This window comes from Tympanuchus pallidicinctus, unplaced genomic scaffold (genome assembly GCF_026119805.1).
Source record: "Tympanuchus pallidicinctus isolate F22 unplaced genomic scaffold, pur_lepc_1.0 scaffold12, whole genome shotgun sequence".
In the NCBI taxonomy this organism is placed as follows: domain Eukaryota; kingdom Metazoa; phylum Chordata; class Aves; order Galliformes; family Phasianidae; genus Tympanuchus; species Tympanuchus pallidicinctus.
Genome location: NW_026294637.1, coordinates 728,625 through 870,924, shown reverse-complemented (window position 1 = coordinate 870,924; position 142,300 = coordinate 728,625). Strand labels below are relative to the sequence as shown.

Sequence of the window (142,300 nt, the reverse complement as noted above, 5' to 3'; positions counted from 1 at the left end):
CCCAGTGACCCCGCAGTGCTCTGCAGCTGTTTGCAGGCAGGCCAGGCCTGCAGGCTCTGTCACAGTGAGTTGCCCCGCAGGCAGGGTGAGCTGGCTGCACTCTCAGCTCCAGCAATTTGCCAAGGCTGGCACCCAGCTCAGCAGCTCCAAGCCATGGGAAATCCCAGCAGGGAGGTTGGGGAAAAGAGCCCAGTGCTGGGCAATGGAGCAGTGCTGCAGACCACCATCACCAAGGACCAGTGCCCAGAGCCACGCCATGAAGCCGAGAGCTGTGCCAATCCAAGTCTCCCATCTCCTGCTGGCAACAGCCTTTGGCATGAGCTGTGCCCTCCCCGTCCCTCCATGGAGCTGCAGGAGCAAGGAGGAGAACAAGGCAGGGGTTAACCCAGAAGGGAACCCCAGCTATGTCACGGCTGGGAGAGCCAAATCACGTTTAAACGTCATTAGCTCTGCAACAGAGATGAACCCAGTCCCCAGATCACAGAGCCTGGGGTCAGCCCCACTCCCAGAGTAGGACAAAGGTGAGGCAGGACCCAGCTCTGTGTGGGTCTGTTTTCCCTGGGCCCCAGCAGGAACACAACAATGGAACCCAGAGTTCCCCCATCACTGCTCCAGCCCCGCTCACTGTTTCTTGCTCTGACTCAGGGCAGTCTGAGAGGCGCCTGCTGGAAAGCCCCAGGGCTTTCACTGCCATGTGCATGTGAATGGGGGGAAATGTCTGCAAAAGGGGGGGAGATCCCGCACCCTGCACCGTTTTTGGGGTTCTGAACCACACTGGGATGCTGTTGAGGCAGCCAGCCCTGAGCTGTACCCATGCTCCCCACAGAACCGGAGCAGAAATCCTCTGTGCTTTGGCACCAGAAGAAACCCTGAACCACAGCCTGGCTGAGTCAGTGGGGATTTACAGGTGTGCAAATAGCCTGGTGGCTCCTTGTCCCATGGCCTGGGATGGGCACAGAGGAGAATGCGGGGACTTCATGCTGCAAACATCACCCCTGCACCCTCAGCTCACTGTGAGGACATGCATGCAGAGGGGGACCCTCACTCTATGGGACACTAAGACTCTATGGGGCTGTGATGCTCCACCAGGCGTTGCTTTCCCGTGTCATTGGAAAGCCCTCAGCTGCCACCCCACTATCTGCAGGGGTCGGGTCACATCGCTGCAGCAGCACCCCAGAGCTCAGCACCAAAGGGATCTGGGGCTCAGGGTGCCCACTGTGAGTCCACCCATCAGAGGCACCACCCCTGTCCCCGTGGCAGTGCCACCCATTGCCCAGCACCCCCCTGAAGCTGGATGGGAGGTTTCTGTTAATCAGCTACCAACTATTAAGCTGTTGGCCAAAGCGCTCTCCTGCTCCTTTAGCAAGGAATTAGGCCTCTATAAAATCAAACAGCATGAATCTTAAAGATTTACACGGTGCTTTTTAAGCAGTTTTCAGTATATTTCAATAGTTAATAAAACTAAATGCTGCTTTGTGTAAAAGGTAATAGATTACAATCGGGTGTGTTTTACTAGCACTCAGTGTGTTCGTCTAACACCTCATACGTTAGAGCTGGAATCTATGAAAAGCACTTTGTGGAGATTAAAAGCAGATTTATCACAGATGTGCCTCAACATTATGCTTGGCCTGAACCATTAGACTCCTGCAGTTTAAAGGTTAGGCTTTAATGACTTCAAGGAAGTCGGGTACCTTTTAAAGGTTTAAATAAGCAGCTCAGATACCGATGCCGTTTACCAAACAAGGAGGACTGGTTAGGAGCCGCTCCGAGGATGCCTGAGTTACCACTTCAATGTCTGCTCCTTAAACCACTTTGAAGCAGACACGGTAGTTTAACCCTCATGCAAATTAACAAAACGCTATTTGCGAGATGAAAGTGCTTCCTTGAAAACCTCGGCGGCAGAGCAGCCCCCTCCATCTGCGCTCCTTGGGCTGCGCCGTGCCCGTGCGCCCAGCGCCGTGTGCCCCGTGCACAGCTCAGTGCTGGGCAGCTCCTGCAGGCACGGCAGCTGCTGGCTCCTTGCTGCTGGGGGCGGTGGTGGCAGCTCCCTGTGCAGCCCTGGTGACGTCCCGTAGGGATGCTCTCCTGTCCCCACGCCCAGCTCCAGCCCCAGGTGCCGCACCTCGGGGTCTCCAGGGCCGTGCTCGATTCCTGGTGACCTGTGGGTATCGCAGCAGTGCTCATCTCCTGGGAAATCAGATACTGCTGATGCGTTCTGCAGAGCTGTGATGGTGGTGGAACACACCGCAGTGCAGCTCGGCCTGGAAGCAGTGCAACCTGGTGGCACCAGTGCCTTGTGCACGGCTGGAGCAGCCCCCAGCCCCCAGCCTCAATGTTTGGCGTTTCCCATGCCCTGAGACAGAGCTGCCACCACTCTGTGACGTCACTCACAGCAGCAGGTCAGTGACTTTTCATCCTTGCTCCCACGCAGTGACTCAGCTCGCCCTTCACTTTGCTCCCAGATGCCATGTGGGTGCCCCTACGCTGTCCCCTCGTCTCCACTTCTGCTTTCCCCTGCCTGTATTCTGTGCACTGAAACCTTCCCCAGAGAGCAACGCAGCCACTGCACGTTGCAAAGCAAAGCCTCACTGAAATGCAGCGATCCTCAGTACCACCTGCAGCTCCATGGCATGGCCACGCAGAACCCCTTGCACAGATCTTGCTGTGTCCAGCAGCACTGAGATGCCCCCCCTGTGAACATACCACGGTGCACAGCTGGTCCTCTCTGCTCACTGCTAGCAGTGGGGAGATGGCTGCAGAGACTTATCTTGGCCAGCCCTAAAACAACCCAGTTATTGATCTTAATAAATACTTTATGCCCTAACAAGGTGTAGATTGTCATTCTTCCTGTCTGGAGGGCGATGACTCTAATTAAACACTTATAGATGCGCTTAAAGTTTAACTCCAGTGACGCTAAGCTGGCACTCAAGGCCACGGGAGCACGGTGTGTTAATGAGGTGCTTGCACGTACACCATGGGGGCAGGATTGGTGCCACACGCCCAGCCTGCTCTGCCTTGGGCTGGGACACAGACTGTGTGCCAGAGCTGAGCGCTGGGCACCTGTACGCCTTTAGTGGCTCTGTGTTCTTTTTTCTTTTTTTTTTGCAGTTTTCTGCTGGGAATTGGTTTGTACCGTTTGAATTAGCACTGCTATCACCATGTATGGATGTTTGAATAAATCACCACAGTGCCATCCACTGCGTGGCAGAGCCATGTGGGCCAAGGAGAAAGCACGTTGTGGGGTTTAGGGAGCAGGTGACTTTGCTCTGTTCTCATCCCCCCCACTCTGCATCAACTGCACAACCCCGTGCCATCCTCTTGGTGCTCCTGCATCCCTGGGGAGTGCTGGGTTACCATGATGATGATGCTGATGATGATGGTAGACTCAGAGTCATCTGAGTCGGAAGGGACATTTAAAAACCATCCAGTCCAAGTCATCACTGGGAACATCAGCATCACCAGGTTGCTCAAAGCTCCATGCGGCCTAGATGTACTCTCATTTCAAAATGCAGCACGTGGGGGAATGGGGGGCACAGAGGAAGCCAGTGATGAGCTCGAGCATTGGTGAAGAGCACCACAACCATGCCATCCTCCCTTCCCAAAGCAGGAGAAGTGTGTTGCTGTCTTTGGATTTTGACTTCCACGTCCTTTCTTGCACGGCTACAGAGCAAACCCCGAGCTCTGCACATCATTTAACACCGAGACACCCAACAGGTTGTGCAAACCCAAATGGGAGCGGCCGCGTTGAGCGGCGAGCAGATTTGGGCCATCGTAAGGCTTTCATGGAGAAACCTCAAACAGCCCCAGAAGCGAAGCCTCTCCTTCAAGCAGCTGTCGACACACTGCATTTGAACAATGGTGGTCATTTGTCTGCTATGTTTGCCCTTTTCATCTTCCTCATTTTCAAAGTGGTGTTGCAAAGCTGCAGGGTGAGGGCTCGCCGTTGTGGCCGTAGCTCGCAGCCCGGCCCATGGTCAGCTCAGGGTGCTCCTGGCTGATGCAAATGGAAACTGCCCGGCCCGTGGTTGCAGCCTGCACTGAGCTCTCTGCTCTTTGATGGGGATCTTTGAAGTCACCCTGAGATGCTGCAATTAGCAAGAAATAACACGCAACGTAACAAGCTTCTCATTTGAAACTCTTCCCAACCAGAATTAACCAGCTGCTGAAGGTTTTCCATTTTGCAATGAGTGCCTGGATTGCAATTATGAAACATTAACCTTCTCTAATGCCACAGCTTCAGACAGTGAAAGAAACCATGAGACTTCTCCAGAAACTGTAAGCAGCACCCTCTAAAGAGCAGCTCTTCCAAATATCAGTGGGTTATTTGATGGCAGCATGCACACATGCCACCAAAGCAAAGCCTCCAGCTGTAGGATGCTTCTTATCATGCTGCACACCATGAGAAAGGCTCATGCCTTATGGGGAGACGGTCAGCAGCAAGCAGAAATAGGGCTTGCAGTATAACTGGGCATCCCCTGCCTGTGAGGAGCTGGGAAACAGAACCAAGAGTGCAATTACAGTTTTGGTTGGTCATCTCTGAGGGTTCATCTCAGTGGTGCAGGTATGGAGGTGTTGGTGGTGTTTGGGATGCTGGTGTAGGGGTGATGCTGGTGTTGGGGTGATGCTGCTGTGAACACACTGAGTTGGCCACGTTGTTAGCTGACGTTGCCCATGGGGTTGAGGTGTGAACCATACCCAGCGCTAAGGGCAGGGGGTTGTCCACTCTTGGGATGGAGTCTATGGGAGCAGGGGCTGCCCCTATAGCCCCTCTGCACCCCAGCCCAGGAGCTGCACACCCTGATCTCCCCATGAGCTTCTGCTCTGGGGAAGCAGCACTGTGCCAGAGCGGCGATGTCGCGTTGACTTTGGGTCCAAACGTCCCTCAGGGGGTTCTGGCAACGGCGGTGCCACAGCGCTGGGAAACGGCGCTTTCACTCAGCAGCGTGGGTGTGAATTTGCATTGGTCCATCATTAGGCGGTAGCTCTTATTTAAGGCAATAAAGGTGCTTAATTTCATAGGGAAAACTTAATGGAGCACTTAGTTCCCATGCACTGCTTCTCTGACATTTTATAGTCTTCGAAAGCATGGCTTACTAAGGGGCAGGAGCTGCATCCCCGCGTCCTCCTGACCCCCTCAGGAAACAAACCAAAGGCTTTTGGAAAAAAGAGCAGGTGTTGTGGAAAAGTCAGAAGATGCAAATTCTTCCTTCTCATTAATTACTGCATTTATTCCATGATTCCACCTGTTCGCATGACGTCCTTCCCTCCCCGAGACTTCTCACAGCAGATTAAAGTGCCCTTTTATCATCATTCTGAAAGGCGTTTCATAAGGGAACATTAGTTCTCCTACATTATTCTTGCATGTTATAAAAAGTGTCTTTTTAAAATATTAGACAGCAATCGAGATTAATTTAAACCACATCAAACATGCATGGCTGGCTGGCTGGAGCGCTCATCCCTCCGCCACCCGCTGCTCCAGGCACTGCGGCTCCGGCTGCAGCCAGCACTGAGCTTTGGCACCGTCCTGTCCCTGCTCCCACCGTGGGCACAGCTCTGCTGGGAAAGTGACCCTAGGACAAGTGGGATCTGAGCCTCAGAGGGACACCAGTCAAGCGCTGAGGGTAGGGAAGCTGGTAGGTGCTGGGGTCCAAGTGGTGCCATAGTTGGGTGCTGGTTGGTGCCAGGGTCCCGGCAGTGCAGCAGCTGGATGAAGGATTGGTCCTTCGTGTTGTCCTCGCCCCAGGAAGGACGGACTCATCGATGGCCTCAGGACTTACAGCCCGTCTCCACTGCAGGAGATGCTCGGACCTTGCTGGCGCGTTGGGTCAGCGCATGGGAACCACCTGCATGGTAATGGAAAACCCCAAGCAACTCCGTTTCTTTCCAGCCACAAAAACTTGTCATCCTCACTCATTTTCAGCCCAAACCATTTCCACGGGAACACAAAGTTTACAATGCCTTTAAATATAAATTGGGCCTCCTTTATCACCCCAGCATGCAGATCTACGGGCACTGGGAGTGGTGGTACTTTATCCACGCATCAGAGAGCGGCCATCTCCGTCGCTGCCCCAGGCCTGGGCTCGGCTGCCTCACTCAGCATTCCAGACACATCCTCCTGGTGGAGGACCTATCAGCCAGATACCTGAAAACACATTTTCAACTCCAGCGAGCAATTGACTTTCAAAGCTTGTGATGCTTGTCAGTGTGTCTCCTAGGGCAACAAACAAACTCCGGAGAGCAGAGCGAGCCCTGCCTCCTGCAGAAGGAAAAGAGCACGGAGGTAGAAGAAGATTCTGGTTGCATTTTAAAGCTATTTATGGGCTGTGCAGTATTTAGAGGAAGGAAAAAAAAAGCAAGAAGTTGAGTCTGTTTTGCTGAGTGACAGCTTGTTCATAGAGTCATACAGTCATAGAATGGCCTGGGTTGCAAAGGATCACAGTGCTCATCCAGTTCCAACCCCCTGCTATGTGCAGGGTCACCTATCACCAGACCAGGCTGCCCAGAGCCACATCCAGCCTGGCCTTGAATGCCACAACCTCCCTGGGCACCCTCTGTTGGACCAGCACCTTGCTGCCCACGGTGCCTGCGGGTCGCGGGGAGGTGTGGGGACCAATGTTTGGGTGGGGGTAGGGGGGGGTGGGGATAGGTAGGGGGGGACATGGGGACCAACAGCTGCATTTGCTCCTGTAGCCAAAATCTTCACTAAAGCAGCACCTCAATCCTTAGGGTTGGGCATGCCCACGTCCTGCAGACCCAAGACATTTGAGTTCCCAGCTTGGCTAATGGCCCAGCGCCAGGGTGCTGGTCCTGTACCTAAGGAAAGGATGGAGAGGGCAGGGGAACTGCTGCTGCTCCAAGCTGCCAATGTTCCCAAACCCTCACAGGACCCCTCCTCAACCTCTCCTTCTCCACGACGCATTACAAACATCTTATTCCCAACATCAGCCACAGGACGAGCGCCGCTGTTTGGCTCGATCGTTAAGACATCAAACAGACACCTCGAGGAGCTGCGCTCAGCACCCGCCTCCCCGATTAGGAGCTCCCTCCCCGTGCCCAGCCGTGCAGGGAGGAGCAGCTCCCACGCTCCCCACGCCGTGGCTGTGATCTCCCATGTCTAATGACGCCCATTTATATGTCAGCGTTGGGAGAAGATTCATCTCCAGGTGACACGCATTCTCAGCCAAGTTCCTGTGATTATGGAAATCTTTATTACCAGGCTAGCCAGGCATGAATCAGATGGAAACTCCACGGTGCTGGGGGATGAGCTGAGTATCTGATAGATTTGGCAGGATGAATGCGTTATGTTGAGCCCTTGGTCGACACGGGATGGGGATGCAGAGGGGTCCCTGCCGGTCCCAGCCCCGGGGCAGTGGGTTTCCCGCTGGGGCTGAGACCCCTCTGCATCCCCACCGTGAGTCACTGGGGTCAATGGATGCTGTTGAAATTCTGCATTGAAGCGCTGAACTCAGAAGGTTATTAAAAAAAAATAATAATAATAACAAAAACACACACGCACACGGAGGGAAAATGAACAATTGGAAGGAAAAAAAGGCAAGGTTTGCCTTTGCGATGCTGCCGGGAAGTGCTGACAAAGCTGCTCCTGACAAAGCCCCAGCGGGAGGGGGGAACTGTCTCTTTGCTCTGCCTGTCTCCCGCTGAACAAGGATCACTTTTAATGGGCTGAATACATACAACATACAGCTGACAACAAAGATGTTAGACTAACCTAACAAGAGAGCGAAACAGAAACAGCACACAGTGAGTAATTAGAATCTAATTAATTTGCATTTCACAAGAGACTCGGAGATGTCAGAGGGAAAAAAAAAAGAAAAAAAGTAAATTCCCAGAGATTAAAGGGCTCATGGAGGGTGAGAGGAGGCACAGGGAGCGGGAGAGCCCGAAACGCAGCGACCCGCAGAGCTGGCCAGGATGTGCAGAATTAAATGGGAGCAGGTGTGAAAATGACGGGGCTGGGAGCAAAAGTGTCAGTGGGTCAGCAAAACGGAGATGAAAATATCCAAACAGCAGCTTGTGCTGCCCGACCCCCCCCCCCCCCCCCCTCCCCCCGGCTCTGCACTATTCTCCCCTCCTGCTGCTCTATGGCTCTGCATGAGAACAAGAAGGGGAAAAGAGGATTTGGTGTGGGGAGCGCCCAGAGCTGGGAGCCAACCCCATGCTGAGCCCCAGCATCACCAGTGGCTCTCAGCGCTAGGGCAGCTCCTTCCCAAAATTAGTGCTTGCAATCTTTATGTTCAACACCCTATTTCTTCACAATGGCTGTTCCCGTGAGGCAAGCGATCCCGGATCTACATAACATCAAGGGGAGATTTACGGCTTGTTTCCATAATGATGACACCAAGCAGGAGATTATGCTGTCAGAGATGCCGGTGCAGCCACACAAGACCTAGGGAAGAAAAAGAACTGTCATCCCACGGTGCAACGTGGTCATCATCACTGCAATGGGCATCCCTAAGCCCCGGTCCTCCCAGTGCTGATGGGTGGGATGGGTGGTGGGGAAGCACCCTTACCTGCATTCAACACCAGCAACTCCGTCTTCCCTTCCTTTCCCATTCAGCCTTGTGTTTGCAGTAAGAAACCGATGCCACAAACACGCCAAGGGGGTATTTATTTTTCTTGAAAGCAAAATAACAGAACGGAACATCAGAAGGGAGGCATTTATCTCAGCCGGCTCCTTTCTTTTGTTGAGAATCAAAGTGGTGATTATTTGAGCAGGTTGCTTCCTGACAGCCCACCACAGTGGCAGAAAGTGTGCTGCAAGCATCGCACCAGCGAGTGGAAGGCTGGGATTTGGGGCAGCGGTGCTCTGGACACACTGCTCCCATTGCCCACGCCCCAGTAATGCCCCTCATTTCTGGGCACAGCACTGTGGCACAGCTTGGGATGCTGATGTCCGCCCCCTGCCATGACCCCAAGCAAAGCATCTCCCAAAATACAGCTCCCTATGTGCAGTTCCATCCTTTGTATCCTCCTCAGGAAAAAGCCTTCCAAGTGAAGCCAATGCCTTTCGGAAGACAAACAAACACACTGCTCCATCTGAAGTCACCAGGCAGCCAGTCACCACCGGGGCGGCGGGATCCAGCCCATAATTTGCAGTGTGAGCACTCGAGCAGCATTGCTGCAATACGATGAGGTCATGAGTCACCCGACCACTGAAACCATGCAGCCAGCCCTGCACGGTGCATGGCCGGGAGCCTGGGGATGTTCTTTCTTCCCTGCACTGCCTGGAGAGCAGGGGTTGAGGTGGAGGGAGCAGATGCGTCCTCTGCCCCGACGATAATGGGGAGATGCAGCTCCAGCATTAAAATCCCAGGAGCAATTGGATCCCAGCAAAGCGTGGTGAGAACACTGCCTGCAAGTGGCTTCCTAAAAACCTCATAAAGCTGCAAATGCACAGCCTGAGAGGGGAAGAGGTGAGGGATGTGCTGTGCGATGTGCATGCCCCTGCAAAGCCCCAACCCCAGATTTTCCTCCAAAGATACTCTGGAGAAGACAGCAGAGGAATCCCACTGCTGCCAGCCCAATCAGGGCCCCATCCTTCAGGGATGGTTGCAAACAAAACAAAAGAGATGGAAGATGAATGCTGCATTACCTTGGCAGCCACGAGTTAGGCTGTGATACATCTCTACCTCTGGGATACGTGACAGATATTATTCATTGTTCCCTTCTCACTTGTCACCGCGCAATCAGGGCTGGGAACCAAGGGAAGTTCACAACTTTCCACTGCGACTCGCCTGCAGATCTGTCAGTTGACTGAAGACCCAAATTACACAGTTGCAGAGCCCAATGAACTGCTAAAACCTGCACGCCTCGCTGCCGAGATTAGAGATCCGCCGTGGTAATTATGTTAATGTTGATGTGTAGACGGATAACTGGCAGCAAGGAGTTGCTCTGAAACGTCTATTTATAGCGCCGGGGAAAAAAAAATAAACCTCGCCATCTCCAGGCAAACATATGGGCGACCAAAGCAGACAAATTAAGTGGGAGAAGAGAGAGAAAGAAGGAACAGGAACCGGAGCCAGGCGGTGCCACAGAGCCGCTGCCCGCGGTCAGATGCACACTGAGAGGATGGCGGCACTTCGGTGGCACCCCATGCATTTGTGGTCCAAGGGTGAGACGGTGGCACTTCAGTGGCGTTCTGAGCATTTGTGCCACCACTCCAGGCCTGCTGTTCACCAGGAGCCGTGGATGTGCCTCCGTGCCTCCCCCTCCCCACGGCTGTGTTACGCGCTTCCCAGAACGCGATGCTCCCGTGCAGCACTGACGATGCTGTGCTCTCCGGCTCTCAGCAGGACGTGGGATTTAAATTTTGAGCTGTGTGCTAAATTACATGGGCCGTCAGTCAACTCCTTGCGATGTTTTGAGTAGACAGATTTATACAAACACTCAACACTCAGCAGACCCAGCACGGTATCTTTCACACCAGTGAGGAGGAAATAAATCAAGCCTTCCCTCCCCCCTCCCTCACCATGCCAAAATTTCTTCCTGATGCCTTTCAAACAGGATCACAAAAGCATGTACTTACTGTGGAAACAACTGAAACTCCCTGAGAACCCAGGGAACACGCAGCCTGTCCAATCCAGGCATGGGGAACGAGCCTGTTGCCTCCAAACCCCCATAGGAAACACTGGGATAACCCCAGCAGTGGGGGCAGAGCTCAGTGTGCCGAGTGCTTTGGGAGCAGAAGGGCCACAGCAGAGGCTCTTATTCCTGAAGATAATGCTTCCCACTCCTCACCCCCTTATTTATTTTTTAAAGCTGATGGTCTTTTAAGCTCCTGGTCGCAGGCTGGCCCAGCACGCTCTTCCAGGCACAGTGCTACAGCATGCCATTAGAAAAACAAAGTGCTTTCTCCACTTGATAGCTGGCCTTTTATTTTTGGAACTGATACATGCAATCACAGTAGCATGGCCCCAGCAATTAGGAAGAAAAGTACTTTTCTTTTCCAAGCCCAATTACCCATCCTGTAATTGACATAATTATTATCTTTCTGTTTCCTAATAATATTTATTGAACACTATGAATTCCTATTCTCAGCAAAGCTGCTCCCAGAGCACAGCAATTTCCAAGTCCTGGCAGGGTCAGAGCTGGAGGAGGATCAGTGCAGGTTGTTTCCAGCACGGGGGGGGGCTGCACCCAGACTGCAAACCTCACCCTCCTGCTACCAGCTGGGTAAACATACAACAAGATACTTTGTGAATTTCATAGCCCTCTATGTAATGAACAGAGGTCCAGTGACCTAAAGGTCTCAAGGCAAGTTGGGGAGTAGAGAGAATAGTTAATATGCCTGTTTTCATTACAGACAGGACTAATAGAGCACACCCAGACCCCTGCCCACATCTCCTGCTCCTTTACAAGTTACAGGAAACACCTACCAGAAAAATCAAGCCCTGAAGAGGCTCAACCACAAGCACACCAGGGACAAACCAAAGCCCACAGGGGCTCGTGCCCTCAGCTGGAGCTTTGCCCTCAGCACCACCCACCTCTACAACCACCAGCCACATCCAGCAGCCGAGGCACTCCTCCAGCCCTCTGACTCCAAAACACATCACCCCAACCACAGCTTCTCCTGCTTGATCCAGATTATTTATGGCACTGATCTCCTAATTGTCCCAGTGATCTGATAGGTGGAGACAGGGAAAGGGTGGGTCGGACCAGCTCTTGGCAGAGCACAGCTGTGCTGGCCACCAGGTGCTGCCTTTTCAGCATCCCCCCAGCTGGAACCCATAAGCATTGGGTGCTCCCTCCTTCAGTGTGTGGGGATGCTTTGGGAGAGCAAGGGGACTCTGAACAGCCTTGAATTCACTGTTGGGTTAAATGGCAACTTCTCATAGAGATGGCTAAGATCTACCTGGAACATGAAGCAACCTCTTCCATTATCCCCTCAACAGACTGCTGGCAGGAAGAATTGAACAAGCCAACTTTGGTCGGGATGGAAAAGAGCCTAAGGGGGAAGTGGTGGGATCACCGTCCCTGGGGGTGTTCCAGAACTGTGGAGATGGTTGGTGGGGGGAGGTTGGGGGTCTGAGAGGACTTTTCTGACCTTAATGATTCTATGATGAACATGGGAAAAATAAAGCCTTCATTTTCTCCTCAGCTTCCTTTTAGTCCTACTGTTCTGCTCGTACCAACACCAACCTTGGGCCATCCAAGTGGCTCTGGCTGCTCTCCCTGGTAGAAAAGCCACATCCACGTGAGGAGCAGCCTCACGTTTCCTGCTGCAGCTTCCCTTGAAGTCACGGGGAATTGTGGCCAGGAAAAGCACAGAGCATCCAAGGTGGGGATGAAGGTGTCTGGGGGGCTCAGCGCTGGGGTCGGCATAGGATGGCACCGTGTTGTGGCCCCAGCGCTGCGCTGCGGTGCTGCCCCACGCAGACAAAGCCCTCACTGTATCGCAGTCTGATTCCTTTCATCGAGGGGATAAAATTAGAAAATCAACCTAATTCCCAGGAGCCTTGTTAAATCAATACGACATCCATCAGGCAGGCGAGGCACAATGCAAGGCTGAGATAAAATTAGAATGAGACCCCCGGGTGGGTTGGTATCAGCTCTGCATTTCAGAATTGGCAGGAGCTTTTGCATAATTTATCAATTACAAACAATTTAATTCATCCAGAAGAACGGCTCGCAGGGTAGCTTTGGGTGAGCTAAATGTCACTGAGGCTGAGCGGCTTCGGGAACCACCTGCAATGGGGCACAAGGCACAGAACCAAGCTGGGATGGGGCTGCATGGGCCTTAGGATGCCAGTGCCAGCATGGAGCTGCCTGTGCTGCTGGCAATGAGACAAATGGGACACAAAGTGAGAAAGGCTGAGGATGGGATTTGATGCTTCCCACCCCCAGCCCGGAGCCAAGAGCTGTGAATGCTATCGTTCCGTCCCAGCAAGGGAAGCACCAAAGGTTAAGGGCAGGTTATTTGAGAGAACAAAAGTGATAAAAATCAAAAGCATTTCTTCTGCTGACTCCGAGCCCTCAGAAGGTTATGAAGCGCTTCCTTCCTGCAGCCCTCCTTTGTTCCACTGCCTACTGCCCGGCTGTGCTGCCCAGCGCGGCTCTCATAGCAAACAATGGCAGTTTGTTTGGGAGAGGGGAGGTGGGAGATCAGGGAGGGGTGACAGCCCCCTCTGGAAGTGACTCCTTCCCTCTATGCTTCCACCCCCCCTCTCCCCCCCCCACCATCCTGCTCTCTTGTTTCATCGCAGGCTCACGCGGTTATTAAAGCCAAGAAGTTAAGTGGTGCGTAATTATGGCATTGTAGTTGCTAATTATAATCCCACAATGAAATCAGTGCTTTGCAACGAAGGCCGCAAAGAGCCGGTGGTTAGCAGCAGGCCTGTTCCTCACTCCTCCAAACTGCTACTGGCAGCAAGGAGGACTTGCAAGGAGGATTCAGATGGGGCGAGGCACACAGCAGCACCCTCCTCCCATCAGTGCATCCCAGTGGGGCTCCATGGGGCACTCCGTGGGGGTGGGACTACCTTACAATGCATAGCCCAGCACTCCTGGTGCCGCCGTTCCACCATTCCCAGCATGGCAGGCCGTGTTCCCTCTCCCCACACAGCTGCCTGGATCCATCCCTACCCGTTACCATCGTTCTCTGTAGCAGCCTAATAACACTCCACGCTTTATATCCTAGGTGCTTGATTTATTAGGTAATTTGTTTCTTCTCCGTAGTGCTGGCCCGCTTGTCATCCGTGTAATGGGATGATGGAAGGGCACGCTGCAGACACCAGGCATTAAAAGCTAGGCAAATATGACCCATCTAAACTTGACATCCAAAAATCGATTCACAGCAATTTTTGTGCTTCTGGCTTGCCTGAGGGGGGGGGGGGGAGGAGGCAAAAATTACAGTGATTCACACAGGGCTGCCCTCCATAAGGAGATGGGAGGGAGGAGGGTGCTGGGATGCTGCAGGTGGGCACTGTGGGCAGCGGCTCAGCCCGACCCTGATGTCCCCGTATCTCATTTCTATCCAGCCCCCAGGGTCCTTGGGAGAGCCCTCCTATAGGCACAGCCCAGGGGTGGTGGCTCTCCTGGTGCCACTGACCTCCCCGCATCGTGCTAGGAGGAGCTCAGTGCCCTCATCCCACAGCTGGGATTCAATGTTCAGCTTTAGGATGGGGATGCAGGAGAGATCTACAGCTCCTTCATCAGGATGTTTTCCCTTGCTCAGAGCAGAGCTGTGTAACCTCAGCCACCTCCAAAGTGTCTGCCGTGGGCTGCTTAGGAGTAAATGGGGTGCTCATTAAAGCCCAGGCAAGGAACCACAGTGTGTTCTAATTCACACTGTCATTTATATTTATTAATGTAATTAACCTGCTCAGGTAGCTGTGCTGGCAAGCAGTGTGAATCAGTGGACCAGGGAGAGAACCCAGGGCCAGGCGTGGGCAGTGTGCCTGGGCTGGCTCCATCGAGGCTGTGAGCACCACTTGCCCCACACCAAAGCACTGGGGCAGCAGAAGACCCTGCTGGGGCTCACATGTCCTTAGGGAAGAACAGGGCTGCACGGGTGGCCCAAAGGAGGATGTTGCCTATGGCTGTAATGCAAATCCCATTGCAATACTGCAAGTCCTGCTGCAATACTGTAAATCCTAAGGAGCTGAAGAACATGCACAGCCCCTGAGTTGTGTGGTGCATGGGATCCACCAGCACCTCCTGGTTCCCAGCCATGTCCCTGCTCCTGGGCGTGGGTCTCAGTGCTGTGCTCAGCCCAGAAGTGAGAGAGGTGGTGGCACAGAGCTGTGCTGCGGCGCTGCTCGTGGGCTGCCTGGGGCAGGAGAGCAGGGATTGCAGCAGTCTCAGCCAGGGCAGCTGGAGATGCAAAGGCAGATGGGGAACTTCAGGCACTGCAGGGCCATGAGCTGCACCCAGCATCTCCCACACTGATAACCATCAGCTGTTGAGGGTGTGGACGACATTAGCAACTCAAAGGGATTAGGAGAGATGTGCACTGGATAAGGGCATGTGCTCACCCGGAGCTGGCCTCGGCGCTGGCAGGTGGGTTGGTTTTTGGGGTCGGTTTGCTGATATGGATTATCCTGCAGCACTCGGTGAGGCACCAGGAGTGGCCATGAACTGGTGTTCTCATCTCCCACGGCCAAGGCATCACCACAGTGTTGCCACAGTATCACCCCAACACTCACAGCATTGCTGCAGCATCGCCGAACCACCTGCAGCTTCACCACAGCATTGCCACAGCATCACCATGACACTGCCACTGCATCACTGCAGCACCCACAGCATCACCGTAGCGCAGGAGCTGCCCCATCCATCCCCAACCTCTGCCAGAGACCCCAGGTTTGGAGCTCCAAGAACAAGGGCAAGAGCAGCCTGGCATGCATGGAGAAAAATAAAACACAATTAAGGAAGCCAACCAGAACACCAAGTTAATGAGCAGGCTGGAAGCCATCATCCAGAACCTGTTTTGGCACGGGGTGCCGCCCCGCCGTGCCAGCCTGGAGCTCGGGGGGGGGGGGGGAGGCAGCTGCTGCCCCTGGGCACTGCGAGTCTGGAGCAGCACTGGTTTGGTGAGGGGCTGGAAAGTGCAGGAGTCAGCAAACGGAGCGGTCACCTCTGATTTCAGCGCTTTCTACTTTTTCTTTCTTGCATTTTTTTTTTTCTTCTTTTTTTTTTTCCCTCCGTGTTATTATCTTCGTTAGGCTCTGCTTTGGCTGCAGGGCCCCTCCGAGAGAATGGAGTGCGGCGTGGGTGTTACCGGCTGCTGGCGCTCCCCGGCTCCGTGAAGCAACGCCAATTACTAATTTCATGGAGATAAGCCCTTCTGAAGGAGGGGGGGGAAAAGAATTCTCCCAGCTTTGAAATCCAAAAGGCGCCTTCATTTCTGCATTCCGTGAAAGCTCACAGGGCTGCGGCGACGGCTCCCATCCATCCGCACACTGGAGGGACAGAGCAGCACCCAGGGGGCATCACCTGGAGGTACAGGGGAACACGGTGCAGCTGTGCCCCCACCCACGTGTAACCCCACAGCCGGCCCCTTCCCCCCGCTGCTCCCACAGCCCCGCAGCACCCAGGCCATGAGCACGGAGCAGAATGGCGGCGCGCAGAATGAAGCTGGGTGTAGTTTGCATTTTTATTGCTCTAGCCTCAGATTCCAGCCTACAGAAAAGGTTTCAAAAAGGATTAGATGCCATAAAACCTTTAATAATCCTCCCACATCTTACGTTTAATTATTGTTTTTACACATGCGGAGCCAACACGCCTGTAGCAAGCAATCACGTCTCGCATGCCACTCCTCCTGCATTTCTTCTCCCCTGCGTGGCTCCGGGTTTCCACAGCTCCACCACCCAGCAGGACCCATCCTGGGGACTCGCAGTTCCTCCATCCCATAACCACAGCCCTGTAGATGTGCATCGCATCCCGCAGGCAGCAGCAGCTCGGGGCAGTTTTGCAGATGTGGATATGGGGGCAGAGCAGGGGGGCTTGGGGGGCGCTCGCAGAGGAGATGCTGAAATCACTCTTGGGTGGGGATTAAAAAAAATCCCCTTGTCTCCAGTTCTAACCCGCTTGCTTGGAAGGAACACGTTGTCGCTCATGTGCTGCCATCAGAATGGTTACTGGAAGGGAAAATCAGATCTTTTCATCGTTCGTTCATCTCAACAGCTTTTCTGAAGCCAACCAGGGCTGGGGAGGATTCAGCTGTAGGAAGAGTTTAAGAGTAGAGCGCATCCTGGTCACATTTTGGTACCATTTCAGAGGTTCCATTATCCCACAAAGCACTTAAAAGCAGCCCCACAGCCTCGCCAACTCCAGGCTCCCACTGACACCAATGCCAGGGCCATAATGACGTGAGGACCTAGGGACGTGGGATGCCCCAATGGTGTGTCCCCAGCTCTGCACCATGTGCCAGGCAAGGGGAGAACAGCTCTGGTTGGGGTGGGGAGCTCTAGGGCTGTGCTGGGCCTAAACAGGCTCTTTGTGAATGACTTCATTATTATTATGATTACTTATTACCTAAGTGCTGCTTCCCCATTGCCCGTGGCGTGGCCTTGCTAGGGGTGATTTTCACCCCGTTATTTCTGGGCTGGGGGAACCAAGGCCAGATTGGCTCTCCTGTTCCCACATTCAATCCCAGGCACATTTGGAGGCAAAACCTCATTTTTGGAGGCATGTTTCCCCACTGTGACTCCAGGGACCCCCATCTCCCTGTGCCGAGCACGCTCAGGGCTGGGTGCTGGCAGCCAGCACTGCTGCTACCCCACGGAGCAGCATTTGTGCGTGGGCTCATCCCAGCCCCGCTGTGACTCATTTCTGATGAAGATGATTATCTTTTTGTTCAGCAGAAAGCCAGCAGTGGGACGGGCTGGCACCCACAGGGCTGCTCTCCCCTGCATCGAGGCAAAGATGTGCAGCATCAGCGGTGGTGGCCGTGGCCTCGCTGGGAGGAAGCGCTCCCCGAGCACCGCGCACAAGGAGTTAAGGGGCTCAGCCTGGCTGAAGGAAGCCTCCCTCAGCAGGGAAGGAAAGGACAGAACAATTCCTCATTTATTTTGGTCTCAGGCAGTGTCCCATTAAAATCTTGCTGCCCGAGCTGTGCGCACATGGCAAAAACCAGAGCACCCGGCTCCCAGTGAGACAAAGGCAGCCTGTGCTCCGGAGATGTTTTATTCATGTGCAGCCTTGGAGCACAAACAAGCCCCACCATTCCAGCTTGCCTTTGTGAGATGGGAATGGCAGTGAGGGAACGGAGCTGCACCCAGAATTGCAGCTTCTTCCCCAGTCTGGACGGCTCGTTCTGCTCACTCCCCCACACCATGCAGGAGCTGCGTGCTTTGCTTGCCATCCTTGCATTTCATGAGGGCACGGGGACAGTGCTTGGCTTCCAGCAGGGAGGAAAGGCCCCTGCAAACAAAGAAATAATGGAGGAGTCGGCCTTCGCCTTCCCCTGATTGGCTCTAATTGAATATTAATACCATCTTGATCTTATTTTAATGCTCCATTTAATCTGAATGTTTGTCTTATTTTTGTTCCCGGCAGAGGATTATGCACACACATGACATTGGGCCACTGCTACCGCGTGTGGAGCATGAGAGCCATTTCCAAATGGAAATAATTCCAAAGGGAAAAAAACTCCAAATGGAAACACCTCCCAGTGGAAACACCTCCCAGGGGAAACGCTTCCAAGTGCAGCTATCGGGACCATTGGGAGTGAAGTTCATGCATGGAGCAGCTCTTCGTTTCGGGGCGTGGAGAGCAGCACCCCGTGTCCAGACACGTGCCTGAGAGGCAGAGATTGCACATCTCCAGGATGTGAATCCACCTCTGCTGTGACGGAGGTGTAGGTGGGGCAACGCCTCCCAGTGCTGCTCTGGGTGGTCTGGGGGGGGGGTTGGGAGCCAGGAAGGTCCCATCCCAATGGGGTGGGTTCCTCTCTGAGTTATACTGAGAGCACCGTTAGTTAAAGCACTCTTCGTGATGGCCATCCCGCTCACCAAGATGCAGCTGGGTGGGTGGTTCTGCCCCTGGCAGCAGGGATGCAGGGACAGCACAGGGCAGGTGTCCCTCCATAATTCATAGCGTTCTCTGCATGGAAAAAAAAACCCTGGGAAGCAGCAAGGCAAAGTGGCAAGAGTTGAAGTGCCACTGGTCTCTGTTCCCATCCCCAGCCCAGGGCCTTAGGGTAGCAGCAACAGATGCTCCCATCCCCGTGCCACTTAGCTTTCCTGCCCAATCCCTCCTTTTTCAGAACTCACAACACGTTTGGTAACACTGAGGTAATGGGCCAGGGTTTAATCCCTCCCAAAATCACAATAACCCCACAGATGGATGCACCAGTCCAGGAACGCATTAGTATGGGAGAGCACAGCAAGTGGTGCTGCTGCCAGAAATACCAGAGGAATTAGCAAATTGGGTTGCAGCTCTCGAGTGAAACCATTTATTTGGGATGGACTGTTCCTTCTTGTAATCCTCTGTCATCAGCACTCGCTGCGAAAATTTAACTGTGTCAGACTAAGCCGGCGTGGTAAGCCTCAGCGCTAGCTCTGCGGGTACAGAGACTCATTGGTTGCCCAACGCTATTTGCAAGTCAAGTGCATTTCTTTCTTTGTGCTGTAATTGCTGAAGACTGCAAATGCCTTACTAAGCAGATCGAGGCGGCGGGGCCGGCTGGTGCCAGGGGGCTGAGCCTCGGCTGTGACTCTCACTAACCCCATCCATTAGCTTCCATCCTCCTGCAGGATGTGGGGCCGGGGGCACACAGCCTGCTGCTCGTTGGAAAGACATTGACATGGGCAGTGCTTGGAGTGTAGAAGGCTTATGGTGACACATAAAGCAGAGGTGAACATTCCTAATGGCTTTTCCAATGCTTTACGAAGGTAACTTTGAAAATAAAAGAGATAACTTTAAAAAAGTGCTGCAGCTGAGCCCGCACTCCTGCCCCCACTGAACTCCCTGCCCCCTACTGGGGAAAACACTGGTGGAGAAGAAAGCTTAGGAGGAAGACGTAGCAGTCGCCAGGTGTGCGAAGCTTTGGGCTCCAAACCTGAGAGCATCGAGAGTTCAGCTGGGGTTATGTCAGACCTGGTGACACAGAAAGCTCTTCCCTCCAGCGCTTGAGCTTGCGTGCCAACCACTGCTGTGGCTGCTGAACTGTGTTGCACCCCGGCCTCATCCCCAGGACATCGCACATCTCCTCCTCCAACCACTTCTGGATGCGCAGCTCTTTGGAAATCTGCTGCCCTCTCTTTGGGCTTTTGATGTACCCCGGGAGGAGGGTGCGTGGTAAGGTAAGCATTGCTTCACTGCTGTTTGTGCAACCCCGCTGCAGATCCCTTATTATTCACGATGATATCTTGCCACTTGATACGCATAATAGCTCAGAGGTACCGTTGACTACATTTTTCCAGTGCTTTGATGTGCTAGCGATAACTTGTTTCTGTTTCGCAGCCATTAAGCTAGGTGGAAATCATTACACTACATTAAGTGTGGGGTTTGTTCTTTAATCAGCGTTGTTCTGGTTCCAGGCTCGGTGTTGCAATCTGTCATATACAGAAAATATCCTCTTAACTCAGGTAACAAGTTTGGAGGAAGCCAGCAGAGCTGAGCAGGGTTTCGCCGAGGTCAGGAGCTGAGGGCACAGTGCTCCCAGTGCCTCGAGCATCCCTGGCTGTGGTTGCTCCTTTTTCAGGAGCAGGCGCCAGTGCCTCCAGGACAGACCCTGTGGATCCATCACACACAACATCTGTTTGACATTTTAATGTCATGTTTGTGAAAGCAGCTAAATGGGAAACTTTGAAGGTAAGGGTTGAATTTTTTAGGGTGCAAGGAGAGGTTGACCCAAGCACGTAGGTTCTGGGAAAGAGGGGAGGAGCACCCAGAAGGGAGAAGCCCTGCAGTTGGTGCCGCAGGGCACCAGTGCTGCTCTGTGCAGAGCCCCTGGAAAGCCTGCACAGTTTGCAAACCAGCACCGTATTTGCTTTGCAAAACCTCTAACCACCCCTCCCCAGAGTATAGGACAGAGACAAGTGGGAAGGGGAATATCACAGCCCATTAAGCCCTGGGTGCTGGGATGGGGAGGGGTGGGTGACCCCACCACGGATGGGGCCACACCGCTCACATTGGCCCCTGCTCTCACTCAGTGGCTTTGGCACTGGTGTCTCAGTTTCGTTTCCTGCTTTCTTGCAGCCTCGGCATGTTTAGCTTGGCCTCCTGCATTCTGTGACATGAAAGCCTTGGCTATAAATACATCGTCCCGTCTCCGAAGCCTTTGTCGTGTTTTCCTGCTTCATCCTCCCGGGGAATGTCGGGTGAGGGAGTGCAAGGTCCTGCTCCCACTGCAGCTGCTGGAATCCTTGCGCTCTGAGATGCTCCCCTTGCCTAACGTCCTTCACCTTGCTCCACTGATCATAGAAACACAGAGTTACTAAGGTAGGAAAAAATCCCCCAGCCCGAGGCCAACCCATCACACCGTGTCCTTCAGTGCCACATCTCCACATTCCATGAGCACCTCCAGAGATGGTGACCCCCCTCCCTGGGCAGCCCATGCTGGTTCATCACCGCTCTTTCTGAGAGGACATTTTTGGATGCTCCCATGCCAGACCAGGCAGCACTGAGTGCCCACGCCAGGGCAGGCACGCCTCGTGGGTAGTAAACATGTGTACGGTAGCTGCCCATAATTACAGCCCTCATTCAGCTGAGCATCGCCGCTCAGAAGGCATCTGAGCATGTGCTCAGAGGTAATTACACGCCTGAAGATCTTCCCGACTAGGACGGATTTCAGGCTGCGTTCGATATCTCCTGCCTTAGCTGTGATTCAGCAGCACTGTGCTCTGCCTCTCCATGGTTCCAACGACTCAAATCATCGTGAGGTGACCACAGGGCCTGGCACTGCGATCCAAGCATTCTGCACTTCTCTCCGCTTTGTAGCTAGGAAAACGAGTCTGCTTTTGAATCTTGTTGCTGATTCATAGCCCTTCCCTCCATGCAAGACGGCAAATTAAAGGCTGATTAGGAACCGGCTCTGCAGAGACCTCATGAAATGGCTTCTCTGACACTTAGGGGGAAAAAGAGACAGAGAGAGAAAACACTTGGTTAGAAACTGCCTCGATACAAGAAGGCGAAGCCGCACCGGGCCCTGTGTGCAGTCAGTTTTTCCATCCCATTTGCATAGCAGCTCTGGTTTCACGCAGCCGGCGTCGCCCGCTTTGCCCTGCGTGTGAACGGAGCCCACGGCCGCTGTGCGCTGTGCCCACGGCTCAGCTCCCTGCGGCGCTGCGTCCCACAGCCGTGCACTGCCACGCTGCGGGGTCAGGCACGGCCACCAGCTGCAAGGCAGGCGGTAAATGATAAGGAAGCCGGCTTGGAACAAAGTGCCCCCAGGCCACCTTCCGCTTTTACTATTATTTCTTTAACAAATCAGAGCAGGCGTTGTCAAGAGAAGAGAATCTCGAAACAAGCGGCTTGGGGTTTTGCTGCTGAAGTTCCCCAGGGAAACACTCCTGGAGCCCAAAGGCACAGCAGAGGTGGCTGGGAGGCGCAGGCAGGCAGTGCTCTGTGCCATCCCCTCGTGTTCCACACCGTGAAGTCTTCGAGGGTTTTTTTCAGCTGAGTTCCTGCTGCACAGCACACGTGGCAGTGTGCCTCGGTCTACAGCATGGGAAGGGCAAGCAGCTCATCAGAAGCACACAGCTCATTAGAGGGGCCGTTTCTCCATCACGTAACCATGAAGTACTACAGGATGCAAGGAGTGGGGTCCTGGGGCAGGAGCCAGCAGGTGGGGGGATGCAGGTCCCGAGTCCATCAGCAGCCATGGCTCCTCCATGCACTCACACCCACTCTGCCCCGCTCTGCTGTGGGGTGCAAGTCACCCTCCCAGAGTTAAGGATGCACCATTCCTGCATCCAAACCCAAAACTGAAGCAATGTGCTGGCGTGGCCACTGCTCTCAGGGAAAGCAAATTGGCTCAAAGGAGCACAACGGGCAGCGGGCAGCACCTGCAGGGCACCCAGCCCTGCCCTTCCCCTGCCACCAGCTCACTGTGCGACCTGCACTACCTGGTGCAAGCCTCAGCGCTGCGGATAGAGTTATCATCAGCATCTATTAGCGACAACAAACAATATCTGCTTCATTCATTGTTGTAGGCTGGATTATTAGCTCTGGAAAAACAGCTCCCGGAACACCCAGGGAGCCAGCCGAGATTCATCTGTGTCTAATTAGCAGTGGCTTCCTTCTTTGTTTGTTCAGTTAAAATTAACTCTCTTCCTGGAAAAAAAATAAATAACAAAAAAAAAAAAAAAAAAGAAAAAGAAAAGGAAAAAAAAGAAAAAGGAAAAAACACACACAAAAAGCTGACGCTGCCTGGGGCTCTGGGCCGGGCAGATTGGGGGCATGGCTATGGGTGACCCAGGGGCTGAGGCAAGACGGGGCTTTCCCAAACCTACCATGCAAACCCAGGGATTTTTGCATTTGCTTTCACGTCTCCTTGACCCCAAGGACTGGTTAATGTATTTTGTAAGACTGCATCTGTTCTTCGTCAGCCTCAGCGTTTGTGTTCAGTTGCCAAAGGCACTCAGATAGATGTAGAAAAGAAGCCAAAAAAGAACCCCAGATCCCAAAGCCCAAACGTTTCTTGTTAATCACAAAGAACCAAAAATAACTCAAAGCTGCGGTCGTGGAGCTGTGCAACACCTGCAGTGCCAGGACCTTCACGGAGGAAACCAAAGCTGCCCCTGAGCCAAACCAGGGAATACGTGGCACCCGAGTGCTGGGCTCGGTGTGCTCAGGGCTAACAAGCAGTGTGGTGACAGCTCTGGGGAGGCACAGAGCATCCCTGCAGAGCAGCAGGTGCTGGGCTGGTGCACACCCTCTGCTTGCTATCGCTTCATCCCAGCATGGGTAAAGCATCCTTACACCAGGGGACCGTGGAGATGCTGAGCGCTGGGGATAAATGTTGCTTAAGCACTTTATGGCACCTGCGAGAGTCGCTTTGCCTGGGGAAAAAGTCACCCAGTGAGCACTGTTGGCAGCAGGCAGAGGGAGGGAGGTGGTTCTGCAATGGGCAGGAAAAGGGCTGTGCTCTGCTCAGGGCTGGGAGCAATGTGGGTCATAGGGGGCTGCATGGGGCAGGAGAGCCCCGCTGTGAGCATGGGGGGACAGAGCTCAGCAGAGAGCTGAAATAAAGCATTTCTCCTTCTGTGCTGGTTGGGAAAGCAGAAGTTCCGGGCTGAATGGGCCGTGCTGCGCTGCTTGGCCGTGTTATTTAGCTGTGCTGGAAATGAAGGATGAAGGTGATAAAGGGTTTATTTTAGCAGGCAGCAGCCACTAGCTGCTCCGTAATGCACCGGGGAAGCTCAGCTCCGCCGCCCCGTTTCCCATTCCAGTCACGTGCCCCCAAAATTGCAAATGGAGATTTGTTACATTTCATTTGTTCCTATCCCTGGGAAGCCATTTGCGATGAGTTCATGTCTCCCAGGAGGCTGCATTCCAATCAAAGTGAAAAGAGAGGGGGGAAAAAAAGCCGCACCACGCTGAATGACAATGATATCTCACTGCCGACCATCGGGACCCAGCGGCGCTGTGTGGGTCAACGCCGGGCTGCACGTGTGCGTGGGGCCAGAGCTGTGCATGGGCTCGGGCCCATAGCACTGCTTGGCCAAATGTGCATCCGTACGCAGTGCTGCGTGATGCTGCTCACCCAGCTGCAGCTGGAGGGCAAAGCGAGCTGGGAGGCACGCCGGGAGGACGGGCTCAGCATCTGCTTCAAATTAAGCAGGTTTTCTCCTGCCCTTTCCCCGCTCTCATTAACCGAGTGCACGCACTCCCAGAAACTGAAAGCAGAGATGGTTGGGGTGAGCTCGCTCTTATTTGTTTATATTTGTTTTTAGTTTCCCCTTTGTAAAAAAAAAAAAGTATGGTTTTCACTTCAGGGCAGTTTTTGTGGGCTGTGGCGCGGTGTTATTGATTAGCGCCTGCTATTCTGGAGCAGGAGGCTGTCTGACATACTGCCTGCCTGCTGCTAAATGGAAATCTCCTAATCTTTGCAATCCCTTTAAGCGTTGGCAAATGAAAAGGCGGCACATTGTGGCAAATCTCTGCTCGTGGGGAAGAGAGGCAAGAGCTGCCTGTGGAAAGCAGGAGCTGCAGGGCTCTGCATGGCGTGGGGGTGTCTCTCTTTGCATTGGCAGGAGGTGCCCCGGGCATCCCATAGCAGAGGCAGTGCTGACCCACAGCCCCATGAAGCAGCCTGAGGGCTGTGAGCATCGCAGCACCGCAGCAGTGCCCATCCCAGCACGGCGGGGTCAGAAGTGGGTGCTCTGGGGGTGCTCCTGGCCCAGCATCCATTGCTGCTGTAATGAGCAGGAAGACAAATGTGCGTTCACAAAGCCCAATTTACGCTGCGACAGTCTCAGCAGAGCAATGTACTCAGCGCTTCCCAACAAATTAAGGATGCCACAGAACTAAAGCCTCAAAAAGCTGCAGTTAATCCCTACGTCCCAGCCCGGGGCTGTGTGAGGCCATCCCATCCCCATATGGAGCACACAGGGAGGGCATGCTCAACCCCCAAGGCCAGGTGGGACAGCAGCGTGCCACCATGCCTGGCAGAGCACAGTGCTGGGAAAGGGAGCCCGTGTTCATTAACCTGCACAGCCAGGAATAACAATTGCCTTCCATCAGGACCTCATGAATAAGTCGCACCATCTGATTTAGTTATTTATATCCTTCCTGCTGGTAAATTAATTAATGTTTCATTTGCAGGCAGCCCGTAAAGCTACTTCTGCCTGCTCTGAAAGTGGGCACGTTGCAATGTCATCTGCTTTAGGCAGCATCCTCCCCAGGAAAGCGGCTCTGCACTGGGCCCCCTCCCCACGCAGCAGGGCTGCAGGAGCTCATTGCTTTGTGCCCTCCTCTGTGCATCACTGGTGCAACACTCAGGAGAACTCAACAGCCCAGCACTTCCACCCTGCAGAGCTGTGGGACTCCCACAGCCTTTGGGTCAAAGATGGAAAGCCAGACAAATGAACAGAACCTCACGAGTGTTGCAGGATGGTTCCCTTTCTGCAATCCAAGCACTGCACACAGTTGCAGTGGTGGCTGTGTAACATGTTGCAAAATGCAAAATGCTTAATGCACACAGGCCACGTGGGAACACCAGCAGCAGCCTCTCCCATGGCACAAACCATCCCAAATGCCACAGAGATGTCCCCACTTTCCCTCTCTGCATGGGTCACCCCCCAGGCCATGTCCCTGGGCAGAAAAAGGCACTGCCTGCAGCCCGCCTCTGCTCTGATTGCTAATGGCAACCTAATATGCCCAATTATTTTTCAATGCAGACAGTTGCGGTTCATTTGCTTCCCCATCAGGCAGGGGCTCGCAGGAAGTATTCCAATACCAGCCACGTTTTAATTTCCTCAGGGAATGGCACATCTTCTTGTGAAGATGAGCTTGTATCCAGCCACGGGACCCCAGCAGGTCCCCATCGTCACTTAAGGGAAGCAGAACTGTATGCCCCCATGTTCTTTTTTGCTTTTTTTTTCCATCCATGGCCCATTATCTGGGATGCCAAGCTCGAATCAGGAGGACTGTCCACGTCCAAACCTGGAGTTGTGCTCTCTCAGGCAGTGGTGCCACTCTGGGGTTTTCCTTTGTTCTTCATTTTCGGGTTGCTTCAAAGAAAACGATGAACCATAGAATCATAGATGGGGTGGGATAGAATAGGACAGGTTGGGGTAGGATAGAATGCAGTAGAGTGGAGTCATTAAGGTTGCAGAATACCTCTCAGATCCCCAAACCCAATCGCAACCCATCCATCCCAGCTTGCCTCTCAGTGCCACATCCCCTCAGTTCTGGAACACCTCTGGAGATGATGACCCCAGAGTTTCCTCCTCTTTTCCATCCCAATCCTTTCTCTGAACCAGAAGGACACTCCCTGCCCAACCTGGGCATGATTTCCAGGCCCATGTTCCCTTTTGGATGCTGCTGCCCACGGGTACCTGTGCACTGATGTGCAGCTGCAGCTCACCCTGCCCTGAGCCGCTGTGAACTGCAGTAATAAAGCACACGCTAGAGAGATGTCACTGGCAGGATTGTTAATGCGTGAGCCTAATGAATATGAATGGTCTCTTCATAAATGTAGCTTTGTGTCATTAAATTCCTTCACACCTCACTGATCATGGAAAGGTTACTCAGAATTAAATGTAAATCACATATTTACTGGTACGAAACAGATCAGCGTGTCGTTTTTAAAAAACATATAATTTAATAATGGTGCAATCTTCCCCTAACCAGCCTCGTGTGATGGATTCGCGGTGCTCCGTCGCTTGGGGTTTTCAGGGGAAGGTGATACAGATCTCACATTATGGGCAATTTACACCGTGTTTTTTTTCCCCCCTAACAGTAGACCTCAGTTCTTAATCATGTCAGTGGCCCAGAAATGAAAGGAGTTATTTCAGCCACGTCACTCCATATAATTAAAAGATTAAGGAACGTCTTCCGTTGTGTTAGAAATTAATGGGCTGGGGGCTGGGTGAGCACCCGATCCGGGCAGTGCAAGCTGCAAGCATCATGGGGACACTGCACCCCTCTCTGGTTCTGCTCCAGAAGCAAAAGTGGGCACGCTGACACGTGGTGCTGTGCAGCTGCTGTGTTTGGGGGCGCATCTGGGGGCAGCTGCTGCACGGAGCTGCGTGCAGACGGCTCAGCCACGGCTCAGGGGAGGATGTCAGTAAGGAGCTCTGTGAGCCACCCAGCTGCCGCCAGCAAAGCCCCCTCGCAGACTGCTTTAACAGCACCAGCACACATTAGCTGGTAAGGGAGAGCTGATTAGTAATTAAATGGCTTTTAAAAATAAAACCATTAAGACTAATCCCATCAAATTTGGAGCTTCATCCAGGCAACTCTTATTAATTATTGTCCCACCTTGCAACTTCTAAGGGCCGGGCTTAGTTGGGTAAGGGCTGGCAGTTGGGTAAATCAAGGCACTCCTTTTGTGCCATTATCCCTGCTGGGACAACAGGGCAACCCAAAATGGGGCAGGTCCTGTCCCTCCCCATGCACGCCGCCACCGCTGCCATATCCTCTGCTTCTGCCCTCAGCAAAGCAGTGCTGTGAGGTGAAACGGGAGCCAGAGGGAACCTGAGCAGTGCTACGGGGTGAACCCAGAGCCAGATCCCATCTGATGCTGCTGCCATCTGCGGCCGCTCTGCAGCAGAGGGACCTGCAGGGTTCGGCCACAGCGCCTCATGATTTGCCTCAAAGTATCAATAATTTCAGGGTTAAGGAAACAAAAGCTTTTTTGCTTATTTGTGTTTTTCCCCTCATCAATACTGGGGCCAGGCAGGCCACTTCCAGACAGTCCCCGGGGCCTACTCAGCTATTAAAGATAGAAATTATATCTTCATAACCCAGGATATTGCTGCTCGCTTATTTATGACTTGCTCCATTTCAAGAATATTTATTCTAGACAGGGAGCCTGATAATTTTCATCCAATCTACTTCTTATAGCTCAGGGCAAAAGAATGGAACAGCTCAATTGAAAGAGCACTTTCCTATTATTGCCAGGTAAGGGCAGAGCAAGCTGATCTCATTTCTGCCCTGAACTCACAGCACCACTGGATTCAGCTCCTTTTTTTTTTCTGCTTTCTTTTTAATTCATCGAGGAATGGCAGCCCACACAACCACTTAAAGGAAGTACTGCATAAATCCCAGTGCAGTAATTACCCATTTGGAAACATGACGCTTTATAGGAGAAGCGGCATCGCGCCAGGATGCTCTGCACGCTACTCCTACTCCAGCTGAAATCCTCCCAGGGCTTGTAGGCAGCAGTTAGTGGCTGCAGTTGCAGGCTCATAAAACTAAGCCACTGCAGCTGGGGCACAGGAGCTGCAGCAGAAAGCTGCCGAGGTGGGAAAAAGCCATCCAGGATCACAGGCCAGAGGAGGAACCAGAGGACCTGTGGCCATAGGGAGGCACAAGGGCTCGATGCTGCTTGTTGGCCAACAACCAGCGCAGCCCCACGTGCTCTGCACCTAACCAGCATGGAGCTAGGCTGCCTGCAGTCCTGGACGTGATGGGAGAGCCGCAGTCAGCCCTGGGGGGTGCTCTATAAGGTGGGTCAGTACCCCAAACGTGGGTCAATTCTCCACAAGATGGATCAGAAAGTCACAGAATCACATAGGGGTTAGAAGGGAGATCTCTCTGGAGATCATCTAGCCCAACCTCCTGCTAAAGAGGGTTGGATTGATGCTCTATGAGGCTGATCAGTGCCTCATAGGAAGGGCTGATGCCCTGTAAGATGCACTGATGCCCAATAAGGTGGATCAATGCCCCATAAGACTGATCGATGCCCCGCAAGATGTGTTGATGCTCTTTAAGATTGATTGATCCCTATAAGATCAGGTGATATCTCGTGAGATAGGTCATAGAATCATAGAAACAGAATGGTTTGTGTTGGAAGGGACCTTAAAGCTCACCCAATTCCAGCCCCCTGTTGTGCACAAGAACACCTCCCACCACACCTGGTTGCCCCAAACCCCATCCAAACTGTGCTTTGTTACACCATGAACTCTCTGATAGCACGTAGGTAGACCTGAATGCTGCAAACCAGATAGACCAAACGGATAACAGATGCAACAAAGCATTGCAATTGAACTTTCCCACTGGCTGCTTGGTAGCAAGGAGCCTGGTCATGTCCCTGCTTGCACAGCAGCACCACGAGGCCACCAAGCACCTTTCTCCACCTGCTGCGTGCCTTAAATGTCAAAGCCAACGAAGTGTTGAAGGGCTTTATTGCTTTTTGTGAAGCCGATTAGGAATATCTTCTGCTAGGTAAAGAGTAATATTGCAATATGAAGGATCGGGGAATTTGGAGGCAGCGCTGTGTGAATTCCCCACAGAAACCTCTGTTCTCACAGCCAGAACAGTTATCAAAAAGACAATTTAAGCAGCATTGCACTCTAACTAGCTGGAGGACACAGGAGCCGGTCCTGTACAGCAATCTTTCAGCCTCTAGTAAATGAAATTGCAAAAAAAAGTATAAAAAAAAAAAAAATCAGCTTTCCTCCCCGATGGGCAGGAGGTGAGAGAGGCAGAAGGGCTGGGATTGTTAGAGCTGTGAGCTCAGCTGCATCCCTGCCAGCAGCCAGAGCTGCCCCTCAGAGCTGTGCTTCTCCCCAGCCCCAACAGCTCACCCACAACCCCACAACCCCACACCATCACAGAGGGTGGAACAAGCCCATGGCCACAGTGCTTGGGTTCTATTCCCTCTGTGCCCAGGTGGGCTCCTGCCATCCCCAGCCACCAGCAAGAGACCAAAAAGTGAATGAGGTGCATCTTACTGCGCTACAAAATCAGGTTGATGCTGGGTGCCAGATGTGATGCCCAAAGGGTTTCTCTTGTCCTGTGGGAGAGACGTCAGACTGCAGTGCAAGCCCTGAGCATCGCCTCCAGGCCTGCTTCTCACTCACCCCAAGGTGCAATACTGTCTGAAGAACAGTGCTGGAAAAGCAGCCTGAGTTAATGGCTCTGGCAACAGCATGGACCCAGGGCAGCGTCTGCCAGTCCCTACTGTTAATGGCCATTATTTAGGGACCACCCTGAGCTCACCCCGTGCTTTGGAACAGCAACATGATGGTCCAATCCAGCTCTGGTGAGGACTGCGGGAAGCAGAAATCCATTTCCACTCGCTTTGATGGGAGCTGGACTGAGCCCCAGGGCTCTGAGGCTCTGCCCATGAATTTACAGCAAACATGGCCATTAGAAAAATGATAGCTTCCCAACTGGAAATCGTTTACAGATGCATCCAGGGGAAAATTCCCTCTATTTATCCCCTGGTCAGGCAGAATTGAAAAATGTACTGCAACTGAAGCCCCCGTGACATCCCTGGGACACAGCCTGCCTGCAGGACCCACAGCATGGCTCTGGCACAGCAGCACGGTGCTGTGCGTCAACCTCACCGCATCCAAAGACAGGAGGACATGCATCCACCAGCACTAGCACAGAAATCCAGTCCCAAGAAGGAGGAATGGAGGCAAGTTGAGGTGTCTTTTCCTGGGATTTTGTGCCCCAGATCTCAGAGGTCCCTCGAATTCTCCAGGAAGATGGAGGAGAGCAGGCTGGAAGCATCCCCTAAAGGTGATGGAGCCTGCAGTGCTTGGTGTTGCTTTGAGGAAGGCTGGAGCAGCATTCTTGTGCTCCCAGCAGTGAGCACAGAGCTGTGCCTCTGCTTGCTCCCTGCTCCTTTCCCAGCACAGCCCAGCCCTTGCTGACACAACTGGGCAGTTTGAGAGAACGACCCACAGGTTCACTCACACCTCCGCTAAAGGGAAAGCTCATTACATGGTTGATCCAAGTATCCTTTATCCAGAATCTCAAATTCTTATTAGAGGCAGTAATTAAAACAATGGCAGATCAAAGCACTCCCAGGCATCTCATTTCAGATAATTCCTCCTCGCCTTGGCCCAGCCTTTGTTCTTGTTGCTCTGAGGTCATCAGCACCATTAGTCCACCAGATCACCATCCCACCGCCATCCCATCATTACCTCACCAAACCATCGTCCCATCATTATCTTGCCCAATTGCATCCCGTGCCATTTCCTGGGGTGAGGAGAGCACCAATCGCTGCCTGTAGCTGCAGGAGCACAGGGCACCACGCTGACCTCTCTGTGCACACAAAGACAGACCCTCAGTTCCCTCCTCCAGACAGGTGCATTTTTTCTTGGAGGCAGCCACAGCTGAGCCACATTTCCTCTCTTTCCAGGCACTCATGCAGAGACAAACTGCTCCATCTCCACACTGCAGCCTGGAGCAGAGCAAAACACCTCACCCTGCAAGGCCAGCTTAACAGCAGCTGTGATAAGCGACGTGTTCGTCCTTGACCAGCAATTAGCAAGTGCCTGGTGTGATGAGCATCTCCTGAACTCCTCTCCCAGCTCTCACAGCTGCTGCTTATTAATGTTTGTGTGTGCAGCTAAAGCAGAGGGCAGCACGACCCGGGGAAATCGGCAAGCTTTTATTAGTGCTGCAGATAATTACATTTAATCAGGACACTGGCTTTTCCCACACCAGATAGCTGAACCATCAATCTTCCCTTTAATAATAAAACCCTCTCCAATTCGTTTGCATTCATCGTTCCTTTTGCAACAGCCCATTGCACATGTTATTGCTCCACCTCCTAGGGCATATTGCAAGGCATGGTGTGGCTGTTCCTGTGCCCCACATCTCCTCCCCATGCCCCACATCTCCTCCCATGTCCCCTCCCATGTCCCATTTAGTCCCACCCGTCCCATCTACCCAGCATGCAGAACTTTGGGGAAGCTCTGTGCCTTTATGGGCTCCAGAGGAATTTCTCACCTGCTGTGAACTCACACCACAAGGATTGCATCTGCATCGGGAAGTGTTTGCATGGGAATGCAGAGGGCTGATTGCGTGTAGGAACTTTGAAGGAAGAGCTGATGGGATTTTTAGAAACAGAAATAAATGCTTTGTGTGTGTGTGGGGAAGGGGGGGGGGGGGGAAGCACGGGCCTCTCTGGAGATAGGAAAAATAATGTATAAATGAATAACAGCACAGCAAACATTCATCTTCAAAGCCAAAATTGGGGAGTAAAGCTGAGGGTATTATAAATCCTATTTTGCTGTTGCTTGGCTGCTGCTCAGCATGGCCAGCTCGTGCCAGGATGGACGCATCCACGCTGTGCTGCACATATCCCAGACCATGGTTGGGGTCGGGAGCCCCCGGGCATGGTGGGAGCCAAGCAAAGCCTGCAGTACATTTTTTCCCCCAAAATATTTCTCTCCTAATCTAAACCACCATCTTTCATCTCCCTTTTATTTCTTTCTTTTTTTTTTTTTTTCATTGATTCCTGAGTCCTGGCAGTGGGAAGCTTGGTTGATGGAGTGTAATTCTTGGCACATCTGTAAAAAAAAGCATCACCCCCTTTCCCTTGCAGCAAATCCCACCCTGACAGGAAGAAAAAAAAAAAAAAAAAAAAAAGGCCATTGGCCAAAACATACAGCCAAAAATTACAGCCAAACAACCTGTTTCCAGCCAGTGCCAGCCCCTGGAAAGCCAAGTAGCATCACACAACCGTGCACACACAGCGTCAGTGATGAGACAGAGCTGCAGACAGTGGGCACATGGGCTGTTGGTGAATCACACGGTGAGGGGGCTCACCCAGAGGGGCAAAGCAGAAATCTGTCCCTGGGACATGCGTTTTTTACCAACATCAGCACATAACAGCTTCAGGAGGGGCTCAGTTGAAGTCGTGGGGGGCGTCAGGTGCACGACACAAAGTGTTGGGTGAAGGGCCCAAACACTGGGTGAAGAACCCAAGTTTAGGGTGCAGAACCCAAGCTTTAAGCAGATGTGCACTTGTTCCCTCAAAAACTTCCATGCACCACCTCGCTCCACATCTGGCCACATGCTGCAGATCCCGGGGAGCTGCAGGTCTTTCCATGCAGCGCAGCAAACGTCATCGGAGGCATAAGTACTTCCAGATCCAGCACTGCAATACACAGAATCCGCCTTCCCCTTGTCGTGTCTGCAGTCAGGTTTTACATATGGGTTCCCACCACCCTTGTTTTTTCCCCCTTTCCAAAGCGGGTGATTCGCACCACGTGTTGCTGACGCTCATATCAAATTCTGCTCTATAATGAGAGTAAGCGTGGAGTGAGAGGAGTCACCCACTCGGTAGCTGCAGGACACAAACAAAGCAGAAGTCATCGTGCAATAGCTGCTCTGCAGGAGAAAAAAAAAAAAAGACAGAAATCCATGCACTGGAATTTCTTTCTTTCTTTTGATCTGTGGTGAGAAATGAAATGATAGAGCACCGCTTGGCAGGATCACCTCTGGCACGTCAGCTCCATCATTCCTCCACCCGCTGAGCCCTACAAAGCTCTGTGCCGTATCCTGCTCTCCCCTGACTGCACCCCGTGCACGGTGAGGGTCCTCCCCCCCTGCACAGCCCCTGGCCATCAGTCTGTAACCGTTTGCACAGCAGTCCCACCCCCAGCACTGCTGACGTTACGGCTCCTGCAGCGTCGCAGGCAACTTTTTTCAAACTTTCTATTTCTGTTCATTAATCATTTAGAGAAATGTGCAATTACTCGAGTCCAATTACAGAAAATGTGCAACTACTTGAGTCCCATTATAAGCCTGGATGAAATGCCAAGAACTTGATTAGAGCAAAACCACCGCCAGCCCCATATACTTTAAAAGAAAATATTGTGTGTTCTCCTAGCGGGTGAAAAGAAATCACAGTTTATTTACCCACAAACGTGTCTAACCATTGCTGACAATATGGGAAATCTTTCCTATCGGCCTTAACGTGATTTCAGCCTTCCCTCAAGGAAGAGATGTCTCTCCCTTAATTAAAACAATGCCTGAACTCACTGTAACCCCCTGATTTCACGGTGAGAATCTGCTCTGATTTTTCCAGAGGGTTTACAGCCGCCCCGTGAGCTGGCCGTGGGCCCAGCCCCGCTCCTCGCTCCCATCCATGCGCCGGACCGCGGCGATGCTGGGGCAGGAACGGCGCTTCCCATCCACGGCTCTGCCCACCGTGAGACCGCGAGCCAACGGGCCACGCTTTGTTTTTTCAACGGCAAAGATGAGAAGAGCAATAAGAAACGACGCGAGGTTCTCCGGGGGCTCCGGCGGGACCTGGCCTCGCTAATCTTTGCGACCAATTGGCTTTATTCAGTAATCCGTAATTACACGAACTGTCTCCTATGCAAATCATAAACGTCTCAATCAATCAGCGCTAACAGCCCATCAGATGGGAGCGCAGAGCACGGAGAGCGAGCTCGGATCGGTGCCACATGTGGCTCCCACACCCGTGTTATTTAGGTCAGCATCTCCTGCGCTGCGTCGCGGCGGGGAGCGAGAGGCATTACTGCTCATTAGGGATTAAGCCCAGATTTACGGCTCTTCTCAGCGCGGCCGCGCGGCCGCCAGACGCTCCCCGCCACCAGATCGGAGGTTTTGGAGGAGAACGGCGAGCTAAGGGGCTTAGGGAGGTGAATTAATGCACCGGGCCTCCGCAGCTCATCCAGAATAAAAATCCCTTATAAAAGCGTAATTTTCCTCTTGTTACTCGTGATTGCAAAATAATAAGATTGTTTAAAAATCCGATAGAATGGATGTCAATACTGGCAGGGGACGCAAGGGCGAAGCGCGCGCCAGCCTTCCGTGGCTTTTCTTAATTTTAATTAGGATAAAATTTACTAATCTTACAGGGTTTACAGAAGTAGGTTTGCCAAGAGGCCATCAATTGATCTGAATGATATTGGCTTCCTCTTCAGAGCCCTTCGCTGACTGCTATGCAAAGCCTGGGCTTTTAGCTCCATTCTCAGATCGTCTCTGCAGCTTTTTTGGCATGTCAAAAGGCCAGATGTTTTTTATTTGAGAGCAAATTGACACGTTAAATTACATTGTGCAAACAGTAAAGCCAGCCATGAGTAAACAGGCGACGAGGATTCATTGAATTTTATGGGTCGCAATAATGTTTATGTAATTTAACAAATTTATGCTTCGTGTCAGCTTTACCACAAGAGTTATTCATTCCAAAAGGAAAAGCAACTTACATCGCAGCCCCCATGTTATTCTGCCTGGGAGCCAATCAAAAGCAAAACAAGCTTTAACATGACAATTGCACAGGGGCGTGCGTGTGTGCACACCATAATGTATCTCGTGTAACTTAAACACAGTCTGCGGATATTGCTCGATTTGTGTTTTTTTAATACTAATTTGATTACTTTTCTATCATCCAGCCAGAATGCAAACAATGGGAAAGGCTTCTGCCGAGCCAAGCGCCGCTCCAGTGCCGTAATACAGATATACTCTCCGTGCGGTGCTTTCAGAAGGTCATGTTGATTTTTACCATAATGCATTTTCCAGGTCCCTGGGAACCCACAGCAGATTTAGCAGGAATCCTCAATGAATCAGGCTGTCTGCACTCCCAGTGAAGCGTATACCTAGCCCGAATTTCGCTGGCAATGAACCATGCCTTAATATTACAAACTCCTCCGGCTATTTAAATGCAAAATCACAGCAGACTTCGGGGCGAGCAGCCGGGCAGGCCGTGCGCTGGCAGCATCACTGCATAGCTCTCATTAATGCATTTAACACCCCGTGTCTCCGAGGCCAGGCGGAAGGTCAGCACGGAGCTCCCGGGAGGCTGGCGCAGCAGGGGTTAACGCAGGGAAGTGCTCCTTTTGGAGCAACGAGGCATGCTAAGCTCATCAGCCCTCTAAACTGGCATCAATAATAAATGGCTTTCCACCAACACTGAGCAATTATCAATCGCAGGCGCTGCTGTAGGGCCTGGCTACGGCTGCGCAGGCAGCAGAGTGAAGAGCAGTGCTTGCTGCTGGCAGCAAGGGAGAAGCCCTGGAGAGCAATTCAAGGCATCTTCCCACCGTCAAGGCCTTGCTACAGCCCTTCCCACATGCAGGGTCACCAGGAAAGGCTGCGGGTGCCACCGGCTGGGGTCACCAGTGCCATGACCCTGCCGTGCAGCACCAGGAGCAGGACACAAGAGTCGGTGGGTTCTGGCAATGTAAAGTGGGTTTTTACCCCAGGTGAGGGTTTTTACCCTCAGCCAAGGCAACGGAGAGCTCTGCAGCTCACCCTGCTCGCAACACTGCCATCAGCATGGAGAAACCAGCGCGAGCCAGCTCAGGGCTACAGCAGGGCCTCAGCAGCCAAGCTTTCCCAAAGGTTTTTCTCCACGCTCTGCACTGAGCCATTTGGAGGTTGCACAGCAAAGGACGGCCCCCAGCCCCCTCAGCTCACATCCCAGGGGTGATCCCTCTTTCCTCACCTCGCTCTGGCCCAAGGTCATGGCATGCCCAGTGGCACTGAGGTCACACGTTAAAACCATCATCACCACTGGCAGGAGTTATGGGGCCAGCACCCAGCAGAGCCCTGCAGCCCCCCAGCAGCCCGCAGCCCACCAGGGATGCCACAGGAAGCCCACACTGCCTTGCTTTAAGAAGCACCGACCCCCAGAGTGATGCAGCCCATTGGATTTGTGAGCACAGCGTGATGGGACCAGATGAGCTTCATGGTCTTTTCCAACCTTAACGATTCTACGCTCGTTGCAGATTTCCAGGCAGAGGCTCTATTGGTTCCCGCTCCATCTGAGCGTGGGGACAATGCGGGCACTGCCCTCGTCAGCAGGAACTGGGCTGAAACCCATTTGGTATCTCAATGGCATTTAGAGCAGCCTTGAAGGAGAACTGTGTGCAGGATGTGAAGAGGGAGCTAAGGTTTATTGCAGTCAATATAATTAATTTCAAGCTAATTTGAGCATCTGATTAAGTTTAACATTACCATAAAAACTAAACTGCTATTTAAAACCAGAGAGGGGTTTATTAAATAAGTGTTGGAATGCAACAGAAAGCAAGATGAAGGTAATAAAGTCGCTTAAAGTAATAAAATTAAGTGAATGCTCGAGATATCCGTTGATGGATCTCTCTTTTACCCTTCCCCAGTAATAGAGATCTTTCTTCCTCAGTCCTCTGAAATTCTTGTGGGTCTTTCCAAATTGCTACAGCAAGAAAGTACACGGGGGAAAAAACGGAACCTGCTTCACTGAATTATTTTACTCCGAAGCAGAGGAGAAGACCCCAGGGATTCAGGTGCTCACATAAGGGCACACGTGGCTCTGAGCACCCTCTGCTCCACCTGCCAGGAATGGTGCCCAGGGGGGCTGTGGGTCTGGGGAGGGACCTTGGGCTCACCTCCAGCTTGCTGCTGTGGGATGCAATCAAACATCAGCCCAGCGAAAGGACGGATGGAAATCCCTGCGGGATTTCTACTGCTGCGCCAGCGCCGGCCACGACAACTTGCCCTTCTCCTCCAGGTCTGTGTGTCAGCCTGAGAAAACACTTATTTACTCTGAAGGCCACGGAAGCCTTAAAATACAAAGCCTGAGATAACACTGATAAGATCACACAGACATCCGAATTAATTTATACCGCTGTCCTAAGCAGAAGTGACTCACTGATGGCCGGGGAGCGCTGTCCCTCGGGTGAAGGCGGCTGTCGGGGCGCTGGGGCACGGCCACGTGGGGCTGGTGCTCACATCTCCCATCAGCCTGCGTGCAGAGCTGCCCCACGGCAGGGAGCACGGAGGCAGTGATTGCCATGAGCCGGCCCCACCGTGCCCAACACAGACCCCAGCCCTCCTGCACCACCAGCAGGATGCTGACACACGAGGCACTGGAGCCAGCATTGGGATGCAGGGCAAAGAGTGAAACCACACACATGACGGAGCGGGGGGCAGACAGACCAACCTGCTGCGCATCACCGAACCCTCGTGCAAGACTCCCAGCAACACACAGCGAGGCTTCTGCCATCGCTGCAGCACCCAATAGGGCCCCACTGCCCCCAGCTTTCCCCCCAGGCTGGAGGGGCCCACAGACCTGGAGGAGTCCCATCACCACTTCACGTAGTTTAAACAAATACCAATTCCCAATTTGAGACCTTCCTGAGATTTCCACTTGGCACGGGGCTTTGCTGGTAACTTCCAGCGCAAGGCTGAGCGCAATTTAGATTCTAAAATACCACTGTGGGCTGTTCTCTTAATTGATTTCTTTTGTTTCGTTCTACTCCTCAAAGATTTGTCAACATTAATTTTTATACGCTTAACACTTTGCCAACGCTGGCCAACTTTTTAAAATTAATGAGTTGAGATGGAGATTGAATACCTTCCTTTCCCCACCACCGCAGCAGGGAACTAGCACAGGGCAAGAGTAAAGTGTGTTATCAGCATTTAATTTGTGAATTCAGGGCGATTGGAAAGCAAATCTGCCAGCAGCCATTGGCATATCAGTGGCGGTGCTGCCGTTCCTCTGGATGAGCTCTTCCTGTTCACGTTTTGTAAACAAAATAAGTGCTGTATTTCCCAAAACAACGTGAGCCCCCTTGGAGACCCGTGGGTATCCTGGGGTTCGGTCAACACAGCGGTGAAATACTGCATTCACAGTGGGTTCCTGGGGAGGAGGCAGCTCACAAGAACTGAGCGGCAGTGCCCTTCAGCTGCACGCTGTGTCAGTTGTGATAAAGCATCAGTAACTGAAACTAACAGAGCTGGTGCCAAACCCCACCGAGAGGCACCCCCAGCAAGCACAGCGCTTGGAAGGCAGGAGCAGCTCGTGTGTTTGTAAGAGGGGCTCCAAAAATGCATTTTTGAGATAGCTCGTATTAAAGTGCAATTACAGGTAGAGTAACAAATCTGCTTTCTCATATAGAGAAAGTGTGACCACCAGATAATGCTGGAATTAAACAAGATGGCAACAGCGACTGCAAAAGGCAACCCAGCAAACGGCCTGATCGCTGCTCGGGTGATGGGTCCATGCCAGTGGGGTTGGGATGCACAGCACACAGTGGGGCCTTTCGGGTGGTGATGGCAAAAGGGCAGTTTGGCACCCACTGCGTGCTGTGTGTGGAGAGATGCTGGCTGTCACCAAGGAAACTGGGGATGGCTGGACAGACCTGCTGCTGCTCTGGGGAGGGATGTCAGCAGCCGAGTGGCGCTCCTGCAGCTGCTCTAAGCTGCTCCAAGGGGTGGGGATACCATTTTGCTTCTTTGCATCTGCTTCCAGGGATGGGCTAGAGCTGCTGCCACCCGGATGTGAAGGAGGGGGGACATCAGCCATCAGGGGGTGGCTGGGAGGAGAGCCATGCACTGGGGGTCTTCCCAGCTGGCTGTGGGTTCTTGGGGGTGAGAACAGGGATTAGTGGGAACATCACTCCATCTCCTCTTGAGGCTTAACTACCTCTTCACCTGTAGGCTGGGTTCACGATGCCTTCCCTGCAGCTGGAGAGCTGAGCGGTGCGGTGGTGGATGCCCCATCCATGGGTACACCCAAGGTCAGACTGGATGGAGCACCTGATGGAGCTGCGGGTGTCCCTGCTCATCACAGAGAGTGGGACCAGATGGCCTTCAGAGGCAGCACCCTGCACAGCACCTGCACGACACAGGGCAACGGGCAGCATGAAATCACCCAGGATTCAGCCCCGCCGCACAGAAAACCTCACATTTTCCACTGCCAGAAGTGGTTTGGACAGCTGATGACAGGAGAGGCCGCGCAGCCTTCATAGGTTTGGCACAGGAGATGCTCTCAGCACTTCAGCCCCAGTCAGGATCAAAACCCCAAAGCAGTCCCAGGTTGGGCTGGGGCAGCTCCCTCCACCCCTCAGGCGACCCACTGCACACGCACACCTCCCACCCTCGGCTCAGACGTAATTGCATTTATCTGTTTCCATTTTTGAAACAACGGGGAAGTTAGCAAAAGCAGAATACTTAAGCACAGCTAGTTCTCAGCAATATAATTCTCTTTAATCTTTTAAGCATTTGACAGTATTTGCTTGAAAGAAGGAGCAACAAGTACATAATTATTGCACTAATTAAGCTGCCAAAACACAAGCATGCTGCAAGAGCACCTTTGAAGCAGTGAGCTCTCGATTCATTAGCATCTGCTGTAAGCTTATTAATCACCTAACAGGCAATTAGCAAGCTGTTACTGTTTGAGACTAGTATGTAAATAAATTCTTGGGTTAATTTCTTCCTCTGATAATAAAGAAAACATTATGAAAATTAGCTAAGCGACAATGTAAATGATCTTGACTGTTAATTATATGATGGTGTTACATATGCGGCCGCCGCACACGAGATAAGGGATGCACCTCTCACTTTGCGTACGGGTTTAAAAATAAAATTGTTGACACAGGGAAGAGGGAGGCTTTCTGCATCAGAGTCACAGATGTTTGCCTTTAGCTAACCAAAACGAGCCGCCAAACGACTGACACTGCAGAATGAGCAGCAGGGTGACGTGCAGGCAGCAGCACAGTGCGCAGAGCTCAGCCTGCAGGGCCCGCAGCCTTGGGCAGGGGCACCGGGCCGCCCTTAGCCCAGGGTCTGGGCACCCAGAACTCTGTGGGAATGAAAACCATTGGAAGTGATGCGAGGTGTGAAGCAGAGCCCCGCCTGCACAATAGCGGCTGCTATTTCAGAACAAAGAATAGATTCTGATTCTCCCCATTTCCTAGAAGGAGGACATCATTCTGTGGCTCGGATGAGATGATTTACCTGTGAGGCCGTCCATTACCACTGCCAACCCAGGCTGAAGGCATCGACCCGTTACCCATTATTTGCCAGGCTAACAAAACGAGGGCTCCCCTCTCCCAGGGCATCACCTCCTCTGCTCCTATTGCAGCAGCATTCACTCATCCACCAACAGAACCTCAGGGCAGGAACCTGCCAAACAGATGCAGACCCCGGATGCAGGCTGTGGTCAGAAGCACAAACCCCACACCAGGAACCCTGTCTGTGCCACCAGCCCTTGGATGCAGGCACAGCCCTGTGCCCACATCCCATACAAGGGACGGCACGCTCTCATCCCCAACTGTCACAAATCTATTCCATCACAAGCTCAGCTTTACAGCATTCTCTCCCCAAAATCCTCCCCGCTCCTTGAAGCGTGCTCCAGCGAAGCAGAAAACTAATTACAGCGCGCCGCGCACCCGCTCGAGTGAGGAATTACCAGCAGCAGAGGTTACTTAATAATCTTATTAATTTAAACTATTTTATCACTATCTTTTGCCCCATCATTATGCACACAAAAGGCTGAATATTTCACAATTAAGAGACTGAAACAAAAAAAAATGAAGATTAAGGGAGGGATGAGGCACTTCCCAGCATCTCCAGGCAGCACTGAGCTCTCTGGCCTCTCCTCCGGCTCCAGTGCCACTTCGTAGAACCATAGAATGGCCTGGGTTGAAAAGGACCACAACAATCATCTCATTTCAACCCCCTGCTATGTGCAGGGTTGTCAACCACTAGACCAGGCTGCCCAGAGCCACATCCAGCCTGGCCTTGAATGCCTCCAGGGCTGGGGAGCATCCAGAACCTCCTTGGATCCTGGGAGGAAACAAAAGCTGTGAGTTGTTCAGTTCCAAAAGATCGTTTTCCATTTCCAGAAGTGAGCGCTTTCCATTTCCAGAGCTTTAGAACCACAGTGTGAAAACAAAAGGACAAGGAGGGAATGGCTTGTAAATGGGTTTTTAGTAGGAGCAGTGCTTCAGTTTTATGGTCGGTAGCTGGAGATCCCTTCAGAGCGATGTGCTAAGAGGTTATTTTGGATCCAGCTTAGAGAGTGCAGCAGTTTGGCCCATTAAAAAGTAAATTTTTCATGTCAAGAAACAATCTCTTGCAGATGGAGCGCTCAGCTGTGAAAAAGAGCAAAAAATCTGGGTCAGGAACGCTGCATGTGCACAGCAGCTCTGCAAAGAGTTCCTTGTTCCAAAGGGAACCCGCTTCCTGTGTGCATCTCCCAGCACAGGAGCAGTCTCAGCAGCACTGCACTGTGTGCCACCCACCTGTGGCCATCCGACCCAGCTCACCGTGGCCCCATCTCTCATTGCAGCAGGCCGGCTGCTGCTCCAGCGTGGCACAGCAGAGCTTTGCTAAGGCCCCCTTTTTGCTAAGGGAAACTCGCCCTTGGCTCCAAGCAGCTCCAACCAAAACCGTGCTCCACTGCACACGCGGCACCCAGCTGCGATGCGCTGCAGGACGGCGCTTCTCCTGCCCGGTGTTAGTTTTCCCTCTGTTCAAACACAGATAATGGCTGTGAGCAGGAGTCACTCAGCATCCCTGTGCATCACCTCCTCTGCGTTTGGGAGATACAGCCTGCGGCAGCAAAAGCTGCTCTTTGAATCCACCTTCACTGAAATAACACATTTAAATAATAAAAGAGCTCATAAACCCAGCATTGTTTTTTAAAACCATTAATTGAAGCCATCAGCAGCAAAGTGCTGCTCTCACAGCAGGAGCCTCTGCCAGCAGTGCTCAGAGCTTGGAGGGGCATTGAGCACCACCTCCAGCAGGAAAATGAGAAAATATTCGCCACAAAAGAAAAGACTGAATGGAACAGAGGGGCAGTCGTCGGTCAGGAGGTGCAGACCCCAGAGGGGAACTGGGACCCCACACTTTCCTGCACCATTCCAGCACTGCAACCCTCCCTATAGCATTCACCAAAGCATCCTCCATGGGTAGGGATGTGCTCAGCCAGCCCCACCACTCCGAGTCCATACACCAGTGGCTGAGTGAAACGTCCCCATCTCCCAGAACCCTTCCCCGTTGCTGCCAGAGGACACCAGGGTGACACAACAGCAAGGAGACAGCAGCCCAGACCACAAAACAAGGTGCAGGAGACGGCTTTCCAGCATTCCCAGCAATACCAGGCCAGCAATGATTGCAATACAGCCATTCTGCAGCACCAGGAACACCGAGGCATTGCAGCAGCACAGCAGTGAGCCCTGCCTAGAGCCCCTGGGACACACAGAGGGAAAAGCCAGGTGTGGGTGCTTGGTTCTGCCCAGGAGGGCACACAGAGCCTCAGGAGGAACTGGATGGGCTGCAGAGCACAGTGACTCACCAACGCCCCACTGCTCGGAAGAGAAATAAGCTTACCAGACCGAGGGTTTCCTTTTTCATCAGCTTTTTGAGAGGAACTCCCTTGGGTGGCACACTCCTGGAGGAGCCAGGAACACCACACAGCCCAGCTGTGAGCACGCTCCTCATACAGGCTGCAGCACAGCCTCAGCTGCCGTGCATTATAAATCAGTGCAAGAAGGGAACACCCCCCACCAAACACGCCGTGAAATTCCTCACCTGCAGAACAGCGAATCCAGAACCCTTATAGTTCAGCGAACACAACTCCTGAGCTGTGGCAATTCGGCACCCCGCACTGGTGCCGGCCGATTCCTCAGCCCTTCGTACAAGAGTTTTGGGCTCTCCGTTCTTCAGAGCTGCGGCCGGGGCGGCGGGCAGGGGGGAATGGAGCTTAGCGGGCCTCGCAGCGCTGCCGGGGCTCCTCCTACCACCGTGTGGCCGCGGCAGCCGCTGCACCGCCCGATCCCGCAGCACTGTGGGAGGAGAGCGCCGTCGACGGCACGAAGTGTGTGATCCTGTGCCGGAAATCCCGTTCATAGCATCACAGGTGGGAGGGACCTTTAAAGGGCGCCCGCTCCCACTCCCCTGTGATGAAATGGGGCACCCGCAGCTCCACCAGGTGCTGGGAGCCCATCCAGCCTGACCTCGGGTGTCTGCAGGGATGGGGCACCCACCACATCTCTGAGCAACCAGAGAAAGGTGACGGGTCAGTGTGATGCACACCGTGCCTGTGGTGGTGGAGGGCAATGACAGCAGCATTTTTGCTTTGCATGGAGCCCCGTGGCAGCAGGAGTCAAAAACACAAGGGCTGATGGATGCGGCCACCTCAGCATTTTTCTCCCACCTCAGTCACAGAATCACAGAATCACCAAGGTTGGCAAAGACCTTCAAGATGATCCAGTCCAACCATCCACCTATCACCAGTAGTACTCACAAAGCCATGTCCCTCAACACGAAATCCAAACTTTCCATGAACTCCTCCAGGCTCGGTGACTCCACCACCTCCCTGGGCACAACCAAAGCACTGCCCAAAGTATTGTGGCACGTGAGATCTGGCTGAGCGATGCAGCTGCCCAGAAGGGCCTCTGGGGGAGTTGTGTCTGTGCTGTTCTCAGGGCTGTCTGGCTTTCTTCCAGCTCCAGAAAAAAACCCAGGCCTATCAGGTTAGCTCGATGTTACGTGCTGATATGCATACAAGAGCTCACCTTGTCGGCTTTAGGAATCCATCAGTCTTCAGTGAGATAACAAGGACCAGTCTCCAGCATTTTTTCCAAGATCTAGTGATATTCTGAGCTGCTCTAACCTCCAGGCTTGATTTTGCAGACAGGCAGCTGAAGACTTCAAAGGCAGAAGCCCTCATCTGTTAGGAAATTCCTCTGAATACCCAGAAGCATTTGGCACAGCGGTGCTGCCAATGAGCTGGGCAGGGTGGGGTGGGGACAGGCCTGGGGCCGTGCTGCGGGGCTGCTTGTCCCCATCCCAGCTCAGCGCTGGGCAGAGACACGGGGCAGAGCTGCGGTTCCGAGGGATGAGACACCAAGCCGAGGCTGTAACCAGCGTCATGCTCCAGCTCCCATGCACAGAGCCTCTCCGAGCTGCTCGGCATTCCCCAACACAATGCAAAGCAGAGAGAAAGGCTCCACCACGCCGGCTCCTCGGGGGCTTTACCTCGGATGCCCCGAGCGGAGCCCAGCTCGCTGATTGGAGCTCAGCACAGAGGTGGAGTGCGGGAGCACAGATTGCGCTGCAGAACCGGAGAGGGACTGAACGTTTTCAGCAAATTACCTCTGTTATGAGCCTGGCCATAAAAATCACCTCGCAAGTGAATTTAGCTTTTCCTCTCTCCATGCCCAATCAATTAGCACATGAGTAATACCAGGCCCATTAGGGCAAACCGATGCCGGGGGTGTTATGTCATCTGCTATAGAAATGATTGCTTAATATACCGGTTGGCTCCGAGGAACTCTTACCCATCACACAACCCTCTAAAATCGATAGCAACAGTCAAACTATATTGTTTCAAACCAGAGTACTGCTGGGTAGCTAAGTAAGCTCAATATCAGGGCTTGTGATCTCAGACACTTACCGGGCTATAAATAATACAGAGGAACAACAACAATGGAGAACATTCTACCCAGAAGACGGGGCTGGCATGAGTCGTACGGGGAGGTGGCGTGGGGTGCAGGAGGGCAGGGCTTGGGGCAAAGCATCCCCATGGTATCTGGTGTCAGCTCAGCAGAACGAGCCCAGCTGCTGCATGTACATCTGCGCACACATCCAGCTCCGGTGCTGCAAGCAGCAGCAGGGCCACCATTGCTTTAAAATGTGCTTCGTGAAGCAGAAAGGAGCAAAGTGCAATGATGAAGGCTGACCGAAAGCACCTGGACGTGGTGTCATTCATTGTGGGTCCATTACAGCCAAGCTGTGTTTCCATCACCTCTTCCTTCTCCCACCACGAGTCATCACTGGCAGTTGGGGCTGGAGAGAAACGGCACAGGGAAAGGCTGGAGCTGGTGGGATGGGACCCGTGTGGCACCAGGCAAACGCTTTGCTCCCGGTAGCAGAAGAGCTAAAAGCAGAAGGAGGAAAGCTCCTCTGCTCGCCCTGGGGAAGGGAGTTCACATCATAAGCGCAGGACAGAGAACTGCTGATATTGGGGCTGCCAGAGGATTTGAATGGGATTGGCCTGGGCTAACAAACTGTGGTCAAAGCTAATCTCTGATTAGCTATACTGAGGAGATTTAATTTAGTTTAAAGCCTTACCTGAAATGCAGAACCGGGTATTATTGCATATCTGACCGAGGCCGCTGTGTACAGCTGAAGTATTTATAGTAGAATTAAAACCTCTCTGAAAGCAATCATCCAAGGAGCAGCAAAATTGATTGCAGCGTTACCGCTTCCAAACATTCGGAAAACATGAGTCAGTCTCCAAAATGTCACAAGATTTTAAAATGTAATATATTTTGTCTTATTTTTATTTAGTTTGCGAGAGCGGTGCTCGCATTTTCAAGCTGCAAAAGGTTGAAACCTGACTCTGTGCTGAGGAAATGGAGATTTGCACCCAACGTGATTCCAGCAGCCTGGGCTTTAATAAAAGGCTTCTGCAGCACCACTTCCCTGGGAAATCAGAGCGTAGGGGAAAAAGTCGCCTAACTAATTCCTATTAGAGGCGAGCTGCTCTCTCCTCATCTCCTGTGAGTGTTCTTGATTAGCTAATAAATGATTAATCGCGCCAAGAAAAGCCTGCTCCTTCACCTCCTGCTTTCATCCACCCGCTGCCTCCAGGGCATTTCCAATGTCACAGCAGCCCCTGCACCCCCCCCCAGTCGTGCTGAGACCCCCACAGCAATGGCTTCTTTGCTGCAAGCAGGGCTGGAGGGGAGCACATGCATCCCTATGGCCACCACAGAGCACAGACACCCCGCGCCCACCCTGCCACCCCCATGTGCCCCTCCTGCCGTCCCCCTGTGCCATCCTGCTATCCATTATGCCCTCTGTGCCACCCTGAGCCCACCCTGCCATCCCCTCGCCCTGCCCCTCAGCCCGACATGCCCTCCTCTGCCTTCATCTCGCACCCAGCAGTGCCCCACTGCCCACCTCTGAGCATCCCTCCCCCTTCTCTAAATGCTCTGTAATTTACCTCAGAGGAAATGGGGTGCATTGATGCCACCGAAAGCAGCAGGCACATCTTTGGAAGCCGTCGCTCCTGACAAGTGCTCTATTTTAATGCTCCGAACAGCAATTTTTATTCCAGCAGTATGTGAAGGCACTTAGTTTTCTATGCAGTTTTTACTTTTTAATCTCATATACTTCTTGCTGGTGTCAAAGTGTCACCATTTAATAGTCTTACTGGGAAAAAGAGTGTTTCAGATCTTGTTCTATAGTCCACATTGTGAATACATTAGAGAACCACTGAATGATTTAAGAGGAATTTTTATACCTCTGAACACGAAGGCAAGGCTAAAGCACAAGGGTGTACCGTGCCCAGCCTCACAGTGAGTGCTAAAGAGCCAGGCAGCCTCCTTTCCCACTCCAGCATCTCCCACAGCAGTGGGGTTCTGGGGCTCTCCCCCAGGAATGGCTCACACGGCGCTGCTGGCAGAGCCCAGATGGGGAGCACGGTGCTGGCACGGGGCTCTGCCCAGCACCCCATATATCCCCTACCACCTTCTGCTCTCAGGTTGTGGACATCTCCAAGTGCTGTAAAAGATGCTCCCGTGGCACTTCTGATAAGGAGAACAGGAGCAGACGGTGCAGCTGCTGCACATCAAAGCGCTCCAGCCCAGCCCTGCTGTCTGCAGCAGTGCAGCACCATCAGCAGCCCTCCCGGCTCCACCAGCAGCCCCAGATCAGCCCTGCTCTCCCTGCACACACGCTGTGCAACTCAGGTGCAGGAGTGCACACTGCAGCCAACAGCCAACAGTCCTGCACCGGGAGGGCAGTCCAGAGGTTGTGGAAGGCAGCAGCAGGGACGGTGATAATGATGATGATGATGACGATGATGATGATTTCAGGTATCAGATGTGTCTTATTTACTACTCTCAGCAGGATTTTGCATGGAAGTCCCGGGTTCCAGGTGTGGTCACTGAGATGTGCAGCCAAGGCCCAGGGATGGAAGCAGCTGTGTGAGGGCAGAGGAAGGTTCTTGCCCTGCAGTCGTGGCACTGATTGTGGAAGGAAAGGACACGGAATAAAGCCTGTTCTTCAGCCAGGGAAATTGCAAAGCATCATTCGCCCCTGGTTAGCGTTGGCTGCCATAATGATGCAACTCCTGAGATTACCTGTCAAGGCTCTGTGAATTTTAAATAAAAGGTAAAAGGGTTTAACTTGAACACGACACCTCTGTGCATACAGAAATAGCTCAGCTGCTGCTTCCCTACAGAGGCAGGTACGATCCAGACCCCGGATCAACACCAAGCACGGCTGCAAATCAAGGGCCAGACATGATTGCAAACATATTCCTCGCTCTTTCCTTTCTTCTGCTACAAAGGAGATGGGAGGCACACATGGGCTTTGCTTGCATCCCATTTCAAACAAAATATACAAGTATAAATAACGCCGGCTGACAGCTGGAAGGTTTCCGATCGCACCGCAGACGAGGATGGTGGCTGAGCTGCTCTGCTGCAGCCACGGCCACTGCGGGGCACAGTGAGCATCACCTGCATGGGGGCAGGACCCTCACCCCAGCCCCAGAGTGGGAAAAGGAGCTTCAGGAATGGGGATTGTTTCCCCCCCCCCCAAACACACTCAAGCAAATGGGAATAGTTAGGGAGTTTCCAAAGGATGGAGTGACTTCAGCCCAAGGTGGGCACTCGGCCTACATCGGTCAAAGTCATGACACAGAGGAGCTGAACTGAGCCACTGCTGCAGAGCTCAGCGTGGGTGCTGTACCCCCATAGCAACAACAGCAACGCTTTGGGTCTTTGTACTCCAGCAATGGGTGGTGGCATGGGTTATGTCACTGAGGGATGGAACCCATCCCTGCTCACATGCAGAGCAATGCTCAGTGCGGGCACTGTGCACGTGAGCAAAGCACAGCACCAGGAGCGACGGGGACGGGGACCCCGTATTCATGTGGCACACATATTAACGTGGCACCCGGCTGGATGATGGCAATGTCTTTTTAATGCACCCGCATCTGAAACCTGAATGCATAATCTCTCTATTACCCATACGCATGATATATATATGGCCACGCGGCCGGGGTGATGGATGCGCACGTATTACATATGCAGAGATTTGGGATCCCACTGCACAGTGGGCAATGATTTCTCTTTTCCACAGCTATTTATTTGCATAGCTGCCTCTGTGGATGACGAATACAGAGCGCTGCGGTCAGGGCGAGACCGCTGCTGAAATACAGCCCGGCTTCCCGAGCCCGCTGCACCATTAATTATTAACTCAGTACAGGAGATTTGCCGCTCTCCCAGCACCAGACACTAAAATAGTTCCGTACATAAAAGAGCATTAAGTGAAAGCTCGGGCAAAGCCGATCGCTCTGCACAGAGACGTCCCGCTCGCAGGACCCACTGCTCGGCAGGAAAATTTACAATCCTTTAATTCCATTTACAACGCGGCAACACAAAAGGGAGCTGCAGACAGAGGCTGCGAGCGGGGAGAGCGATGGGGAAGAATGAAATAAACAGGGCTACAGGGGAGCGGGATCATCAAATTCCAGCCGGGATTAAGGGAGAACGCGCCTGTTGGGCACCAACGTGAGCCTGGAGTTGTATTGAGTTGTAGAGGTTCCATCTTGGCTCTGCTCCTGGCTGAGCACGTTGCACATCTCGGAGCAGCTCCCCGTAATTTGCTTATAAATAATTGACTTCTCGGTGATGGAAGCCTCTGGAGGGTCTCCCGGTTTATTCACAACAAGGCACCTCGGCCTGCCGTGCAAATTAGCCCTTTCAAACCTGTCTCTTCTCCAACAGAAACGTTATGAAGAGTGATTTTTTTTATCCCCCGTAATAACCTTCAACTAACCTTTAAACTGAAGTGAATAATTTAAATCTTATTTTCATATCAATGGGGGAGTCAAGCCAAGCAATTATCTTTTATCTGTATACTCTGTCGTCAGCGCGAGGCATAATAAAGTTTTCCCAAGTGGGCAGAGCGAAACGAGGAGAGAAAGAGAGAAAGAGAGAGAGATGCTATCTGACGGCATTAAGGCAGAGATGAATTATTCAGCAACGAGCGCAGGAGCTGCAGGACAGCCCGGCTGCATCAGCGGGCAGCGGGGACGGCCTTACCCACAGAGTGCTGGGGGGAACAGGAGAGGGAAAGGGGGCATCCAGCAGCGGGGAGCGGGCTGACATTCCCCTCTGGGCTCATTAGGATGCTGAGTCCCACCCGAGTCCCACCGGACCGCCTGCAATCTTCTGTATTAACGCCTAAAATCCCGCGCCTGCGATGATGGAGGGTGCTGACAGTGGGGTTGGTGACCCTGGCGGGGGTTGCAGCCTGTGGGTGCTGCCTCCCCCCCGTCCCTGTGCTGCACACGTGTGTGTGCCCAGCCACAGACTGCAGCTCCGTGCTGCTGGATGTCACTCAGTGCTCAGGGACAGCATCCTGCAGAGATGGGGCGGCTGCTTCCCACGGCACCGCTGTGACTGCACCACAGAGCCAACGAGGGCGGGGGGTTCTGCTCTGTGGTTTTGCAGTGTGAGCAGAGGTTGAGGGTTCACCGATCCTCCAGGAAAATCCCAGCAGGTCGGAGCTGCCTGCTCGTTGTTGCCAATGGGTGAAGGCCTGGAGCGAAGCAGGGCGGTCCCACGGAACGCTGCAGCCCATGGAGAGGTGCTGCCACTGAGCGCGGGATGTCTCCCTGTAATCTTTCCACTTAAACCAGTGATTAAACTGATCTGGCAGATGATTAAGCAAACAAAGATTAATGAAACAAGCAAAGGAATCAAATCTTGATGGGGGAATAAATGCGTGATTCAAAACAATATTAGGACAAATTGTCTAAAACCGATAGGGAACGCGTTGCTTTTGTCTCAACAGCATTTGTTGTACTCTCACTTCGTCGCAGTCAAAATATTTGCTCAAACCAAAAATGGAGATGAAAAATCTCAAATGCTACCAATGCTTCCCATGATTTACCAAAAAAGATCTGCAGGATGCCCCATCCTGGAATGCCAGCATCAAATGCAGCACCCAATGGTGGTACCCAATGGCATCACCCAACCGCGGCACAGCGCATGAGCGCAAGGATTTGCATTTCTGTCTGAGCAGAAGCAATGGGTTTTAGAGCTGCAAGTCTTTTTCTTTCATCAATTTTGCATATGGAAAGATCATGTTTGCTCTAAATAGTTTTGTTTTTAAAGCCTCTTAAATTTTTGAGATGAAAATAACAAAGAGAGAATGGGGGAAGGGGGGGGAAGACTGCTCCAGACAGACTGTCACAAGGCTGCAACAGCCAAAGACCAGAAGCAAACTCCATCAGCAGAGCAGTTAATTAAGAGGGGAAGGAAACAAGGTGCCTAACGCAGAGATAATTGCTCCTGTTCTGCTGCAGCACACACTGCCTACACACACACACACACACACACACACACACACACACACGTTGGTACCTGGCACATCCCACCCAGAGTGCCCCGAGGACATGGTGCTGCTCTGTGCTGATGATGGCATTGCCCAGATTTTGCCTTTTCATTCAGATGATGCTCTCAGATAAACCTGACTCAGCAGCATTGGACAAAGCCAAAAGGTTCAACATGTGCTCCTGAGATGCAACAGAACAGGATGGCAGTCCAACGTGAGTGCAAATCCTCATTCCTAAAAGCTGCACAGCAAAGTTTCTGCCACCATCCCAGCACCACTGCCCATGGCTCTGCACGGCCAGCACGGTCAGTGGGACCAGCTCCAGGGCTGCTGTCCTAAAACATGGCATGAAGAGGGAGGCCATGCTTCCCTCCAGATCAGTGATGCACAGAAGCAGAGCCGAGGTGCGTTGCTCCATGCTTGGAGGACTCGGCGTGTGAGCACCCTTTTGGAAGGTTTGGGTTCTCAGTGCTGTTTTTGGGGTGGAAGGAGGGAAGGAAGGGCCTGAGGGAAGATGGAGGTGTCAGTGGGGCAGCGTGCTCTAGTGGAATGTACCATGCATTGCATCACGTTGCATTGCATTGCCTCAAACCACGTCACGTAGCATAGCATCACTTTGCCTTGCAGCAAACTGCAGCACACGGCCCTGCGTTGCATTGCATTTCATTGCATTGCAGCACACTGCATCACATCACGTCACAGCACCTCGCATGCGTGCAGTAGTGCAGCCAGCAGCTCTCTGCCCAGTGCTGGGGCTGCTCCTTCCATCAGCAAAGCAAGCTGTGCGCTCCCTGTCCCTACAACCCCTATAGGCCCCAGCCCTGCAGTTGCTGGGCACCTCAGGGAGGGGTTTGGCAGCAGCAGCTGCAGCAGAGAATCCACTGAGTCCATGACATGAATTCCAAGTCTCCCTCTCACAGGGAGCTGCCTGAGCAGCTCAGCCATGCTCCTATCTCTCACTCTACCCCCCCCCTCCCCCTTTTTTTGGAGACTCATTACTATATTGTGGATATTCTCCACTAAAGGGCATCTCTTTGAATGCATTTGCTTTTTTATTAATGTGTGCTAAGACAAGTCAAGCCTGATTATCATGAAGACAATTGCTGAATTCCCTCCTGGAGAAATCTCATCTAGACTGTGTAGGCGTTTTAATTTCAGAGACCCATTAATTGGCACAATTGCTTAAGCAGCTGCTTTCCGTGTCATTTTAGGACCACTTTATGAAAAACAGAGCTTAAGGAAAAAAAAAAAAAAAAAAAAAGAGAGAGAGAGAGAGAAAGAAAGAAAAGATAAAAAGAAAGAAAGGAAAAGTATATGACAGGCCAGAGCTTTCTGCATGGTAGCATAATTAATGCAAGGAGCTTCCTATGGGTGGGAAAGCAACAAAAAGCTTCTCCAGCACTGCACCGTGGCTGCTGCTGTCCTGGGCTGTGTGTGCTCAGGTGCAGCACGGGGTGTCTGGTGCTGCCAAGGATCCATTGGGTTCTGGAAAGCAACGAAAAAAGCAAAAGGAAATGGAGAAGGCAGCCTGCAGGGATGGGCCACGTGTATTTCCTGCAGTGTGAAGCTGCATCGCAGCACACGTCTGGGTGCAGGAGCTCCTTCTGCCTGCATGGGTGAGGGATGGGCACAGTACTCTGATGCCCTCTCCTCAGCCCTGCGCCCTTCCCATGCATGAAGTTTACCACTGTAACCCCATGCTCATGACCTGCAGCATCCCCACGTCTCCAACCTACAACACCCCTACGTCCCCAGCCCTCAGCATCCCCGCATCCCCAACCTTCAGCATCCACGTGCCCCTGACCTTGCGTCCCCACATCCCAACCCACACATCCCTGTATCCCCAACCCAGCGCATCCTCATGACCCCAACCTGCAGTGTCCCCACCCTCTGAGCTGTGCCCTCCCACAGCCGCAGGATCACAAGAGCATCCCAGCAGCTCCAGCAGCACGCAGAGCTCCCGTGATGAGGTTAATTACGGAATGGCTGAGGAACAAATCCTTCCCTCCAGGAGAAGTGGCCGGAGAGAGCCGCACGCTCTTCTTTGCCATAGGCAAAAATATACATTCCCCCTTATTAATAAATAAAGCCATATCAATGCCCTAAATTATCAGCAGAATGTATTTGCTAACCTGAAGCGATAGTAGGAACAATTACTTATTAATAAAGCAATAGCTAAATCTAATTACATCCCCATCAGATCCTGCAAGTAATAAAACCACAGTTGCCTCGCGGAGCCGGGGGACCTCCTGACCCCAAATCAAAGTTTAAACCATCCATCAGCTCCCAATACATTCCCAGCACATCCCGCAATTACCATCACCTCCGCTCTGCTCCCTGGCAGGGGCAGGGGTCACCCCATGCACTGCATGGCTGTAAGCTAGAACAGAGCCTTAGAAATCTCATTATCCTGTTAACCATACATTTATCTGACAAGATAAAAGAGACTAGGTGACCAAGCTATCATTAAAGATTAATAGAAAGTATAAAAAATTCAGCTGCAACCAGCATTACTGTTTAGTGCCTGTGATAGGCCTGACAGGATTATTAATCAGGCAGCCGAAAAGATTTAGGTCTTTGCTCTCGGTTTTTCATTTTAAGCCTTTCGTTTCCCCCACGCCATAGAAACCGCAGGTCAGCGCCGGCTGCCGCTAATTGGTTCTGCGGGGTTTGAATGGGAGCGGCTCGGACCAATTATGGGATCACCGGGAGCTGCGGTGACAATGAGGGCTGGGGACGCCGAGCTGTTTACCAGGAGCCCCCCCGGCACAGGGCTATTAATAAATGGTACAGATCAATGCCCGCATTAATTTTAATAGAGGGCTACAAGGACCGCGCCAGTCCCAGGGTGATTTTCCCCTCATTCTTAATTCCATTTAAGTTTAACATGAAAGATTCCCAGGTAACACCTACACAGGAAGAAACGAGATTTCCCTGTTTTTAAGTCTTAAGTATTCTTTTTATTCTGCTTTGCTTTTTCCCTTTTGATCATAAATCAATGTCCTCTCACAAGTTTCCCTGCAAGCCACGTCTGCGAGCAGGCTGTGCTGCACTGCTCTCCATTTCTCCACCTGTGAGAAAGAAAAACCAATAAATTAGGGAAGGGCTTTCTGAAATCCTGCATGGGGAAGCGAACCCGCTTTGCCCACGGTGGGGGTTTGGGAGCCTCCGGCTGCACAGGGCTCCATGCCTGTCCCCATCCCCATCTCCATCCCCATCCCTCTCCCCATCCCCATCCCCATCCCCATCCCCATCCCCATCCTTCTCCCCTTTCCCATTCCTCTCCCCATCCCCATCCCCATCCCTTTCCTCATCCCCTCCTCATCCCCATCTCCATCCCACCACTTTTGCCTTTGCCACGTTCCCCCAAACCCTAATGCACTTTTAAATTAAAAAAAAAAAATTACTGAAAATGTATTCAGCCTTTGCTGGGACACCTCCAGGAACTGTTCAAATCCTTTTAACATCACCCTTCTGTTTTCTCACAAGGCAATATTGAAGCAGGAGCTTGGAATTGGAAAACCTTGGTGGTAGACGGAGGTTGGACTGGATGATCTTGGAGGTCTTTCCCAATGTTGGTAACTCTAGGATTCCAGGATGGCTGAATCAGCACGGGCACAACTCTTTTCCATGAAAATGAAACAAGCCAGAACAAATCAGCTTTCTGTAAGAACAACTTGCATAAAAAAAACAGCCATAAAATATCCCTTGCTGTAAAGGCCCTCAGACACCCAGCAGGGCCCTGCGTGCATGAAGCTCAACCCAGAGCCAGGCTGGCAGAGCTCGACGTAACAACCCTTCTACATGGCATCACGTGCCGTTCCTCCCAGGCAGCCCTATCTGCTGCAAGATCACATTTAGAAGCAGATTATCACACTTCCAATCGATGCAGCACATTGTTTAAGATCCCACAGTCGGGCAATTAATTGTCGAACATAATTGGAATTATGCAGAGAACAAACCGGCGCATCAGCAAAGCCCTGCATCCCCACGTCCTCCTGCCAGTGAGGAAAAGCTGGGTCGTGCATTGCACCTCCCAGCCCTCAGGTCTGCCTGGTGCTGCTGGGCTCTGTGCTCAGGCTGTGCAGAGAGGTGCAGCACCACGTCCTGCCGCGCTGCCGCCGTGCGAGCAGACGTGCGTCTCAGCTCTCGTGGTTTAAAATAAATTTAATAGATGCTTCCACACTTTGCTGCTGCTATTCTGGGCATGGCGGCTGGAGTCGATACACAGGCTGCTAATTGACAGATCGGCTCGTGAGCCAAAAGCAGAGTGGTGTCTGCGAGAAGACGTGGGTTTCAATTGCTGATCTGCCACAGCACCAAGCCACGGCCCCATACTGTGTCACCTTCTAGATGCTGTGTCACTGTGCCATGCAGCCATGTCAAGGGATCATGCCATGTTGCCTTCTGTGTCACCATGCCATGGCACCATTCCAGGTCACCATGCCACGTCACCGTGGCTCCTTGCACTGCAGCAGCATTCCCTATGGATGCCCTCACACTGTGCTAGGCCACTGGCTGTCTGAGCTGTGCCATCACTCACCAGAGATATCTTCTGATGCTTTCTGATGGGACAGTGCTTGCAGACTTCCCCATGGTTCCCATCAAAAAGAAAAAGGCATTCAGACAAACGGGGAGAGTGGCTTTTATTTGCATAAGTTTTTGCAGTCAAAAGCAAAAGACGGTGGCATCGGAAAGGGTTTCCTAAGAGCTGGTAGGCTAAAAGGGCTCTGAAGAGCCTGGTTTGCATCCAGCCAGGAACTGCAGTCGTTACTGCTGCAACCAAAATAAATCAATTCCAGTTCTGCAGGATGAACGCGGGAGGCACGGGCTGCTCCGCTCCCATCTGCAGCGAGGTACAGCTGGGCTTCACGTCAGCTTTGAAGCTCGCAAGGCTGAGATAAAAGAGAAATGCTAAAACCTCATGCAAGCAAGGAGAGCTGGATGGTGGGAAAGCCAGGCTGCAGTGCATGTCTGAGAGCTGTCTGTCTGCCTGTCCACCTGGTGACTTCCATCTCATCACAAGCAAGTGCAAGGTGGAAGCACAACCTGCAGCACAGGGCACTTCAGCTGCACAGAACCCAGCAAAGCAACAAACACTCCTCCCGGAGCCGAGGCCATGCTGACTCCACCCTGTTTGCACGAGCTTCAGAGCAGTTTGGGGCAAAAAGCTGTGAGCCTTTGAAAGAGCATTGCAGCTCTGTAACAGAGCGTGAAGCCAGGCGGGATTCACACGAGCCTGACGGGTTCAGCAGGGGAATGTTGGGAGAAAAGCAAATCCAGATTGATAGAAAGCTCCATTCATCTCAGAGGGATCCAAGCCACAAAGAAATGGATCTAAATGTCAAACATTCCCCGGGTTTTGTGGTATTCCAAACCAGAGGGCTGGGCGGACCCATTGCACAGATGAAAACCAGGTGCAGAGAGCTGTTGTGAGGTGGGCTTGGATGACGGGCACAAAGCCTGTGGGTCTCCAGATTGAGGATTTCATTTTAGGGACATTCAGTTCCAAGTAAATCCGTGTGATTCTTGCCAAAAATATTCCACAGCATCCTATGGAGCCAGGTTGGCCTCTCAGCGCTGTCTGGATGGCAGTGAGATGCTGTGGCTGCCATTGACACATGGACATTCACTGTGCCACTCTCCAAGGCTGTGTTGTGCAGATGCCCTGGGCTGCCAACTGCCCTCAACCCCAGCAGCAAATGCAGCTGCTGCCAAAGGTGCCACCAAACCCCCATTGCTTCTGGGGGAGCTCTTAGATCCCATTTGGCACTGTGGTGCTTTTGCCTACGGTGGTGCTTCGTGAGCCAATGCAGCACAGCAAGTTGAATGCATGTGCATGAAGTCTGCTACCCTCTGCACCCACAGTTTTCTGCAGAGAAAGCAGAGGACCAGGAGGGGCACGTAGAATCACAGAATAATAGAATGGCTCAGGTTGGAAGGGACCTCAAGGATCTTCAAGCTCCAACCCCCCTGCTGCATGCAGGGCCACCGACCTCCATACCTAATACTAGACCAGGATGCTCAGGGGCTCAACCAACCTGGCCTTGAACACCTCCAGGGATGGGGCATCCACAGCCTTTCTGGGCAGCCTGTTCCATAACCTCCTGCCACCCCCCATCTTTCATCAACACTGAGACCTAAAAAAGCCATTTTTCAGCTAACACTATAAAGCAAAGCTGCTGCTTTCCATGGAGTCTCAGCACACTTGACAGAAACTCTTTGTGGGGGGGTAACTGGAAATAATAGGAAGGCAAATCAAAGCCTTTTTTGGGGACATGTCCGAGGCAAAGAGGAGATAAGGTAGAATGAATTATTTCCTGACATCAGCTGATGGGAGGCCTGCAGGATGCAGAAGCCCCAATCCTTCCCCTGTTCCATAGGCTGGGCTGGGAGAGGAGGATGGGGAAGAAGAGCCTAAGGATGGTGCCTGCTGATCATCACCACGAGTAAAATGAGCTGCTTCCCTGAACCTGAAAAATATCAAACTGCATAAATAAATCTATTTAAATTATTAATAAACGAATTTACATTCGGAGCCTGAGAAGGAGAATTAATTTCATTTCTTATGCTAAACTGGCCAGCATGGATGATGACTCAAGAATTAAAAGATGCAGAAATGAAGGGAAAATGAAGGTAGGCCGGCTCCATCAGAAAAGAGATGTGAAGTGGGGATCCTGGGTCCAAACAAAGCCATCAGCCAAAAGCAAGAGGACCAAAACTAATCTGCAAGCTCTGGGGGAGCCCGAGCCCCCCTCTGCTGCCCATGCATGCCGTGTCTCTGCCAGCACTTTGGGGGACAACAGCCCTCAGTGCAGAACCCCATCAGCTGGCTGCTCCCAGGGCAATTAATTAGGAGGTGCTCCCAGCCCCTGGCATTCCTCCTCCATCCCTTCCATTGGGAAGCAGCATTCGTGACGGATGGCGTATGAAAACCCACTGCTAAAACAATCCTCTCCTCATCTGCCCTCTCGCTGGAGCCTGTCTGCAGTGCTCTCCAGGATGTATTGTTATTTCGTGTGATGAGACATTCCAGAGAACGAAATAAAATAAAAATAGACATTTGGAGGGCCTTTGTATTGCTTCTTCACAGCTCCCCACACTGTGACTCCTGTGAAGGCACTTGTCGGGCTGATCCGCTGGCGCTGCCGCCTCGGCTGTCCTTGTGCTGGAGACACTGCTCTTTTAAATTCGGTTTCTCAGAATTAGAAGAAAAACTTGGCAAAGCAACAATAGGGAAAAAGAAATATGAATAATCTCAGAACAGAAATTGCATTATGTGATGTGGTTGCCATGTGGTTAAGTCTGAGAGAGGATCATGCGAGCGCATTGTGGGAAAATTGATAACAGGCTGAAGAATACCGAGCGTTCAGATCGCAGGGCTGCAGGGCCAACCCCGAGCCAGTGCAAGGGGCTCAGTGCTGGGCAATGGGATGGGTATGGGGGCATCTGCATTGGGGTCTGCAGCCCCCGGGGTGCTCGGCTCCAGGATGGATGAGCTCCCTCAATAAGCCCCGAAATCTCTCAGGGTGTCACACAGCCCGTCTCAGCTGCCACCGAAACTGCAGCCAGCACTGAGATCCGAGCCACCCACCCCTGCCTGAGCTGTCACCCCACGTGCACTCTGCTCCACTGGGGACGGTGCCCACAGCCATCAGCAATGTGGGTCTGTGGCCACGTTGACCCCAAAGCATCGCTCTCACAGCGCCGACTGGGAGGAAACACAGATTTCAGATACGTTGGGATTCAGATGGTTTGGGGGAAGTAATCATGAGTGAAGAAAGCGAATTTTGCTCCCCAAACTGTGCGAGCTGTGATCCATCCCCGCCCGCTGGCTGTCGTGCTACGGTGGTTTGAGTGGGAGGAAAGTCAGCACTGTCAGCTGAGCGGCAGGAAGCTCAGAAAGCGTGGGGAAGTGCATGCACACACACTGCAAAAGGGGTAAATTCTGTGAAATCAGATCAGCAATGCAAATTCTGCTCTTTTCTTGCACCGTGGCTCACTGACAGCGTGCACAGTGCCATCAGCCCAGTGCAGCACAGCAGAGGGGATGTCCATGGTGTGCCCCATCGGTCCCAGCAGGTCCTGCCTCCACCCAGCCCTATGCAAACCATGCAAAGCACGGGGAGGTTAGAGGAGAGCAGGTGCCTCTGTGGCCTTCTCAGTGCTGTAGCTTTTGGGGATCCTTAGGACAGAAGGATGCTGGGGCTACACATTCATTCCTGCTGGGATGGGGATGGGGGCACCTGCACTGGGGTCTGCAGCCCTCGGGGTGCTCAGCTCCGGGATGGATGAGCTCCCTCAAAAAGCCCCAGAATCTCTCAGGGTGTCACACAGCCTTCCCTGGGGGTAGGATTCTGTCTGTGCATTGCTGCTGCTGAGCACCTGTGTACTCTGTGCCAGGAGTGCTAAACAACAACTGGAGAGATGGGGCAGCAGCTGGCTTGGGGTCTGCAGGTACAAAATGGGACCCTGGACAGTATCCAACATCAGAGCCTCGGGACAGCCAGGGCTGAGTGCACACAATTAGGGAGCAAGAAGGGCAGCGGGACTCCAAATCCTAATTTGGCCTGATGAAAGCTTAATGATTCCAGCTTGACGATTGCCGGAATGCCCCAATTTCCTCATTCCAAAAAGCCCCCACTGCCAAGGCTCGGGTGGAGCGGACACGCATGGTGATGCAGCTCCGAGGGGTGGCAGGAACAGAGCGAGGATTTCAATGGCTGAGGCACAGAGAAGGATTCCTGCGAGCAGATGAGCCGGTAATCTAACAAAAGTGCGGAATTAAGGGTTTTTTAATGAGGGTTTCAGAATGAGTAGCAGCCTGGTAGCACGGCCAGTGGAGGAGAGCAGCTATTTGAAGGGAAGCAAAGCAAAGGCTGGGGCCCTTCAGCACCAGCTCCCTGCCCCCGAGGTGCCCCTGCCCCGGGGCTGCACCCCCACATTGCTCCTGTGCAGGGTTTGTGGATGGGAATCACACAGCAGTGCAGCTGGGGAGCAGCAGGAGAACACTGCTCCTCTCCCAGAGCCCGTCGCGATGGCTGCAGAGCTCCATCCCTGGAGGAGACAGATGGGAATCCAGCTCCTATCTGCATGCAGCTCTGGGCCCCGTGAAGCTGTCTGTGCACGGGGGGAGCGGGGCGGCCGCAGTGCGCACAAGGTGCTCTCGTCATGAAAGCATCTTTTGATTTTGTTATTGCAGCTATCAAAATATTGCAGAGTTCAGAGCATTCCGCAGGGATCCCCGCGCTCTTCAAAGACCGGAGGACCACGACTGGGGAAAAAGAAGCCTTTAATTACGTCGGTTTCCACGCTTGTTTCTGCAGAGGAGTTCCTTTAAAAAAAAAAAATAGTTTTAATGAGAGGAAACACATATGGCCCCGTTGTTCAAACAAGGAGAGATACAGCTGATTTTTTTTTAATAGGCGGCAGTTCCTTTGGGTCTCCTGGAGCTCACACCAAGGGGCTCTGCACTGAGCACCCCCAGCAGCAGGGCTATCCGTGGGGCAGAGCAGCTCCATCCCAGCCCCATGCCATCCATCACCCCCTCTGTTCCCACTGCAACTCTCTCCTCCTCCCCTGCTCCTTCCAACCACGCGGAGCCGCATGCAGTGGGATCTCAGCATGGCCATCCTCCGTGAACGCTCTCGTTTCTCTCAGATGTTCATTTGAATTCAAATGGAAAAGCTCCCTTTTCCCACAGTGTAAATATCAGTGCCGTGTATGACGCAGCAGAAAGCACGGGACAGCCCCACATTTCAAAGAGCATCTTGAGCATATACTGCTAATAAATAATCCTATCTGGCAAATTTAATTAACGGGCTGCAGTGCGTGGTGCAGCCCGCTGGATAGAGTATCTCCATCTGATCTGCAATGCTTTTAGAAGCTTTAAGTATTAATAAAGAGTGTTTTGTTCGAGAACTCACAGGGGACAATTACAAATAATTGCCAAGAAGGGTGTGTGCCTCATTTAAGTGACTGCACATTAAAAATGATGAAGGATTAAAAAAGAATTCATAGCATTGGAGTGCAGCAGCGGTGGCTGCCCCTGTTCCCGTTGCCATCCCTGCAAGGGATGCTTGGTGCAATTCGGGCTTCCCAGCCCCGGGGCAGAAGGAGCTGAATGGAGGAGTGGAATGGCCAACGGAAGACAAAACCCACCAAGGAATCCAAACCCAGAAAACCACATGAAAATTATCACACCGCAAAGTTTTTCTGGGATTGTTTCCCCATTTTTCCTGCCTTGGAGCTATAGAGTGGGGTTTCCCCCTCCGCTTCTCCTACTAATTGGGATCTCTGTGCAGGGCATGAGATTCACAGCAGCCAAAAAGCGCTCATTCCCTTCCATGATATCAAGGCAAGGAAGAGGGAAACCTCCTTTGAAACGACTTCTCATGGCAGCAGGGCATACAAGGAGCAGCACTGCAGGCGCTATATGTGCAGCACTGGCATTGGCAGCACTGCCATTTCTTTACAGCTCTCACTTTCCGTGACAATGGAAAAGAAAGAAACTTCCAGCACGCCTTTCTCACCCTGCAGGCAGCAAGACACAGGCATCACAGTGCCCAAAGAAAAGCTCTGTTGGGACCCAGCAGCACAGATCAGAGAGGCACCCAGCGATGCCAAAAAGCGGCACTCTTAGAACCACCATAAAGACATAATTTTGCTGCTTTTTCACATGCAAATAGCAAGTCAGGAGAGCAGCAGCTCTGGCAGAGAGTAAAGCAGGGCTCAGGAGGGACTGTGCCAATGTCTGGGTGATGAGGTTTGGATGGGAAACCCAGAGCTATGCCTGTAAGCCGCCGTGCTTGGGGCCAGGGTCTGAGCTCACCAGGTCTCCTTGGGGATGGCACTGTGGGGTCTCTGCCCATGCCACCTGCGGCAGCTGGGATGGGGGCTGAGAGCATCCCCCCCATGTGCTCCTGCTCCGCTACCATCAGCCAGTACCGAGGACAGTAGAAGGATTGGGCTGTCCACCCTCCAAGCCAGAGCGCATGGCTCAGTGAACACCAGCTTTGGGAGCTGTTTCCAGCTGTTTGGGAGCAATGCCTCCTCTAGAGCCAGGAGTAGCTCGGGGCTGAGCCCCATGATGTACATGGGGCTAACAAAACCCAGAGTGCGAGGCCAGCACAGACCCAGCCCCGTAACCACACAAGAGCTCTGCCAGGGATGGGTACAGTGCCGGGGTTGGGGTATCAGTGCCAGAATGGGTACAAATGCTGGAGGCACGGCCCCGAGCAGCCCTGCGCTCCCATGGCAGCCAGCTCACCGCAGCCTCTCAATCTGGGAAGGGTCCACCCCAGCCCTCTGGAGCTCAGCTCAGCAGACACACAGATCCCCCACCCGCTGCCATCTCCCCGTGGGACTGGCAGCAATAAATCCTGCCCGCCGCAGGCAGTGCCATGCCCCCTCATTTTCCATGAGATCCGCACGCAAGGCTTCGGCTCCAAACATCTCCTTTTGATTTCATGGGGAAGGAATGCTGTGAACTTCAGTTTAGAGAACCAATTTATTTCATGCAATTTCTCCTCCTCGTAGAAGCAGCTCTGTATTCCAAGCCGTGATTTTCCAAAATAAAAGCAGCAGTTAACCATTGGAGCGGAGCGATCCGCCTCCGCCTCGCTTCCCCTATTGCTGTGTTTCAGAACTTTGCTCAAAAATGGAAAGGGGCACCTTTAAAACTTTAATACCACGTAAATGTTCCAGTCTCGCTGCTGCACCAGATCGTTCAGCAAAGTAGCTAATTAAAAAATGGCTGCTGTGATGACAGACTAGATTAATAGTTTTTGAAGAGCAGCCAGTGCACCAACTGCTCCCGTAGCCATGCTGAAAGCTAATAATGTAGAAAATTCTGCCAATTCTTTTAATTCATGAATATTTAAGCCTGTGAAAAATCTGTCAGATTATAGCACTTTTCTGGTGATTTTCTGCTTAAGTACATTTATGGGCAAATGCCAGTTGCTCAAGAAACTTCAGTGGAACGCAAAGACTTTTTATTGTCTGTGTCGCCAGAGCTCTTTTCCTCCTCCCATCGCCTTCCAGCCGGTGCCAGGATCAGCTGTGGGCACAGCACTCCCACCGGCATCCACTGGGATCTCAGGCAGGGATGACCCGTCTGCATGGTAACAGGGATGGGGAGGAGCAACAGGTGATTCCTATTAGAGAATTATAAAATATATATCTATATATATATTTCATATATATGTTAACTTTTGTAGGAGCACAAATCCTGAGTTTTCCAGCTAGGATCACTCCCAAAGCTCCTCAAGGGACGTGTCCAGGTCAGACAGACTGCAGTATCCCCAGCCCTACAGCAGCAGGCAGCTCCCCAGCTCACTGCTCATCCACAGCACCGCCTGGTGACTCACCTTACAGCTACTGAAGAAACAATTACCCAGCTGGGAGCATAACCTGCTCAGCCTTCCCTCACAGTGCCAAAGGCCAGAACTCCCCGTGAGCGGCTCCTGCACAGCTATTCTCACCACAGCAGGGATGCTCTTTTCCATGAAACCGGGAGCAGCACGGTGGGTTTTGCTCAAGCTCCCAGCAGAATGGATGGGATTGTTGGTAAGGGGCTGCAGAGCTGCATCCCCCGCAGCGCCCACAGACTGGGGATGTTCTGCACCCTGCGTCCCAGCATCTCTGAGTCACCACTGAACTGCTGCTCAGCTGCACCCATGTGCAGGAGGACCTCATTCCAAAATGCTTTGGAATGCACCAAGTGTTTTTGTGACTTTGAAACAAAAAAAGAGGAAACTCCAGCAGAACTCAGAACATCCACAGAGCTGAAAAGAGCGTCTCATCCCAACGCAGCTGTTTGGTGGGGAAGAGAAAACCTGCCCTGGAGCCGCATGCTGGGAAGGTTCATGTTTTTAAACTTGAGCCCCAAGTGTCCTTCGTGCTGTCAGGTCACATCAGCCCCTTAAACGTTACACAACACTGCTGAGTAATTAAATGCTTACAGGATTTGCAGACTGCTTGTCTCACAGTTGGGAATGGCTCCTCCAAAGCTCTCAGGTTTGGCACATCAGCTCCTCGCACCAGGGATGCCCACCCCTGGGCTGTACCAGCACAGCACAGAGTGGGATGCAGCAGGAGGCAGCAGCCAGCCCCGAGCAGAGGGTGGGGGCAGAGGGGTTGGGGCCCAGCAGGTTTGGGGCTGCCCCATTGCAAGCGGAGCAGCGGCGAAACTTCCCCTTCCTCTTCTCACCACCTTCAGCCACTCACAATGTCACTCCAGCTGAGCAAGAAGCAATTATGATTTAATTACCCCACTGCTCTTCAGCAGAATTTTTGGAATAGCGGTTTCTGCGGTGCCTCATTTACCCTTTTCCTCTTCACCTGCATTTGTTCTGCATGGTGCTGTTGCTGCCCAGCCACGACCGCACGGTCACCTCGTCTCCCTCCCCTCGCAGCACCCACACGGCACAGGCAGGGCACGACGAGAGCTGCTAATTCATAAATATTTAACACCCAGCTCTGCTGCCTCCTGATAGCTTTTTTCCAGAGTTTCTATTCTCATCCGTATTCCACCCCCTTCCCCTCCCTTACGGCCCTCCTCGTTTTTTTCCCTTCCTTCTCGCCGGGCATTAATCCAAGTGCTGAGATGACTGTTTCACTTCCCCGCTGTCATCAGTTGTTTTTATCTTATCTGGGCCGTGGATGCCAGTCAGCAACCCGTTGCGGTCTTTCCAGTTGAGTCCTGACCTCCGCAATCAGCCTCAAGATGTCCTGTAACGAGCAGATACGGTTACTCAACTTGTCCATCAGCACTTCTGGAGGGGGGAAAAAAGGAAGCACAAACCAGCAAATGGTGGCACGAGGCAGGGCTGTGGGCTGCGGGTGGGCTGGGCTGCTCCCTGCAGGCAGGTGCGCCAGCTCCAGGCCCTCGCATCAGCACTGCATGGCGCAGAGAAGCCTCTGCAAACCAGGTGAGCTTTAGGGCTGCTTGTCCTCCCACCTTCAGGAGCAGCAGGAGGATGTGCTATGGGGCTGCGGTCTCTCCTCCCCAGGGGTCACGCTCACCCCACTGCCCCCAGGCAGAGATGAACACCTGGGGGCTGTGCGCTCCGTGCCCGCAGTGCCGTCCTGCATACACAGGTGCCCACGTGTGCTTGGCTCTGGTGCTGAGCGGAGGGAGGAAAACTCACCCCAGCAAACAGGATTGCCACCTCCTGCATCCCTGAGCACAGCCGTCCATCTGTCCGTCTAATGATACCACGGAGGGCAAAGAGAGGCCAGTGCAGAACCAGATCCACTTTATAGACTTATCACCCGGTGTAAAAATGTCCTGTTGGATTTATCCGACATGTGTTCTATCAACGTGCTCCGCTCTGAAGTAAAAGGGCTTTTAGTTACAGCAGATTGGAGGGGGTGTGGGGAAGGAGAAGGGATGGATTTGGGCTCTGCCAGCAGCTCTGGTTGCTTTTGCATCAACGTCTCTATTTTCTAAGGGAGGATTTAAGACCTCGTTGTGTACGAGCAACCGAGACAGGAGAAACTCGAACGGGGAGAACCGTAAAAGGTTGTACTGAAAAATGCTATTAGTCTGCATGAAATAAGATTCTTCCTGGAAACATGACACTGAACATTGAAGGGAGGGGGAGGAAGAGCTGTAAAATGGCTGCAGAAAAAAAGGGTTACAAATTAAATATGATAAAAAGAATCCTTTTGAATGAGATCTTAATTTAACCTCAACATCATGACCGTATATTTCAGGAAATTAATCCCTCGGCCTGCAATAAATCCCAAGGACGGTACGACCACTTATGGCTCAGCAATGAGCCATTACTATGGGTTGCAGATGCTGCAAAGCCATCGTGCCATTACTGAGGGGTGCGCAGAATAACCCAGCTCCGTGCAGCGCCCACACAGCTCCAACTGCTGCAGCACTGACCTGTGAGCCAACCTGCACCCAGACTCACATCTGTGCCCTGAAGGAGTGCTGGGAGCTGCCCACGGGGCCGTGCACCCCAGCACTGCACCAGATCTGCATCTGCTCTCAGTGCAGATCAACCATGGACAGAAGTGCAAACACCAGCACCTCACGGAGCCCTCCCTGCTCCCCCACGCGCTGCCAGCTTGGCACCCTGCACTTCCACATATGCCCCAAAAGGAGGAGAGGAACTTCTAATGAGTCAAGGCTGTAACCTTGCTCTGAGAGCAAACATATGCCACCGCCGCTCCCTTGGCAGCAGCACTTGGAGCCAGTTGCTGTCAATTCCATTCGGGCTGCAGCCACTTTGGGGCTCTCGATAAGGAGCAGACAGAGCAGGTGAGGAGCGCTGAAGCTTTGCAAGTGTTGGTGAGCTGCTGGCAGAGCTGCTGCAGACCTGCTTCGCGTTGGAGGTGGTGAAATGCGTGAGCAGCTCGATTCCTCTTGGGGAATATCCCTGTGCACTGCTAGGGATATTGCTGAGTGCTCTGTGGGGTAAAAGGCAGTGCACTCCGCTGACCTCACGCACAGCCTTTCTCCCCGGCAGCACGAGGTAGCAGAAGTGAGGAAGCGTCTATTGGGATAGGCAGCCCTGAGCAGAGCTGGCCCAGAGCAGTTCAAGCTGGGAAATGCCTTTTTGACACGAGTCAAGTTCCCCACTGAAAATTTTTGTCAAAACTTTCAAGGTAATAGCAAGAAAGAAAAGCCAACCCCAACAAACCCGAGAGCACCCTGGGAAGCACTGTCACAGTGGGGAAAAAATAAATAAATCTGTGTGATTTCTGCTGGGGAATGGTGAACAGGGGGGGCAACATCCCCAGCTCTGCGCCCCACGCCAACCAGCAGAAGGGAGCCCCAGCAGCAGCCAACCCCAGCAGCACGTTCCCTATGGCTGCGGTGGGACCGCGGCGCCGCCGGAGGTTCCCACCTGCAACCATTGCGTGCAGCAGGAGGAGGAGCGGGCTGGGAACAAGGGGTGCTCTGCTTTCTCATCAGCCACCGAAGTTCTCGTTTGCTGTGCAGCCCCGTTCCCAGGCTGCCCGTGCAGTTGATGCTGCAGCGGATGCTGTGGTTTGCTCGTCTGAAATAAATTGCGCAACAAACTCAGCCCAGCGCTGAGCAGCATCAGCTGCAGCAAAGCAGCTCTAATAGTGCTGGTCCTGTGCGTCCCGCTGGGGGACTTTCAATTGACAGAGTTACAAGAGATGAAATATTCAGTAGGATTAAGAATTTGGAGGAGGTGGAAATCAAAGCGAAAAAGAAAACAAGTAAAAACAGCTTAATCTAGCCTTCTAGCACTAATTGTCATTGGGATTCAGGCTAAAACAAACACAACAAAATGAGCTGCCAATTTGAAAGGGGAAGGAAGAGGGTGAACACGATTCCCACCGCATCGAAAGCAACCTTTTATCTCTCCTCCACCGCAGACAGAGGCACGTGGGGCACGGGGCCATGCCTGGGACAGCCCCAACCACACAAGCAGGATCTGAACCTCTCAGTGCTGGGCAGGGCTTTATCCAAGAGGCCATCACCCATGGCACGAGGGCTCCAATGCAACATCGCCCCAACATGGCATCGCTCCCATGCAACACTGCCCCAACATGATATTTCTCCAATGCAACACTGCCTACCGCAACACTGCCCCAACGTGGCATGGCCCCAATGCAACACTGCCCCAACGTGGCATGGCCCCAATGCAACACTGCCTACCGCAACACTGCCCCAACGTGGCATGGCCCCAATGCAACACTGCCCCACCACAACATGGCCCCAATGCAACACTGCCCCAACGTGGCATGGCCCCAATGCAACACTGCCCCACCACAACATGGCCCCAGTGCAACACTGCCCCAACGTGGCATGGCCCCAATGCAACACTGCCCCACCACAACATGGCCCCAGTGCAACACTGCCCCAACGTGGCATGGCCCCAATGCAACACTGCCCCACCACGACATGGCCCCAATGCAACACTGCCCCACCACAACATGGCCCCAATGCAACACTGCCCCACCACAACATGGCCCCAATGCAACACTGCCCCAACGTGGCATGGCCCCAATGCAACACTGCCCCACCACAACATGGCCCCAGTGCAACACTGCCCCAACGTGGCATGGCCCCAATGCAACACTGCCCCACCACAACATGGCCCCAGTGCAACACTGCCCCAACGTGGCATGGCCCCAATGCAACACTGCCCCACCACGACATGGCCCCAATGCAACACTGCCCCACCACGACATGGCCCCAATGCAACACTGCCCCACCACAACATGGCCCCAGTGCAACACTGCCCCACCACAACATGGCCCCAATGCAACACTGCCCCACCACGACACGGCCCCCACCTGTGGGTGCCCGCAGTCCCATGCAGGAGAAGCAGTGCAGCTCTGTGCCCACATGCTGTGGGCAAAGGCACCAGCAAGGCAGATTAGCTTACAGCCGAAGCGGAGTTATCCAACACTGCAATTTAAGTTGACAATTACATGGTAACCGACTTGCACACAAAGAGAGGCTCTGGAAGTATTCCCAGAACGCAGAAGTCTGACAGTATCCACCCAATTTGTTGCAACAACAAAGAATACTGGAATATGTCCTTTCATTTGGCAGAGTACTGTTTTATTTTTTTAGGCTAGGTGGAGAAATTTAGCCTGCTATTTAAGGAGCTTGTTGTGCCTTGAGAGTGACAAGCCAAGAGTTTCACTAGAAAGCCAAACTCAAACACAAATTGTATCCTGCCACCCGTGAGACTCAATTGCACTGAGGGAAGGAATTTGCAGAGCCTCATCTGCTGCTGGGGTCTGCCTTTCCAACCCTACAGAGACATAACTGGGGCCTTTCATTGCTCCCTTATACAATCCCCCCTCTTTGCACAAAGGAAGAGAACGCATTTCAGCAGGCATTTGGATGGGCTACTTTTTTTTTGAGCGTTCTCCCCATGCCAAAGCCATCTCATTTGCGGGTGTTTGTGCCCACAGAAATTAAAAAGGAGATTTTGTGTGTTAGATTATGATATTTGCAGGCTACAGAGACAAAGCCTTTAGGGAAACACATGGCCTCAGTGGGGAAAAGCCAAAGGAACCCTGAAAGCAGGAGATGGAAATGCATCCCAATGGAACAGGAGGCAAGCAATGGGCTTGCCTGCACCACTGAGCCATTCGGCCCCTTCCCAGCGCCCATGTCAAAAGGTCAGCAGCACAGCCATCTCTAGGGACTTTTTTTTTCTTGTGGCCTCACTTCTGGTGGAAATTAGTCAGCTTTCCAGAGCAGAAACCTCAAGCCATAGCCACACTTCTGAGCCAGCTCATCACTGTCACCCCTCCACAAACCACTTCCTTCCCGATTACCGTCAGTCTCCCCGGCGTGATGAAGGGGATGGAGCCCTGCACGAGGCCATGGGGAGGGGCTCAGGGAGCTCCTGTGGCACGTGGGCAAGGAGCAAGCAGGGAAAAAGCAGCAGTGAAGATGTAAGGTGGTGATGGGGCACAGCAGGGGTGGGCAAGGAGGGGCAGCCAGGCACATGATGGGGCACCGGGAATTTGCTTGCACCTGGGTCAGGCACAGACCTCACTCCTGTTTCATCAGCAACCAGACCAAAGCTCGCACCTGCCCGCACATGGCATCGACCCCCACACGAGGAACAGTCTTTCTGAGGGGGACAACTTGGGCTTCTGTGGCCTGACAGAGCCAGCTGGGCAACAGACAGAGAGGCCCGCACCCTGAGTATATGGCAATGGTGGCTGAGGGCAGCCCTGTCCTGCCCCCACCACCCTCACGTGCAGCCGGCTTGGCTCCCAGTCCCGGATTTTCCCCCCCAGCTCTGCTCCTGCACAAACAGCTGCAGTTGCACAGACCCCCCTGGGGCAGCTGTGGGGCAGCACCGCTCTGTGGGGTTCCATTGCGATTTGCAAACTGCCACCGCTGCCTCAATGCCTTCCCCTGCCACCCCCGTGCTCCAGCTCTGCAAAACCTGCCTGCCTGCCACAGGCCAAGAAAACACAGCACAGCCTTCGTTGGAAGAGAGGAGTGAAAACGAGTTGCTTTCACCCCCAAACAGCCATCTTTCATCCTCAGACCCACGAGGGCACAGGCAGAGCCTGCAGCCATCACACTGACTGCAGCTCCCACACGCCGGACGCACAGGGCTGCAGGGAAGCGTTTGTTCATTTCATGGGCAGGATTTATTCATTACAGCACCAGGCAGCAGCGAGGCCCCAAGCACGATCCCCGGGGTGCAGGGCCGTGTTTGTACCGAGACGAGTTCCCAAATGACTCACCAGAAACCAGCCCTGCTCCGGTGAGGCCTCAAGCAGCTGCAGGTCCCCCTCCCACGCTGCGGTCCCCATGTCCTGGGGAAGTGGGACTGCCATCCCAACCTCCATCCCCATCCCAATCCCTACCCCATCAGATCTCAAAACCCATCCACAACCCCATCTCCAATCCCTTTCCCCATCCCAGAGGATCCCCATCTGCAGCCATGGTGAGGCAGGAGCAGGACCTGCTCACCCTGCAGGAGCAGCTCCAGCACAAGTGCTTCCACCCCTCACCCAGAGCAGCACATCCCTCAGGCCAGCACCAGGCCACAGAGGTTTGTTTTCTTTAGAGAAGATCTTGGTTTGAAGGGGAAAAAAAAAAAAGTCCCCATCAAAAAAAAAAAAAAAAAAAAAAGAATAAAAAAGAAAAGAAAAAGAAACCACGGCCACATCCTGCCTTAAACTGCTGCTCGTGATGTGCCGACGCGGCTGCACAGAGCAGTGCTGGGGGTGGCAATTCTCCTCCGCTCGCCAAGTAACACTTCAGCTCTGAGTCAATCGGCTGAAGCCACAAATCCATTTGCTTACGAGCACGAAACCACAGCGACCCACGGTGCTCCTCGGGGCCACATGTGCCAGCACCTGCCTGCACAGAGCTGAGACAGACAGGCTGCATCTCCTCCATGCGCAGCAGCGCCAGCAGCACACAGCGGTGCAAAGCAATGCCCCCTGCCAGCACCCCCACTTTGCAGGGTGGGATGGGCTCCATCTCTGGCAGCACAGGGGCAGGGGCTGCCATGCTCTCAGGCACTTCTCCCCACAGGTGTGGGGCTGGGCAGGCACAGCAGCAGGTAACCCCCCCCAGCACGCGGGGTGTTGAAAGCCAGCACTTTTCCCCTGTGGGTTACTACGCACTCAATGTGGGTGGCTCGTGACTCACCAACTCCGTTTCAGAGCCTACAGGTGCTGCTGGCATGGGGAAAGGCAGCAGCTGGGCACTGGGAGAGGGGGAGAAAAACCCCAAGTTATTGGAGGACGCTGAGCCCGGCTCCCAGCTGCCCCTGCACAGCCCCAGGATCCCCCATGGGAGGTGCTGTGGGGCACAGGGCTGCTGTGGGCTGTGCACAGTGACCCACAGCACTGCTTCACTGCCAGACAGGGCTGCACTCTGCAGTTAGAGGGAGAAAAACAATGACACAGGAGAAGAATGTAGGAGAGAAACAGCCCAGTTCCTAGGGGAGGTGTCATCTGCACAGTGGAACTGCCCTCTCGGGGGCTTTGATGGCTTCTGAATTGTTTTACTGTGCCACTGAATCACCAGGGGAAAACCTGCACTGGCAGCAAAGCCTCATCCCAGTGCTCGGCTGTGAGCAGGGATGCTCTGTGTCCTTCGAAGCACTGCGGGCACCAGGAGACACAGGCCTCCATCTGAACTCAAGGCCAGGTGACAAAGCAGTGACACCGTGCCCATGCAGCTATAACACAGCACACACCACAAAGCAGCTCCAGGCCCCCCCTTGGGGCTCCCCTGCCCCACACAAGCACTGCATCTCTGAGCAGCAGCGAGTTTGGCTGGCTCTATGGGCAGCCCTCACCTCCAGCACAGCAGCCCCCAGCACCCCTTCCTTCAAGTTTTCACACTGCAGCTGGCAGCACCAACCCCAGCCCCCCCCCCAACCACATTAACCTTTTTTGCTCCATCATTAAAGAAACCCAGCAGTTTATACACTTTTTTTTTTCCCTCCTTTCCTTCTCCTGCGTGGTTCTTCACTGTAATCTGCCCTGAATATTTAACGCGGAATCCCTCGTGAGAGCAAGTAGTGTTTTTATGGGCATTAGAGGCAAACTCTCGCAAAGAAGAAGTGGTAATGAGTACCCCTGAGTACCCTCTCAGTTTCACAACCGCCTGTGTTTAAAAACAAGCAGGAATTGGGCAAGTGCTGCTCACAAGGGAGCGTTGGCAGCCGCTCTCTCCCAGCAATGTGCTTTGCTCCCATAGCCCGGCGCAGGCAAACACCACTTGTTTATTCCAATTGAAGCCGACACCAGAAGCACTCTGGACCTGAGTTTGTGTGTCCTGCTGTATTTCCAGCTCGGATTAACAGCATCTCTTTAATTTCTGATGGCCTGAGCAGGGGCTGGTAGCAGTGTTCCAGCAGCTCTGTGGCTGTGTGCACACATTCCCCCCTGTGACTACCAGCACCACGCGGTGCGGAGCAGCTCTCATCCCAATTACATGGGATGAGTTTGCAGGAAGCTTCTCATCACTCGCGCGCTTCTTTTTCACGCCCCACTCTCTGGTTTAACACAGCAGGCACGCTCCCTCTCCTTTTCAAAGAGAAAATATTCCTTTTCATTTCCACAACCCTCTCCATCATCACCCGGAGCAAACTCTGCACAGAGCTGCACGGGGATGGAGTGGCGCACTGAGCAGCGCCGGGAGCTCTGCAGGGCCCAGCGCAGCACGGCTGTGATGGTTGGGCACCGGGGGCTCATCCACAGCCACAACGTGGGGCAGAAGCAGCCCTGCAGTGCTCAGTGGTGCAGAGCTGAGTGCTGCACGGAGCCGCGGCCGTGCTGAGGCACAGGCTGTGATCAGTTCAGCAGGGCTTTGTGAGTTGATTAGCAGCGTTCAGCAGGGCCACAGGGCTCCCTGTGCCTGGATATCCCATGCAATTTCTCCTTCTTTTGCCTCAGGAGGAGCCCATGCGCAATCCCTCACCCATGCAACAGCCCCAACAACAGTCACACTTCCCACACGGTCCCAGACAGCCCCTGCACAGCTTGTTTGCAGCCTGGTGGGTTGCATGGTACTGGTGAGCACTGGGGGCTCGAGGGTGGGAATGGCTGCACTTGGGGTTGCAGGTGGGCTCTGAGAGCAGCCCCAGCCTGCAGAAACCCAAGGAACAGCTCTGGGTCCCCTGAGCTCACTGCCATCCCCACCCGCTGTGCTGCAGCAGGATCAGAGTATGCTATTAAAATAATGTCATGTTACCTATCAATAATAAATGACCAGAATAAATTTGCTGCTCTGTGCTTAATAACCCGACCAGATTTCCATTTAAATATCTGCACAGCAATGGCTTCTTGCTCCAAGAGCCTCTGGGATGAATGCAGTGCTGCATATGCAGAGAGCCCAGAAGGAACTGCTCACGTTTGACTGGGAAAGAGCTTTTGTGCCTCCACAAAGCCAAACTGCAGCAGAGAAAGGAAGAGGAGCCTGGGACAGTGAGATAAACCCAATATCAGCAATGTGCTTCTGCATGGGCGCATGGGAGCACCCCCACCCTCAGCTCCAGCTCCACATACTGCTGCAGAACCCAGCTGCCAACAGAACCCAGTGGAAACAGCACCACAGATTTTCATGCCAGGGATGGCTTCGTCCAACAGAAATGCAACAGAACAGCAATGGCACCGATGCTGGGATCCTCCCACGTCACAAGTTGCAACCTCAGATCCCCCAGGCCAAAGGAAGGAATTGACCCACCTGCCTCCATTTGACTGCCTGGAGGGAATCTCACCAATTCTGAGCCCATGCTGTCCTTGGGGGTGCTCTGCTCAATCCTGGGCACGTTTTAGCTCAGATGGCTTTGGCCTCTGTGCCAAAGGTGCTGCAGGCCCAAAGAGCTATGGCTTGCAGGTGGGGGCTCCCAAAGGATGATGAAGCAGAGTCCCCACTGATAGGGACATCTCACAGCCGCAGAAAGAACACCTGCATCTTCAGCAGCTTCTTACTACAACACTCATAGAAAGGCATTGCAAAAGGGAGACGACTCAGAGGGGAATGCAGAGCCATAAGAAACTCCTCCCCCCAGGAGCTAAAGAAATGGGACAGATGCTTTGAATCTCAACATCACCCACACAGCTGCAGTGCATCACCCCAAGGTTAACCCCCAGCAACAAAAGGGCTTATTCTTGGTGGCGCTTGCTTCTGGCTGATGGAGGTGGGCATTTAGGAGCAACTTTCTCTGCTTGCTGTTTGCATGAGTGCAGGACAGCCTCAGAGGAGGCACGTACCTGGCAGCTAATGGCCCTGTGCCCCAGTACTGTTGCACCAGTTTTGTTGCACTCCATCTGCGTGCAGCCCATGCAGATCACGTCCCATGTAGCCTATGTGGATTGCAGCCCAGCAGCCCACTGTGTGCACTGTCTTTTGCTTTTCAAACACGTCAAAGCAGACTGCTTCCCTCCCGTGGCTCTCAGATGTGGTTGCCTTGTTTTAGCCCAAACTTCCCAAATACAAAGTTTCAGCCCGGCGCAGATGCTGACCACAGAAAGCTTTCCCCCTGAGCTAAATGCAAAGTTATAAGCAGCAGCAACAACAACAAAATGGATTTAATAAAGGGTAATATTCATTATTCTTGTGCTCAGAGCTCTGAAGTGAAACCACCTTCTCAGAGCAGACATCCTCCAGCACAGCTCACTGCTTGCTGATCAAGCACAAGAAGACCATGCACATTTTCCCCTCACAGCTGCTTGGCCAACCCCCCCATCGTCACTTCCACTGCAAGCAGAGTTTTAATTTGAAGTGGTCCTCAACACCTTCGAGCTCTTTGTTCTTCAGATCTAGAAAGTAATTAAAGCTGGCTGTGGAAAGTTTTCGGATTCCTTTTCTGCTTTTATTGGAAACCATGAGAGAAATACCACAGAGCACAGAAATACAACACAGCTGCTCAGAAATGGAACTGTGAGGAAGGAGCTGTGCAGCACGCAGTGTAAGACCTGTGCTAAATGACCAGCAACCAGCCTGTATCCCATAGCACAGCCCTCATGAGCGCTGCCCCAAGCAGTGCTGAGTCCAACGGAGGCATCTGGGATAGGAGACATCCTCAGCTCCCAGCATTGTCATCCAACGGCAGCATAAGAGGTGAGAAGTGCTCAGCACAACGCAGGGATAGGCTTACATGGTGCTGCTGATGTGCCGAGGAGATACATGTGCCCAGGAGATACCCTGTGTCCAGGAAATACCATGCCCAGGAGAAAGTATGTGTCCAGGAAATACCATGTATCCAGGAGACATCACCTACCCAGGAGACACCATGCATCTAGGAGACACTATGTGTCCAGGAGACATCACTGCATTCAGGAGTCATCACTGCATTCAGGAGACATTGTATGCCTGGGAGATTCCATGTGTCCAGGAGACACCGTGCACCCAGGAGATGCTATGAGTCCACGAGACACCCTGTGTCCAAGAGCACCACCTGCACACCCCGGGCACACAGCCCAGCAGTCCAGGGGCAGGATGTTTCCCCTGTGTTAAAAGCTACTGATTTGAAAGGCCTCGCAAATGCATGCCCAGAAAGAAAACATTTGTCTCAATCGAGAAATCCATCCTGTGAACAATGTATCAATCAACATCGCTTCTTTTGGGCTCAAGGAGGGCTGTGTGGAGTGCCCAGAAAAACATGATTCATCTCCAGTGTTACTGTTAAAATCCACGTCAGTTTGTTTTTAATAGATATCAAGTGCTTAGATGAAGAGCATCAGGAATAAAGTCTTAACAATATTAATCTGACTCTTTCTAAAGAGTAAGCTGATCTATTGTGCTCCAAGCCTAAATAAGGATTCAGAACGCTTTCCCCATCTCTCCCATTGGGAGACATGAGATGTCATTTACCTGCACTTCTGGAAGGGCCACTCAGCTCTCTGAGTCCCTGTGTGCAGAGCTGGACATCACCCAGCCCAGTGGCACTGCCTACAGAGCCCACTGGGGACTCAGCCTTTGCATGGCATCTCCCTGCTTGCAACAAGGCCTGCTGCCTCAAGTCGTGCTGCAATGAGGCATGCAAACAGATGCATGCTGCTGCCTCCTGCGGGGAGCATGCCGTGCCCCTGCCAGCACACAGCTCCTGCTTGCTGCAGCAGACCAGCACTTCTGCTACCTGCATGCATCCTGTCCCCTGAGTGCCACATTGTGCATCAATCTGCAAGTCAGCTGGATATGCACCTCTCAGCTGCGTGCCCTCACACTGAGCTTCTTGCTTCCCTCAGCAAAGGCCTCTGCAGGTGATTTGCACCCTTGCAGGAAGCTGCAGAGGTGCACGAAGCAGCACCCGTGTATTAGGGATGGACCAGGAGCAGCAAGAGGAGACCACCAGGGAGAAAAGTGGTCTGCACACACAATTAACAGCCGCTTTTGCGAGCACCTGCTCAGCTTAATGAGACGAGACTGTCCCAACAGCCACAGAGCTGCAGGGGATGGAGTCAGCCACGGCCATGGGGAGCAGGCAGGAGCTGGGGGGTGCAGGCGTGGTGGAGACGGCAGCCATGGAGAACTCATTAACCACCCAGATGTACCCTGAGCGTCCAGTGCTGAAGTTTAATTTAATTGCAGAGAAAGCAATAAACCTTTCTGGCCTTGTAATGCAGGCACTCCGTTCTCATTACAGTTAGCCTCACGTTGTCTGTGTGAAAAGCAAGAAGGAAAAGCAGCAAGAAGCAGAGATGGCTGTGAGCCATGGCTAATGAGAGCCTGCAGTGCTCTGCCCCCACGCCCCAGCTGGAGGCTTGCAGAAGCTCCCATTGCTGGGTACGAGGGATGAGCAGCCTGGCTGTGCACCGCGTGCTGCAGGAAGATGCTTTGTGACCCCACACCACGGGCACCGAGGTCCCCATGTTGCGAATTCAAGTGCAGGTTGAGGCTGTGTATCAACATCACAGAGAGTTTGTAATTAAAGGCCAAATAATTTGGGAAGCACTGAGGTTAAGGTGGTGCTGAGGTGACTTAACAGCAAGAATGTCAACTTCTTACAGGGCCACAGGGTAACCAGAGCAAACACAGCCAGGCCTGGAGCAGAGCACAGCAATGCTCAGCACTGAGCAGGAGCAGAGCAGCCAAACCTGGGTGTCAGAGGGCAGCAAAGGGCCCTGAGCACTGCAAGAAACATCGCTGCTCCCCAGCACCCAGCCTGAGACTAAAGGCAAGGAGAGATGTTACTCACTGCTGAGCTCATGGGTGTAGGCAGGGCTGGGACTGCTGAGCAGTTCCCAGGTGCTGCTCCTGGAGAAACGAGGCCAGCACTCCTTGTTACCTCCAGGTCATTGGAACAAACAACAGCAAGCAGGCTCCAGCACTGAGCCCATTGCCAGGACAGGGCGTGGGGGGAGCCTTGAGACCCCCTGCTTCTCTGCCATCCCTTTGGAGGCTCACCAAGCATCCTCTGCTACTGTCTGCAGGGCAGGGCAACACACAGCCTTCTGCTGGTGCCCATGAACCCCTTCCTGGCACTGCTTGTGGGCGCTGTGCCTGGATGGTGGGGAAAGAGAGGAGCTTTGCACCTCCAGGAGAAGCCTGCTGCACTGAGCTGCACTGAGCTGCACTGAGCTGCACCGAGCTGCACCATGCTGAGTGTGGCACAGCAGCAGGACAGAAAGCACCCAGCACTGGGCTCCTGAGAATCACCTTCATGAATCTCACCTGCAACCGGCACTGGACAGCAAGCAGCACGTCTGTGTGTGCGCAGAGGGGCTGAGGGACACAGGCCGTGTTACAGGGCAGTAATGTGGATTCTTGCCCCCCCCTCCCACCCCAGCAGCACCGGTGCCAACGCAGATGCCAAACCTGTGCAAAACGCACGTTGAATTCTGGGGAATTAGGAAATTTCCATTTCAATTCAAATACAAATTAAACTCAAAGTTGTCATCAAAGAAAAGAAGAAGATGAGGATCAAAGTGATGCAACACTCTGGGAAAGGAAAAGATTAAAGAAAGTAAATTGAACAAGATTTTAAAGAGATATTAAAAGGTGTTAATGCAAGCTAATGCAGCTAATGAAGAGAAAGGGAGGCTATTCAATTAACATGTGCAGCAAGGAGCAGAGAGCTTTCCACACCTCCGCTAGAACATCAAAGGGTGGATGCTACCTCTTATTAAAAGGGAACATAGAATATTTAAAAGGAAGAATAGATTAAAATAGATTCCAGATAATTATGTCTACCTCCATAATAGCAACAGTTTATCATTATATTCCAAAAACAAATCTAATAATACGTGCCACATACCGCGGTTAGAAACACTCTTTGAAGTGCTGCAGAAAAGCAGCAATTAACCCGACGCACAGACGGTCTGCGGGCTGTCTGTGTGCTGGGGCTGCACTCTGCTCTGCTCTCAGCCCGCCCTGCCCCAACCCAGCGCCCGCCCTGCTCACCCACAGGGACACGGGGAGCCCAGCAGAGCACAGGGACGAGCCAAGAGCCCTTTGGTTGCCCCATAGGGTTCGGGTGCAGGCAGTGCCCATCCCGCTGCTTTGCACGCTGGGGTCTGTGTGCTCTGCGAGACGTCTGCTTGGGTTTAGGTGATGATTAAAGGTAATTCTGATGTTTGCAAACACCTCCAACTAAACAGTGATGAGTGCAATAGAATTGCTTTGGATCTGGTGGATGTGATACAGACGGATGCTGCTTTACCAGCAGGGACCGCTTGTGCAGCAGTGCGCTGGTGCAGGGGTTGTGTGGTCACAAAGCAAAAGTAGAAGTGGAAAACCTGTGTCCTGGGATGTGCCTGTGCCCAGTATGGATGCAGCCAGGGCAAGGCTGGAAAACACAGCTGGGAAAAGCTGTTTTTCTGCACGCACAGTGTCTGCAAGCTCCAAACTGGAATCTCATTGAGAGGCCATGAGCAGATCACTGCATCCTTCAGCACTCCACGGCATTCCCTGTGTCCCACTGGGGTCAGGACTCTGCCTGCAGCCATTGGGGACATCCTCAGGGCCAGACCCCCCCTGCTTTCCCAGCTCTGAAACGACCACAGCCCATCCCTTCATCACCTCCCCCAGAGATGCTCACAAGGCAGAAGCGAACACCAAAGCTTTCTGAAAGTTGTTTTCTTTCTGGTTAAGGAAAGAAAAAACTGGAGGGGAAAAAAAAAAACCAGCAGACACAGTGTTACCCCCCCGGGCAAGATGTCTGAGGATTAGCATCCATGTATTTTTAATCTCTTCCGAGGGGCTCAGCACCACCCCTGGCTCCAGGAGCCGCCGGCTGCCACTCGCATGGCCCTGGGCATGGAGGAGCCTGCAGCCCCCACCCCAGGAGCTGGGTGCTGGGAGAGCCGGGCCAACTGCTTCTGCTGCTGCTGGAGCTGCTGCTCCGTGCTCACAGAACATCGTGGCATTTCCTGGGGTTTGCCCACAGAGAAATGCTGCAGGGAAGATTCTGCTGTGGGTTCGGCTCCATTTGATAGGGGGCACAGAACGCAGGCGGATGTGGAAGCGGCCAGCTGCAGTGGGTGCTGGGGGGACGCTCTGGTGTGCAGACCCTGCTCTCACAGCACATCTCTGCTGGTGCCCAGTGGCTCTCTGCCCACACAGGAGCAATGCTGTGCGTGTGGTTTCTCCTCCCAGCTCCCTCCCCAGCAGCACCACTCTGCGAGGGGCTTCTCCACCCAAGTGGGTGCTCCTGCAGGTCAGGGCACTCCAGCGAAGCAAACCTTCACTTTGCTGTAATTGAGCATTTCCCTGGAACAGAATTAGGTTTCGGAATGCAGCTCTCAGCCCAGCGAGCAGAGGAAGGTTGTCTAAGCGAGGGCACGTAAAACACACTGAATTAGCACAGCTCATTATTTCAAGTGCCAGAGGATTTTGCTGAAGAGCTGCAGCAGCTCAATGGCACAGCGTTAGGCTGCTGACCCGCTCACCTCCGGCACAGCAGCACAGCAGCACAGCAGCTCTCCTCCCGTTCCAGCAGTGCCATGTGCTCCATTAATGGCACACCGGGGGCATCCCCTCCTGCCCCACCGCAATGCACACAGCACTGCACAGCCTCTGCCAGCCCAGCTCAGCAGCCCTCCTCGTCCTGTTTGGAGACAGCCCCGCTTTGGGATCCTTTTGCAGGGAAATGTCAGCTCCGATGAAACATTTTAATTTTCCCATGGGAGATGTCTAAACAAAACATTAACATTTTGACTTCAAATGTCATTTCACTCTGCTGCTGCAATTAAAAACAAAATGACATTTCAAGTCAAAACGTCGATTCAAAACTGAGTTTTTTTGTTTTATTTTAGAAACCAAAATTGTATTTCAAGTCAGAGAGGGAAGAGCAGGGCTCGTTCTGAGTGCTGCTTTCCTCCAGATTAGATGAATAAACTCCTCTGGAAACCCAAATTGTGCAAACAAGCAGTTCCAAGAATGATTCTCCATTCAAACCCAGGCAGCTGCTACCTGCCAGGGGTGGCTTGTAGGGCTCAATGCCGGCTCCTTCCCCACCTGCCCCAGTGCTGGGGCTGAGCCTGATGAGCAATGCCAGCGAGACCCAGGGGAAAAGATGCACAGCTCCTCGAGGTGTTTGCTTGGCACTTTGCACTGGGATCGTGGTCAGAAGACTGCTGCTGCAGCAGAAACAGAGCTGAACAAAAACTCCCTGAGCAATTTACCGGAGGAATTTAACATCCTCGCCTCGCCTGTTTTGTTCTCTATATATAAAATATTGTTTTACACACTACAAAAATACTACGAAGCCACTTCATCCCTAAGCACGACACGACCCCCCTCTTCCAGCTGCACAAACACCTCAGCACAGGTTGAGCTTTCCCCAGGAGGGCTGCGGCACTGCTGCACCTCGTGGCACGCACAGGGCCAGAGGAAGATTGCAGGCAGTTATGGTGTCAGAGGGAGTATCCTGTGCTGGGATTGAAATACTGTATAAGCAGTTAGCAGAACAAGTAACCGTACGTTGGAACCTGCGGAAGTGTTCACAATGAACTTGAAACCATCCAGAAATCCCTGGGTTCGGAGCTCAGTGCAGACTCCAGGCCTGGGCTTTATCCACCATGCGGAGTGCAGGGCCAGCTGCCGAGCGAGCACAGCGTGCTCCTCCCACTGCTGAACCAAGACTGTGAGAAATTTCACCGTGCAGCGTTTTCACATGAAATTCAGTCACTGCAGTTGATCTGGCTGGGGCTTGGGCTGCACAGGAGCTGGCGATCCCAGCTGCGCTCCTCTCCTTGCATCCACATCCCATCTGCACAGCGAGGTTTGGCATCAGCGCTAGGAAATGAGGGGAAGGGGAAAGCCTTTGGGAGCAGCACCAGCTGCACTTTGGTGCATGTGGAGCTTTGGGATGAAAGAATGCGTCCGCGTGGGATGACACAAGGACACACCAAGCAAGCTGAAAGTCCTGGGCAGAGCAGATAGTGCACCCTGAGGAACATGGGGGCTCTTGGCTTGGCTAAAGGCATCAGGGTGCACACTGGGGCTGTGGCTGCCACCGCCCTGCCTGGCTGGGACACCTTCTGTCCCTCCAGCACTGTTCACTCATAATTATCCTATGCACACAGCTTAGCAGCAGCAGCTCCAGTGATCCCTGCGGGCTCTGGTCGGTGAGTAACCCACCTCTTCCAGGAGCTGAACCAGAAGGGCTGCTCCAGCCCTCCTGATCTCACCATCTGAGGTCCTCGGGGACACCTCTGCAACTCTGCTGTTCAGCAGCTCAGGGCTCAGGGAAGGGCAGGTAATGGGAACTGCGGTGCCTGGGGATTGCTGCTGTCAGAGGCACACACACCTAACAGCTTCTGTGGTCCTGCAGGGTTAGATCATACATGGAATAAGACCTCGGTTTCAGGTCTGCATGCTCACAGAAATAGTAAAGCTGTATTTAGACACCGAAGTCATTTTGAGGTTGAGCGAATGTGGTTCCACAGAAGCTCAGAGCTCGGCTGTGGATACACGCAGACATGGGATCGCTCCAGAGAAATCACTTATAAGGCAAGGCTGGCAGCAGAGCAGAAAAAGCAGCCGGGAGCTGTGGAGAGGTTTGCTGGAGGCCGCAGGGAGATGGTGCCAGGCAGGGAAAGCATCCTGGCCCCAGCTCCCAGCTCAGGCCCCGACAACAGAACCGCATCAGCAGGTGGACAACAGGGCAGTGAGGCCAAAGTGCAGCTCCGAGCAGCACCCCAGAACAAAAAGATGGGGGAGGTAAAACCCGTCCTCACCTTTGGTTATACCCTCAGCTCTCTGAGCAGGGCATACTGCAGCACAGCTGAGCCCAGCACACTGCTTACAACAGCACCATTGGAGGGCAATGGCACCCAACGTCCCGCGTCCCTCTGGGACCTCCTGCACTGAGCTGACACTGCCGCAGCCACATTCCCACAGCCCTGGGACCGGGCACAGCAAGGCAGGGCAGCATGGGCTGACAGCTTCACCCAGCATCACCTCCACCACGGGTGCTGGCATGGGGAGCTCTGCAGATTTCCTGCCATTACATTGTGTTCCTTCCCCGTGGAGCGAAGTAACTGTCACTTTGCTCTAATTAGCCAATTAGGTCCCCAATTAGCTGATGTAATTACTCCGAGGAAGTGATTTCATTGAAGACAAACCTTGCTCCCGCAGCAGACAGCGCCGTGCGGGCTGCGGGGCCGGCGGAAGCGACGTGGGGAACAAACGTGGCATCACCCCCAGCTCTGAGCTGCAGAGCTCCCCATCAGCAGCGTGTTCTTTCAAAAGAGATCAGACCATCTAATCAGCGCTGCTCCATCTGTCGAAAAGGACAAGGGGAAAAAATTAATACTGCTTATTTACATTTTTTCCCCTTTCTCAGCGTAGCTTCTAGATCTAATCAGCACCAAGCTGTGCTTTAATTGGAAATATAGAGCAGACGCAGATTTCCCTACAGCTCATTTGTTTCTTTATCAAAAATCAAAAACGTCAGTCGGGCAGACAGGACAGCACAGCACGCTGCGTCCCGGGACATCCTTCCTGCTCCTGCCAGGCACAGCTGGTCCCATTGGGTCTTTTGCCCCTATGGGGCAGCCGTGGGGCTGGGCACCATGCTCTGCAGCGACAGCATCGCAGCGCTGTGACTTTGAGTGTGATCCAGAGTCTGTGCACCCCACGGCTGTGGGAGGAGGCTGAGAGCACAGCACTCTGCCCACAGCGAGAGCTTCCATTGCCGCGTGGCGATGGGGAGAGCTGCTCTCCACTGAATGCGACTCGACAGGCACAATATCTTCCCCAGCCCTCCAGCAGCTTTAGCTGTAAAAGTCTATGCAGATATTGTGACCTTTTAAGAAGGCGCAGCTCTGCGAAGTTTAAATAGCACGCCACAGAGACTCCCAGGCAGACAACTCGTGCACAGAGCACTCGCAGAACAGTTTCCAGGTCAGCAGACACAGAGGAAGGACAGTGACCCTCCTTGGGGACGCAGGGTGAGCCGCGGCCGCAGGCAGATGGCACAGCAGGGCTGCAGCCTGGAAGCAGCACTCGGCCGGGCAGCGTCACTCGGGGCTGTCAGTGCTGCGCACCACAACGCGGGTTGTTACCGACGATCCTGAGCTGCAGTCAGCAGCCAAAGGCTGTTAAGTGCTTGAATTCATCCACAGTAATGAGAAAGGGGACGAGGACAGGGACGAGACACGCAGTCCTTTCCGCAGAGCTCCCCATTAGGGCTGTCAGCCATGCAGGAGCACAAGCCGGGTCAGCGGAGGACGGCGGTGTTTGCGCTCCTCTTTTCCCACAGCCCCGCGGCTGGCTGAGCCTCAAGAATCCCCCAGACAGGCAAATGCTAACACATTAAACTGCGGTTTATGTCACCTAGAGCGTTTTGCAAAGTCTCAGTGATCTGCAAATAATTAAAGGAGAAAGCAATCAATCTTGTTGTTCACAACAGTGATTAGCCCGGGAGAACCCAGACTGTAATTCTGCAGGCAGAGGGGGAAGCTGCCGCGCACATAATGAGAGCCGCCGGGCGGCACAAGTTCAAGGACCACGGGGTGTTCTCCGCTGCGATGGGAACTTCTTATCGCTCTCCAAGGCTGTGCCATCCTGGATTTCACGAGTACTGTGCTGAAGAAACAGCTTTGCTGCTTGTCAGGCACGGCCCTGCCATGCAGGCACATCCCTGTGGCTCCTCTGGGGGTGTGGGATGCTGTACCCGGAGCATCGCTGCTGCAGGCTGCCGCAGTGAGCGGTCCTGCACCTCTTTGGAGGGGCACAGAGCCTCGTGCACAAGGCTGCAGTGTATTGCAGGTTGCAGCTGTGTCCTGCCTTGGGCACCAGCCCGTAGAGCAGCACAGGGCAGGAAGCAGCCACCAGCACTGCTCCATTCAGAGGGCTGGGTCTTCCAGCCTCATCCATCCCACAGCAGATCCCTGTGCAAATACAGCTCTGCTCCTATCTGGGTGAAAGAATGAAAGAAACCCCCTGCAGGCAGGAGAGACCGGCATACACACATATGTGGGTCTGTGTAGCACTTCCTACCCACCTTCTGTTGTGCATTTGGATGTCAGACTTTGCATCTGCGGCGAAAGCAGCCCACAGCGATTCAAAAGTGATTGCACAGCATTTTGCACTGGGTTAGGTGGAGATTTCTATTTTGTGTATCATTACAGCAAGCAACGGTGGTTTCTCAGGCTTGGATCTAACCTTACCACAAGGCGAAGGGGAAATTGCAATTATTTGTTGATGGTTTTTCAAAGCCCTCATCCAAGCACAGCGTGCACACAGCTCCCCTGACACCATCACCACGCAGCCCATAAACTTCCCAGGAGCTGCCAACAGGAGCTCGTTGTCTCCGCTCCACCACTCGCCCCACCACCTGCCTGCTTCTGCCCAGCACAGGGAAGCACTGCTGCCAAGCCACGGCCCAGGAGCTGTGGGAAGACTTGGCTTGAAACAAAATCGTATTTCCAAACCAAACTTCAAGCCGAAAAAAAACGGGAAAAAGGCAGCAAGCTTTTCCCTCAGTCCCCCCACGGCTCAGAGCCACTGGCAGCCAGAAGGCTGCAGCCTGGGCAGGGGGGATTTCTGTGCCCAGAACCAAACTCCAAAGAAACCCCAAGGAATTCCCACCAGCTTTTCTAGGGCAGATACATCGCCTTCCTCTGCCCCCAGCACACCACCATGCTGCCCCAGAAGCAGCACCCTGCGTGCTGGGGAACATGGATGATTGCTCAGCTATGGTGAGCTCAGAACCAGGTCTCATGCTTTTGGGCCCCTGCTGGGATTCCCTTCCAGGGTGGCACAACGGGGGCAGGACACGCAGGCAGAGCAGGTGGCATGGCATGGGCAGGGAACAGAAAGCCTCCCCAGGATGGGCTCCTTCCTCCTGCTCCGAGGGAAGGGAGCAGGAAAACAAGCCAGAAGAGCTGTGCACTCAGAAGCAGCTTTTTCTCCTACACGGCGAGGTGTGTAGCCTGGATCAGAACAAAGGTTCTGGTGTGCTGGTGCTCCCCAGGAGGAGCTGCCTGGCTGGACAGGACAAGGTGAGACAAAGAAGGCTGACCAAGAGCCATCTAACACAGGCAGACCAGGAGCAAATGAGTTTTCAGAGGAGTGCAGTGCCCACAGCTGCAACCCAGATACTCAGCATACAGATGTGGCTGCTTACATCGAGCCAACAAACATGCAGGAAACCTCTGTGGGGCTTTTGTGCCCTCGTAAGGAACGTGTGGCCCAGCCTCAGAGAGCCCCCAGCTCAGGGCAGAGGTTGGGACGCAGAGATGTGACAGCACCAATTCACCCATGGGTGCATCCCATGCCCTCCCTGCTGTGAGCACTTTGCAAATGCTCCCAGCCAGGACGGGCACCCGCTGCCCTGCAGGAAATGCAAGGAGGGATTTGCACATGTGGCTGAAGCTGCTGGGAGCAGAGCTGCTATTTTGCACGGGGCAATGAGAGGGGCCGTCCAAGCAAGAAGGGCCCAGCTGCAATTAGATAGACCATTTTCTGTCGTGTTTTTGTTGGGAGCGTTTCACATGCCGAGAGTCTCAAGAGGCAGAATTCATGCCTGTGAGGTTTTGCTTCTCAGCCCATCCCTTTGTGCGATACTTAGTTTAAGCAGTATCTGAAGGAATCAGTCTCTCTTATTATCAAAGCCACAAGCCATCTGGTTCCACTTTCCGAGGGAAAGGGAATAAGGGGAAATCTGGTTTCACTTGGGTTTTCCTTCCCTGGGTTATGGTTTGCTCTATGTTTAATGTTGTTACTGCAATATGATATTTGGGCAGTGGGTGGCCTGTTTCCCCCATTTGAAACTAATTTACAGCTTTGTCTGGCAAAATTGTTGCTTCCAATCAATTAGCACTGACACAGAAATTAAACCATCCTGGGGTCCTGACACATAAGGAAGCAGGTCCTCGTTTGCTGGTAGAAATCCCCTCTCTGGGGGGAGCTGGTGGCTCACCCTCCCTCTACGCCAGTTGGGATTTTTATTATTAAAGATCCAGAGTGCATTCTTAAAAGATATTTAATAGGCAAGATTGAGCTCTACTGTGGATGCTATTTTTGTTTTACAGCCATGACCTCGTTAAGGAGATGGACAAATGAAGCCAAAAATGGAACATTAATAAATAGAGCCTGAGTCCGTCACAAACACCCACCGGCATCTCAACCGCTCCTTCTCCCAAAGCAGCTGAGGGCTCCCCAGCACCTCTCTCCCATCCCTGCCCCAAGCATGAACCCCCTGGGCATCACACACTCGGCACATTCCAGTCCATTTCCCGTGGCTTTGGCTCAGTGCTACCCATGGACATCACAAGGGGATCCAGCACCAGGGAGCTCAAGGTGCCAGCTGTCCCTTGGCCCCAGAAGATGCTGGCACAAACAGCGAGACAGAACAGGAGGCAGATCAAAAGAAGGAGGACCAATGCCATCATCTGTCCTGGTGTGGAACACAGATGACACTGCTACAAGAGGAGCAGTTCTGCAAAGGGGAAAAAAGACAGGAGCCCACAGAGGATGGGAGAAGTTAAATCAGACCCTGGGTGCTGATGGATGCCAGGCGATGGGCATCACGGGGCACAGTGCCAACAGTGCCTGCCCCAAGACCCTCAGGATGCAACCAAGATGGTACCTACAGATTATATCCCAGGGCTTTGTCAAGATTGCTGGGCCAGAGCCCAAGCTTGGCTGGAGCTTTCACTTGGAAAGCTTAGCTTGCTTCAAAGGCAGCAATCACAGCAAAGGAGTGTTTTGGCTCTAGAGATGGAGGATGCAGATTTCCTGGAGAAGAAAGGCTGCCCTCAGACAGAGGGGAGGCTCCACCACATTCCCAGCACTGATGAACTTTGGGTTGGTTGTGGGGAAGCACACGGCAGCCCCATAGCAGCAGAGCAGGCAGGGCAAGCACCAGAAGATGCATGGGTTTGCAGGGAGAGAGCTTGAGGCCCTGGGTCACACACTGAAGGACAGGGCTGGGATCAGCCACAGAGCCCTGCTCTCCGTGCCCAGCGGTGGCAGGTGACACCGAGCAGGCTCACTTCCTCACGTCGTTCACCTTCACTCTCTGCATGTGCCCAGACAGCTCCTCGCACAATGCCACGGCAGGGCATCTGGGCAGAACCGGGCCATCCCCCAGCAATCACAGAGGGTCAATCCCTGGAGCTCACAGCCCAGCCAGGCTGCCTTTCTGCTGCCACCTGGCACCCACCGCTGCTGGGCACTGTCAGCGCTGCACGGGAAGGGCAGCTCGGCCCTAAGGGCTCTGCTGAACATCAGCCTGGACCTGAGCCCTTCCGACCTCTCAGCTTTCCCTGCATGCAGGCCAGCACATGAGCTACGCACCGCTGCTTTGAGATGCTGCCATATGGCACCAGCCCTGCACAGACAACTCCTGCAAGAGCTCAGCAGCAGCATCCCTCTCCTCAGCTCCGGCAGCTGCTACAGACTGGGGTTTCTAAACCTGCCTTGAACACTCAGACCCTCAGCAGTGCTGCAGAAGTGCACGGCTGTTTAAAACAAACCAGAACAAAACAGCCTAACCTCTCTCCCAACAGGAAGAAAAATATTTTTTAAAGTACTGAAGTTTTTACAGCTGGTGAGAGACAGCAACGGGGAAGGCTGCAGGGCAGTCCCATCAGCAGATTCCAGCCAAAGGAAAAGCACAGGAGAGCACCGAGCCAGATAGGAAAAAAAGATGAAGAGGATGAGATAAAAAGGAGAGAGCTGACAGTCCTGTACCCATGGAGGAGGGCAGCAGAGCCTCGTAGCTGGAGATGCACCAGCTAGAGCTGTGAAAATTCCCTGGCTTTGAAGACCAGGTCTTCCTGGAGACACACAGCTCTAATCCACACTCCTGAGTAATTCTCTCTTTGGCAACACATCATACCCGCATTGATTCAAACCCCAGGGCAGCTGTACTGGCTTTAATCTAGGTTTTATTTTTGTAAACTACAGTTTCAAGGAGAATGCTCACAAAGTGGATCTGGGGATGGGTGGCAGGGAGCAGAGCCAGAATCGCTAATGTCTGCAGTGGAAACACTTGTGCTTCTTCAAGAACAGGGACCAAATGTGAAAAGCTTTGATCCTAAAAAGCTAACAGCCCTGTCAGGGAGAAAAGGGGTCAAGCTCTTCCACTTTTGCTGGGGCAGCTCCCTCTGCTGTCTTTGCTCAACAGCTGTTACTCAAAGACGCACGTCAGTTCCAGATGGGCCCGCAGCAGTATTTCATCAACATGTGGTCATTAGTCTCCTCTGTAAAGTTATCACCTAGGAAGAAATGAGTCCCCACAGAAACCAAACTTGAAAAGGAAAATGCCATCCCCTCTACCCCCATTCGGTAACCAGCTGGGGAGCCCACGGGACGTAAATTACATCCACAGCCTAAAGCAAAGCCAGACTCAGCCCCAATCTCTTGAACCGCTATCCTTCTCACATGCTGCCTGATCAGCAAGCAGTCAGCAGAGGAATTTGCATGGTGGGCACGCAGGGCACGGCAGGACAGCTGTCACCAAGCACATTTTGATTAATAAGAACCAAGCCCACGTGGGCTGGTTGGGCACTACCAGTGCCCAGCTCACCCAGAGCAGCAGCCATTGGGTCCTTGCCTCCTCTGAGCAGCCCCAGGCAGCACTGAGAAGAGCTTCTGGTCCTGGGGATGCTGGAAGAGGCTTCATCTCTTTCGGAAGAGAAAAACACGTCCTGACTGTACAGCCAATGAGAAGGTGCTCCATTGAGCACGACACTGCAGAGATAAGGAAAAGATTGAGTATATAATCGCAGAGCCACGAACCGAGGCAGAAGTACTGCTGTTCTGGACACCCTTGTTTTCTCAATGAAACAATTCTGAGACAAAAAAGGCACAAAAGACTGATGGTGGACACACATCTCCTTTCCACGTCCTCCTTTGCACAACTTTCCGCTTCCTTGGCTTCCATCAGTTTGTTTCTCTCAGAAAGGTTCGGGACCCAACTCCAGCAGTGCAGCAGACAACACACGAAGACCATAAAGTCTTGCACAAAAAGTGGGGGCCTTCTCCCGCCCAGGTCTTCTTTTCAATGCCTCTCTTGCCTCAAGGTAATATTCTCAACCATCTGAAGCAACAGGCTGCTGTAGCAATTTTCCCCAAACAACCCAGCACGGTTGGCACACGTTTCCCCTCGATTTTCACCAACTTCCCTGTATTATCTTCACGTTACTTCTGTGCTGCTGAGCACAGCACTCCCTCCATCAGCGCCAGGCTGCAGCGTGCTTTTGGCCACTGCTCTGGCACCATCTGCAGGCAGCGGTGCCACCCGCAGCGCAGGGCAGCTGCTCCCCAGGGCTACGAGCAGCACTGTGTGAGGAGCAGAAGGATCCCGAGCCTTTTTTTGTGTAAGCACAGAACAGCACGTGCCCGATAACTCAGCGCCTGCGTCCAAGGATGCTGCAAAGTGCAGCGTAATTGCCTCTGCTATTAACAGAGAATCACTCCATTGAGCTCATTCGGGAAGCCAAATAAAACTAATAAGAGTATATATATATGTATATTTATATATATATGGAAAGGGCAGCGTGGTGCTCAGAGATGTCAGCAGAGAGCTATCTCTCAGCATTAGCCAACCCCCATTCCTATTACATTCAGTGTTTCACAAGCCTCTAGCTTGTCCACCCCCCCAGCTCATGGTAAGACACAGTGGAGCTTTTACCATTAGCACACAGATGGTAAGCTGAAGCAAAGAGGGATTTGGAGACCAAATCACCGCCTGCTCTCAGTGCATCCCAAAAGCTGAGCGTCTCTCCCAGCATCTCTGCTTCCTACAGAAAGATCCTCTGCCATGGAGAACCAGGACTGAACATACAGCTCTTCCAGCACCAAACATGAGCCCCAAACATCTGACTGCATGTGTTCTGGGCTCATGCCCACCTCACAGCAGGGTTCAGAGGTGCTCACAGGGCAAAGCAAGCTCAGCACACTACAGACAAGGCAGGGCTGAAAGATGTCCATGAAGTTCAGCCAGTCCCAGCAGGTAAGAACGCACCAAATCCTAGAGCATAAAGTCCCCACATCGAGCCCTGTACAATTACTTCTGGACCAGTATCACTCTAGCTTCATGTCTAAACTGCAAGTAAAGAGGCCACACATTTATAATTGGCCTGAAGATGACAGCTGGGGGACTACCTGCTCTCTCTAAGCCTCTGCCCACAGCTGCACACCTCACAGCCAAGCCCCTGGGAAGCACTCCGATCCAGCACGCCACCACCAAGCCCCAGCTCCACTGCTGCCCTCCTGCCCCAGTGCAGCCAAAGCTGAGCCCCTCTCAGACAAAGCAGGGACGGGCTGTGCAGCGCTGCTGGGAGCACACAGCCCTCCCTTCACCAGCTGCCTTCTTGCTCACACCAGAGCCTGGCTCAGCCCCTGCTGACAAGCCACTTATCAGCAGTTATCAGGTCTTGGCTGGAGGTAAGGGAGTTTATTTCCTATTCTTTGGAGAAGGAGGCAGCTGCGATAGTTATGGGGAAGGAACTGCGGTGAAAAGGAAGTGCTGGCATGGAGACAAAGAATTCAGGAGGTGGGGAGCACCCCAGGAGGCCCCGTTTGAGCGAGGAGATCAGGGCAGCACAGCGGTCAAACGCAGGGTATGGAGTTGCACAGGCAGTGAGACAGCCCCCAGGTTTGCACAGCTGATGGGAAGCCCAACTCCCAGGCTCTGGGCCAAACCCACTGCGGAGGGCAGATTTTTATTACAGCGGCTCAAAGAGGCAGCAGCTCCAGCTCCCGCAGCACAGTGGGTGGGAGCGGGCGAGGGGAATTCTTCACCTCTGCAGCATGGCAGCACTGCCTTATCTGCCAGCTGAGTGCCGGTTAAACAGCACCTCCCACAAGGCAAAAACAAACAAGCTGACATGCTTCTGAAGAGCTGCTGGCTCCGGTTTTATCGTGGAATGCACTGAAGGTTTAACCTTTCTACTTCTGCTTTTCTGAACACCTGTAAGCGTTCCCCTGAAGAACCGACTGCATACCTTAGAGCTGAGGAAATTCCACATCTGAGACCTGCACCACGCCGGCCTGCTCTACCGGCCCAGGTCTCCTTCAGCAAAACAAACGTTAGCAGCATTTAAGTCATTACTCCAATGCTGCCTTACAAGAGGCGGAGTGCAAGCAAGGAATGGAAAAAGCCTTTGTTGCTCACAGCATTACCCAAGAGGTTTTGAAAGTAACATCCACAGCATGATGAGAAACACTGTGGGATTGGCACGTTTCCTTCCTGAAGGCTTTGCAAAATATACTTTTTCTGCTGTGAAAATCAAAGCCAGATTCAGCATCAAATGATTAAAGGTTAACTAAGACTTCAAACAAGCGCTGTGCAACGGGTCATTCTCCTACGGATTATGGAACACAAAGTAGCCCTCGGTATTAATATCTGCATTTAATTATGGCCATGTCTGAAGGTGATGAGCAGAAAAATACCGGCTTTGTTACAGATGTGCATTTCACTCTGGAAATCCTTTGGAAAGAAAAATATTGCTGCACCTGTTAGGCACCAAATGCCAACGATTTCTCAGCACTACGGGGCAAGTGGCCCAAGTTGAGGGTGAAACGAAGCTGGAGTTGTTTTAAAATAAGCAGAAGAGTCTGCTAAAACACAGTGCTTTTTTATTCAATGGGAAACAAGGTCCGCTGGCTCGGGATGTGAGGATGCAAACACAAACCAGGCTGGAAGAAAGCTGGGTGAAGTGAGCTGCAGTGCAGTTGGGTTTCTCCCATAGCTCCTCCAGAAACTTGGCCACTAGAAAATGAGTGATACAGCACAGGGGAAAGCAGCATTCCTCCCCCTGGAAACCACCATCTGCTTCCAGGCACATCCTCTTCACGCGCCTCTTCATCCCTCACTAGAGCCTAATCACAGAAGCCTTTTTAATTAAAAGAGGTGGCTCAATGCATCTTTCTCCTATTGATCTGGAGTCAACAAGAAACCATAAACCAAGAAATTAAAATAATAATTTATAGCCTTTGGCCTGACTGCCTGTTAGCTCTGTTTGCCATATTGTACACAATGGTTTCCTGCCTCTGCCAGTATATAAACTCAATACAAGAGCTCCAAAAAGGGAGAGAAGGAAAAAAAAAAAAAAAAGCCAAACCCCCCACACACAACCCTATAAGGCTTCCTCTAGAAACCAGCTCTGAGGATGGTTTTCAGCTCACCCTTTGTCTGATCTGGGGCCAACCCTCGGTTCCAATCATAACAGAAAGCAGTGAAGATGAAAGGCCAAACTCCATTTCTTCCCAACTTGAGCCAGGTGTACAGCTGGCACCAGCAGCCTCCAATGGTAACATGTTCCAGTGAAGACATGTTAAAGCAATAAAAAGAAAATGAGTAACATGTGGCTAAAAACATCTATTCGTTTCACTTATTTTCTATAAATGAATTTTCCCAGGGCAGTGTTTGGGGGTTTCTTTAAACAGTGCTCAGTTCCATAGGCGTTACAGGGTTTCCAAGACAGTGTGATCCCTCTGAGAGGCTTGAAATGCCAGCAAGTATGTCTCTTATAAACTAATAGGCTATTATTTACAATTGTGAGTGGCTCAAATAGCTGATTTAAAACCTTCAAATGACAAAAATTCCTCTGAGGCAAGATGCCAAAGTTGAGCAAACAATTTGTACGGTATGTTAAGTGTGGGGGGAAGCCATAGAGCTTGTAATGAAGTTGTGTCTTGTGTTTCCAATCAGAAGCAGGCAGGACGAAATGCATTATGGCAAGCTACTGAGTGCAACAACAAACCACGGGGGGTGGGGGAGGAAGAAGGGGGAAGCAAGGTTGGATTAAAATATAATTTCTGTGGCTTGTTGAACAACATGACGTAGCTAGTCCTTGGTATGCAGAGGATGGGTGCTCGCAAAGAGCACAGAGCCATCTGCTGCTCGTCAGATTCCAAAGCAATTACAGAATCCGTGTGTTTTCATTGTTTTTGGTGGGTTTTTTCCTCCCATTTCTGTTACCCAGTCTACACAGCAAAACCCACAAGCAACAGCATGAGACAGAGCACCGAAACGATGGCAACCCCCAACTGACATTTCAGAGCGAGGTTCAAGGAATAGTTGACGTGATGAAGCTAAGTGGAAAAGCAGAGGAAATATCTCACAGAGACCATCAGACTGCCTGAGGCTGCCCACGAGGGCTGCGGGTTCAGGGTTTGGTTTCGGGGAGGGGGGTTGTGGTTAGATTCCTGTTTTGAAATGAGAACACTGATTCCTCTAAGGACGACAGCTGTGCTTGCAGAAGGCAGCTGATGCCTTGCCCTGGGAACAAGCTGTGATGAAGGCAGGGTACGAGAGGAAGGTGCAGGGAGCAAGCTCTGAAGGCGCCGTACCAACTTGTTTCCAGCACACAGATCCTCCAATGGATCAGCACAGGATTGCTAAGAGATAAGAAGGCAGGCAGTGAGGAGCACACCCCGAGGAGATGAAGCTGAGTCACTGCCAGAGCCCAGGGAAAGCCTCACCACCCAGACAGCAGCACGAGCATAGAGGTACGCAGGCAGCAAGCGCTGAGAACAGCGTGTCTGTGTCAAAGGACAGCAATGGCGTGAGACCACAGCGGTCCCAGAGCAGCCATAAGCCGGGGCAGAAGCAACGAGCACCAACATCCAGCCCCTGGAGCCTGCCAAAGCAACAGGCACAGCAAGCAGGCCACAAACTGCTTGCAAACAGCCTCACGAGCTCACCCCACACTGGGGCGCTTCCCACATGAAGCAGTCAAGAGAACACTGCGCACAGAGCAGGGCCAGGAGGCTTCCCCAGGGCTTAGAGCTCAGGCTTTCAGCCCCCAGCTCCTCCCAGTGCTCTGCAGAGGCCGTGGGAGCCCAAAGCCCGGGCTGGGGAGCCCGTCTGAGCGCATACAGCTCAGCTGTCAGGGACATGCAAACATCGCAGCCACCAGCAATCCCAAAGCTTCTTTGCTGGCCTCAGCAGCTCTACCTCTGCTACGTCAGTGCACGGCTACCCTCTCTATTTCCATGAAATCCAATCGTACCTTATCCAAGGATAAGACAAACTACCTTTGAATTAGGTGAAGAAATTACAAATAATTCTAAGTACTAATATTCAGAAGTCTTGCTTTTCCTTAATTACTTATCACAGAATCACAAGGTTGGAAACAACCTGCAAGATCATCCAGTCCAACCACCCTCCCATTCCTATCAGTGCCACAAGCTACTAAACCATCTCTCGTAGCTCCTCATCCAGGCGCCTCTTGAACACTACCAGGGATGGCAACTCCACCACTTCCCTGGGCAGCCATTCCAGTGCCTGACCACCCTTTGAGAGAAAAAGTTTCTCCTAATATCCAACCTAAACCTCCTCTGGTACAACTTCTTGCCATTTCCTCAGGTCCTACTATTTGCCTGGGAGAAGAGGCCAGACCCTTTTGCACCACAACCTCCCTTCAGGAAGTTTATGGAAACTCTCATTTCATGTCCACGCGTTTCTTTTGAAAGAATGCATCTTCCACATCCCCTCCACCTCTTCAAGCCATGTCACATTTCCATAGCAAGCATCAGAGCATTGGAGAGAAGCGCCCACACAAAGGCACAGAGAACTTCACAACGCCTTTTGGCCAGCTGTACAGAACGTGCCATACAGCAGGCATCTTTCTTCCTACTTAAATGCCTAATAGCACTCATCCTGAACACTGTAAGCCAGGACACCTTCCACCTTGTTTTCTGTCACTGTTTCAGACACTAAACTGTTCCAGGAGTGTGGAGGAGTCAATCTTGCAGACAAGCTGTAGCTGGGCTGGATCTCAGCTTGCGTGGGGAGTGACACAGGGCAGGGCGCTGTGCAATTCAACACTCACCAGCTCCCCTGTGTTGAGTCCCTGAGGACTCCACGTTTGGCCCAGTAATTCCAAATTGCCCACCCGACAGCTTGAAGTCCTGCATCTACAACCCAGCTTCAGACCGTTTGTGCGCTCCTATCTTCTCACTTTCCCCCTAGAGCACGTTCCCAGAATTACATCTATGAGTCACATACATGTTCTGCCCTGATGAGGCAAGCCAGCTGGCAGAGACCACAGACCTTCTGCAGCCCAAGGAAAACCCATCTGCAGCATTTTTAATCTCTCCCGGGCATCTCTACTTCAACAGAAATTCCAGAGCATCCCCAGTCAGAGACGGGAACGCACCCGATAACGCTTATCCAGGAATGTGTTTTTGTACTGAGGCAGAGCCAGAATCCTCCTGCCAGATTTCCCTCCCTGGGACACTTGCTGCAGTTTATGGCTTGCTGTGTCAGTGCAGAGTATATGCTATCAATTAAGAAAGTCGGCTGGCACAGATGAACCCAAAGCCACAGGGCAGAACATCTCTGCCAGAGCCTGCAGGCAGAAACTCTGTAAGTGCATTCCAATTAGCTGTATTCGAAACTAACAGGAAAGAACACACCTCATAGAGACAAATGCGATGAGCAGCTTGACGTGGCACACAAGATGCCTTACTTCTCCCCAGCAGCCCAGCAGTAACTGGCTGAATTAGCAGGTTTGCTAGCCAGGATCTCGAGCCCTTCATGATTCTTCAGCTTGCCTAGAAAACATGAGCCATCCCTGCCTCCTCCTGGTCCCAGAAAGGAGGCCAAGAGCTAGTTTCATTACCACAGGGAAGTGCCATCTGAATAACCGTGTGCCCAAGTGGGCTTTTGTCACATCCTCCAGAAACTGCTCAACTCAGCAGCACTTTTTTCATGAGCAGCAAAGTGGAAAAGCACAGCACCAGACCTCCAAAGCAGAAAACATCTCTGAATCTCAGTCGGCCTTGAGAAGTGAGATTCTCCTCTTGAAAGAAAAGGAATAAAGCCTGCTGGCAACACAACAGCCAGAGACAGGGTCACTGGAGGCCTTCTTTCAGCAGCACTTTAATAGAACAGAACAGGTTTTCGAGAGTCCCTTCCAACTGAACACCTGAGCCCAACTGCCTGCCCTCTTCACAGCTAACCAGAAGTTCAGGCACATTATTGAGAGCACAGACCAAACGCTTCTCAAACGCTGGCAGGCATGAAGCACCACCCACCTCACCAGGAACCTGTCCCAGAGCTTGGAACCCTCACACTGAAGCAGTTTTTGCCCAATGCCCAGCCTGACCTTCCTCAGTACAGCTGAGCCACTGCCGTATGCACCAGGGAGCAGAGCCCAGCATCTCCCTGTGCTCTCCTTCCTCCGATGCTGCAGACAGCAGTGAGGGCACCTCTCAGCCTCCCCTTCTCCAGACCAGGCTGCACTGTAAGCATGCAGCCCAGATATGCTGATCCACTATAAACTCCCAGTTCGGACACATTCCAGAAGCACTGGCACATTAACTTTGTCCTGACAGGCTCTGTGCCCAATCAGGTAACCTCTGTCCTCAGCCTTGCCTTATCTGATTGCAGAGAAAAGGTTATGGCAGAGCAGGCACCATCTGTTACCCACAGCTGGCACAGGAACCACAGCACCAGCCTGAGCTCAGGACTGCCAGTTCCAGCTCATCTGACAAACATGATGACAGCATCATATTGAGGTAGGCAAATTCACGCTGCCAGGTGATCTGATGGAGCACACACAGGTTGTTAATGATCACTAACTCAGTCAGAAATGCTTGGAATGAGGCCCAAGGTGCAAAGCTATTGCTGTGAGTCCTGCCAACCCCAGGAGAACATCACCAGCAATCAATGAAGGGAGGAGCTCTCTGCCAGAGGATCAGCAGGCTAAGAGCACGGTTAGATGCAGAAAGTGGGGAGATAAAGAGCAGAAGAAAAGAGTCCTGACAAGAACAACCACCTCATGGGCTGCTTCTTCCAGGCTAGCAAGGGCACGAGCTGCTGCCAAAGCCCAGATCCTAGGTACAGCCAACAGCCCTATGCAGGAAAGTAACCTCAACACCCTCGCTCTTGTGGCTGTGTGAGCAGCCGAGCACGGATTAAGAACAGACATCTCCTAAAACATCCCTCACATCATTGGGTTGTTTTCTGTTTGTTTTTTTTTTTTTTTTCCCCCTCCAAAAGTCAACTCAATTAGAACAAATACAAATATCCTTTTAAAAAGCAGCTAGTCAGTGCCAGTGTTTTCAAAGGCACAAGTGCCTTAGAAGCAGATTGGTTTATTTGTTCCATGTAATTTACTTTTAAAATGTGTCCCCGGATTCCCCATCAATTGCATGTGAGATATTGCAAAGGTGACCCGGGAAGTTTCTAAATCATACGCTTGATAGGAAGCCACAAGCAAGGCTTCAGGCAGAGCTTAACAAGCAGAATGGGGGCGCAAGGGCTGTGCTGGCGGGTGTGGAAGGGGCTGTTGTTTCAATAATCCCATCTCAGCTGTCCAAGGTCATGTTTCTGGCAAGGACAACACCAAATGCCTGCACACAGCCTTGTGTGTGTGTGTGAGCTTCAGAGAAGCATCTATAAAGCAAAGCAAGAAAGCCATACAAGCTGAAGCTGGTGATCTGCTGAAGCACCGATAATTTTAAAGCTATAAATCACTCCTCCTTTATCCCCAGCAGAGTTCGTTGCTCAAGAACAGCTCAAGAGAATAAGCAGATTAAACACTCAGAAATTAATGTGCAGCTAAGCGCTCCCACGCAATGTCACATCCTTGTCCTCTCCCTCAGTCCCAGGCTGATGTGCAGTGACATCCTGCAGCACTCCTCCATCAGCACCAAGCTTTGGCACAGGGTGACACCTGTCACCAGTGCCCCAACACAGCCTTGGGATGGCGTGCTCTGAGTGTGGCAAAGCATTGCTCATCTCTCCAGGAGACCACAGAGATGAGCAGGGATTTCAAGACCCCTCTTTGGCCCACAGCACATCACCCCCTCCTTCAGTTCATTTTTTACCCTCATTCAGAACAGAGATCTCCTGCCAGGATTCTTCAAGCTGCCCAGAGCCGTGCATTTCTGTACTTCTCCCCAAGCAAGCTTGAAATGATAGGAACCCCATTACCCTTTAATCAGACTCTGCTCCTCCCACTCCAACCTCCTGCAGGTTCTTGCTTTTTACCAAAGAACTCCCTTTATCACAGCTTGCCATTAGTTAAATGCCCCATTGATTTTTCTTTATATTTTAGCAGCAGTAGGACATGACAGACTATTTAACAACCCAGGGCTACATGAAGCTGCTGGGATAGAGTTGCCACATTTCTGCCTCAGATTTCTTGTACAAAAATATGCACGAGTGCCAGAGGTCCCATATTTTCTAAATGCATCACGCCCACTGCTTGCATGTGTGGATGATAACACAGCACCTCCAGAGAGTCCAACAGCTTGAGAGTGTCAGACTGCAGAGCTATGTACACATACTTGTCAGTTATTAGGATTTATGGGAATCTGACAACTGCGAGCTTCAGATCAGAGCAAGACATGAACAGCCCAAGATGCCTAAAAAATGACAAGGTCAGCTTTTTTTTTCCTAGGCAGAAGAAAACAAACACATGATTTGAAAAATCCAGGCCCTGCTGCAGTTCCTACTGGAACTCCTATGGCTCCTGTAAGATCAGCACTACGCTCAGTACTTTAAGTCTGTATTTCTGCAGCCAAACACTTCCTTGTCCAAATCTTCATGTCCCCCTTGCATTCAGCAGCAACCCCTGTTCTCTTCCAGACCCCTGCCCACAGGGGCACATGGGACCAGCAGGCAACTCTCCATCAGTATGGAGTCAGAGAGAGACTCAGGGAAAAAGCAACCTGCTCACCTCACCCATCAGCAGAACGCAGGCACTGCTGCAAGGTGCTGCAGCTGATCCGTGCCCTGCAGAACTGCTGCAGGCAGAGGGCAGCTCCATGCTCAGCCAGGAACAACTTCCAGGCACCCCGGCCTGCCAGGTCTGTGCCTTGCCAAGTGCACTGCACAAGTCAGGCCCATTCGTTTTGTAGCTGTTTTCAGGGTGTCAGATACCAGCATTAAAGAGCACTCACGCATACATCATTTCAGCACAGGCAAACATCCCAGAGTAATTTTCACTTTATGTTTGAAATGTAAGAGGCAGGTACATGTGCTTCCCTTTTTTTCCTGAAGGGAGGAGACTCCAGCATTTCTTTCCATGTTACGCTGTAAGATTAATCTGGGAGTTTCCATGGTTTTCCAGCTTCGCCACATGGCAGCCATGTTGCATCTTCCCCATCAGACAAGCTGACACTGCATCCAACTCCAAGAGATGTAGGATTCCAGCTTATTAAGCACTACTTGACAGATCTCTATCCCTTCCAATCCAACCACCACCACCAGCCTGCATCTCCACACGTTTATCTGCAGGAAGCAGTCCAAGCAGGGAACGCCTGGTGTCTTTTAATTCATTCTTGGGCTAAAATTAGAGCTTCCCCAAATGTGACAAAACTCACAAGGCCACCCCCAGCCAGCTGCCTCCTTGCTGCAGCTCTCAGACCTGGAGAAGAGCATCCTCTATTTCAGGCCATGAAGTGGCTCCTTCGTATCACCCCTCACCATCCACCCCACCACTTCTTGTGCACTCCTGTAACACCTCATCTGCATCAGCATTCTGCAGTGTCACCATTTCAAGCCATGGGGATTTCTTAAGGAAAAAAAAAAGAAAAGTAGAAGAAAGAACAAGCAATCCCGTTTGTTGTTCTTGCTTGCAGCAAGAACATTACTTGTAATTCCTTGGCTCCCTCCTGGGAGGCAGAGAGCAACTCTTGCTCTCTCCCTGAAGCTCCAGCCTTTTCCATATTCTGAGGGTTTTCATATCACTATTCACAACTGGATATTTTTCCACCAGGAAAATCCTCATTTTTGAGGGGAAAAAAAAAAAAATAAATCAATTTCACTTCTCTCAGATCAATGCTTCATCACTTCTTTCAGAGGAAGACTGAACGCACTGCATGGACAGGAGCACACCATTTCTCACAGTCATCATTTTCTTGCAGACTCTTTGAAGACATTTGTGCAGGTGTTCCTACCACAAGCCCCCAGGTTTCCTAAAGCTTAAGAGTTGCTTGTTCAAGCCTTCCGTGGCCAGAATGCACTGCAACTTCACACCAGACAGAAGTGTCCTTGCACCCCAAATCGTTCTTACACAACACCTGACTCCCAACACAAGGAACCTGTAAGAGCCCTTCATACTTTGGCATATGCTCACTAGATGATGATCTCCAGCTCAAAGCCCTGCAGTGAATTTTTTCAGTCATCACTACCACGTTCTAAAAGCACATAAGCAAAAAGAGCCAACACTTAATGAAGTGCAAAACTAATAATAAAACTACCCGCTAAAAGACAGAAGTCATTTTCAAGTCCTATTTCCCTTCACAATGTATTCCCTTCCCATCATCCAAGATACTCTGTAAACACAGAAGTAAATACTCCTCACAGCAGAGCACTGGCTTGAAAGCCAAGTCCAACAGTAAAGCTTCAATTTAATATGCTTTAAATGCTCAACATCTTTTTCACTTAATGTAAAACCCATCTGATCTAATAGCTGTGATTGAATTATGTGTGTGTTTTTCTTTTTAAAGTTAATTTTCTGAGTTGGCAGAGCACTACACACATTAGATTAAGAACGCAGTAATCTCTACAAGCTTTCCAGGACTCAGACATATTTCCAAGTCAGCTACTCAGAAGTCATTTACCCACTTTAAAAAGGGCTGCTACGTAACAGCAACATTCTGCCAGCAATCAATTATAAGCTGCTTGTGATGCTGCCTTCCATTTCATGTAACAGATCGCTATCTCTCTCATCAAGTATCCCTCAAACCTCCTTAATGCACTTCATTTGCATCTGACATTTTTGTGACCTCTCATTTTCTCCCTTTCATTTATCAACAATGTTTGCCCATGAACACGCAACATGGAAAGCTGCCTTCACTGCACAGGTGATACCTGGTGTTTGATTATACCAAACACATGGATTAGCACAGCCGTGGGAATTGTGCTGATGAGCAGACAGCCTGCATTTTGTGTTCACCTTCCTGATACAACTGAACCAAAAAGCCTCATACACAGCACTGCCAGGAGATGTGTTCATTCAGTTTGAGCCTACATGGTTGTACAGTATTTAAGTAATCCACTCCTATGACACCCCAAAAGACAAAACTTAGTTCCTATCATGATATGACTTTATAGCATCACTGTCAAGGTAACAAAGAAGTCTGAGCTAGCATGTACTGGTAACCCCAGGTGCACTGACTTACACTGCTCTCAAGGAAATTGAGTCAGTTTCTCATTCCTAGGCCATTCTTCATCACCTTGCATTCCCTCCTGCCCAGAGGAGGCAGGTAACCAGTGCACCCAAGCGCAGCTCCACTGCAGCCCACTGCCACCAAGCTGGCACAAGATCTGGGGCCACTCCTGCAGAGGAAAGGCCCTCGATGTGCAACTGAGCTGTTATACAGAAGGTGCACGTGTTTGATCTCAGCCCCACTACCCCTCGGGTTGTGGAATAGCAGAAATGCTGCTGCAGGAAGCAAGGCAAAGAACAGCAGCAACACCACTACCGTTCAACAAATAAGCACTGATCTCCAGCAACCAGATGGGGCAAAAGGAGCAATGCCTCACAGGCACTCAGGTTTCTTAGATCTGTGTTCAGGTGGTGACCTGTCCTGGATAAAACCGTGACAAGAAGCTACCAGAAATGCACACCAAGCAAAAGAGCAGCTGAAGGAATGCCGAGGCAATTATCAACCGAGGACTCAAGACCTCTGAAAATACATAGAAAAAATATGCTAGCAGACATGTGAAAAATAGATGAGTTACTTGGGATTCAAGAGCACCCAATCAAGTCCAATACCCTCCACAGCCCAGGCTACTTTGACAGATTCTTTACATTGCTTTACCTTTTACAGAATCGATCACTACAAAAAAAGAAAAAACATTTTATTAATGCAATATAGGAGAAATTTAGAAAAACATACATAGAACTCCCTCAATAAGGAAACATACAATATCAAATTATGCCAGAGTTAGTATAACAAAACAGTCAGTTTCTCTCTAATAAAAGTTTCAAGTAACACAATCATAAAAGAATTTAGCTATGAAGTAGTGTGTTTATACTGAGATGCTTTCTGTAATAGTCCTCTAAGAAATTAAAGGAAAGCAGCAGTAGATCTGTTGTACTACAGACGTATTCAGTAAATATATTAAGTGTATTTCTGTCAATAACTGTCCTGCACATTCATCACTTCAGGTATCCTCCCTGTCTGGCAGTTGTCTCTTAACAACATGTGACTCTGCCCAAAAAGGGACACAGAAGGAAATAAAGGTAACATCACTGAAAGCCAAGGCCTGAGCCAACGCGTGCTGGGAAGCCCAGTTAATGTGAAGCAGACAATTCAGCACTCTAAACTTCAGTCTTTGTTTTTCAGAGAGCACACAGAAGGCAGCTTGGTCTTCTTTGCTTCAGGCTGTCAGGTTCTTATCTGCTAGGTATAAACAAGTGCCTTCAGCTCAGTAGTGAAGTTAAGGGGCCACTGAGCGCAGTACAGCCTGCACTATTACAACACCAGCATTCATCATTAGGCTCATTTTTTAATTACTTTAGGTAGTCCCAAATTTCATATTTTGTTACAAAACTTACGGAAATATCATCCTTCAGTTAAAAAAAAATGAAACCTTGTTTTAACGGGTAAATTCCAAGCAAATAAAAGCTCTCATTTCATTTGTCATACTATTTGCATCTTTCCCCATAAATAATCTGATTATAGTACATAATTTACAGTTAAGAGGAAAATTATTTCATGAAAGTTTAAAGTGTGTTTGAAAATCCAGTAATTGAGTTACCCCATGTGCAGCTTGCTGAGCTGCTTGGCCTACACCCACATTACACCTAATGAAGAATGAAATTATGTCCAAGTAGAACTATTGCATTTAGAAAAAAAGCTGCTCTACAAACCATGACATTGCAGTCCTATAGTTCAGCCTCCAGTAATCAGCATTACAAAGAATTCATTAAAAGTCTCTTGGGCAAGGGACAAAGGTTGGTGTTCTGGTGGAAAACCCAACTTTTAAGTCTGATTTAAAAAAAAAAAAAGCAAAAGACACTGCATCTTAACATTTATTTAAACAAAACCTATAACTTGGCCAGCCAAGTTACAGCACATACCAAACACCTTCCATCTAGCTGTGCAGCTGACTTCAGCACGTTGTAACAGTCACAACCAGCTCCAGTTACAAACAAGACACCCCACTCTTGGTTAAGAGTCACACAGCTACAATACTTGCCAAGCTCATTTGAACACCATTTATTTTCAACCATACCATGAGAGTTCAAGTTATAGGATAAACTAGAGTTTCTGGGAATAGGCCTTGTTTTAGGAAGTGGTCAATCAGACATACAATTATTTAGCTACCATGTCATCATTTTGACAGTCAGCTCGTACACCAACTTCAAAGCATGTTCTACATCTTTTATGAATCTACTGAAAGGAGAGCCAGATCTGAGGCTTCGTAGCTCTACTTTACTGTTTTGGAAGAAAACATTTTGGCTTTGTAACCTGTTTCTTATATGGAGTAACTTCCAGGGATTCCAATTACAGCCATAATATCAAAACAACATAGAACTCACAAAGGTTATCACTACCGTAATCACAGCACTCCTACAAGCTGCAGCAGCCTTCCAGAGCAATGGCACTAAGCATGTCAGCAAACCAGTCCCTGTCTCATCTGAATGATCTGCAGTAAGGCAGCTTGGACATCTTCATCCATGTGCCCCTAGAGCAAGCAAACACAAAGAAAAATAAACAGGTCTCATAAAGCATCAACTCTACACACACAACATCGGGGGGCCTTCAGAACTGCTCAGAAGTCACAACTCCCTGTTGTATTTCCACCACTCTGGACAACTCTTTAGGAATCCTGCTACAATCTCCTCATAAGAGAAAGAACAGTCTGCCCAACCTAGCAGCGAATCATATGAAAATGTTTGGGCAAAAAAAATAAATAGTTCTTGTTCTCTGGATGCCAGTTTGCTCTTGCAGCAGCCCTGCTCTGATGTGCTTATGCATCTGAAGCCACAATTCTGAAATAAGTTGCTCAGCTCTTTGTTCAGCAGGCAGCACTCAATAGGCCTGCATTCCACTTTCCAGCTTTAACGTGACTCCCCTCCAGCATCACCTGGCACAACGCAGCACTGACACATTCACATCACCCAACCATCACCTCAGAGCAGGTTACAGCTGCAGACAGTCACACTGGAGGCAAAAGCTAGAGGGCAGCACCATAAGACTGCCATGGTATTGCTTTTCTTTTCCTGGATCATTCAATTATAAATTAAACTCTGAACATGAAAACAAACTTGAAACTAGCATCACTTCTTTAAGATCTTCCAAAAATATCTTAGGAATCTCTATAAATTCAGATAACACAACAAAACATCTGCACTTGGGGCTACCATACCTGTACAGCACTGAGAAGATGCGTCCGATACACTGAGACTACCTCTTGGTGCTGCCTTTTAGCATCCTGTGAGAAGGAAGACGAAAAGAGATGAAGTCAAATTAACATCTGTTCTTACCTAATTCCAAGTTTGTGGATTTGGTTCTGTGTGCTAGTATAGGAATACTAGTCAAAGCAAGTTTTCAAGGTTAAGATCAGCTATATTCCCTGCATTAATCAAGAAGACAATCTTTCAAGTTACATTCTAGTTCTGTACAGACTCACTGACACCTAACTTTGCTCACCTACACAGCTTCAGCTATCAGCTATATTAAGCCACAGAAGCACTGACATGCGTGTGTGCACTCAAAAAAAAATCACAGCACTTGCTGTCAAGTGCTCCCATCTACTGCTAGTTCTTAATGATAAGCAACACACTTCTCAATGTTTGCAGACAAGGGAATACAAAGTCCACCAAATTCATTAACAAAGGACCACTTCACTTTTAGAGTGGAAAAAAATACATGGTTGGTCGTCTTTGTACAAAATATTAGTGTGGAACTTGCACACAAAAATGGCCATGGCATGAACTACAGCAGCATGCTTCTTCAGCAGAGATCCTGTCTGTTTCATCTGGAAAAGTTCCTAACATTGCAACTCCAGTGCATAGAAGCAGACAAATTTACAGACAGAAGCAATCAGTCAGAGAAAGAAAAGCACACTTATGAACACTTCCACTTTTCCCAAAGCCTGAGCTCACAGTCAGCTCCAGTGCCCTACTGACCACACGCACATTTCCTTCTACACAGAATCACCATAAGCAATGCTACTGCATTTCAGACACCTTGCATAATTACTTACAGCCAGCTGTTGTTGCAGTGTTTTTACTTGGTTCTGGAGCACTTCTACCTGCTGGTTCTGCCTCTTTGCAGGAATCCCACTGGTGTATGTAAGCTGAGACAAGCCATTAAGAGCTTGTTTTAATCGTTCCACATCATTAAGCAGCTCTGTTATCTTTAAAAGAACAAACTCATTTAAGGAGGCCTCACTTCCTGAAAAAGTGGTGCTCTAGCATTTTTATTCTTAACCACAATACATGAAGCCAAGGCAAGAATACTTTGTGTTTAAAAGATAGCTATAAACACTCAGGTGACCAATAACCAATGGAAGAACGAGTCCACACACTAAGAGCATGGGATGCAGGATGGAAGTCATAGAGGTTATCACCTCAACAGTACCCAAAACTACAAAGGAGTTAGAAAAATTTGGTGTACCATCACAGAAGCAAAGGGCTTCTGCTCATGGGTTTGGGTCAGGTCAGCCCCAGTACCTAACGCCCAGCACACAAAAGTCATACAGGAACAGCTCAGCAGCTGTAGGAGCCCACTGCCACTGCTGTGAAAAGGCTTGGCCCATTAAGTACCTGACAGCCTACCTTGTTATCCTTGGCTTCCACCTGCTTTGCAGACTCCTGTATTCTCTTCTGCAAGTCAATAATTGTCGTCAGCGATTTCTCACACCTTTCTTTCTGGTCCTTGATTTCCTGCTCAATGCTGCAGCTCCGTAACTGGAGCAATTCCTTCTCATCTTTTAAAGAGCGCTCGCTCTTCTTAGCTTGCAAAGCCTCCTCGCATGCTTCCTCATACTTTTTATTTACACTGGACAGATTTTCAGCTATGCTCTTAATCTGGGCCTCCAGAGCACTTTTCATGGAGTTGTATTCTGATAAGTCAATCACCTCCTTGCTCGCCAGGTCTGTTAGAGCTTGTTGATTACGCCGAATCTCGGCTTGCAACTTCAAGATTTCCTCACTTTTAACTTGGCTTTCTCCTTCCTTCTCTTTTAAACTGCTTTTAGTTGCTAGGATTTCTTGTTCCAGCATTTCTTTCATTTTCGTATATTCTACCAAAGGTACTGAAGACTTCTTCAGATCCAACAACTCCTGCTGCAGTTCTCCTACTTTCAGTGCCTCTTTATCGTAACGATCCTTCTTACTCCTGAGAGCTTCCTTCAGATCCTCTATAGTGTGCCCAAGAGCGTTCTTCAACACATCAATCTGCTCCACAGACAGATGCTGACTGCCCACAGCAGCCTGCACAGCTACACCCTGCTTGGCGCTCTCTTTCAGCTCATCCTTTTCATCTCTGTTGCCCGTATATTTCTGCAGCATCTCTCTCAATTGCTTGTTCAGCTCCTCCATTTTGCTTGTGAACGTCTTTTCCATTTCACGGCATCTCTCAGCAAGGACATAGTTCTGCTGCAGGTCATTCTGGATGGACATAATGCCTTTTTTCAGCTTCCCATTCTCCTCCTTGCACTTCCTACTTTCCTCCTCACTTACTTCACACTTCCGCATCTGTTCCTGCAACTGCGCTTTTAATTCTTTCACCGTGGCTTCAAAGCTTTGTTCTCTGTCTTCAAAGGAGGCAACTGGGGCGTATTTTGACTTAATGCATTCTTGAATTGTGTCAAGCTCCTTCTTTTGGGCTTCAATTTCTCCGTGTAACTGCAGAATCTCCTCTTGGCTCCTCTTATACTCCGCAGTAATTGCAGCATTGTTTTCCCGAAGCTCCCGCACGCTGTTATTCAAAGCACTCACTTTAGCATCATGCTCCTTTAAACTTACACACTCTGTTTGTAATTGGTTCTGCAAGAGCTTCACCTTATCTCTCAAAGCCCCGTTTTCTTTATCTACTCGCAGAAACTCTTGCTTTCTCTCTTCGTTCTTTTCCTTCAGATCTGACAACTCCTTATTACTCCTTTCCAGTGCATTATTCAGAGCAGTTCTAATCTCCTCGTGCGTTGCAGCCAAAACATACTGATCCTTCACAGACTCTTTTATGGCCGTGTTTTCAGAGACGAGTTTGCACATTTTTTCTTGTTCATCATCATATTTTTTCTGAAGCTCGGCAAGCTGCTTTTCAAGCTCAATGCCATTCGATTTTAAAGCTTCCATTTCTTCTCTGTGTTGCTCTGGAGACAGGTACACAGCCTGCAAGTGGCCCATGGTCTCACTTAAGCTGTTCTTCTCTGCCAGCAAACGCTCAGCTTCTGCTTTGCTTTCATTATATTTCCTTGTGATTTCAAAAAGCCTTTTGGTCAGGTCACCAACAGTCACATCACTTGTTTTTTTCAGTTCTTCGTGAATTTTTAAAGGCACGTTCTGGCTTTTAATTTCAGTTTTTAATACTTGGATTTGTTGCTTCAGCATCTTGTTATCAGTCTGAAATCTTTCAAGTTCCTTCTGCAGAGTCTGATTCTTTTGTGACAACTCAGAAATTCTTTTCTCCAGTTCCTCATTTTTTTGCTCAAAGCCACTCCTCATTTGCTCATGATCTTCTGGCTTTACGTGCTGAGCAAGTTTAGCCTTCTGACTATCAGATTCCCTTTTTAAAGCCCAGATCTCTGCCTGCAGTTTTTCACGCTCTCCCTCAACCTCTGCTAACTTTTTTGCTTTCTCATTCACTTCAATTGACAGCAAACTCTTCATGTTTTCAAATTTCTCTGAAGTTACAGAGTGTGCTAACTTGGCTGCTGTTTCTTTGAGCTGCCCTTCTAACTCCATGACACTTCTTTCCCTTTTATCTCGCTCCATCTCCAACTTAACAAGTTCCTTCTGCAACCTTTTGTTTTCTTCCACCAGCCTTCCTTCATCTCTCTTAAACTCTGCCACTAGCAATTCATTCTGCTTAATCTGGTTCCTCAGCTTACCCACTTCAGCAGAGGCTCCTTCGTACTTTGTTTTCATTTCTTTCAACTGATCCTTCAGCTCCTCTGTTAGCTTACTGTTCCCTGAAGCAGCTTCATTAGTCAGGTGATCCTTCAGAGCAAGAAAGTGGGTCTGCATTTGCTTAACTTTGCCTTCTGAGTCAAACATCCTCTTCTGCACATCTTTTAAAGCATCTTCCAATTGTTTTATCTGCCCATCAGATTCTTCCTTGGTTCTTTCGCACTCCGATGCCAAAGCTTTACATTCAGACACCTTGTGAGACAGTTCTCTCTGCAATTTGCTTATTTCTTCCTTTGCTGCACCATAGCAAGTCCTCATGTTGTCAAGTTCTTTCTTTAAAGTTTCTCTCTCTGAGTTGGGTGATTGGTGAGGCAGGGACAGCTCCAGGGGCCTCAGCATAGACCTGGACTGAACACAAAATGGCACAGAAGTGTAAGCATGCTCACAAGTTCTATCCACATGCATTGTCATACTCATAACCACATAACTGCCCAAATTATGTCAGCAATAGCAGCTCTGATTGTACTTCTAGTTATTGTTTGCAAATCAGATCCAATGATGTTAAAATGAATGCACCGTTCCTGTGTTTTATTTTCCATCATTATTCACATTTAAGCATATCTACTCAAAAATATTTAAATTTCCTGTAAGTGCCCCTGCCAACCAGCATATGAAAATACTGGTCAAAGGAATTGGAACAGGCTGAGTACACCATGATTAACAGGACCTTCTCTCCACAATGTCTGAAGAAAGCAGTCACTTCACTTACTGTCCAGTAAAGAACACTTTAAAAGTATTATAGAATAGTAAGCAGCTTTGCTGTTTTGCATTTTCTTTAGTACCAACCTTCACTTTGCTGACAGCCGTTACAGCAATTCCATAGCACTGACTTGGTCGTGTTCCAAGCACTCACTACCTTCAGGTCACTCGCAGACCTGATCAGCTTAAAGCCACTTAGTTGTGGCTTTGGGATAAGGTTTGAATTTTGTTGGGTTTTTTTCTTGGTCTAATTGTGAAGGTAACTATCGCAAACAAAATCAGCAGGAAATTATTATTTAGCTGGCAGAAGAATGGTCTAGATTTTAACTGAATTTTAAGCAGGAGAAAAGTTAAGGAGATGAGAAACAATTGCACCGTGCACTATGCCTGCTGCCCCAAGCTTCTGTTGGGTTCCTTTTCAAGAATGCCCACTGCAGACCATTCAGCACTGATGCCTTCACAGCATTTACAGCTATGTCACATACACAACCCTAGAGGGCACCAGCAGTTAAAAACACAGCAAGGCCAGTATTATAGAAACTGTTGCACATTTAGAAGAATTTTTTGCTTTCCCAAGAGTAACCAGCTCTGAATTCCAGTAATATTTATTACCTGTGATTCCACAGCAAACGCTTGACCTTGTTTAAGTAAATCTTCTTTCCCTAGATTTTCAAAGCAAACAGCAGTTAGTTGAGAAACAGTCACACAAATCCCAACAACCATGTTTCTCCTTCCTAATTTTATTCTCTTTAATGGGACTGTGTCGTGTTGCAGGTTGGTGTTCAACCACCTGGTATTAAAACACCCCCTCTTAAATTAAGTGAGGCAGGAAGCCTGAACAGACACCTATAAAGGGAAAGACAATCCTGCCACACCAGGCTGGGTGCTGTTCTGCAAGAGAGCCATAAAGGCTGCCTTGAATTACCTGTGAAAAGAATACAGCAGGGAAAAGTACTCCTTTGCATTCCAGACAAACCTTCTGGGCAGCCCAACAGCTCCTGTTGTAGTTTACAACAGATTCAGGCATCTTTTAAGCTAAACAAATGCAGGACAGGCCTGTAACCAAGTTGGATGTGAAAGACTCCAGCTTCTGGAAACTGAATCATTTTTAACAGAAGCGCAAGTCGAGGTCCTGTGCTTAAAGCTGTCTTGAAGTTTCCCTGTGCTGAAACACTCGTGATTGACTGCCTCGTCCAGCAGAAGGATGCACAGACAGGCAAGAATTTGTGCTGCTTAAGACATGAAGAACAGAAGGACTCTCTTGTCACTTGGTTTGTTTTTCACATCATTAGAAGACATCCCAGATTTCACAAAGTCACACGTGAGTCTCATCACTGTGTTCCAGCACCCAGCACTCTGTACTGTGAGGCAGGAAGTGTGGACAGATGTTTGTCCATAGCAAGGACAAAGAGGAGAAGAAAAAGCTGCTCTCCAACACTGCTTGGCAAGCTTTAGGAGTTAAATACAACACTTACTGTTACTCAAGTTGCTTCCAGATCCCACTAAATCAACCTGCAAGCAAATAAAATACAAAAAAAAAAGCTGAATTACCACATTTAAGCTACAGATAGAAAGGCAGAAAACTTCACTTAAACTCAAGACTTTCAATAATTAAAAAGATTAAGCATTGACATAGTAAATATCCACTGTTGTACAGCATTTCAAATCAGTTAACATACTTCATAATATTTGAGTTTAGCTTTCAGAGCTTCAATAGTCCTTAAGCTTTCTTCCTGCTGTTTTTCCTTCGTACTCAGGATTTTCTTCAACTCATCTTTCTGAAAGAGAACAGAAAGTGCCAAATAGCCAAAGCCACGAGGATGGCCAGAGTCATAAGATAAGCAGCTTTTAAAAGTGGTTTAAAGGAAACTTCAACTAGAAATCAGCACTGAGAGAATACCTAAATTCTTTAAGCTCACATTCTACAAAACCAGGTCTCCACAAGAACAGTCTCGTAGTAGTCAAGGAAATATGTACTAAAATCATGTGCAATAGTTTCATTAAAGCAATGCAAACAAATGAAAGTCACTACTTCAACTGATGCTCACAACACTACCACTGCTTTTCAGGTGAACTAGCAATTTACATTTATTTGTAACAATACAAATACCATACAGCTCTATGAACTGAATACACATCAGTAGATACTTCATTTAACCCTTACACATAGCTTTCCTTCCCTCCATAGCTTTAAACACCATCTCATAAATTCAGTAGTCATTTCCCTGTTTCATAGTTCTATGACACTTCAAAGCGATATATCATACCTCATTTTCAAGATCATCTGCAAACATTTGTTCCTGCAAAAATAACAAGAAATCCCCCCACAAATCATTTTTCAATACTGTTTCAGGGGCTCATGCACTGTACATTCATCGATGAGTTACATTCATTGATGAGTCTACCCAGCTTCTCATCCTACAAGCTCCCAACACACTGCCCACCTCGCATTTGCCTTCTAACCTCTAGCAAGAGAAAAACAAATAAGGACACTGACAGAATGCTGTCTCTTGATACTTGCACTAAGAGAATGCAATACCTGTTATACATCACTCACTGAAGCAGAAAAATACAACTTCTCAGTAAAAAGTTGATTTTAGAACATGAATATGAGGGGGCAGAATGGCTTCTCTGGGATTTTTTGGAGGGGCAGAGGAGAGTTGGGTGTTGTTTGTTTTGGAGGGGAGGAGCAGGGCTAGTTTGGGCTTGTTTTCATAAGGAACAGAGCTTCAATTTCAGACAATGAACCAAAACTGAGAATCTTTTTTCCCCCTTCAGTTTTTTCTAACTGAAGAGTTGGTTTTTTTGGTCCTGTTTCCACTTTAAGTAACTGCTGGAAAATAAGGAATGGCTCTGATAAGCACCAATGCACAATAGGTGCATTTAAATGGCAAGTTAAGTTTATTTTCTGAATTACAATAGACAGGAATGCCTCGTGGTTCCTGTTACATTATGAAATACAGCTATAAATGCTATTGCTCAACTTTATGAGGAGCAGTAGATGAAGGTGCAGCATCCCGTCACATTTTGAATGACTACAGTGTGAAGGTCTTTGCAGCACAAGAAAGTAATAGCAGCACCTACAGAGGTAATTTGCTGTCACTCCATGAAGACCAGTGGTTTTACCTCAGTTAGCTGCAGCTGCAGCCCACTGATTCTATCCAGCAACATCCTTTGCTCCTCCTGCACTTCTCTCATTCGATCCTTCAAGTCTTGATTTTCTAACTCCAATTCCTAAAAAAAAGGAATGCACACACCACGCTCACACAGGGAGAACTAATGAGTTTGTACCAACAATTTCAACAGTCATTAATGACATCAAGCCTTGCTTAAAAAGCCCCAATGATTTTGTTGCCTTACTTTAGCTCTGCCTCATTCTGAAGTTTACATAAGCACAACTTTCAAGGTCTCCAAGCTTTATGTCTCTGGATAATTCTCATGTACACACAGGCTTTGAAAACGCAAGCAGAATAAGATTACATTCAATGCTGAAAACTCTCAAGTGGTTGCCTATTAACACGTAACAATAATTAGTATTAAAACAGTTCCTGAAACCCAGTGTATGTATTGAAAAGGCCTCACTGGCATGAAGCACAGCAACCTGAATGGACTTCTGCCCCAGTAACCACAAGAACCACCCTAGCAATGCACAGAATTTCACTGAATGGAAATGATAGGGCTTCAGATCTTCATTCAGCCCAGTGCTTACATATAAACAAAACCCGATTAACCCACTGCTAGATAATCACCTTCTTAATAGTGGAAACTACTCTAGCTCAAAACAGAAGTGCTGCATTTAGAGATTCTTATCCTCTGTAATAAAAAGGATTTCAAAATGAAAGTGTCAGTATCTCAGTGGGTTGCTCCCCATAGCTTAAAGTGTTACATACCTTCTCATAAACTGTAATGACACAATAGGAAGATGAGAAAATTAATACCAGTTAATAGAGCAATTATGATGCAACTTAGTTTTAGAAAGACAACCATACATTTCTGAGAATGTTAAAGCATCTTCCTGTTTTGTGACCCTATGATCGTACTGCAGGTGAAAGTAGCAGGCACCAAAAGTTAAGAGATGGGAAAGGGCAAATCTCATCTCATGTCTTAAAAGTTTTTAATATAAAAAAATCTTGTAAAAAGTTCACAGCTGATCTGCATAATTATCACTTCACATACTCATGCAATTAAGTCTTAAGTAAACAGCAATACATGTATGATCTTCCTAAATGGAATGCTAGTACTTAAAATCCCACCTTGTCTTTAATGCCCGATTCATTACGTGTATGGGAATACATAACTCAGAAACCCTCCTATTTACCTGAGCATTATGGTCCTTCTGATACAGCTTGACATTCACCTCTTCCTGTGCATGCAGCCGATGCCACTTTTGTGACATGTTGTTCATCTGTTACAGCAACATTAAAGCATTAATCGATATTCCTGGTGCCTTCTGACAACATTCATCCAGGTTCCATTTCAACAGCCAAGGGAGGGTGGGGAGGAAGCAATACTACCGAGCAAATTATGCACAGGGACTAGTTTTTGAACAGAAATACACACCACGTAATTAGAGTTGAAAACAAGTTGATTTCATTCCCCTGATTGCATCCCTTTTGAAAAATATTGGGTGTCCCCAAGCTAATCAGGGAACAACAGGCTTTGGAAGATGTCCCAGTGAGACCAAAACCTGCTCCTTGTTCAGCAATAGCTCACTTCCAGCTCCAGACAGCAGGAAATTGACTGAAAATTAACACAGACCGCAAGCCAGGCCTAAAAACCCAAAAATCATTCTGGGCTTCACCCCACAGGGCAGAAAGATAAGAGAATGTGTTACAGAAGAGGGAAACTTCACTAATAGGTAAAAAAAAACTCAGAAAAACTAAGGTTTTCTCCCACACCTCCTCATAAAGCAGCCTTAGGAGATAGCACAGTAAGCCTCACCTTCTGTTCAGGCTGCCCTCTCTTCATGGTATCTCTTGCTAGAAAAGCAAAAATAAACACAAAACAACACAAAATTAGAATTTGAAGAAAAATTCCTTTCATTCAGATTCACACTAAGCGTACTTTGCAAATCTACTTCAGTTTAAGACACTTCAGGAAACAGTTCCTCTCTGCCCAAATTCAGTTAAAAAAATACAGCATTTCACAAGCACCAGATAATTATAAATAATGCTCAAGAACAGCTATGATCAGTACTGCAGGAGCAGATCAGTCATGCTAACACCCTGCACATCCTCACATCACAGCCTGCGTTAGCTTTAAAGGCTTTACTACAGTCAAGGAAACCAAAACCCAGACCCCTCTCCTCTGCACCCTCCCACCCAGGCTGTTCATCAGCTTTGTGTTTAAAGGACTGCAGCTGTCCTCCAAAGAGGATACGCAACCCAAAAGGCAGAGTAAAGCAGGCAGCAGCAGCCACGTTCGTACCTTTGCTGTAATCCTCAACGGCAGCTTTTATTAAAGCCAAAATGTCAATATTGTCACCAATTCTGGCATAGTAAGCACAGTCATGACCAAGGCCATCAACCAAACTAACATCCGCGCCATTTCTGAGCAAAACTTCTACCGCGTCCTTGCAGCCATATTCACAGCCTAACATTAGGGCAGTCCTGAGGATGGGGAGAAAGATTGCGTTCAGAAACTCCGGGATCTTATGCTTTCAGGAGCGCTCAAAGAAATCACCTTACACTCATGTTCAATCGTGGAAAGTTGAGTGAAGGAATCTTTCAGTTATCAGGAGAGGAAACTAAACATTAAAAAGCCATTGAGCAGATTACAAATATTTGTAAAAAGCAAAACATTAACAGCAGTATTTTCATAAAGCCCAGCACAAACCAACTGCTCTGAGAGCACCACCCAACCACTTTGAAAGCTCCTGCCATTTCTGGCTTTTTCTGTTTACATGCAAACGTCAACAGACACAACAAACAAGAGGAAGTTTAGAGTTCCAACAAGTGCTTGAGAATCCTGGCAATGCCTCCCAAACAAACATTTGCCAGCTTCAGAACGTGCAACGCAAGCACCATGCCTTGCTTCCCACCAGACCCAAGTCCATTACCAGCAGGAAGGCGTCCTCCAAGAAATAGCCAGCAAAAGCAGCAGCTAGTTACACGCTCCCTGCTACCCCTCCTCCGTAGATACAGAAAGAAACATCTCAGGGCCTTCCAGCCCCTCAGAAGCCCCCGTGGGACTCAAGTACTTCTTGAAGAAGTCCTGCTTTCATCATGATATGCTTTACGCATTAGTCTCAAAGAGTATAAGCTGCAGCAGTGGACAGACAAACTCTTACAGCAACCGGTTGCCATTTCTCTGCTGGGCACCACATGCAATTCTTCCCACTTAACTCTATCTTGATGTATTTTAAATGCAAGAATAAGCAGGAAGAAAAGTCAAGTTTGTTTGCATTATTGAATTGGCACATCATTTCTGGACTAAGTCCCAGGTCAGAGGGTTGGTTTTTTTTGTTTTGGTTGGGTTTTTTTTCCTGCTCAATTTAACATTCGTTCTGCAGCCTGAAAGCCAACAGAGAAAGTTCTACCCTTGAATGGTCACAGCAGGCATTCTGAGAACACCCTGCATGCATTACCTGTTTTGTTTGTCCCTGGCATTGACGTCTGCTCCTCTGTCTATAAGAAGCTGGCAAACTGTGGGGCGACACATCTGAGTGGCCAGCACCAGTGGTGTCCTCCCATCCTGAAGAGGACAAAGAGGAATGAAAAAAGGAAGAGGGAAAGGATGTAGAGAAAGCACACAAGAATACAGCAGGGCTTGCATGGAAGAGAGGTACTAGCAACAACTTACTCCATCCTTTGCATTCACTGAAGCCCCATGGTCACACAGGAGTTGTATGCTAGAGGAACAGTCTGACATAGCTTGCAAGAGAAGAACGAAGAACAGGTTAGACTGCTGAAGTATTCATGAAACCCCAAATACTTCTTGGGGTGCATCACTGCTCCAACACTGCTTAATGGTACTTGCTTTAGATGGGACTGCAGATCTGTACAGATCCACTAGCTATAGATCTAAAAATTTCTGCTAAGCCTTTCAACAGGTTTGCTGCTGAGGTTAAGGGTCATCACACCATAAAGCAAGTAAGTTTAAAAGAATTAGGCACATCTGAGAATCATGACATTAAATCTAGATTTCACACTACTGTTAGGAGAAAAAGAAAAACCTTTTACCTGCATCATGAAGAGCTGTTCTTCCTTGAAGATCCACATTCTCTGTTGGACAGTTGTACTGTCAAAATAGATAACTTTGATTATTAGCTCCATTCAAATCGCATTTAGAACACTTGAAAGGTTTTCAGCTTTTAACTAAAGCAGCAGAGAATCAATAAGGATAAGTTGTACCTCTGCAGTTTCCATGCACACTGACATACAGAAAAAGAGCAGCTATAGGTACATGCATTGCAGTGCCTTGAACACACACTGCTGTAAGGTTCTAGAAGTAAATTAAGACTGTACAAAGCAATCACACAATCCATCACAGTGTTCACAAGCTTTCAGATGTTTGTTCACTACAGCTAAGAACCTCCTTGCTATTCATCACTACTTCTTTGCTACCAGCATCACTGGCAGCTCTGTCACTCTACACTAAAGGTGCCAATTATGTCTGCATGCAGACATGTGTCAAGTAAACTGAAGACGTATTAAAAGCTCATTAAGATTTCAAATTAAAATAAATGAAGAAAAACATCACACCCCAAAATAATCCCCACGTAATACCGTTCCATTAAGGAAAGGCTGCTGGACATACCTGCCCATCTTTCAAAGCAAATGTTTCTCTTGTGCAGACCTTTCAGCACCCTTGTTCCTAAAAGCAAACTGATTCAGAACAGGAGCACTAATCTTTAGAAGATGCTCAAGTTCACTTTCTTTAAAAGGGAAAAACATTGAACTTTTGTGAAGAAGCAAAAGAATGCTGTTTATCTTCACTTCCATAAGTCCAGCCACTTCTGTTATTTCATACAAAGAGATATTTCCTCCATGACTGTCAGCTTTGTTTCTTACACCAGAAAAAGTAGGATATCTTAAAATTCAGAGCAGTATGTGTAAGGGCAGCTTCCCCTGCCAGAAGGGTAAAAGCCAGAACGAAGGACAAATTCTCCCTCTCAGTACCTGCAACAGCTTCTGCAGACATAAGGCATGGCCATACTTCGCAGCTAGGTGCAATGCGTTTCTACCTAGAAAACACCAATTTCAGTTCAGGCTCTGTTATGAACATGCAGTTAGAAGCACCACAGACAAATTCAACATTTTATGCTGTTCCTCAGAAAGTTTATGACTTATCACATAACATCAATTCACAAGAAATGCACTTGCTTTTCACTGAGGTCGTTTGGACAGTTTACTTCATCTGAACTAAAACCTCTGTCTTACACCCATATAATTCCACGTGCTCCATTACTTGTCATCATGCCTTAGATATATGGAAATACAGAGTTGTTTGCGTGCCATTAAACTGCTGGGCTTGTTCCAGGTCAAGCCACAGTTCAGATCAACACCCATATCATTTTATTTGATGGTTTGGCACTTTTTTGGCAATTCTGACAGTGCTAAAACAAAGCCATCTCTTTTAAACACTTTGCCACTTGCTAAACAGTGGGGGTTTAACATGATTTTATTTAATTTTAGAGAAAGTGCAACCAGCAATTCATAACTAAATGCACAGCATTTTGAGATAAATTAGTCCACGTATGAGTTTTTAAGGAACTGTTATGTGAGCCAAAGTCAAGTCCTGCTGCATGCCAGCAGCACTCATGGACTTGTATGGCAGTACATGACCAATCTTCTCTTGGTTCTGCCAACCACGTGCAGCACAGCAGGAAGGAGGGAGGCCCACCCTGCAACTTCATTAAACCCCACTCCAAAGCAAAAACCAAGCTGAGAACTTCAGCAAGTTGCACTTGAGCATTTGAGGAAGCATACCTGCAGCATCAGTGGCCGTGATATCAACTCCATGGATAAGGATGGTGTTCAAGCAGTCCAGATTTCCCTTTGATGCCACAACATGGAATCTAAACAGAAAACCCATGCTTAAGTGCAACTGCTTTATTTGCAAAATAGAAGATTAACAAGAAAGTCAAAACAAATAACCACGTGTCGATGCAGACTAAATTGCATGCTGCAAGTCCATCCTTGCTGCTAGAAATTTATTATTCCCATGATCAACCCTTGGTTCAGATTTCTGTTCAAGGTGATTTCCTCCTTTTCTCCACTCTCCACTTCTTCCACTGCAGTGCAGAAGCTACACAACCTTCTCTGTTCAATTCCTCATTAAGATAATTTCGTGTTTTGTAAGACCAGTTTAGATGAGGCAAGAAGCTAACACAGCACACTGCATACACACCCTTACAAATGAGCAGGACGTATTTACTGAGTAGCAGTAAGACTGGGGAATGGAGTGAAAGCCCCTGGCTTCCCATCAGCAGAGCACTGGAAGTTACTTACGCAGACCTCCCTTCCACATCCAGCTTAGTGGGACTGACCCCTTTTTTGGCAAGGATTGATGAAACCTTCTCCACATCGCCCCTTTCAGCTGCTTTCATTAACCTGTCATCATACTTGTTCCAGTCTGTATTCAGCTGTACAAAAGAGAGCATTAGAAAAGCAAGTGAGCTTGTGGTACAAAACTGATCCTAAAGCTGCTCCAACAAAACACTGCAGCTCATTACTGGGGGGGAGGGATAAAAAAAAGGAAGACATTTGTTTACAATTGACAGTCATACCTGTTAAATGGTTTGGCTATATATGCACAATGCCATAGCATTTCAACCAGGCTGTCAGCATTGAACACACTGCTCAGGGACAGCTTGGTTAACTCAGCCTGATCCCTAAAGCAGAGTTTGTGGGTATAAAACCACTCATGCTGCTGAGTTCCATCTAGAAGGTCTAAAAATAAAGTTGCACAAGCAGGTTCCTTATAAATTTAAGGAAAACAAGATCTCCAGACAGTTTCACAGATCTAACTCTATCTCCCCTGGAGCAGAGGCCAGTCAGCCATGGGACTCGCAGCACAGTCACAGCATCACAGAATGGCCTGGGTTGGAAAGGAACTCAAAGATCACATCTCAAGAATGTCTCTCCTAATTCCCCATTATTCTATTTTAACCTTTCCCCCTTCCCCAGACCCCTTCCATCTCAAAAGCTGCCTCTTGGCCTTACACCCTCTGGAGAAGGGACATCAGTTCTCCTCTCCCAAGGCAGCCAGTTCCTCCAGCTACAGATAAACCTGGCCGGGTTTCCTGTTCATCTTCACTGTCAAACATTTCAATTGTGATAGTCCAAATAAAGCAGTCAACCGTCCCATTTCTGTTAGATATCTGTCTGTGCCCCAAAGCTTACAAGCTAAAACACAGCAGGAACAGATAAGCCAGGAATGGCAAACAACAGAGCCCAGGACACTGCAGCTACACACTTGTAATTTAAGTGTCCATCTTCAGCACAAGCTTCTCAGTATTCACAAAGTATGATTCCATAAGGAAGAAGGAAGATAAAATACAGGTGCTACAATTCTTCCCCCTTCCATCAGGCCTTTTATAGTTAAGGGGAAGCAGAGAGCAATGCAAGGACATGTGTTCTGTGGGACATTTGAACACAACAATTACAAAACATGTAATCAACAGCAGACTTGAGTTTCTGTGAATTCAGCAGTCAGCAACTCGAGAAATACGAACTAAATTTAGCCCTTTCCAAACTGAGTTCACATTTATCAAAACCAGCTGAGCTGCACAGATTTACTGACAGCCATGCTGTCACGACCAAACGAATGATGAAAGAACACCAGAAATGAAGGCAGGGAGCCTGGCGTTACCCACCGGCTCACTCTCCAGCACTATTCAGCCCCTCTGCACGTGCCTTGCCGGGGAAGGAACCCCCAACACAAGCACATTATATAGGCACAGCGATGCACCGATTCAACCCACTGCATTTGGTCATTCCTAAAAATAAGCCTCAGCTAGCTCTGAGATGTCCCTAGGGGCTCTCCAGTTTTAACACCAAACAGATGTGCCAATGATATGCAAAAGGATGGAGCTTTTTCTGGCTGCTCGGGATTGTTCACGGATCTGCTGTTTAGCTGAGCAGATGAGCACCTATGAGACATGCAAGAAGAAAATTCAAGGTTTACAGCTTCAAATTGCCTGCAAATACCAAAGCTACACAGAGCACAAAGAAAGCACAGGTCGGTCATAAATAGAGCACTGCACCAACACAGACAGTCGTCACCCCGCACTTATTCCTTGTTTGTCTCCCATTTAGCACTGCAGGTGACATCCTACCCACAGCGCTACATTGCCAGCACAGCCCTTCTGAGGTGTTTGTGATCTTCAAAAAGTTCTGCTGCAAAGTGGAGGCCAGCACTGCTCCAGGTCCCCACTGGAGGCTGGAAGAGCCCTGGGCACTGCTCAGCCACGTGGGCAGCGAGTGCAGGCCCACCAAACAGCCAGGCAGGCTTTGCTGGCTGGAAGAAATGAAGGAAGTTCAGAAATGAACACCTATTGCCACCACTGCACCACTGAGAATGAGTCACATGATGGCATTACAACTGTAATTACCTTTATTCCCCATTCCCATCATATGACTGTGGGAATCAGGGAGTCTCAGCAGTGACTTGCTGAAAGCGACACGCAGTAACAGAAACAGACAGCTCTCAAAGTCACACCCACAGGTGTTTCAACAAAGTCCAGCACCATTGTCAATCAATTAAAACATTAATTACTTACAAGCCAAGCCGGCCTGGCGTAACCAAGCCCCTAGAGGGCACAGCACTGCTCACAGTCAGAGCTGCAGGACAGCCACTGGGGAGAGCAGCATTCCTCCACAGCCTGACAGAGGCTCTCTGCCACAAGCTCCTTTTTGTGCAAGTGATGTTTTAGTTGTAAATACCCCAGAAGCTGCACATCAAGCTCTGCCCCCTCCAAATTCCTTGAAGTACATGTTTCACACCCTTCAAGTCATATTACATAGTGCACATTTGCATCCGTGTTCAGATCCTGAGTTTCAGACCTGTAGCTCATACCCACCAGCACAAACTCAATCAAATACACAGACAATCCATTACCATACACTCCTTCCCATTTCAGTCTTCAGATAAAAATACTATTTCGTTACTATTGTGTTAATAGAAGTACAACTTTTCTTTGGTTATCACATCTATAATTAAGTTATATCAGTCTCCTATGATGCACTAACTCAACTGTTATCACCTGAGCATTTCACATTCACTGAAAGCCCCACAGGAAGAGTTCCTAAAGATGAACATAACTCATTAATTAATAAGGCGTTACAGCTTTTACATTTCTGCAGCTGTAAGGTGCTGCCATTGATAGGAAATTTAGGATACCTACTGTGTCTTTAGTTGCACAAGAAAACCAACAAGTCATTCTAGAAGGCACAGCTTCTTGCTGCCTCGCATCAAGCCACGAGCAGCTGCGGCTCACCGAGCACCAAGCAGAACGGGTTCAAAGGGGCTCTCACATGCAGATCCTCTCCCCCAGCCCAAGCTCATTTTGCTCCATCCTTTGCTTAGCTGGGATCCCCAGGCACGTTTGCTGCATCTTCAGGATCCTCCTCAGCCTTCATCCCTCCGGGCTGAGCGCAGCTCCGTGCCGCAATGCTGCCGTGCTGCAGAGCCCGCAGCGACTGCCCAGGGGTGGCTGTGTGTAAATACTGCCCAGCCTGCAGCGTCTTGTCAACAGCACGCAGACAGTCAGCAGCCCAGATCTATTTTCTGATAGCGGAGCGATGGAGAGCAATAGCTATTAATACATTCCCTGCATGCTCGTGCCGTGAGTAATGTCTTTGGGGTTTAATGTTCACCGAGCAGACAAGCACGCACCGAGCTGCACCACCACGTCCTGTTCCGCAGACACAAACACTCGCTTTAAAATAACAAACACATTAGTCAAATTAACTGTCGGCTGACATTAATGAAGGTCATGCTTCTCACCACTAATAACACAGAAGGACTGAAATACCAGCAGGAGTCATTTTTTCCCCATTCCACCACAGCGCAGAGCCAAAACCAGCCCCGCCGTCAGACTTGAGACAACTCTGACTGCAGCACAGATGGAATGCGTGATCCTATTTTGACAGAAATTTAACCCATTTTAAATTAGAAAACACACATGCCTCCGCTTCAAAAAGATCCCTCCTTCTACAGCGATGGAAGCCATTCTGAATAGAAGCAGGTTTCAGCTTACTGCTGCTGCCAGTCTGTCTCCCAACACATTAAATGAGAGGAGTCGTGGAGGCTGTCAAAACATTCAATAGACAGCACCGTGATTAACAGCGGGGAAGCTGGAAGTCTGCTTCCACAAGTTTTGCATTTACCCAGAGATCTCTGAGTGCTGTATTTAGAGGGCTGGGTCAACATCACAGGGGGAGCAGTGTTTAGTCTGCAGGGGAGACAAACATGATGCAGAGCAAGAAAACCACAAACACAACACAGCCCCTGTGGGGCACTTGGAAATAGCTTAAAATGGCTTTTCTCAGAAGAGTCACCTATCACAGGCTAATCACACCTATTGCTATTTGCACTATTCACCCTTCCCCAGTCATTTTTCAGCCACTCCACGCTACGAGCTGGGAGCAGCACTTTGCCTCACAGCACTGCCATGTTCCAGAGGACATCCCAAGGCACCTCCGCAATCAGCGTTCATGTGACACAGCCACTCCAAGAACACTCAGTGCCCATGGGAATGACCACAGCATCACAAGTTATCTTCTGAGCAGAACCAAGCCTGTCTCCTCAAGCTAAAAGGGGCATTCTGGAAAAAAATAAATACTTTTTACAAGCAACAGCAAGAATACCTACAGAGCTGAAATCAGTTTGATGAGAACCCACACAGAGGACTTGCTCCCCAGCTGAGCTCCCTTGTACAGATCTACCCAAATGCAACCAACCACAAGGTTTCTCTGCTGTATCAGCCTGTCTGCCTGATGCTGCTCCCTGTGACTGCTGCGGCCATCCTGCAGCCTTCACGCCTTGCCCACAGAACCCAGCATTGCTGAACCATGCCCAACTTCGGGCTGCACGGCTGTCAAGGCTCCAGAAAGCACAGCACAGCTTCAGATTTGCACCGGTGGAGTTCCTCTCCCAGGCAGCTCAAAGAAAAGCTCTCAGAAAGTCAAAGGGTGGGAAATAAAGATCCAAGTGTGCAATGTGTGGATTGTGTTAGACTACAAGACACTCATCATGCCACACAAGAACTGAACCAGCACAGATGACTTCTCCTAGCCTTCAGTCAATTATTTAAGCTTCCTAGGCTAGAGAGATTCTGGATAATTTTCAGTTAAATTTCCCATTATCTACTTCTTCATGATGAAGCAAATAAGCTTTTAGCATCCTCAGCACCATCCAGGAACTGTACAACTTCACTGCACAAACCACTACCTACTGCTCTCCCTGAACCTGAAGCCCTTTATCCTAGAGAGAACATCACAGATGAGAAGCAAAGCTGCTTTCCCTCATGAAGACACAGCCCATCCTGCAGCTCTCTCAAGCACTGCTGCACCCCGCAGAGCTCAGCACAGCAGCCAGACCCTCACTGCTCCACACCGAGAAGCTCAGCAGCAAGACTCAAAGGACTCTGTAAGGCTCTGACCTTCAGAAACGAGCATGTTCATCACCCCGTCATTACAAGTAAGCATCTGAAGATGAAAAAGCAGTGAGAGCCCAGCCAACACCACCAGAGGGATCTGCAGGCAGGCGCTCGGACCCAGAGCAGCAGCTCTCTCCTCTGCACCGAGACAGATATCCTGCCCTTAACAAGGGGGAGGGAAGGGCACACAGCTGCTGGCAAAGGAAGCTCTGGGGTATTGTCACTAGTAGGAATTGTGATCAGCTAAGAAAATATTTGTATGCTGCTGACAACCAGCAAAGCAATTAGCAAAGTTAGTATTTAAAAATCTGTTGATTGATAGTGACCTAATCTAGGTGTTCCTGCTCCAGCAGGAGGATTGGATTAGAGATGATCTTTACAGGTCCCTTCCAACCCCTGACATTCTGTGATTCTGAAAGAGATTCTATTACAATTAATTACTTTATCAATCTATTTTCACTCTCCTGAGTGAATTCAGCAGCCAGCAGCAAACTCACAAGAGCTCCTATGCCAGCAAAAAGCCCACAGAAGATTTCTGGTTACCAGCATGAGCATGATGTCACACATCTCCACTTGAGAGATGCAGCTTTCTGGCACTGAACCTCCCTTTCTATACCAGGTGCCATTGTGTCGTCACCTAGCACTTCAGTCAATCAAATGCAGATGTGATACAACAGCTGCTCAATATGCTACCTACATACTCTGAAATGCCACTCCTTACTCACATTTTGAGCACAGGTATATTTTTCGCTGGCTGGTGCAATAAAACAACTCCAAAGCCCAAAAGGATACTCTTGAAAAGTTAGCAACAAATGCAATGCTACTTTTCCTCCCATTTGTGCATAGCAGCATATTGCTGCCTTACAATAAGGCACCAACAGCAGAAGTTGCCAGCTGCTGGAACAGAAGCACTGCCCAGGCAGCTCCTCCTGGGCCGGGAAGGGCTCTCCCAGGTCTGCTCACAGCACAGCCAGCAAACAGCTCCATTCTGTGAAGCACACGCAGCCCTCAGCTGCTCTGCAGCTCACTTCTGGAATGACAGCTGTAGTTCAAAGCAGTCCTTACACCTTCCAGCCTGAAAGCTGCCATAAACCTATGAAAGTGAACACAGCTTCTCGTCACCACCCAGCGAGGCAGATAATCCTATCAATGGAAAAAAATAAACGAGGCACATCCTCCCTTAATGCCATTAGGGCTCGACTTAAGCACACAGCACACATGCAGGAGCAGAGAGCTCTGGCACCACACCGCCATCAGCTCTTCCTGCAAGCTGCCTCCAGCACCTGAGTGCTCCTGGATGCTCTCTGAAGACACAGAGGTGATACTTCCATATAAATAGTTATAAAACCAAAAGCACAGTTTCTGATGTCTGAAAAGGCCATTAGAAATAAGAACTCCTGTCAAAGAGGGAGAAAGAATCGCTGACTGTAGGGCTGTCTGTCACAAGGCAGTCACGTCCCCAGCACAGGCCTTCCTGCATGGAAAGGAAGACATTGGCTGATAGCAGAGCTACCTGAGAGTGTGCGTGGCGCAGAGCACAGCCCACAGCTCCTGCGTTTCACTCTGCTCATTGCAGGGGTCAGAGTACAGCCGTGATTAAATCCAACACGTGAACAGGCACACCCTGCCATTTCACAGGGCGCTGCACGGCGGCTGCTTTTGAAGCACTGTGATTTATTTAAAAGCTGCAGACTGTTTGTAGCCTCAGCAGTCCAAGCCAGCCCTCAGCTCTGTCAGAAGCATTCACCAGGTACCGCTCCCCTGCAGGATGGATTCCTACCACCTAATGCCATCCCCATCCCGCAGGCTTCGCCTGATCCATGCTGCCCAGAAGAGGCCACAGATGCAGGGCTGGAGAAAGGGCTCAAGAGGAAACCACAGCACTTTGTATTTTATAAGCATACCCTGCCTACCAGTGTCTGTATGTTCACTTAAGTGTGTTTCGGAGTCCAGAGCTGAGGGAGCAAGACGCAGCATTTAGTCTACATAAAGGAAAAGAAGAGTCAGCCTGAATACAGGGATGGCCCAGCAGGTCCCCACACACAGCACATCACTGCTACCTTGTTCACCCCAATGTCTCCATCTACAGAAAAATTGCTGGATGCTGCTAAGTGGGCGAGGCTCAGTCTGAACAGTGTCCAAACCCAAGGGCAGACCTAAAGCTGCTCCATTCATGCACTGATCTCTAAGTGCTCCTGTCAAGAATTTTTATTGTTTGAGTGACTTGTTTAAGTAACGGCATCCCAGGATTAGCACAAATAAGTCTAGCAAAACAAACAGTAGCCATCTGAAAACTTAACATTTCTAATCCTATTTTGGAGTTGGCATAACTCATCAATACCAGATTATTAAGCATCAAACAAACACATGAGCCTTCTAGCTAGATATACAACTTGTCCTCTCAGAGCCACAATAAGTGCTCTGAGGCTGCATCGAATACCACTGCCAGTGAGAGATGTGCATCGAACAGCACTGCCAGCTTCTCTTCTCCATAAGATTCCTGGGGTAAGGAAAAGCCCAGCAGCAGCACACAAAGCGCAGTGGAAGTGCTGAACACTGCACACAACTCCAAAGGACGATCAGGCTGCTAAAAAACAGCAAAATAAGATTTCAGGTTTGTTTTTAAATACAATCTCCTTCACATCTCATTGCTGCGACGCATAACCTAAGTGCATATTATTGATGAGCCATCCCCAGCCTCTCAGCCCCGAGGTACAGCCCAGCTCGGGCACTAACAGAAGTGACCTGACCTACCCGTGCATCCTGGAAAAAAGCCAGAGCTCTCCCAGCTCTTCACAACAAAGGCTGTTAGGTGCCTCTCACAGTAAGGCTGGGGCCTGCCTTTTGTGCCTGCCCCAAACAGCACTGCAGCCTTTATGGCAAGGAGAGCATCGCAGCTCCCACCACAGAACCGATGGAGTTGGGGAGCCCACAGCTCAGGGCCCGCAACACAGCCCTGCCCATGGGAGGAAGAGGCATTTCCCTTTCAAATGGGAGAGACCAAAACGCAGCCGCCATTAGAGCGTGCACGAAGCCCCCAGACTTCCAATTTTTAAGATGTTCTCTAATTGCTACATTCCAAAATAACAAAGCCTTGATAAATACTCCTTCCTAAAGTTGCCTGAAAATTACAACGCACCTGCACAGGGCTGCACCACAGAGCTTTGCCGAGCCACAAATTGCTGCTCCTGACTCTCCTCGTGTTTCTTAACAGGAACCACAAGCATCACACAAACAAGCACATGATCCCATTTAAACAGATGCAAATGGTGCACAATTTTTTTCCCAAGGAATGCACACACCAGCACAAGCCCTAATAACGCTTCTCGGAACACAAACATCCTCTAAGGAACAATCACATTCAGGCTAGGATTTGACATTCAAATGTTACAGAGCTGATTCCTGGTAGTGGTGCCTGAGGACAGCACCATGAAGCTGGGATGCACACAGAAGGGCTGAGCAACTCGGCTCCAGCCAACAGCAGCAGCATAGGGAAGGTTCTGCTGAGCAGGCATTGCCACGGGCACAGCCAGCAAGGCTTTGTCTTTGCACAGCACAGAGCTGTGACCAAACGCCATCAAGGTCTTGTTTGTCCTCAGGGCAGTGTGTGCCACCAGCAGCAGGGGTCTTCTCCCATTTGGGAGCTGAACACAGAAGTGGGGGCTGATCCCAAGCCTCTCCTCACACAGAGGAAGCCATCCATCCATCCATCCAGCAGAACAGCAGCATCCACAGGCAGGAAAGCACTAACAGCCTCAGACAGCTGCCCCTAACTGCAGAAGTTGGTCAGGTACTAATTTAATAACCAGAGACTGTCACACCAGGATGAGAGCTCAAATGCCTGCCTTTGCTTTTTCCACACTAATTACATACGACATTCAGGGTTTATTAATATAATTTGAATAGCCTTAACATTATTTTTCCCAAAGGAGAAAAAGCTGACAGACGTTTCTGCATGGCTTCCTACCTGCTCATTCTCATCACTTGAGGCGCTCCAGGAAGCACTGCCAAGAACTGAAGCGAGTGCATTCCTCACATGGGCTGCCCCAACACCTCACCCTCTGACACCAAGAGCCTGGAGGAGCTGCAGCCCTGCCCAAACACACCAGGATTCCCACCATGCACCATAAGCAGCCATCCAACCTCACCAAGGAGCCCTGGCCCCCTCCACACTATACAGAGCTCATCACAAAGGATAGAAAGGCAGTAAGCCCCACACTGATCAGGTAAGGGACATGAAGCACAGCAAGTAGAACTCACCAGCAAAAGCTGACCAGCAAAGGTCTGAAACAGAACAAGAAACAAACCTTTCCCCGTACATCTTCTCCAGGAAACCTCGAGAAAAGCCAATTAGCAGGTATATCTGATGAGCTCCTCCTGCATACACTGCAGCAGCAATTCCTAACCTTACTGGAAGAACACACTTCCTATGTACAGCCTAGATGACAAACGCACACCTACATCAGCTTTGGAATCTCAGAACTATTAGCAGTGCACACTGCTGCAGTCACCCAGTACAATATCGACTCCATTAATTGCAATTTATCTCATTAGAGCTGGGGAGTGAGCCACTGTCTGTGCACTGCAGCCTTCATGGGCCACAGGATCTGCTACAAAGCACAGAGCCCACAATAGCACAAAGGACAAGCAGCATTTGTCTCACTATTCAGAGCCCTGACATTACCAAGCAGGCTGCTCAGATTATCTCCCGAGCACCAGCTGGAGCTGGCAAAACCAGGTAATTCGTTTTTCAGACGTAGCACCCTGAATAATGGTGCAACAGGTAATTACTTCCTGCATTTTGTGGCATTCCTCCATTTTGGGACAGGTAGTCAAGCTATTCCCAAAAGATCACTGTCGAAAAGCATTTAGGCACACAATTGCTGCCTAACTGAAGGAAAACATCCAGAAGCATGATGAAGGGATTAAGTTTCTCTCCACTCCCCAGGAAATAGCACTGGGTGGGAACAGGAGAGAGGGATGAAGTTTCCGAAACAAACAGCTCTTTTTGCACCGCTTTCAAGCAAGACCCACAAAGCTCAGCCTGGCTGGATTCCCACCCACTTCCCTCCTGCCCCAGCAGCCACAAACAGTGGGCTTTATCCAAGCACCTCCCTTCAGCCTCACCATTAACACCAGCTGTATGGAGGAATATAGGAGGAACCCCCCTGCATGGAAGGGGATAAGTTTGAGAAGTTGGTGGTGTGACTGCGTTACCAAAAGATGGAATGAACAGATGAGGTGAGCACACTGTGGGTACAAAATTCAGCTTATAAGTGACTTCCACTGAAGCAGATTTCCTTCAGGTATTCAAGAGTGATTTCAGCTCTTAGAAGTATTGAGACTGATCAAATCTACTTTGAAAGGAAGGCTTGTCGAGCCTGCTCCCACAGAACTGATAGGCCTCCATACCTACCCAAAACCAAACACAAATGCTGTATCACTTCAACTGTTTGTTGACATTTAATTACCATAGGCTTACTTTGAAATAACAAACAGTTCTAAAGTATAGGACGACTAATGAAGAGCACAAACCAGCGCCAGCCTACACGTTACAGATTATCATGACAGACATCTGAATCACTCCCTCGCACGGCAATGTGCTCATGCACAGAGCTGTCATTTCACCCAGGGAGTTGCCAGCAGTTCACAAGCCTGAATGCCTGCATAGCTTTCAAATGAACTATTATTCTCAAGTAATGTTTTCAAATTTAAGACAAATGAGCAATAGTGTTTTAAAGGAATCTAATATCTTAAAAGATGGCTGATAGAAGTCAGCATGTCCCTATTAAGCCGCCCTTTTCCGCTACCCCAGGCAGCCAGCAGCACGTTCAGCAAGGCAGCACGGGACGGCAGCAACCCGGGCTGCCTCCTAGGAAACCATTCACCGAGCGATCGCAATCAAAGAGCAATCAAGTCCTGCCTCCAAATCAAGCTGCCTTCGCTCACAAGTACCGCTCCCATCAAACTCCATCTTCAGAGAAGAACGAAAAAGGACGCCAATAAAGCTGCTTAAAGCCAGCTAACACTAACCCGAGCCGTAAGGAACCACCGACAGCCAGCCGCCACGAGGGCTCCCCGCACTCAGAGCCCTCAGCTGCCCCAGCCCAGCACCCCGAGGGACGACCAGCAGTCCCGGCAGCACACAGCCACCGCCGAAGCTTTCGGGACGCCTCCTAAGCAAACCTCGCTGCCGCACGCCGCAACGAACGCCACGCTCCGGCTTCACCACAGCGCTAACAGTGGCCCGGGGGGGCAGGGAAAGCCGCGGAAGAGCTGGATCTCCCGGGGGCAGAAAGCGACACTGGAGTAGAACGCAGAGGCTGCGTCCTCTTTTCCCCAGCTCCGCTCCACTCGGGGCAGCCCCGGCCGCACAGAGCACCGCAGCCCGAGGCGCCCCACGTTCGCTGCCGCCAGCCCGTCCCTACCCTACGGCCCTCTCAGCCCAGCTCCTTCAGCCCCCCGCCCGCCCCAACACGCGCACAGCACAGCACTGCCCGGCCCCGCAGACCACGGAGGATGCCCAGGGCCAGGGCCAGGGCCAGGGCCAGCCGCCCCGCAAGGTCCCACAAGGTCCCTCAGGACCCCTCCGACCCCCGCCCCACAGGGTGTCTCGGCACGCACCGCGCTGCCCGCGATGATGGCTTCGTGCTTCCTTAGGCGGGACTTAAGGCTCTTCATGGCGCGGCCCCGGGCGGGCGCGCGGCACCAACCCCGCGACGCGCACCCGCCGCCGCCACGGCCGGGACAAACGTACCCCCGCCCGCCGCGGCACCTTTAGCCCGTAGCCCCGCCCCCCGAAAGGCGTCCCGGCCAATCGCCGCCCGACCGCGCGGGCGCCGAGACCAATCGCCACGCGGAGAGGGGGTGGGACTTCCTCATTTTAAAGTCCTCCTGAAGGGGAGTGGCGCGGTGAGAGACGGGAGTTTGCAGAACCGCCCGCCCAGCAGGGGGCGCTCTGTGATGAGTAAGGGTCGGTGCCCGGCCATCGGTGCCCGTTGGCGGCCGCTGCAGCAGCGCGGAGCTCCGCAGGGGCGGCACAGGGCGGGCCGGTGCGTGAGGCTGCGAGTTCGGGCCTGGCTGTGCTCGGGAAGCAGACACAGCCCCGAGGTCTGCCTGCCCCGTGCCGCCTGCCCGCCCGCCTGGGAAAGCGGGTGGGAGGACGCGGTGCTGCGCTGCTGCTGGCACGGAGCAGACTTGCCAGAAGAGGAAGGTGCAAACTCGCTGCTGTCCTTGCAGACATCCTGCGTCCTTCATCAGAGTCGCGTATGCACGAGCTGCGTCGGGATGGCGCTTAAAACAATGTAATTAGTTTCCTCCTTTTGCATAAGGAATGTCTGAGGCGGCAGTTTGCCACTTGTGTCACCAGCCCTGAGCCCTTTTACTGTGAGCCTGTGCTCACAGCCCATCACACAGCCCTGCGGAGCTCTGAGCTCACACACAGCACTGAGACCATTTAATTACAGCTCCTGGCTTCTGTAAACTCTAAAACCTTGCTTACGACAGCAGGGTTGGAAGTATTCAATCAAATGTACACCTCTCTAAATAAGCAGAGCGCAAGGTGAATGTCAGCACTCTTTAATCAATTCAGGTGAGCCATGCGTCCAAACACTGGTTCTTTTCTAGGCCGGCTGTTCAGAGAGATCCCGGTGTCCTAAATGCGTGCTGGAGAGGATCAGAGAGGTTGGGCTGAATTCCCACTGCCCAAAGCCCCACGCAGTCACATCGTGCACATCTGCAGTGCTGGAAGGGCTGCTGGGTGAAAACCTTCCCCAGGCAAATCACCCCAACCTCATCTGAAAGGGATCAGATCCAGGTTTAAACTCTTGGGAGAAAAGAGCTCACACTCAGAACACTTTTAGGGTTCTCTTCCCTCAAGAAATGACCTTTGTGGCATCAAACACAGGGGTGTTTGCGTGGGGATTGGAGCAAACGTGAGCAAGCAGTGTCCACTGACAAATCCAAGCACAAAGCTAAGCCTCAGCATCAGTTTAACCTATGGCAAATGACCTGGTTGGAGTTCTTCAGACCAGAACCATTGCTGTATTACTGCAAAAAGAAATGGTTGTTTCATCAGAAAGAAGGTTTCATTACCAAGAAGTTCAACTTTCCAGATAACTGTCTGAGTGTGAGGACCCAGCTAACAGCAGCAGCTTTCTCCACCTTCTGCTGTGTTTACATTGTTCAACAGAAGCTCCTTCTGTACAGGGAAAGCAGCATTTTAGAAGTAATTCATTATACCATTTCATTGCTGAGACACCACACACAGCATTTCCAAATGCCTAACCACAGCCAAAGCAATTCCCCATCTGCTGATAATCACATGTATGCATTTGCAGCACACAGCTGGCTCTCTGCTCCTTCAGCTTCCTCCATGTCAGCTGCCTTTCCCTGCTGCAATCAGCCACGGGTGAAGCCTGTTGCAGTCACACCACAGCTCTCAGCAGCTGGTTCTGAGCAGGGTAAAGCGATGAGCCAGAGAAGCAGCACAGCCTACCTGGTTGGATTTTGGGGTTGTTGTTTTTTTTCCACTTCCCATCAAAGCAGGAAGTTCCCAATCCAAACGCCATCCTTAAGCCCTGGTGCTGCATGTGTCAGCACAAGAACAAGATGTTTCATGTTAAATTACAAGGCACTGAGTTGTACATTTGACTGGCATCCAAGTCGTAACGTTTCAGGAGGGCACCCAGCACATCTCCCCATCTCAGCTGTACGTGGTGCAGCTCTGCTTGCCTTGCTCTGAGCTCAGCCCCTGCACCGCAGCTGTCCGTGTTCCAGCCCTTCCCCTGACCGCAGTGCCAGAACTGGTCCTTGGTTCTGGGCATACCTACTACAGTCTTCTTCTCACTTGCTCCCCAGATTAATTAAAGCTGTTGCTGCTGACATCATTGGCATGCAGTTCCCTGTACATCACCCCTCTCCACAGCCCACCTCTCTGCCCATTGGTTCAATACATCCTTGCTCACCCTGCAGTGCACTCTCACCAGCACTGTTGCTGGTTCTTGGCTTCTGGCACCTCACTCCCCACAGCTCTGGACACACTTTCCCCCCATTCTCTGTTGTGAGCTGAGCCAATGCAAGCCAATCTGCTATGCCCTGCATTAGCTTTGTTGAGGCACATCCAAAGGGTGCTGAGACAAGGTCACTTCTCTGCTGACAGAGTCCGAATGTAAATTTGCAGTTCCTGCTGAGCATTTGTTCCACCGTCTTGCCAATTCCACTTCACTTCTTTCATTCTTTATGACTTCAAACCGCGGGTTTCTTCGGAACGATGACTGATGCTGACTGTGTTCCTCCTCGTGCACTGACATACAGCGTGGTGGACGTCCATGAGATGCTCACGCATCAGCAATGCTGTGTCCCCTGCAGCCCTTGTCCACACTCTGTGCTGCCACGGGTGGGATTGGCAGAGCGCAGCACAGCACGGCAGGGCAGCACACACTGCTGCACACTTAGTGCCATTTCAGTAACCACGGCTAAAATCTGATCGAAGCAAGCAGCTGATGTAGCTCAGAAGCTATCGTGCTCATATCTGCTCAAACATTTCATTTCTGTGACAATCTTTGCCTACTGCAGCACAACAAAGGGGATGTTTATTCCAACAGTGTTGGTCTGATAAGTGCTGATTTAATGGCACACGGAATTTGCTGGCTAGTCTTTCAACAGGCCTGGGATCTAATTAATCTCTGGCTGGTTCCTCTGAAATAGAAGCAGTGTTGGCCTGAGCATCTTGCAGTCAAGACAAACTAATTGGAGCCAAGTTGTACAGTGAGAGAGGAGGAAGGAACAGCTTCACCACGGTGGGGGCTTTTCTGAGCCTCGCAGTGCCAAAGTCTGCATTTGTGCTCTATTGGAAAAGCAACACTGACACAATTCTCTCCACCCTCAGCCAGAGTTCAAAGAGAAATATTGGAATGAGTCACAAACAACACCAAGCTTGGTGCTCACACACTCCATAAACGTAGGTAATACCAAATCGACACTGAATTTATGAGCAGGAGAGACATCAGGGCTGCAGATTTCCACGTGGCTGTTACTCGCAGTCCCCAGCCTGCATGCAGAGCATCTCATCTCCCTGCAGACACACAGACAGGGCACAGCCTCTATACAGACCACTGCATGGCAACACATCACCAAAAAGGGGTCTCGACACGCTTAGCTTCTCAGCTACTTTATAAGATAGGAAAACAAATCCACTGGAATACATTACACTTCTCCAAGCTTATGGTTTATCAGTCAGTTTGTTAATGGAACACAAAAATCAAATCCCAACACGACTGAGAGGGAAATGCGCTCCTCGCTGTTTCTGTTTGGGTCGTTAAATTACCCCTCCACTTCCTGCATCACTTGCTACCTGAATCATCTGGGTAAATTAATCTCCATGCCAGGCACACACCTGGAGGAGGATATCATTTTATCTGCCTTTGCTCTTGAACCCATGAAGAGCCACATTTCTGCTAGGAGCTTTGTTCTGCTGGCCCTTCTTGCACCTCGCCTCATGCCCAGGCTCACAGCCAAGGACACAGCATTCCTGATAGAGGCTGCTTCATCCAAGCCCTCCAAGCTGGGTCGGTGCCCCTGTCAGCCCCACAGCTGCCCGCAGCCATGGCCATGCAGATCCAGAGCACCCAAGCCAACTGGAAAAGGAGACACAGCCCCGGATAAATGCCAGCAAACACGAGGAAATCTTCTACAACAAATAGCCAAAGAGATCCAGCGCTGAATCTTTCGTTTCACTCCTTTCACACTCTTTTCTTGTGGGCTCCAAGGAGAAGGGAAGAATCTGCGCAGCCAGTGCTCACACGCTGTGCTCCTGACCCTGCCTGGCACAACGCCGTGACAAGGAAACAACACCATTTGTGCCAGCCTCTGAGGAGCTGAATTTAACAAAAGCTCAGCTGCCAGCTTGGCGGCTCTCAGCGCTTCCCAGCAGCTCTGTCAGAGCAGCGCTGGGCCATCGGTGCAGCAGGGAGCTGCCACAGAGCACAGCACCCGGCACGGTGTGAGCCGAACCAGCCCGGCTGCGTGCACAGAAGGGCAGCAATGGGAACGGGAAGAGGCAGGATATGGCTGCAGAGCTGCACATCAGGGCACAGGCGAGCGTAGAAACGAGGTGCTGCCAACCATCTGAGCCAGCCAACAAAACAGGGTGTTGTAACTCTTCCTTACTGCTTAAAACACACCCCAACAGAAGATAACACCCAAAGGCAGGGAATCTGTTTTGGGGTGGAAGTGCATGAAGTTCAGGCTGGGACACAACATCTCCTCTTTTTTTTTTTTCTCATGCACAGGTATGTGCAGGAGGATGATGTCCTTCATTTTTGGGACTGTAGTTCCAGCTGCAAGGGGAAGATTTTGAAACATAGGCAGGAAAGGTGAAGATGTGAGGCATTGCATCTAGGCTGGTCAAGCCTTGCTGAGCACCTCTAAAGCTCAGAGAACACACGCATGTCTTCAGGTAAGTGAGATGGTTGAGATGAGAGAACCACGCTGACACACAGACAGTAAAGCTGGAAAGTTGCTAACACTGTGATCCACAGCGCATGGAATCGATTATATTAATTAAGCAGCACATTCTATCAGGGGCTACAAGGGAACTGAATTTCCAACTAAAGGCAACAGATCGCACCCAGATTTCAGTGTTCACCCCAGCTGTGACTGATCTCTGTGTAACGCACTGTGCTCAGACTGAAGGATGCGAGTGCTGCACAGCCAAAAGTAGAAGCAGAAGTGGCTGTAAGAGAACACCGCAAACTCCTCACCTTCACACATGCTTTGCAAAACTGCGACCAGTAATTAGTCCTGTTCCTCATACTGCAAACAAAAGAGGTGTTTTCAGCTATAGGAGCAATCAGCAATAGGAGGCAGGATCTTCAGTCTGATAACACAACACCTGTAACTCGGAGCTTATCAGGCTGTCACAGAGCCCTGGGCCAAAGCTTCAAACAGAAATGCAGCTCTGCGGGAATATACAGCAGGCAAATCCACCTGAATGCTGGCAGAGCTGCTGACAGGTCTTCAGGGAAACCAAGCTCTGTCTATGGGGAATAACAGCACACAGACACAGGTTTGCTCTAGAGGAAGCTGTCTCCAGCAGCTGTTTGTTATTAGCACATCTCTCTCCATCCTCCTGGGATTGGCTTTGCTGGCTGGCTATACTGGAAATGAGCTCCTAGGCGACACAGGTCGCAGTTTCCAAAGCTTTGGTGATGGACTCAGTAGCAGAAGGGAAGTTATCTCTGGGGAAGAGCCTTGTCTGTGTGTATAGGATGTCTGGGTTGGGCCATCGGCGGCTTGGAGCCTTGTTTAAGCTCAAATGGATAAACACTGAAACCGGAGACCCTTGACTGTCAGTATCCTCACACTGTGTCTCCTGGGAAGTCCTGGCAGCACAGGAGAGATCCCTGATTCATTTTTAGATTGATGGGGAGCAAAACAAGCAAGGTCTCAGGTTAGCAACCAGCCAGGCATGCATTTGCAATGTAATAATAGCAACTACAAAGCTTCCCACAATAACCCTAAACACTAGTGTCTCCTGAAGTCAGAGAAACAGCACACACCTCTCAGCCCCACAGAACAGCTTCATTATCCCTGCTGTTCCCAGCCTGCTCTCCATCTGCTCTGAGCAGCGGGAAACCAACCAGGTTTGAAGTCCTGCCTTCTGCTGAGACAGCAGCTAAACCTGCAGCAGCAAAACGTGGGGCTGCCTGGGGGGAGGAGGCAAGGCAGAGCAAAGCAGAGCAGAGCTGCAGCAGGGCCGGGGGGAGGGATGGCAGCAGGAGCCTTTGCCATATGTGGACCCTGGGGTGACGCAAACCAGGAGCATCCAGGGACGGCGGGGATGCAGCTCCTGCTGGCTCTTCCCAGGTCCTGCACATGGCACTTCTGTGTTATTCTGCAAAGCACCCCTCCTACACACACTGCTCCTCTCGGATGCTGACCGAAGGTAGATGGCTTCTGAATTTCCTGTGAATAGGATTCAGTTCTGGAGAGAAGTTTTGGCTCACACCGCTCAGGGTCTGCACACAAATCCGGGGGCCGATTCAGCCAATTAGAGGCCTCAGCCCTTGGAGCAGCAGCAGAAGTCAGCGTGTCCCACTGCCACAGCTCCCCCCAGGCCGGCCAACAGCGAGGGGCAGCCTGAAATACCTGCCTGTTTGCAGCCGCGAAACCTGAGCTGCCTGCGCCGCGCAGCTGAGAGCCATTCAAGGACAGATCTTCTCCAAGTCTTTTCATTGCAAGAGAAAAACACCCATGACCCAAAGCACCCCAGCAGCCTGAGAACTGCACTGACAAGAGGCGTTTCCTCCCTCCTTCCATGTTTTTTTCCATGCCGCAGGAGGCAGGGAGGAATCAAGGATACCAGGCGCGTCTCCTTCAGGACAGCCTGTCAGCACCAGCTGCTGCTGTGCCCCCAGTGAGGTTGGAAGGTTATAAGGAATGCCCAAGGCGCACATGCATACAGAGAAACTGAATGGTGCCCAGTTCTGTACACTCAATTACTGTTTACATAGACCAGACCTGGAGAAAAACCTCGTGTGCTGTCTGAGCTGTGTGAGCAACTTGGTCCGGGCACTGCCAGCACGGCTGTCCAGCCGTAGGTCTGCACTGTGCTGACGTTGGTGGGACACACAGTGCTGCTCACAGCCATGAGCTGCTGCTCATCCTGCTTGTCATCCAGCCTGGGTGAGGAAAGACTTGTCGTGTTGTAAATGAAAGCTGAAACCCTGGAGCACAGCACCCAAACCTTGGGGAAGGGAGCGTGTTGCCTGGCCACCCTGACCTGAGTTCCTTATTTAGCATTCCTGATCATGGAATTTGGGTTATGACTGTCATGTCATAGCACTGACATGGCAGTGAGCCCACGTGAGCTTTTCTCCAGCTGAGAGCAGCAGCCCACCCTCAGACTTGCTCTGTGTCTGGCTGAGCACGCCTGGGGGACCCTTGTTGGCCAAAGCCACTGAGAACAGCTGTGCTGAACTGATCCCAATCCCTGAACACCAGACTGGTGTCCTTTCTGTACGACCCTCTGCCTGGATAACAAGATGTGGAGTGATCCGAGGGCGGGAGAGCTGTGGTCAGCCATTGGTACAAAGCACGGGCAGCAGCAGTGCCAACACCAATGAACACTGCACTGCTAAGGATGGAGAACTGGTAACCGCCAGCCCATAAATAATGCATCTAATTTTACACCTGTGCTCATTCTTCAATGCTAGGAATTCAGTGCAGATATACCACGGCCTAAAATTAGAGCAGGTTACAGACGTGATCTTTAACATGTTAAAAGTAGAAGCATGTCAATGGATGCGGTGTTCTCAGCTCTGTGTCTCCAGCCCGATTGCACTTGGGGTCGGGAGGATCACAGCAGGCACCGCTCTGTGCATCTCCTGTTCTGTGCGGCTGCTCCATCCCTTCCTTGGGGTTCTGTTCCATCACGGCAGCAAGGAGACAGATCTGCCACCATGTGGGGGTGTGCAGCCCATGGCAGCGCGTGGCCAGGCCGAGGAAGGGCTCTGAAGGCTGACCTCCTGATGTACTCATTGTGACACATCAGTTCTTCATCAAAATTAATTCTGGTATATCGTTTAATCTCCCAGCACGGGGAAAACAACTCCAGCATGTGCAGCTACGTCTGTGTGCAAGTTGGGGGCCGGCCCCAGATGTCTCAGCTGCATAAAGAGCAGAGGAGCAGTTCCTGTTGAGAGCAGACCATCCCTTGCATCAGCAGGGAGAAGATGGAGCTCCATGGCAGTGCAGGGCCAGCTGCAGATGAGTGCATTACAGTGGGACAGACCCATTATTCAGCTCCACAGGCGGGCAGCTGAGGTCACGGCTGCCACACAGGTTCAGCTGGGGCAAGGAGAGACATCAGAGTAAATTACGGAAGAGAGCTTCTGCAGTGAAACTCCCATGAGAAAGAACGAACAGAAGCAACTCCCCAGCCGCTCCCAAGGGCTAATTGCTGAGAGTAATGAACTAAGAGACACGTGGGGAAAGCCCAAACGAGTCATTAGCCCCGGGTGGGAGGAGGACCGGTGCCCTCCCTGCAGCTGGGTTCAGGTGGAGCCCTGGGCTTCCCGTGGGGCAGGGGCTGCTGTATGGCAGCCTGGCGACGCAGCTGGGTGCGGTGCAGTGCCTGCCCTGGGCTGGGCTGGCTGCGGATGCAGGACATCAGGACAGACCAGGGCTGCCAGCTGTGGAGCCGAGGCTGAAGTTTGCCAAGCTGTGGCATCAGGATGGCCCCGGTGCTCCTGGTGTCCCCTAAGGCTGAAGACAGAGGAGTGCAGCTCCTGAGCAGCTCTGGAGAAGGGCAGCAGCAGTTCTCGAACCACACAGAACTGCGATGTGTCCGTGGGCAGCAGGGTGCCAAAAGGTCACTCACACCTTTCAGGAAAGCCAGCGAGTGAAGAAGGGAGAACCCAACCACCTGAAACAGTCTGTCCTCTCAGCTCTGTGTCCCCGAGATGCCCAGCAGGGCCTGGAGCAGGACGCTGTGCAGCCTTCAGGACCTGCTCTGCGCTCCCACAGCCTGTGTCAGCACGGGGCTGCCCTGTCCCTGAGCATCCCAGTGTCTGAACAGGGGACCGAGGTGCCCTGACCTGGGGCAGAGCTGAGAGACCACAGTGCTCCTGGTCCTCGTTGCCTGAACAGCTGCATGTCCTCGTGACTGAGAGGCACGGGGAGGAAAGGGAGAGGAGGGAAAGAGAGCCTGGAAAGGTCTGTGCCCTCAATCCAAAAGGATAAAGAAACAAGGATTCCGTCCATACTCCTGAGAGCCTTCATCAGAACAAAAGGCAATCCTCTTGCTGCCACTAGCAGTGAAAAATTCCCTTCCTACTTGTGTTTGGGGATCCTATGTACCAGCTCCACTGGCAGCAGTTATGCCATCAGCAGGGTCTGCCTGCAGTCTGGTACATGGAGCCTGGCCCTGCCATGCTGGGGAACACAGCCTGGGCTGCTCGAAGCCCTGGGGCACACGTGGGGCAGCAGCACAGTGCCACCCACCATGAGCTGTACTGGCCAACACACATCACAGTGCTTGGGGTGGATGCAGATGCTGCAGCTCAGCCCAATGGAGAGCTCAGCAATAAAGATAAGGCAGATGAGAGAGGACATCATTAGTCCCATCAGCTGGGCAGCTGATCATAAATCCCTCTTGTTTATACAGAAAGGAGCCACAGAGTTTTCCACTCTCCACCCAATTAAAAAACAAAAGCTGTGAGCAGAGCAGCTGATAACATAGCCTAGGGTGGCCTCATCGCCCCCAGGCTGCTCTGCTTTAACCTGGGGGCTGCTGTGGGGCCAGGAGATGCCGTGGTTCAGGTGTGCCACATCCATCACAGCAGGGACTCAGCAAAGCCAACGTGGGGCTGATGCTGGAGGCAGCCGGGGGCCCAACGCCAGCTGTGGTTTTGCAGCATAGAGGTCACAGATCTGACAGCAAGGGACAGCGGCGTCCAGCAATAACGAATGCTGCAATAGAAGAAATGTTCTTGGAACAACAGCTGACTGCTTTGCCAGGAACCTTCCACACTTAGAGACCAGCTGATATTTTCCTTGCAGAGTGTGTAGACAGCACAGTCAGATCCCTGTGCTGCTCTGTCCAGCTCCATGGTGAGTGATTCCCAGCCCACGGCCCCCCAGCAGCCACATCCTCAGCAGGCTCAGCCCCTTACCCATGTGAGCCCTCTCTGTGCCCTCCTGAGCACAGCTCAGCCAGCAGGATGAGCTGCCAGGGATGCAGCAATGTTTTCAGCCATGTGCAGCCTCTACACCAGGTTTCTCCAGCCTCACCTACATGTCCCCAAAGTACTGAAAGTTCTGGTGCAGGCGACAGGCAGCCACAGGTCCCACACTTTCATGCCATCATGGCCAGCCCTGGGGAGACCCATGGGGCTCCTGCTGCCCCCCACCCTCCCAAATTCAGGCAGGAGCAGAATAGGAGCGATTGCCTCAGGTGCTGCTTGTGGTGATCCCGCACCTGAGCAGAGCCCTGCACTGTCCCAGAACCTGAACAAATGTATTTCCCATTCCTGGCCCGTATCCCTAAACCCCAAAGCATTCCCCAGCCACAGCCAGGCACCAGCAGCATCACTCTCTCCTTGCAGGCAGCACAGGAGCCACCACCATCCCTATCACTGTTACTGTCCCCAGCGGAGCCCTCTGGGGCGAACAGGAGCCACCACGGGGCTGACAAACCAAGTCTGGCACAGGAGCAGCACAGGGACCTAAATGAGAAACAGACCCCATTTTAGAGCACAACAGAAGCTCGGTATTTTTCCCTGCCCACTTTCGATGAATTGGTTTGGCTGAAGGAGGACCACAGGACTTCCTCAGCCAGGTCTGCGTTCACAAACCACAGCTGTAAGACCGCAGGGAGGGCAGCCCCTATTCCTGCTCTCTGGCTTCCCACCAGGAAACCACTGCGTGCACAGCTCTGGTTCCTCAAGCACCCAAACGGGCCTGGATTTCTGCCATCAGCTCTGCCTGCCCATGGGACAGCAGGTGCCCGGGCCCATCCTGAACCCCCACAGCACCACCGGGGAGAAAAGCCGGAGCGATGGACACAGGTGCAAGGCCCAGACTCCAGCAGGCCTGGCACGAAGTGCTCCCTGCCCGCATGAATGCTTTTAGCACTGTGACAAGGCAAACAGCCCTTAGCAGAAAGGTATGCACGGGCACGTCTGGGCAGCCAGGTGCTTTTGCAGCCTGACGAGGCAGATAAATGCCTTTGAAGAGGCTGTTGTGTGGCAGCGGAGGGCACCAGAGTTAAAGCAAGGACAAGCTTCCGCTTCTAAGGGAACATTTCAGTTTCACTGCAGGTTCAGCTCAGCCACGACCCATCGGAGCTGCGGGGGGACTGAGAGGCAGCCCAGCCCCGCACCGCTGTGCAGCCACAATGCTGCTGTCCTACAGCATGAGAGAGGACCTCCTGGGGACATCAGAAGGTCCACAGCCCACAGGTGCTGTGCAGCCCCGTCCTGGGATAAGGAGGAACATCAAACACACAGCTGGAACCCCCTTCTGCTGATGCAGATCACATGCTGTGATTTTGAAAAGGAACAAATTCTGGTTAAATTCTGTTTTTTTTGTGTGTACAGTGCTCTGAGTAGAGAGCTCCCAAAAACACTGGTGCTCCCCATTCTGCCTCTGCTGGGTGGGCTCCCACAGCCATCCTGTCTGGGATGGGGGGACAGGATGATGGAAACAGAAGAAGCCCAATAAGGTGACGCACTGGCACAGGTTGCCCGAGGAAGCTGTGGATGCCCCATCCCTGCAGGCATTCAGGGCCAGGCTGGATGTGGCTCTGGGCAGCCTGGGCTGCTGGTTGGCGATGCTGCACACAGTAGGGGGTTGGAACCAGGTGAGCACTGTGGGCCTTTTCAACCCAGGCCATTCTATGATTCTATGAAATTTCTCACCCTTCTCAACGACGAGCAGCCTGCAAACCATCGCCATCTCTCAGCAGTCTCCCCTTCAAACCACGTACAGCAGGATGCAGTTTCATTCCCTGAAGCAGCACGGCGCTGCTGGCAGGTGCAGGAAGCAACCCCACACTGTCATTTAGTG

General features: G+C 51.0%; 2 protein-coding genes and 2 long non-coding RNA genes across 11 annotated transcripts; all 4 read right to left on the bottom strand.

The window, feature by feature from the left end:
* Nucleotides 1-25,956: 25,956 nt before the first annotated feature.
* Nucleotides 25,957-31,440, bottom strand: LOC128075467 (uncharacterized). Its single transcript, XR_008203843.1, has 3 exons — nucleotides 31,008-31,440; nucleotides 29,805-29,866; nucleotides 25,957-26,135 (listed from the first exon to the last, which is right to left on the bottom strand). It is a non-coding gene; the product is annotated as an uncharacterized LOC128075467 (long non-coding RNA).
* A 7,841-nt stretch (nucleotides 31,441-39,281) lies between these two features.
* Nucleotides 39,282-43,432, bottom strand: LOC128075466 (uncharacterized). Its single transcript, XR_008203842.1, has 3 exons — nucleotides 43,147-43,432; nucleotides 41,853-42,079; nucleotides 39,282-41,702 (listed from the first exon to the last, which is right to left on the bottom strand). It is a non-coding gene; the product is annotated as an uncharacterized LOC128075466 (long non-coding RNA).
* A 10,493-nt stretch (nucleotides 43,433-53,925) lies between these two features.
* LOC128075146 (uncharacterized) lies at nucleotides 53,926-99,025 on the bottom strand. 5 transcript variants are annotated; one of them, XR_008203667.1, is made up of 4 exons: nucleotides 91,318-99,025; nucleotides 63,936-65,263; nucleotides 54,381-63,128; nucleotides 53,926-54,044 (listed from the first exon to the last, which is right to left on the bottom strand). XR_008203667.1 is itself a non-coding variant. In XM_052671621.1 (4 exons), the coding sequence occupies exon 1, from the start codon at nucleotides 68,279-68,281 to the stop codon at nucleotides 67,316-67,318; it is 966 nt and encodes a 321-aa protein (XP_052527581.1). In that variant the 5' UTR covers nucleotides 68,282-71,807; the 3' UTR covers nucleotides 53,926-54,044; nucleotides 54,381-63,128; nucleotides 63,936-64,704; nucleotides 64,778-67,315. The 5 variants fall into 5 exon arrangements, 4 of the variants coding, with proteins under 4 accessions (XP_052527581.1, XP_052527582.1, XP_052527579.1 ...); XM_052671621.1 differs by lacking the exon at nucleotides 91,318-99,025 and having other exon boundaries at nucleotides 63,936-64,704; nucleotides 64,778-71,807; XM_052671622.1 differs by lacking the exon at nucleotides 91,318-99,025 and having other exon boundaries at nucleotides 63,936-64,704; nucleotides 65,124-71,807.
* A 3,100-nt stretch (nucleotides 99,026-102,125) lies between these two features.
* UACA (uveal autoantigen with coiled-coil domains and ankyrin repeats) lies at nucleotides 102,126-130,494 on the bottom strand. 4 transcript variants are annotated; one of them, XM_052671615.1, is made up of 19 exons: nucleotides 130,355-130,494; nucleotides 118,578-118,711; nucleotides 118,056-118,144; nucleotides 117,246-117,310; nucleotides 116,307-116,364; nucleotides 115,927-115,997; nucleotides 115,712-115,818; nucleotides 114,553-114,734; nucleotides 114,067-114,104; nucleotides 113,444-113,530; nucleotides 112,252-112,359; nucleotides 111,393-111,425; nucleotides 110,805-110,903; nucleotides 110,601-110,637; nucleotides 109,738-109,787; nucleotides 106,072-108,774; nucleotides 105,498-105,650; nucleotides 104,658-104,723; nucleotides 102,126-103,973 (listed from the first exon to the last, which is right to left on the bottom strand). In XM_052671615.1, exons 1-19 carry the CDS (start codon nucleotides 130,409-130,411, stop codon nucleotides 103,902-103,904), a joined length of 4,209 nt encoding a protein of 1,402 aa, XP_052527575.1. In that variant the 5' UTR covers nucleotides 130,412-130,494; the 3' UTR covers nucleotides 102,126-103,901. The 4 variants fall into 4 exon arrangements, with proteins under 4 accessions (XP_052527575.1, XP_052527578.1, XP_052527576.1 ...); XM_052671618.1 differs by having other exon boundaries at nucleotides 105,498-105,590; XM_052671616.1 differs by lacking the exon at nucleotides 130,355-130,494 and adding an exon at nucleotides 121,475-121,752.
* Nucleotides 130,495-142,300: the final 11,806 nt, after the last annotated feature.

What these genes read in the sequence shown, in the direction of transcription:
- LOC128075146 (XM_052671619.1), bottom strand. Translation starts at nt 68,281, where the DNA reads ATGGGACTGCGGGCACCCACAGGTGGGGGCCGTGTCGTGGTGGGGCAG.
- UACA (XM_052671615.1), bottom strand. Translation starts at nt 130,411, where the DNA reads ATGAAGAGCCTTAAGTCCCGCCTAAGGAAGCACGAAGCCATCATCGCG. An exon ending in GCCAGGGACAAACAAAACAG is followed by an intron (nt 114,735 to 115,711) that starts GTAATGCATGCA and finishes CCCCATCCTCAG; the next exon opens with GACTGCCCTAATGTTAGGCT. An exon ending in TGGAAGCCAAGGATAACAAG is followed by an intron (nt 105,651 to 106,071) that starts GTAGGCTGTCAG and finishes GTTCTTTTAAAG; the next exon opens with ATAACAGAGCTGCTTAATGA.